At 33.2% G+C, this 144,179-nt stretch overlaps 5 protein-coding genes across 6 annotated transcripts; 2 read left to right on the plus strand and 3 right to left on the minus strand.

Moving 5' to 3' along the window:
• The first annotated feature begins 14,356 nt into the window (after positions 1-14,356).
• On the plus strand, positions 14,357-15,223 carry LOC130670513 (myb-like protein D). Its single transcript, XM_057473925.1, has 2 exons — positions 14,357-14,924; positions 15,021-15,223. Exons 1-2 carry the CDS (start codon positions 14,357-14,359, stop codon positions 15,221-15,223), a joined length of 771 nt encoding a protein of 256 aa, XP_057329908.1.
• An 11,676-nt stretch (positions 15,224-26,899) lies between these two features.
• On the minus strand, positions 26,900-79,327 carry LOC130670101 (phosphatidylinositol 4-phosphate 5-kinase-like). The gene is made up of 12 exons (XM_057473302.1): positions 78,797-79,327; positions 74,221-74,393; positions 42,921-43,016; positions 42,725-42,778; positions 42,537-42,584; positions 41,853-41,897; positions 41,509-41,771; positions 40,822-40,997; positions 39,786-39,871; positions 29,942-30,050; positions 28,107-28,237; positions 26,900-27,272 (listed from the first exon to the last, which is right to left on the minus strand). Exons 1-12 carry the CDS (start codon positions 78,945-78,947, stop codon positions 26,997-26,999), a joined length of 1,608 nt encoding a protein of 535 aa, XP_057329285.1. The 5' UTR covers positions 78,948-79,327; the 3' UTR covers positions 26,900-26,996.
• A 27,730-nt stretch (positions 79,328-107,057) lies between these two features.
• On the minus strand, positions 107,058-107,792 carry LOC130669685 (uncharacterized). The gene is made up of 3 exons (XM_057472703.1): positions 107,692-107,792; positions 107,524-107,614; positions 107,058-107,362 (listed from the first exon to the last, which is right to left on the minus strand). Exons 1-3 carry the CDS (start codon positions 107,790-107,792, stop codon positions 107,231-107,233), a joined length of 324 nt encoding a protein of 107 aa, XP_057328686.1. The 3' UTR covers positions 107,058-107,230.
• Positions 107,793-109,309: 1,517 nt separating this feature from the next.
• Positions 109,310-110,609, plus strand: LOC130669783 (uncharacterized). 2 transcript variants are annotated; one of them, XM_057472851.1, is made up of 2 exons: positions 109,310-109,613; positions 110,193-110,609. In XM_057472851.1, the coding sequence occupies exons 1-2, from the start codon at positions 109,422-109,424 to the stop codon at positions 110,529-110,531; spliced, it is 531 nt and encodes a 176-aa protein (XP_057328834.1). In that variant the 5' UTR covers positions 109,310-109,421; the 3' UTR covers positions 110,532-110,609. The 2 variants fall into 2 exon arrangements, 1 of the variants encoding a protein (XP_057328834.1); XR_008990254.1 differs by lacking the exon at positions 109,310-109,613 and adding an exon at positions 109,947-110,037.
• A 13,121-nt stretch (positions 110,610-123,730) lies between these two features.
• LOC130670514 (uncharacterized) lies at positions 123,731-124,144 on the minus strand. Its single transcript, XM_057473926.1, has one exon. The coding sequence runs from the start codon at positions 124,142-124,144 to the stop codon at positions 123,731-123,733; it is 414 nt and encodes a 137-aa protein (XP_057329909.1).
• Positions 124,145-144,179: the final 20,035 nt, after the last annotated feature.

A 144,179-nucleotide genomic window follows, 5' to 3' on the forward strand; every position in this document is an offset into this window, starting at 1 on the left:
GATTTTGATGGTAATACCTCAGGGATTCGAGTGGCTAATCGACGCATTCTTACTCGTTCACAAATTGTATCTGCATTTGTTGCTGTTGTTGTTGGAGCTGTCTTGAGTCTTCTAAAATGTGTAGCGATGAAACTAGCTTGTCTTGCTGGTATATTTGCATTTGTTTTATTTGCGGCTGATACCATTGGTAAAACTACTGGGTTTCGTGATAATGCATCTGCGTTTACGTTGTCTTCCTGGTTTATAATGAAACCCGAACTCATATTCTCTTAGTCTTGTTCTCCAACGAATTAGCCTCTGTACAGGAGGTTTTACTGAATCGATCCACTTTAGCGGTTCATGATCGCAAACGAGAGTGAATCTTCTACCGTACAAGTATGGGAAAAATGTAGTATACCATAAATTACGGCTAAGCATTCCTTTTCAGTAGTGTTGTAGTTGCATTTAGCAGGTTCCAATAATCTTGAGAGGTATGCGATAGGTCTATCTTCACCTATTTCACCTTGACTTAAAACTGCAGCAATGGCTTGATCTGAGGCGTCTGTTGTAAGTATAAATGGTTCATCAAAGTTTGGATATTGTAATACGGGAGCAGTACATAAGGCTTTCCGTAGATCATCGGAACCTTCCTGTTGTGCGGTTGTCCATACAAACAGTCGATCTTTCTTGAGTAACTCGCTAAGGGGTTTGGCCCGTCCTGAAAAATCTTCTATACAGCGTCGATAGTAACCTGCAAGACCCAGAAATTGTCGGATATTTGTGACGGTCTTTGGTCTTGGGAATTTCTCGATTGCTTCAGTTTTCCTAGGATCTGGACGTACATCTTTATCTCCGATGATGTGACCGAGATAGATGACTTCAGTGTTGAGAAATTCGCACTTGTCGGGTCGCAGAGCTAACTTAGCATCAGACAGTCGTTAAAAGAGGCGGTGAACACAAGTACCGTGTTCTTCGAGTGACGGTGCAAAAACCACTACGTCATCGAGATATACAAACAGTTTAATATCTTAAAGTCCAAGTAATACTCGATCCATCAATCGTTGAAATGTTGCAGGAACATTTCTTAATCCGAAAGGCATTCTAACGTAATGATAGTGTCCGTTAGAGGTACTAAATGCAGTCTTTTGATGATCTTTAGGATCCATTTCAATTTAATGAAAACCACTGGCTAAGTAAAAAGTTGAAAAATATTTAGCTCCTCCTAATCTATCAGGTATCTCGTGTTACGTCCAAAATTGGTACGTAATTATTTAAGTTTTTGTGAGTATTTGGTCCAAGCCGAAGTCTATAGACCAGGAACTCCAGAGGTTTTTGTCTTAATAATATTGTTGTTGAAGGTTAAATTAAATGATAAATTCTCGGTTTAAATTTGTCACGATATTTAAATATCGCGGCATCTTCGCATTAGGTCGGAGAGGGGCAGCAGACGGCAGCACACGCTGCTCAACACGTCTCGAATATTATTATTATTATCATTACTATTATTATTATTATTTTATGTATTATCTTATTTTATTTACTGTGTTTCTATTATGTATTCAATTTCCTAGGTAAAAATTGCGTTCAGCTCAGTAAAATTTACTGAATTTTATAAACGATAAAATGGATTTTATATACGCTGGGATGGATAATTGCGCATTTATTTATTTAATTATTTGATTATTATTATTATTATTTTGGTTGGTTGACGCATGCGCGTCAACGCAACAGTTGGCCGCCGTAAATTTGTTTATTTATTTAAAATAAATTTACGGGTCTTATAAATAAAATCAGGGAATATTTGTTTATAATATTATATTATTAATTGGCCCTGAAATATGCAAATGGTCATTTAATGTCGGGAATGGACAAATTACATACAAAACAACTCATGCATCATGTTGGTGTCGATGAGTACATTAACATGCGATAGGTATATGGCTCCATTGGTTAAAATGGGAGAACACTATAAGATGGCGCCGGCCGAGGTGCCGGCATGGGACTCACGTGCTGCCATGGCCAGACGTGGATAAGCAATTGTAAGAGCAAGGTGTGTTGCCGTTGCCATAAAGTATTTTGTTGGGACGCCATTTGGCCATTATTGGAATTTATAACGCGTATTGGACACTTGGCAATTAATATTGATCTGATTTGTTGTATTAATTATTGCATATTGATAACTTGCAATCAAATGGAGCCGGTACGAGTTTATTATATTGACGATGACTGTAAGTACCTTTGTGCTTAATACATTGGCGTGTAATTTGTCCCGCGTTGGTGGCCATTCGTATATATCTCACGTGTGAGTGAGAGAGAGAGCAATACTTATACTAAATTCAATATATATATATACTCGCGTACTTGTTTGTCCCAACGGAAATTTATCCGAAACTTGGAAAGTAATATTTGTTATATTTTATTATTCAATAATTATTGGTGACCGGGTATATGATTGACGGTAAATAATTATTGATATTTACAAGTATTATATTTTATTATAAGTAATTATTGGTGACCGTGTATAGGATTAACGGATAATAATTACTGATATTTCCAAGTATTATTTTGTGTTAGTTAATAATTATTGGTGACCGTGTATATGTTTGTCAGTAAATAATTATTAACATTTATGTTATTTACTTATCATATGTTGAATACCATAGGAAAATAATTTACACTTATTAGATATCACCAGTGGGTGCGTTATTATGTTGCGATAACGATTTAATTTATTATCAGTGTAAATTTATTTTGAGTTAACAATTAATATTGGGATCAAATTGTATGTGTGCGCCCAATAATTATTTTTTTTATATTTATTATTTATCACGTGCAAGTGATAGCAAAAGGAACATTTGTTTTATTAATTATTGTTTTTTTTGCGTGTGCGACTATTGGTCAAACGAATTGATATTGTAAAGTGAAATATTATTATTTATATTTTTTATTATTGTTAATATCCGGTGAAACAAATTTCTTTTATTAAATTAAACTATATCGGGTTAAATGGCTACCAACCCGGGATATAATTAAAATTTATTAGTATTTATTTACTGCAACTATCTCTTTCTTGCTTTCCTTTTCCAATACCTGAAACTGCTCTCTGTTTATTTATTATTTCATTTTCATTTCATTTCTTATTTATTGTTATTTTGTTCGTGGGGTACACGAACTGGCGCCCAATTCGGTTGTCTAACCCAGCCTGAGAAGAGCTGAGTGTCCAGTGGGATCGTAGGCATCTCCAAAGGACATTTTTGGTTTTCTGTTTTTCTATTTTTATTTTCAGTTTTTACCATCGGTGGGCCATAACGCCTATTTGACACTAACCACACTCCGCCGTGGGTAGTGTGAAATAGTAAGGAACGTTATAAATTTAATACATACACTGGTCACAGAAATTAAGGGATAGAGAAAAAATCCGAAATTTTTAGGTGATTTTCAACATGCTGTAACTCGGTGAAAAATGGTCGTATAAAAAAACTAAAAAAAGCAAATTGTAGCCTCAAGTTTCTAGTTTTCAGATCTCGACCTCAAAATTTTTCATCATGTACGGTTCCGGAGTAATCATAAGAAAACCAACAAAAAAAAAATTTTCAAAATTTTTGCTGGTCTTTCAATACCTCTATGGGCGACAATAAATTTTTTTAAATGATCCGACTGCCTGACTTTTCTCAAAAATTTTATGCCCTTTAATTTGGTGGCCTCAAAAAGTCTCTACGACGATTTGGCGCCGAGTTATCATTGATCAAAGCAAAAAAGTCCATTTTGGCTTTGATAATCAATAACTCCGGATGTATTGGTCGTACAGAGAATGGAAGCAGGGTTTTGAAAACTGGAAAACATTCTCTATAAGGCAAAATTAGTGGCATTTGATAGAAAAATGTTTTTTAAAGCGATATTGTTTGGTAAAGAACAGGTCAAAATTCACAAATTTAAGGATATTCGGAAATCTTGCTATAACTTTGGATATAACGGATGAACAAAGGATATCTTCGACTTTTTTTCAACCTCAAAGTGTCCTGAAAAAACCCTAAAAATTTCAAATCGCTGCGATTTTTCTTTCTTAGTGCTCCGAAGCTTTAAATTTATCGATTGTGTCAAAAATCACGATAATTGGTAGTTTCTCGGTTTTTGTTCATTTATTCGATTTGAAAATGGTTTTTTTACCGATAAACTTCATTTCTTTGATCAAAAAAATCGATTATCAAAAAAAATTGAAAAAAAAAAATTTCGAAAAAAATTTTTTTTTTTTTCAAAAATTTTTTTTTTTTTCAAAAATTTTTTTTTTTCCTATATCTGCAATGATTTATCATTGTCAAAAAAAATTCCTAAAATTTTTTTTACCGCTGTAACTGCATCTGCTTCAAATGTCAACTTAACAAACATACCCTTTCGGGAACTCTAATGCCGGCGGTAAAAAAAATTTTAGGAATTTTTTTTGACAATGATAAATCATTGCAGATATAAGAAAAAAAAAAATTTTTGAAAAAAAAAAAATTTTTTTCAAAATTTTTTTTTTTTTCAATTTTTTTTGATAATCGATTTTTTTGATCAAAGAAATGAAGTTTATCGGTAAAAAAACCATTTTCAAATCGAATAAATGAACAAAAACCGAGAAACTACCAATTATCGTGATTTCTGACAAAATCGATAAATTTAAAGCTTCGGAGCACTAAGAAAGAAAAATCGCAGCGATTTGAAATTTTTAGGGTTTTTTCAGGATACTTTGAGGTTGAAAAAAAGTCGAAGATATCCTTTGTTCATCCGTTATATCCAAAGTTATAGCAAGATTTCCGAATATCCTTAAATTTGTGAATTTTGACCTGTTCTTTACCAAACAATATCGCTTTAAAAAACATTTTTCTAACAAATGCCACTAATTTTGCCTTATAGAGAATGTTTTCCAGTTTTCAAAACCCTGCTTCCATTCTCTGTACGACCAATACGTCCGGAGTTATTGATTATCAAAGCCAAAATGGACTTTTTTGCTTTGATCAATGATAACTCGGCGCCAAATCGTCGTAGAGACTTTTTAAGGCCACCAAATTAAAGGGCATAAAATTTTTGAGAAAAGTCAGGCAGTCGGATCATTTAAAAAAATTTATTGTCGCCCATAGAGGTATTGAAAGACCAGCAAAAATTTTGAAAATTTTTTTTTTGTTGGTTTTCTTATGATTACTCCGGAACCGTACATGATAAAAAATTTTGAGGTCCAGATCTGAAAACTAGAAACTTGAGGCTACAATTTGCTTTTTTTAGTTTTTTCATACGACCATTTTTCACCGAGTTACAGCATGTTGAAAATCACCTAAAAATTTCGGATTTTTTTTCTATCCCTTAATTTCTGTGACCAGTGTATATTGTTAAAACCGTACAAATGTTATCGTTTGCTAAATAACTATTACAAAAATTTAGTTATTCAAAATTATTCAATTACAATTTTAAACGCAATATTAAATGTTAAACAACACGTAATAAAATTAATTATCCAAATACAATATCAAACCGAATAAAAATTAATTATTCCAATATAAATTCTAAACGCAAAATTAAATGTTAAACAACCCTTAAATAAAATTGATTATTCAAAATACAATTTCAAATATAAAAATTCGTGACCAGACTATTTGTTAAAGTCTCTTACAAAATTTAATGATTCCAAAATAAATTCAAATATATTAATTCGTGACCAGACTATTTCTCAAAATCTCTTACAAAATATCATTATCCCAATATAAATTCAAGTATAAAAATTCGTGACCAGACTCTTTCTCAAAGTCTCTTACAAAATTTAATTATTCCAATATAAATTCAAGTATAACAATTCGTGACCGGACTCTTTCTCAAAGTCTTTTACAAAATTTAATTATTCCAATATAAATTCAAGTATAAAAATTCGTGACCAGACTCTTTCTCAAAGTCTCTTACAAAATTTAATTATTCCAATATAAATTCAAGTATAAAAATTAGTGACCAGACTCTTTCCCAAAGTCTCTTACTAAATTTTATCTGAACCTGTGTTTACATAAAATAGTTATTAACATACCTGGTTTACACCTTCGCAGTATTTTCTGTTGCAAAATATTCAGTTGACAATAAATAATAAAAATATACTTTAAACTCTTAGTACAATGCTCACTGACTCTAATTAAAAATATACTTGTCTGTTCTACGTGGAGAAACCCGGGTGAACCCGGCCACTGAACCTAAGTTTGATTTATGATCCGCACACTTGGAGATCCTGGTCAAGAGAGAAAGTTCACACGACCAATTTTTCGGGTCTCGATTTTCGGGGCGTTCCAGTTGACCTCAATTGGGGGAAAACCGTGACCAATTAGGTGTCCGATTTCCTGGGCCCTTACCCTCACTCTTAGATTTTCCAGAGAGCGTCGTCTAAACTTCCACTACAGGTGAATGCTCTCTTATGTGTATGTGTACATATGTGTGCGTATATGTGTCCACCCACACGCAAGCACATTTACACGTAAGCAAAACACACACACACACACACATACATACACATTTTTAAAACTCAAATTCTATTATCGTTACTATTTAAACTTTTATGAATTATTATTTATTATTTATTAAATATTATTATTTATCAGGTCTAGTGTACTCACCTAAAACCTTTTACTATTACTCATTAATTATTATTTATAAGATATTAAATAAACAACACGTTATTTATTAACTATTATTTATAAAATATTATATTATTTACTAGGTCTGGTATTCTCACCTAGAACCTTTAAACATTATTTATTATTTATAAAAATATGAAATATTATTATTTGTCAGACTACGAAATAATTTTTTATGAATTAGCTTTATGAAATATTTTTAGTTGAGCTATTAAAAATGAGTCATTTGTTTAGTTAAAACATTTCTTAAATGAGTTTAAAATGTGTTCAGCTCTTATCTATAATTCGAGAACTCATAAAATTTCTATTTATTTGTTTGTTTTAGTCTTAAGCCGTTAAAAGCTTTTGTGATGCACCAAAGCGATTTCTAAACTGACTAGCGAGGCACTTAGTGTATACTCTCATTATTCTGTTCTTTACTTATTTAAAATTATAAAATGAAAAATAAAATGTTTAAATTTTGCCAGACGTAACCCTCGATAATATTAGGAAGTGGATAAGCATCCGCAATAATTTTTTCATTCAGCTGACGGAAGTCGATGACCATTCGCCATCGTTTATTACCTTTTAAATTAGGTTTCTTTGGTACTATCCATAGTGGTGAGTTATAAGGAGATTCAGATTCTGTAATTACTCCATCGTTTAATAATTTTTTTACTTGTCGACGAATTTCTTCCTTATGTACCGGAGGAAAGCGATATTGTCTGACAGATATTGGTATTTCATCTGTTGTTGATATTGAATGTTTAATTACTGGAGTAGCTTGAAGATAATCACCAGGAAGGTGGAAAAGATGAGGAAAGTCATTAATAAGCTCGTATACATGTTCTTTCTCTTCTGTATTTAGGTGTTCCAATCTTAGACTGTCGCAAATCCGTTGAAATCGATCTTGGTCGTCTTCAGGAACATCACTTCCAGAATCTTGGTCGAAGAAGTCTTCTGAGCTTCCATCGCACTCAAATAGAACGGTTTTTTGAGCAGGGACCTCTAATTGTATGTCATCTTCGTATGCATTTACCGCAGAGACATAACACTTACCATTTCTATTGGTCACTAAACAATTTCCAATGAAGATATGTTCGGGGGTTTCGAGTAACGGTACAAATCCAGTTTTCAGGTCGGTCTTCAGAAGATTTATTGGCACTATAGTTCGTGATCGTGCTTCAAGCGTAAATATTGTAGGTTCTTCTTCCCACTGGGGTTCTGGATCGAGAGTGGTAGTATGTGGATCTCCGTTAGTATTTTTTGAGGGTATTGGGTTAATTGGTTTGGAGTCTTCAACTATTGTGTTATGATGGAATGAGATTTCTACTTTTTCATTTGTTAAAAAGTCGATACCGACTATTCCGTCTGTGGAAATAGGTAAGGGATCTTCTAAAACATGAAAATTTTCAGGTTTTTTAAAGAATGTGATTTCTGTAGTTCCGAGAGTATTAATTTTCTCGGTGGTGATTCCTTTAACTACGACAGTGTTATAAGTGTTAATTATTACACGAAGTGCAAGTGCATCATGTTTGATATCGTTTGATAACGTTGATATCTGCGCCGGTATTTACAAGAAATCGTGCACTGCCATTTCTTAATTCGGGAGCTTTAAGTGTGATTACTGAGCCTTTTCCTTGAAGTCCGGTCCACATTATGAATGATTGACTGTCAGGAATGTTATTGTTGTTGGACGCGATTGTGTACGATTCACATTGCTCGGCGTCGCGTCGTTCCGCTGAGCTGCGCTGGAGTTTAAAGTCTCCCTATTTGGTGAAGGTGAACTTGCTCTGAAGACGTGTGATAATTGTTGAAGTAGTGACGGTTGTTATATCTACTATTACCATTGTAATCATTAGAATAATTATTATTTTGGTTATTACCTGGAGGATTATGTTGACTGTAATTATTATTTGTTTAATTATTTTGAGAATTGTTCTGAGTGTGAGTACTTTGATTATTAGGGTAATATGGACTCACAAGAGGTATCTGGGGTGGATATGGTATAGGTAGTGGGTACTGGTAGGGCATGTAAGGTATTGAAGGAAAATATCCAGGTGGTGGATAGTATGAAAAATAATTAAGGGGTGATCGATTGCGTGATCGATATGGCGAATTGCTTCTTTCTGGACTGCCAAGTCTGTCCCGTGAGGTGTCTCGAATAGGAGATCTTGGATATGGACTTGTGGATCTTGAATTTCCACGCAAATTATCTTCTCGGGTAAAACGAAAAGGTATAATGCCCCTTCGTTCTTCATCCTGAAAGCTAACAGTTCTTGTCCGTGTTATATCGTAGTCTTCCCGGTTGATTTGCATGTAAGCTAAGTAGTAAGAGTTCCGTTGCGAATTTCCTTTCAAATCTTCTTCTAATCGTAACGCGATTCTATTTGTACCGTTAAGGTTTTGAGGATTTTGGGCACATACCGTATATTAAGTCATCCAGCAGACCGCGCTTAAATGACTAATTCAAGACCATCGAATAATTTTTCCATAGCGGTTACTTCTGCATTGTCGATGAAATTGTCTTTTAATGAATCTACCACGTTTGCGTGAATTTTCTTTATTCTGTTGAAATAGCTTAATATAGGATTCATTTTGTTGTAACCTGATGGTTTGTACATCTGCACAATATTGCGGGTATGATTTTTTTTAAGGAAAATATTCACTTAATGCAGCCTTTAAAGTATCAAGATTGTTTGTTTCTTTATCTTTTATCTTTATATATATATATATATATATATATATATATATATATATATATATATATATATATATATATATATATATATATATATATATATATATATATATATATATATATATATATATATATATATATATATATATTTATGTCGGAGATAAAATAAGACTTGGGTTTTTCCTGAGACTTGGGAAAGTCCCAACTATATTGAGTTCGTTTTTAGACAATAAAAACTTGGTAAAAATATTTTACAATTTGATCCGCTTAAGATTTTGTTAGTTTTCATATTTACGTTTATGACGGTAGACTTAAGTCGAAGGAGCCCGTCTGGGCATCCAACGTAGACACGATCGAGAGATAGCAATATTTTCGGTATAATGAGTTTTCAAACATATGGAAGTAATTGTATGAGTTTGTAAAAATTACCTGAGATATAGTTGTGGTCGATTCGGGGACTCGAGAATATTGGGTACAGAGAGTTAGTTCTAATTGAGCAAAGGAACGGACGACATTGCTATCTTGCTATCCGACCGATCGTGTATTCGTTTTCGATTTTAATTTTACCGCCGTGTACATTTTACAACAGCAACTAGAATATTATCAATAGTTGTTATTCTCTAGTAAACTAATCGCTTGTAATAATTTGTGTATTTAATATTGTGTAATATTTGATATTTTCGTAATCTTTAATATTTCCTTGGATACTTCGATATTGTGTAGTTATCCGATACTGATATTATTGCTTGTAATCTTATTGTTTAGTGTATACGATATTTGTGAGTAGTAATTACCTGTGTGTGCTCGTTAATTTGTTTAATAAACAAGATGAGTGGCAAAGATAACAACGTAGACCCGAGTCTCATTAATATCTCAACTGGTAATTCGACATATACATATATATATATATATATATATATATATATAAATAAAAACATCTCATCGAAGTTAATCCTTAATGTAGTGTAAACATTTCGTGAAATGAAAAAAAAAGTGGTACTCACTTTTGCACACAACCCTTTAAACTAAGAGTATAATTCCACATCGTCAATGGAATTGACACTTTCATCAATTGTCTTAACGAGGAGAGGATGTTTACAATTCATTATTTTCAACAATAATACATGAAAAATATAAACAAAATCTATTAAAATTACACAATTTATCAACGTAAACTAGAAACTAATCTTTGTCGTACAGCAATTCCAAAAAGCAATGAATTTATTTATAAAGATAATTGCGATGGCTCAGTCTTTAATAGCTGAATATTAGTAACTAGAAATTACTACCAAATGTATTTGATAAAACAAAAAAACAAAAAAATCAAAATAAAGATTGCTTACCTAAAACAAAAAACAACGACACACGAACTGTCAACTATCGATATTTACATTACCTGTCAAATTAGATGCAATAATGAAACAAAAACGTTTTATTTTTTAAACAACAAATTTTTAAAAAATACAATTTCAATTAATCATTAAAATCTTAAAATATGAATGTTGACAATTTTATACAGATCAAATTATTTTAGAATATCTTGATTTAGAAAATGTGAAAAATAATTTTTTTAATCAAAATAAACTCAAGAAAAAAATTTTTTAATTTTATCCTTAAAACAATTTTTTTAGCAGAAAATATGTGAATAAAATGACTGTTTAATGTAAGAGCTGATGCAGGGACAGCGTCCAGATCCTAAGACATAACCAAGATTTCTTGAAATATTATTTAAAATCCATAAAAACCTAAAAATAATTTCTTTAATGGGGAGTTTGCAAGAAGAAGTCACTTTTGATATAAGGGTTCATGCGGGGGCAGCTTCCGGTTCCCGAGACATGACCAAGATTTCTCGAAACATTTTTTTAAATACATCAAAACCTAAAAATAATTTTCTGAACGGGGAGTTTGCGAGCAGAAGAATCGTTTGATATAAGGGTTTATGCAGGGGCGGTTTCTGGTTCCCGAGACATGACTAAGATTTCTTGAAACATTTTTTAAAATACTTCAAAACCTAAAAATAATTTTTTTATTAGGGAGTTTGCGAGCAGAAATTCGTTTGATATAAGGGTTAATGCGGGGGCGGCTTTCGGTTCTCGACACATGACCGAGACTTCTTAGAATGTTTTTCAAAATACATCAAAACCTAAAAATAATTTTTTTAATGGAGAATTTGCGAGCAGAAGAATTGTTTGATAGAAGGGTTCATGCGGGGGTGGCTTCCGGTTTCCAAGACATGACCAAGATTTCTTGAAACATTTTATAAAATACATCAAAACCTAAAAATAATTCTTTGAACGGGGAGTTTGCGAGCAGAAAAATCGTTTAATATAAGGATTAATGCGGGGGCGACTTCCAGTTCCCGAGACATGTCCAAGACTTCTTGAAACATTTTTTAAAATCCATCAAAACCTAAAAATCATTTTTTTATTGGGGAGTTTGTGAGCCGAAGTGTCATTTGATATAAGGGTTTCTGCGGGGCGGCTTCCGGTTCCCAAGACACGACCAAGACTTCTTAAAACATTTTTTAAAATCCATTGTCACGATATTTAAATATCGTGGCAGCTTCGTATTAGGTCGGGAGGGGCAACAGATGGCAGCACACGCTGCTCTCACGTCTCAAACATTATTATTATTATTATTATTTTATGTATTGTTTTATTTTAATTACTGTATCTTTATTGTTTGTTTGATTTGTTAGGTATAAATTGCGTCTGAATCAGGAAAATTTACCGATTTTTATAAACATAGAAATGGATTTTATAGACGCTGGGATAAATAATTGCGTATTTTATTTACATGTTTATGATTATTTTGGTTGGTTGACGCATGCGCGTCAACGCAACAGTTGGCATCGGTAAATTTATTTCTTTTAAATAAATTTTTTATTATTATGAATAAATCAAGGCGAGATTTACCTGTAAATGTTATTAATAAGTGGCTCTGAAATGTGCGGGTGGTCATTTAATGTTGGGAATGGGCCAAATTACACGAAAGCAAGTCATGCATTATGTTGGTGTGTGGTAATAATTTAACATGCGACAGGTATATTTCTCCATTGATTAGAGTGAGGTAGATCATAAAATGGCGTCAGCCGAAGTGCCGGCGTGAGAAACACGTGCTGCCGTGGTCAGACGTGGATAATCTGTTGTTCGAGCAGGGTGTGTGCTTGTTGCCTGTGCTATAAATTTGAGACGCCATTTGGCAATTGTTAATTAAATATAAAGTATTTGTTGGTCATTGGGGCCGTAAAATCTTTCGTTGTTTTTAATAAGTATTAAAAATTGTTAAGTGGCGACCAATGGAGCCTGTACGCGTTCTATATATTGATTGTAACGGGGTAATTTGAAAAAACTTAAACTACGCGGTCAAGGAGTGGGAGACTAGTGTCACTTGTGGGAGCTTATCTCTGGATAATAACGAAGGCAGAACTAAAGTTTGGGTCCTACGGTCGGTTGGAGAGTTGTTTTAGGCGCAAGCGCAGAAGTCTGAGGCGAGAGTATATGAGTCCCAGCTAGAGGTTTCTCGCGCTCTTTCGTCGTCGCACAGACATCAGTCAAAGTCAGACTATTTTGGTGAGAAGTATCCATAATTTGGTTGGTTGGCCGTAACATTGGTTTTACGTGAGCTGAGTGGAGAAGTATTTGAAGTTATAAATTTGGACGACGGAAGCTGCTGGAGCGATTTCCCACAACTGCACCTGGACCACGATTCGGGAGGGTGTGAATTGGTCTAAAGGAATCATCAGGCTGGAGGTTTCCTGGATATGGAGGACTACGCCAGAAACTCACGAGACGTAGGTGTCATTGGTTAATAATTTATTATATTCGACGTGGAAGTCATCACACTTTTTGTTACGAGTGGTACTCTACAAATCCTGTGAGCTCAAGTCACAACGGGAGTGAAATAAATTGGACCAGTTAAAGTGTTATCATTGCTTAGAAATAAATTACTCCGTTAAAGTTTACACATATAAAATTGTTAATATTGAGAAAACGTGGCTGTCCCACGTCAGCGTCTGCCATCTTGGGCGACGTCTGCATAGATTTTATTCAAATTTAGATCAAATAATTTAATAATAAATTAATTTTGTAATTATATAGAGTCAGTGAAATTTTATCATTAATGTAAAGTCGTCTCGTTGCTTGTCGGGTAAATAAATAATAAATTGTTAATTTTCTCCATAACTGAATTAACTGTAGCCAGACATCTTTCTAAAACCTCGCTCTCAATTATCATAACGTTCCTTGTGACCAGGAAGCGGGTGGACCCAACCTGAATCCTGAGCTAGTCAACAATTATACTTGGTACCAGGAGACCAAGTAGACCAAGATCAAAATCTAAAATCTCTTGGTGGCGCCTGTAAATAAATTTTGCAGTCGCCAATTGTAACTCGAGGCTTGGACGTGTAGGTCACACGTACACGGAAAAGTCCCGGTTATATTTGGCGCCCAACAATTGCAAAAAAAAAATCCGCAAAATAAAGTTGATTGAAAGTTGAGTTGAGGTGAGGTGACTGGTTGTAGATTAAAGGGTTAGAAAATTGTAAAGGTCAAAGTTGGGAAGGGTGCAGCAGTGAGTGGAAGTAGAGTCGGTAGGAAACTAAATATTGTTGGAAATATTTGAGTTTGGGGTAAAAGAAAAATTAGGTTTATAAAAATTACGGAAATCGGTTATAGTAAAAGTTAGTTAAATATAGATTGAAAGTTTATTTAATTTATTTTAATTTCACAACGAAAAAAATACTATTTAATTTTGATGAATTTATTCTATATACATATTTAATCTATTTTAATTTTACAACGAAAAAAATACTATTTAATTTTGATGAATTTATTCTATATACATATTTAATCTATTTTAATTTTACAACGAAAAAAAAATACTATTTAATTTTGATGAATTTATTCTTTATACAACTAAGAATTAAGCTACTCGATTCTGTTCAAATATACTTTCCCAAGTTCTTACCAGAACAAATAAGTATTTGATTATATTATTTTAAGTCCTTATTTTGATTTGTTACTAATTCTTTGTTATTATTTCGGTACATGAAATGACGTTAACCCGGTCGAAAGCAAACTCACAAAGTTTTGCTCGCCGGCTGAGTCAAGGTGACCAGCAAGAAAGAGAAGTTGTGCTATTGAGTCCAAGCGGGATAACACCGCCGCCGAGAGTACAACACTCGCCACAAAGGACATTAATAAATAATTCCTCAAGCTCTACAACTACTTCGACTGTAACGTCACAACAAACACAATCACGTCAGCAGGCAGGCTTGCCAGTGATTAGAAGGCCCGTTTTTAATCCGACAACGTCAGGGAGTGGTAACATTAGAACTAATACAAATAATACAGGTCATAACCCTGGATTAAATTCGAATATGAATCCTGGAAATTTATTGAATTCAAATAATGATAATCGGGATAATTTACTAAATCCTAATCATGGAGCAGGGGATAACAATAACCCTGAAAGAAATACAATTAATTTAAACAATGGAAATCAAGATTTGTCGGGGCCTAATACAAATAATGCTTCAGACATAGATAATAATTTGAGTAATTCTAATCGTTTAAACGGTAATCAAACAAATAGAACAAATCAAGGAGAGGGATCTCAGGGTAATTTACCCAATAATAATTTAATGAACCAAAATAATGGTAATAATTTAAATAATAATTTGAACCAGGATTCATATTCAAATAATTTAACTTCAGGACCTGAATTAACAAATGATTCGATAAATAATACAGAAAGATTAAGATTAAGTCACAATTATAATAATAACTCGTTAGATAGAATGGGACAGAATGCTTGGTGCGCATTTGATATTCCAAGTTCACGTACTAATGAACAGATAAACGGGAATCGGTTCCCTGTCGATACGAGGGGAGGTAGTGCTTTTTCTGAGTTAATCTAGTACCGAACCAAGTCGAGGAGAGAATGGACCGTTTGTCTGAAATGGTTAGGGCTCAGAACGAACTGAATGAATCGAACGCGAGATCTATAGATAGACTGATTGAAGCCATAAATAATATCGCGATTGTTAATAATCAGAATGCGAATGCATTACGGTCTTCTGGCAATACCGCAAGTTCTGAGACTCACGGTTTTGGTGGGGGGGAGAGTGATGCATTTCGCGCCTGTAATAATAATCGTAATACGGCGAGTAATGATGTTAGTTCGTTCGGCAATAATCGCTTAACAACAGGGGCTAATCTGTCGTCAAACACAGGTGTCCCTGGTGCACAATCTACTTATCAGGGCCACATGAATGACCCTGTCGGTTCAGTCAATTATAATGGTCAAGCCTAAAATTTTAATGGTAGTTTCAGGTCTCAGACTTCCTGTCAAAATAATATACACTCGAATGCTCGTGTGAATTCAGATTCTCGAATATCTTTAGACCGTCGATGGAAAGAAATCACTCAGGAGCTAAGAATTTGGCAACTGAGATTCCCTCAAGGTGATTTAAGTGCAGATCAATTTTTGTTATCGGTAGAATCTAAAGCGAGTAGGGAAGGATGGTCTGAGGGAGAAGTTTTACGATTAATGGGCCACATTTTGGTAGATCGTGCAGCTCGTTGGTACGATGTGAATTTTTCAAGATGGATGGGTTATGATCATTTTAGAGTTGAGTTTTTGAGAGTGTTTGGTGCATCAAAGACAGATCAACAAATCATGATGGAAATTATTCAGATGCGCCCTAATGAAAAGGAGTCGCCTGCGGAGTTCGTTTTTCGCATGCAACAAAAATATCGTATAATGTATCAACCTCCGTCAGAATATGAGCAGGTAACGAGTATACGGAATCACCTGAAGGGTGAATTACGCACTTTAGTTTTTGCGAGAGCTGTTAGTACATACGATGGGTTGTTGTCGGCAATACATGAAGCTACACAAGCGTTGGAAGAGAGCAGTAGGGTGTATGGGGTTGAAAAGTCGGCAGATGAGAAATCATCTAGATTTCGTGATAAATCGCGTTTTTTTGCTCTGCAAGGGGCAGAAATGTCTTTAGATACGGAGGAAGGTAGTCAACCGTTTGTGATAGAGGAAATTTTGGAAGACGAAGATGGGAATTATACGGTATGCGCAGCCGCGAGTAGTAATAATCAGTCATCCTGGCGGGGAGGTGACTCTCGTTCTCGCCCTCGGTTTAACGTACAAGTGAAAAGGGGTTATCGTCCCCAAAATCCTTCTTTTCTGTCTTCATCACAACCTACAGGCATAACGCAGCAACAATATCCTGTACATTATTATTATTCGAACCCATACGGTCCGCCATTTTCTCAACCACCAAGTAATAATTCTTCCCCAGCCCAATTGTCACAATCAAATAATCAGGTACCTTTGATACCTGCCCCATTACCAGCTGTGATGCCTGCTACCCAAAAATACGCTCCTTGGACAACAACTAGTCGTTTTCCACGAACTTGTCATAATTGCGGACAAGTTGGACATACGTTCGATATTTGTATAAACCCAAGAGCTGATGTTTGTAACATTTGCCAACAGCCAGGTCATACAAGACAAAATTGTAATGTCTCTCAGGTTATTCAGTCTCGTTCATCAAGCTCAAGTCAAATACCTGTCAATAATTCTGATCAATCTCTGGCTGATACCTCCAATTCAAAAAACGGGTAGTTCTTGTTCGAGAAAAATCCCCCTCGAATGAGAATACAAGTATACATAAAGCGGGGATTTCTTTAGAAGAATTCAAAAGAATTAATTTTAAAAAGAAACAACTTAGTCCAAAACAAAATCAACGGGTATTAAATTTTCAAGAATTTTTAAAACTTAAAGAGAAGTGTATAGATAAATTTTACGCAGCAAATAAAAGTAAATTAGTAAAGCCAACTCAGTTAAAAATTTTCCAAGATTTTAAGAATGAAAAGATGAAAATTTCAGTAGATAGTAAAAACAAAAATTTAACTGGGAACCAAAAGGTAAATTCATTTTCTAAAATAAATAAGTTGAGTGGGGAATTAAAGGGGAATGAGGTAGGATTAAGTATAGGATTAGATAGGTTAAGTAATGGTGAAGGTGGTATTTCCAATGTCTCGCTGGTGCAGGATGTTGATGCCTCTGGCGCGTGGCCACGTGTTGGGGATGCCAGTGGAAATTTGAGAAGTGATTCTTCAATTTCTATTGATGACTCTGACGTGTGTACGCGCGTTGGGGATTCCAGGGTTACAGATCGGGAAGAGATAGTAATTCCTGATGAGATTTCAGTAGAGAATGATCATACTGGAATAATTAGTAATGTAAATAATATCTTTGTAAATATAGGTAGTTTATTGAATAAAATTGACGCAAATTATTCAGAGGGAACTTTGGGATCAGTGAAGGGGCTCTCTGATAATTTAGACAGGCAGTCGGACTTCAATCCGATTGGTCAAAATTTTAATGTTATTGATAATTTTAATTCACACATAAATAAAATATATTTTGATTTAAATGAAAATGATATTAAGAAAATTTTAGGAATTTCGAATGGTGTCGATGATGATGGATGCCAACTAGCTCTGAGACATCTAATTCATGCTCTGGAAGGGACTAGAATATCTGATACAATGCCTCAAATCATAGATATAGGACCTGATGAATTGGAGGAAAGTAGTCATATTGATTTGGAGAACACCCCATATTTATGTGGCTTAGAGCCTTTAGAATCTGAAGATGAAAGTGATGAAGAGGGAGATACAGAGGTCGAGACGGAAGAAAGTAGTTTTGACTCAGGGCTTGAGTCAAATGATTTTGAATCAGGAAATTTTTCCTCGGATATTAACTCCTCGTCTCTACCTGTGTCATCCCGTGCTTCATTTTTACCTGCTACATTGCGTAAGAACACTTTATCGACATCTTTCGTTAATCGTTTGGCGTCTCGGAAAACATTTATCCCAGGTACTGGACCTGTTCCACCCGTGGTAACAGCCCGAATCCCTGTATCCGTCTGGGTATTTGGAGTACAATTAAATGGCATCCTAGATACGGGCAGTGAACGTTCGTACATGAATTCTCGTGTTTATGAGAAAGTACAAGAGTTAAGTTCAGGGAGTTTACAGCCTGACGATACACAACGTCGGGGTGTCTTACTTGCGAATCATACGTTGTGTAAAACGAAAGGTGGGGCTCCATTTATTCTTCAGGTAGGATCAGTCGCGGGCGAGCAATACTTAAGTATACTCGATGGGTTGAGTCACTCGATTGTTTTAGGGATGGACTTTGCTTTGGCATTTGGAGTTCAAATTGACTGTAAAAATAAAACGTGGCGATTTTCAGTGTGTTCGGAGTTACATCCGTTTGAATCAATTAAATGTCGGGAGTCTTCGAATGCTTGTCTTCTGTTAACTTCTGAACAACAAAAAGATTTAGAATTATTTCTTCAGACAGAAATGGATAAATTTAAAGTTCTTCCAAATCAGGGACTAACTGATTTGGTCCGCCATTCAATCGTTATCCCTCCAAGTGCTAAACCAGTAAATATTCGTCCGTACCGACGGAGTCCTGTGATTTCAGCGGAATTAAATCGACAAGTAAAAGAACTGCTTGCAAAAGGGTATATCCGAGAGAGTGACAGTCCATGGTCGTGTTCGCCTGTTATGGTACCCAAGGCAAATGGCGATTTGAGGTTCTGCGTTGATTATCGGCCTATTAATAGAATATCTGTTGTTGCAGCGAATCCACTTCCAAACATGTTACGAATCCTGAGTGCTCTCCATGGTGCCGTTTTTATTAGTACTATGGATTTAAAAGAAGCTTTTCACCAGATCCTGATGGCTGAGACTTCTATTCCATATACGGCGTTTTCTGTCGAAGGTTTAGGACATTTCGAGTGGGTCAGAATGCCTTATGGACTATCTGGGGCACCTGGGACGTTTCAGAAGGCTATGGATAAGTTACGCGAACATTTTGTTAGATTACTTAATGAACGGGACTTACCCCGGGAATGGGCTGATAAGGTTTTTGCCTACTTAGACGATTGGGTCATTATTAGCAAAACTTACGAGGAACATAAACAAATACTTTCTTTAGTATTTGAGGTATTTCGAGGGGCGGGTCTAATGATCAATCCTGTAAAGTGCAAGTTTGCTCGTTCTGAGGTAAAGTTTTTGGGCTTTATCGTGGATCAGGAAGGTCTTAGACCAGATCCTGAGAAGATCTCACCTATTGTACAATACCCTCGCCCAATCAATCGGAAACAAGTCAGACGTTTTTGTGGCATGGCAAACTGGTACCACCGACACCTTCAAAATGTTGCTCGCGTACAGGGTCCGTTGAATAAGCTTTGTAGTCCAACGTCGGAGTGGAAGTGGGGTAAAGAGGAGGAAGACGCTTTCTGTCAGTTAAAACAAGCTTTGGTAAACGCCAAAACTTTATCTATTCCTCAGGTCGGCTTACCATATTATCTTTATACAGATGCTAGCGATACAGGTTTAGGAGCGTTTCTAGTCCAGAAAGATCCTTTGTTAAAACGTGAATATTTACTTACCTGTCTTAGCCGTCCTTTGCGAGGAGCAGAAACTCGTTATACAACTACGGAGAAAGAGTGCTTGGCGGTGGTATGGGCGGTAAGGAAACTTCGTTGTTATCTTGAAGGTTCGCCATTTACTGTCGTGACAGATCATTCGTCGCTAAAGTGGCTCCATTCGCTTAAAGATCCAAACGGTCGTCTAGCCCGCTGGGCTATGGAATTATTAGCTCATCAGGTTACTATTGAACATCGACGCGGAATAGAACATGACGGACCTGACGCTCTTTCTCGCATGTACGAAGATAATGATCCGGTTCCATGGTCGGAAGTGGTAAATACTTTAGAGGGTAGAGAAGTCAGTTGTGTACATATTCAGTCTCGAAATTGGTATGATGTTCGTAAGGCTAATGTTATGAATCATCCAGGAAATTATTCGGGATGGCGTATCAAGAATGATCGCTTAGAATATTATCGTCCTGATCCCATGAAGAGTGTTGTTGGAGACCCAGACGCATGGAAACGGGTTGCTAAAGAATCAGAGGTTATTGAAATTCTCAGGCGTAATCATGAGGAACCAGATGCGGCTCATTTGGGGAGAGACCGTATGTACCATCGTATCTGTGTTCAGCACTATTGGCCTGGTATGTACAAGGATGTGAGCGAGTATGTCGATAACTGCGATACCTGTAAAAGAGTTAAAAGCAAAACGACCTCAACTCAAGCTCCGATGCAAACTCGGCAGCCAATTAATCCGTGGGCTGTGATTGCTGCTGACGTGACTGGTCCTTTTCCCCGTTCGGTTTCGGGTAATCAATATATCTTGATAATTCAAGACCTTTATTCGCGTTTCATTGAAGTATATCCATTACGGCGCCAGACAGGTAAGAGCGTGGTCCATGCGCTCCGGAATGTTATTGGCCGTTGGGGTAAACCCCTAATTTTAGTTACCGACAATGGGCGCGAATTCGTTAATCAGGAGGTTCGAGAGTACCTGAATTATGTTGGGGTTAAATTAACAACACTAGCTATAGCCCACCCTCAAGCTAACCCAGTCGAGCGAATAAATCGCACCTTAAAACCCATGATACGCGCCTTTATCGATAAAGATCAAACGAAATGGGATTCTCATCTGTCGGAGTTTCAATTATCTTATAATAGTTCGTATCATTCCTCTTTGGGATTATCGCCCTACTTTCTTGTACATGGTCGTGAACCATATCTTACTAATCAAATTACTGATATGTCTTTAGATGAGGTAGATTGTAGCAATTCTGAGTGGTCCGAACGAATGAAACGTATGGATGAATTACGCCATAAAGTAGAACAAGAAATGTCCAAAGCCAGTGCAAAACAGGCTAAATATCACGACAAACATGCTCGTGACGTACCTGATGTAACTGTGGGAGACCGCGTTCTGTATCCAAACAGAAAATTAAGCAACAAGGCACAGAAATATAATGCAAGTCTTGCACCTAAATATTTAGGTCCCGTGACAATTTATAAAATTATTAGTCCCTTGGTCGTAGAGCTGAGGAACGAATCTGGTAAGAGCTTGGGCAAACATTATATTCCTGACTTAAAAATCTGTCGTTCAAGTAGTCGGCTTAAAGAAAAAACCGGTTTGAGTGTTTAACATATTCAATATTTCGTTGCAGTTTCGGCAGTGGAGGCAACATCGGAAATTTACCCCGGAAAATGAAACGTGGCCACAAATGTTGGAGGCTTTTTTAGTTTATATTCGTCCACGTCGTGCAGCACAACGCCAGAAGATGAGACGGCGTCGTCACAAACGACAGGCAAGACTGCAACTAATGCCTGTCATTCCAGCTGATGTTGCTCCGCGTGATAAGCCGCGTGAACCGGATCAGGATCCAAATCCTGTGAAAGCAGTCGTAGAAAAAAACAGATCGGCGGATCTAGCTTATTGTCCCGTTCAGGTTGGAACTAATTCACCTGCCGATCCTGAAGAGATAAACCAGATGGAGGAGGAATATGAAGCCGTAGAAGAATCTTTACGTCAGATTTTAGAGACCCCTATTCAGGAACACGAGGCAGTTCGCATAAAGGTACCCATTGTTCCTCGTACTAAGAAAGTTCCTGTTTTCCATTACCAACCATCTGTCAAACCATACCCTTTGTTTCCCCCGGTTCATGATTATCCTACACCCCGCTTACTGCCTCCGGTTACTGTTTCTCAAGAAAATCCAGAAAAGGGTTACTTGCGTTTGCTCTATATACGACGCGCCCCACAGACCCTCAAGGGAGGTATGGCCTATCGAAAAGGACGCGAACCGTCCCGTGGCCGCACAACGACCTTGAACAGTCCATAATTTTGGCACTCTTGTTCATATACTATTTAAAAATTTCTAAATTTTGTTATTCTACTTCCACTTACGCAAATTATATTCTTGACAACTCACTTTTATAATCATTATAGTTCTCATTAAAACTTCTTTTGTGTGTGAAATTGGAGTATAAATATTTACCGAGTGTCTTTTCAGCAGCAGGTAGCTGAGCTGATTTTGATTTATTTAAGTTAAATTTTTATTTTCTATATTTTAAATTAATTTTTGTTTGAGATAAGCCCGCACAAGCGACGAGTCTACTGCTAATTTTATAAACCTGACGCGCGAGTTTGGAGGGGGAGGGTGTAACGGGGTAATTTGAAAAAACTTAAACTACGCGGTCAAGGAGTGGGAGACTAGTGTCACTTGTGGGAGTTTATCTCTGGATAATAACGAAGGCAGAACTAAAGTTTGGGTCCTACGGTCGGTTGGAGAGTTGTTTTAGGCGCAAGCGCAGAAGTCTGAGGCGAGAGTATATGAGTCCCAGCTAGAGGTTTCTCGCTCTCTTTCGTCGTCGCACAGACATCAGTCAAAGTCAGACTATTTTGATGAGAAGTATCCATAATTTGGTTGGTTGGCCGTAACATTGGTTTTACGTGAGCTGAGTGGAGAAGTATTTGAAGTTATAAATTTGGACGACGGAAGCTGCTGGAGCGATTTCCCACAACTGCACCTGGACCACGATTCGGGAGGGTGTGAATTGGTCTAAAGGAATCATCAGGCTGGAGGTTTCCTGGATATGGAGGACTACGCCAGAAACTCACGAGACGTAGGTGTCATTGGTTAATAATTTATTATATTCGACGTGGAAGTCATCACACTTTTTGTTACGAGTGGTACTCTACAAATCCTGTGAGCTCAAGTCACAACGGGAGTGAAATAAATTGGACCAGTTAAAGTGTTATCATTGCTTAGAAATAAATTACTCCGTTAAAGTTTACACATATAAAATTGTTAATATTGAGAAAACGTGGCTGTCCCACGTCAGCGTCTGCCATCTTGGGCGACGTCTGCATAGATTTTATTCAAATTTAGATCAAATAATTTAATAATAAATTAATTTTGTAATTATATAGAGTCAGTGAAATTTTATCATTAATGTAAAGTCGTCTCGTTGCTTGTCGGGTAAATAAATAATAAATTGTTAATTTTCTCCATAACTGAATTAACTGTAGCCAGACATCTTTCTAAAACCTCGCTCTCAATTATCATAACGTTCCTTGTGACCAGGAAGCGGGTGGACCCAACCTGAATCCTGAGCTAGTCAACAATTATACTTGGTACCAGGAGACCAAGTAGACCAAGATCAAAATCTAAAATCTCTTGGTGGCGCCTGTAAATAAATTTTGCAGTCGCCAATTGTAACTCGAGGCTTGGACGTGTAGGTCACACGTACACGGAAAAGTCCCGGTTATATGATGATGACTGTAAGTATCTTTGTGCTTTATACATTGGCGTGTAACTTGTTTACCGCGTTGGTGGCAATTTGTATATCTCACGAGTGTGAGTGAGCGAGAGCGCAATACTTATTAGTAAAGTCCAACATATATATGTGTCGGAAAGTCATTACAACCTTGGGCGTTATCCCGAGTATTGGTCTCAATACTAATATCTCTTATTTTTATTTAAAATATGAACGAATATTAATTATGCAACACAATGATTTAATATTAAAAGTATTGTTCATAAATAACGATACTTAGACAAGTAAAAGAATAAACATAGTATCGCACAAATATCAAAATACACTAAATACTAATTAATGCAATAATTGATTACGCAGGGAATTAGAATAATTGCAATACACGACAGTCCAATAATATTCAAATAAAACCTAATCGAATAATTTACAAATACTACGGTAAACTAGGCTCGAGAACGAATCCACGGTCGACAGGAAAACTTGTACTCGCACAACGAATGCTCAATCAGAACTAACTGACTCAACTAGTACCAAACTCTGTACTTTTCGTTAAAAACCTTTTTGTCAAAATATTCAAAGAAGGACAACCGTCTCATATTATCTTACTATCTTGTCCTCTGTGTCTTACTATACCCATCCTGTGACCGTGGCTACGTTTGGTGAACAGATGTCACAGCGAGCCTAAGCCTCCCGTAATAAACATAATCTGCTTAAGTTGTAAACAACTAGAACTTAAATTTTATTATTTAATTGTTACTATAAAAACTAGTCTCGACTGTTGGAAATTTCCCGTCCTATTGGAAAACCCCGTTTTATTCTTTCATCGACATATATATATATATATATATATATATATATATATATATATATATATATATACTCGCGTACTTGTTTGTTCCAGCGGTAAATATTTATCCAATACTTGGAAACTAATATTTATTAATTTTATTATTGAATAATTAGTGGTTATTGTTCGTATGTTCTGGCGGTAAATATCTAAAAATATTTACATTTATTTTACACCATCATTTGAGTTTTATTGGTGGTTTATTATTGTTTGCGGTAGATATTTACAACTAATCAATTATTATCTGTGAACACTTGGGATTTGCTGTAAAAATATTGTTTGTTTTATTTATTATTTTTGCGGTAAATATCTACACGTATGTAATTATTATTTGCAAGCATTCTTTATTATTTTGAGTTGAATATTTTACAATTATTTATATATCATCAGTGATTCTTTATTATTTTTGCGTTAAATATTTAATACCCTGTGGAAAATGTTTCATAAAATCTCATAAAAAAAATTGGCTATGAGAAAACGATCAGTATTTGTCCACGAGAAATCTCAAAAATTCTTATACAATTATTTTCTCATAGATGGTGCATCAAAAAAAAATTTTTCTTAAAATTCTTATAGATATGATCAGAATCTATAAGAAATAGAAGCTGAAATTTGGTGATTATAAGTATTTATAAGTTATCGAAAACTATGAAGTTTTAATTTGTGTAGATTTTGAAAATGAATAAGATTGTATGAGACAATTTCTGAAGTAATCATATGAGATTTGATATTGATTAATCAATGTGAGTATAGTAATTTTCCATCTAGTAACGAGGAAATTTATGAGATTGATTAAGTTATACTTTCTTTAGAAACTTCCCGAACAATCTATGAGATTGAATCATTTTATTTATTTATAAGTTGAATGAGTTCCTATGCTGTATATTCAAGGATATTTACATGAGTACTTACGCGGAAAATCATCAGCAATCGATTCCCAAATAATCTATGAGATTAATTCAGTTTATTTATGTATAGATTCAATAAGTTCCTATCATGGATATTTGATGATATTTGTATGAGTATTTACGCAGAAAACCTTCAGCAATCGATTTCCGAACAATCTATGAGATTGAATCATTTTATTTATTTATAGATTCAATGAGTTCCTATCATGGATATTTGAGGATATTTGTATGAGTATTTACGCAGAAAACCTTCAGCAATCGATTTCCGAACAATCTATGAGATTGAATCATTTTATTTATTTATAGATTCAATGAGTTCCTATGATTATATTCGAGGATATTTCTATTATTTACGCGGAAAATCTTCAGCAATCGATTCCCGAATAATCTATGAAATTGAACCATTTTATTTACTCATCGTTTCAATGAGTTTCCATGATGTATATTCAAGATTGTTTGTCAGTTTTTACGCGGAAAATTCACAGCGATCGATATCAGAATAATCATGAAACTGAGTCAGTTTATTTACTGATCAATTCAAAAAGTTTTTATGATATATATTAAAAAAATTTAATTTAAGTTTTTATGCGGAAAATTCTCAGCAGCAATCGTTGATGATTTTATAATTATTAATTGAATTTTCGTTGATATTAGAGTAAAACGAGCTACGGCCATTAATTTTTAGCAGTATCCAGAAAGTACTTATTTTATAAATTTTTATAAAAGACCTATGTACATTAGGATGTATCGAAAAACAACATTTTTCTCATTTTTTTTTTGGGCACCACCAGAAATCAATAGTGTATGACAAATTAAAAATTCTTTCTGAAGATCAGCTCTTAAATTCAAGTTTTAGAGGTAGTTCATCGAGATTTTTGATTTCCCATTTAAATAACATACTCTGTAAACATGAATAAGTGAAATAGGTGAATACTCACTAATTTTAAGTGCAAAAAAACTATATAAGAGAGAATTTTTAGGAAAAGTAAAAAAAAGTCCAAATTTACTATAACTAGACTTCGTGCTCCAATAACTTCTGAACAGATGAATTATCAAAAAATGATAAGAGCTGTTTTTTCCAGAGCGTTTAAATCTCTACATAAATGTATCCTGGCCTCACCTGTACAATGAGCCATAGTCGAGCTAAAAAATTCCGAACTAAAAAAATTTTTGTTCCCATGTTATTTAAACGGGAAATCGAAAAATCCCGATGAGCTACCTCTAAAACTTGAATTTGAGAGCTGTTCTTTTGACAGAATTTGTAATTTGTCGTATACTATCGATTTCTGGTGGTGCAAAAAAACAAAAATGTTATTTTCCGACACATCATAATGTACATCATTTAGAGTGCCTTAATATTTAACGAATCACCAAAATTAATGAGTCTACAAAGTGGGTTATGGACAATAAGTATTTAGGGATATATGTATGGGCATTTAAATAGTAACTTCAAAGTACTTTTTTAGAATACTAACATTATACTTACATTTCCTCCCAAACTATTAATTTGACATTATTAGTTTTTAATAACTTAAAATCATAAATATCTACATATTTACACTAGAATTTGGAGACGGACAAATTTGAAAAATTTTTAGGTCTTGGTGTTACTTTTTTATTTTGGTACAACGACAGTACAGTTGACTTCTAAGCATAATGATGTAAAATATATATGCTTCTGAACATAAATATAGTCTTATTTTCCTAGAAGCTCTTTTTCTCTACTTTCATCATCGTTCTTGTTTTCTTTATCTTCATCATTTTCTTGATTATTTTTTTCGTCGAAATTGTCGTCTTTCCCTTCTTCGTCAGAACTCTCTTCGCCAGATTCTTCAATGTTCTCCTCAGTACCTTCTCCTTCAGCCTTGTCATCCATTTCACTACCGCTTTCTTCGTCTGAATTACCGTCAACTATATCACTACCTTCCCCATCAGGTTCTTCGTTTTTTTTCTTAGCTGTCTCTTTTGTTTTCTGAAATTCAAAGATAAGTAGGTTAAAACTTTAATTTTAATTTGATCTTAAAATAATTTTATATCGCTCAAGAAAGTATCCTATGAAATTAAGTAAGGTAAAAGCCCCTATACCCGCTCAGTACCATTAGACGCTCATTTTGACTGTTTAATGCGTTCCTTATAATTTTTATAAAAAATTAATTTCAACTAAATATATTTACCTATGATGTATCAAATTATTTAATAATTGATTATAAATTTAAATTAGGTGAATGTTTTCAAAATCACGCTCAGCCAGGAACGATTTACTGTAACGTTCGTTCGTTAATTTAAATTTAGATTACGTCAAATTTTTTAAGAATTTTTGTAACTATATCTTATAAAATATATTTTTTTAATTTATGAAATTTTATACTATGAAAGAATAAAGTAATATAATTCATAAATTATTTGTCCAAATCAATAAACTTATCATAGTTTAATTGATATTGTCTTTGAGCGACCATAGGGCAATATGTTAATCGAGCAATGGTACATCACAACTTTTAGTAAGCGACTATGAGTACAGTCAAGGACTTTAGTTAAAAAATTAATAATAATTATCAACATCATTCTTAAAACTAAAATTTTATGGTAATACTCAAAACTACAAAAAAATAATTATAAAAAAAATATGCATTTTCATTTTATTTATTAATTTATACTGAGTGATTTAATTTCACTGCAATGAAAAGCGAGCGGGTATAGGGGCTTTTACCTTATATAATAAAACAAAAGCTTATGTTTATTTTGCTGATGTGAATACAATGTTTCAGATTAAAATTTTTAAAGTAACCTTGAACTGATTATTTACCTTTTTAGGAGCTCTCTTTGAGCTTCGCAGATCTGTTATTTTGCTTCTGATGTACAAATCTACTTTTTTTAATTCTTTCTCAATATCGGGCTCTTCAACTTTTTGTTGTTCCAGATGAAATCGTAGAATATCTATATTTGAATGAAATCAATTACTAACGAATTTAAAAACTCCAAATAATAGTGTAGATGTACCAGTTTTGGACAAAAACAACTTTGCTCAAATGATTTGAATAACATACAAGAATATCATAGATGACCCTTATTAAAAAAAGCGATTTAAAACGATTTGCAATGTTAAATGCCCATAAGAAGGGCGATTCAAAAGCATTAAAAAGTATTTAAAATTTTTTTCGTATCGTTTTAAATCGCTTCTTTTAATAAGGGGATGTTATCGTAATCAAAAAAACTTAAGTGAATTTTATTACAATAATAATATTTTTTCTATTTTTACAATATCAATATAAACTAGCAAGTGTCAAAAACTGGAGATTTTATCTCATTTATTGGACATGTATGAGAATTGTTTTTTTCGATACACGGAGAAAAATGTCGGCTCGAAACCTACCAATTTTTATTATGCTATCGACCAAGCTTGTAACAGGAAGGGAAGCATCCAAAAAATTATTATGCTCATACGAAAAATTATTATGCTGTATAATAATACTTACTACGCGCGAGGCACTTATCGATAAGATTTAATAACAATTACTTCCAACATTGTAATAGTTGTGATGCGGCATAATAATTTTTCATAAGAGCATAATAATTTTTTGGGTGCTTCCCTCCGTGTTTCAAGTTTGGTCGATAGCATAATAAAAATTGGTAGGTTCCCTATCCAAAAATTCCCATAGAATCCACTCAACTGCGACAAAAACCGCATAGAAACCAATACAGTCTATAGGATTCTATGCGGTTTTTGTCGCAGTTGAGTGGATTATATGGGAATTTTTGGATAGGGTTTTGAGCCAACATTTTTCTCCGTGTGATAACCGTCAAAACATATGTCGCGTTACAGATACCATAAGGGCGTATAAAAAGTTTTTTTTGAGAATTAACGTAATTCGATCCTATAAGTATAGAAGAGACAAAAAATTTCTGTTCCAAAAATTAAAATTTTTTTAATACGCCCTTATGGCTCCCGGCGCGGGTACCGGAAGCTAAAGGGCGTATAAAAAAAAATTTTGTTCCGGAATCAATGTGATTGTGATCTTACAGTATGTGACTGTCAGAAAACATTCGAATTTAGATGAAAATTTTTTGTTTCTTAGAAAAAAAATTTTAATTTTGAAAAAAAAATTTTTTTTTTATAATTATAAAAAAAAAGTGAAATTTTGGAAAGAATTTTTTTTTTTTTAATATACTTTTTAAACATAATCACGTCGATTCCTGGAAAATAAATTTTTTATACGCCCTTATAGCTCTCGGTACCCGCGTCGGGAGCCATAAGGGCGTATAAAAAAATTTGATTTTGGAAAAAAAATTTTTTCGTCTCTATTATATTTATAAAGCATAGTTACGTCAATTTCCGAAAGAAAATATTTTGATACGCCTTTATGGCTTTTCAGCAGTATATTTTGCAGGTATACGCCCTTCTGGCATCTGTAACGCGATGTAGTTTTAACTAATATATTCCATTTCAATTGATCAATCAATATTTAGAAAATTTTCGTGGGAACTTATAGGGATACATTAAAAATTCTATGAAATCGGTGAATTCCTTGATAAATGAAGGAAGAAGAGCATGAAATTTTTTGGGATTCCGTGCATGTCCCAGGTAGATTCTTATTTAAATTTGTTACAATAATAAAATTTATTTTTATAATAATGTATTACCTCTTATGGCATGTAATCTTTTAGGACACAATGGTGGTTTTTGCTCAGCCTGTTTAATTTTATTGGATTTTTCACCATACAAACTACTACTCATTAACTCGTCTTCACCCTGATTAAAAAAATGTATTTGACAGGATTAAAAAGGATTAAAATTTTAATACTTTCAAATCCTTCTAAATACTGTAAATCCTTTTTAAAAATTCACGATTAATCATATTAAATACTTTTTAATACTAAAATAATCGAAAGGAGTAGAAGGATTTGAAAGGATTTAACTAGCATTTAAAATTTCTAATGCTACCGAATACTTTTTAATCCTGAAATAATAATTTTATTTCGTTATCTTTTTAGGATATAAAAGGATTCAACTAGCATTCAAAATTTCTAATGCTATTAAATACTTTTTAATCCTGAAATAATAATTTTATTTCGTTATCTTTTTAGGATATAAAAGGATTCAACTAGCATTCAAAATTTCTAATGCTATTAAATACTTTTTAATCCTGAAATAATATTTTTATTTCGTTATCTTTTTAGGATATAAAAAGATTCAACTAGCATTCAAAATTTCTAATGCTATTAAATACTTTTTAATCCTGAAATAATATTTTTATTTCGTTATCTTTTTAGGATATAAAAGGATTCAACTAGCATTTAAAATTTCTAATGCTATTGAATACTTTTTAATCCTGAAATAATATTTTTATTTCGTTATCTTTTTAGGATATAAAAGGATTCAACTAGCATTCAAAATTTCTAATGCTATTTAATACTTTTTAATCCTGAAATAATATTTTTATTTCGTTATCTTTTTAGGATATAAAAGGATTCAACTAGCATTTAAAATTTCTAATACTATTGAATACTTTTTAATCCTGAAATAATATTTTTATTTCGTTATCTTTTTAGGATATAAAAGGATTCAACTAGCATTTGAAATTTCTAATGCTACCGAATACTTTTTAATCCTGAAATAATGTTTTTATTTCGTTATCTTTTTAGGATATAAAAGGATTCAACTAGCATTTAAAATTTTTAATGCTATCGAATACTTTTTAATCCTGATATAAAGTTTTTATTTCGTTATCTTTTTAGGATTTAAAAGGATTCAACCAGTATTTAAAATTTTTAATGCTATCGAATACTTTTTAATCCTGATATACAGTTTTTATTTTAATATCTTTTTAGGATATAAAAGGATTCAACTAGCATTTAAAATTTCTAATGCTACCGAATACTTTTTAATCCTGAAATAATATTTTTATTTCATAACCTTTTTAGGATATAGAAGAATTTCACCAGTATTTAAAATTTTTTATGCTACCGAATACTTTTTAATCCCCTCGCGGTTTTCATGATACGGTTTGAACACTGTATTAAAAGAGCATACACGTAGTCGATAACAAGTAGTTTTACCGTATTTATACGGTATGTTTGTGAAATTTAATTACGGTATTCCTACAGAGCGTATACTGCGTTTATACGAAGCTTATACTAGTCCATCGGCTGAAGAGGAGGTCCCGTAAACATTTTGTTGGCACCGGGTAAATCCAACTGTTTCTTGTGTATTTTGGGCCAAGGATCACGAAAATCGGGTCCATTTTGTTCAAAAGTGGTGCAAACAATTGTTTATAACAATTTAATTGTGTAAATCAAAATAACTCCCGAACGGCTGGTTTGTTGGGGCAGCGTAGAGGAAAAAAAATGTTCAGAATAAAAAAATACACAAAAAAGATATCACATGTTTTTTTTGTATCTCGAATTTTTCGCGAGATATAATAAAAAAACGAGCCGGCGCTCGGACCTCTCCCTCTCGCACTAGCGACTGCCTATGCGCGAGCTCTCTGCGCCAAATCGCGTCAGATGCTTGATTGGCCGGAATTTTTCTAAGTTTTTTACATTAAAAATCAAAGAAAAAAAAAAAAATCGACAAATTGTCGATACTACCAATCGACAGCATTTTTTCTGAAACGAATTTCTGTCGTATCGTCAAAAGACGTTTTTTTTTTTTGTTCACAAATGTTATAAACAAATGGATTTTTTCAAAGCCCAGATTGGGTTCAAAAAATCGACAAATTGTCGATACTACCAATCGACAGCATTTTTTCTGAAACGAATTTCTGTCGTATCATCAAAAGACGTTTTTTTTTTTTGTTCACAAATGTTATAAACAAATTAGTCCCTCGGCTGAAGAGGGAAGCCCGTATGCACTTTTAGGTCCCCGGATTCTGATTAATGATATTTACGTATTTTTTTCCGAGGATCACGAAAAACTAGGTTATTTTGCTCGCCGATGGTAGGTTTAATTGTTAATAACAATTTAATTGTTTATAACGATATAAATCAGAAAGGACTGATTTGACGGGGAAGTTTATTTAAAAAAAAAGTTTTAAAATTAAAAAACCAACAAAAAATGTCCTTATCATTATTTTGATAGAATGAATATTTTCGGAGATAGTGCAAAAAACAACAAGAAGCGGTCGAACCTCTCTCTCGCGCGCACGCATCCCACGGACTCTAGCGACGAACGACAGGCACAGAAAAATACAGGGACGAAAAAAAAATTCAATTCTCGGTGTCAACTAAAGATTAAGAAAAGAAACTCATAGATATCATAGAGGAGACTCTATGGAAGATTTCCAGACCCATAATCGATGGATCCACCCCATAGACACCGAGTAACAGCCCTATAAAAGGGGGTTTTTTAATTAAATTGACGGATTTTCGACTTTAGAAATTTCAATCCTCGGTGTACACCTGAGATTAAGAAAGGAAACGCATGGGAATTTTCTAAGACACTATACAGAAGATTCCCAGACCCATAATCGATCGATTAACCCCATGGACATCGAGTAACAGCCCCATAAATGGGAGTTTTTTAATTAAATTAACGAATTTTCGACTTTAAAAAATTCAATCCTCGATGTACACCTGAGATTAAGGAAGGAAACTCATGGGAATTTTCTAAGACACTATACAGAAAATTCCCAGACCCATAATCGATCGATTAACCCCATGGACATCGAGTAACAGCCCCATAAATGGGAGTTTTTTAATTAAATTGTCGAATTTTCGACTTTAAAAAATTCAATCCTCGATGTACACCTGAGATTAAGAAAGGAAACTCATGGGAATTTTCTAGGACACTATACAGAAAATTCCCAGACCCATAATCGATCGATTAACCCCATGGACATCGAGTAACAGCCCCATAAATGGGAGTTTTTTAATTAAATTGTCGAATTTTCGACTTTAAAAAATTCAATCCTCGATGTACACCTGAGATTAAGAAAGGAAACTCATGGGAATTTTCTAGGACACTATACAGAAGTTTCCCAGACCCATAATCGATAGATTAACCCCATGGACATCGAGTAACAGCCCCATAAATGGGAGTTTTTTAATTAAATTTACGAATTTTCGACTTTAAAAAATTCTATTGTAGCTGCAAAAATAATAATATGCTGTGTTGCAGTTTTTGCCACTGTGTAAATAACAAAGAATGTGAAAACTATTAATTAATCAAAACATTGACATGTAATTAAAAGATCAAGTTTTTTATTGTTTGTATATAATTTAAGACGAATAAAGTATTCAGTACTTCGTATGTGTTTTCCCCCATGAAAAAAAAAATAAATTACGAAGTATATAAAAAATATATTTTAAATATATTAAAAATATATAAATATATATAAATTATTTATAGTAAATCCATTTTTAAAAACTAACTTTCAGCCGATTTTCTTATATATTTTATATATATCAAATATATTTTAGATATATGCAAAATATATTTATTTTATATTTTTAGCTATGTATTTTTTATGTATTTTGAAATATTTCTTAAATATATCTAAAATATATTTAAAATATATATAAAAATCGGCCAAAAGTGAGTTATCAAAAATATATATTTACTATACATATTTTTTAAATATTTGATCGATTGATTATGGGTCAGGAAATCTTCAGAAGGGTCTACTAAAAAAAATTCTATGAGTTACTTTCCTTAATATACAGTGGTCACCGAGAACTGAATTTTATAACACTTAAATTCGCGGAAAACAAGTTAAATAACGACTTTTATGGGGCTGTCACTCGGTGTCTATGGGGTAGATCGATTAATTATGGGTCAGGAAATCTTCAGTAGGGTCTACTATAAAAATTCTATAAGTTTCTTTTCTTAATCTCGAGTAGACACCGAGAACTTAAATTTTTAAAACTCAAATTCTCGAAAAACAAGTTAAATAACGACTTTTATGGGGCTGTCAACCGGTGTCCATGGAGTTAATCTAATGATTATGGGTCTAGGAATCTTCTGTATAGTGTCCTCGAAGATTCCTATGAGTTTCCTTCCTTAATCTCAGGTGGACACCGAGGATTGAATTTTCTAAAGTGGAAAATTCGACACTTTAATTAAAAAACCCCTTTCTATGGGGCTGTTACTCGGTGTCTATGGGGTTAATATTTTAATTATGGGTCTAGGAATCTTCTGTATAGTGTCCTAATAAATTCCCATGAGTTTCCTTCCTTAATCTCAGGTGTACATCAAGGATTGAATTTTTTAAAGTCGAAAATTCGTTAATTTAATTAAAAAACCCTCATTTATGGGGCTGTTACTCGATGTCTATGGGGTTAATATTTTAATTATGGGTCTGGGAATCTTCTGTATAGTGTCCTCAAAAAATTCCCATGCGTTTCCTTTCTTAATCTCAGGTGTACATCGAGGATTGAATTTTTTAAAGTCGAAAATTCGACAATTTAATTAAAAAACCCCCTTCTATGGGGCTGTTACTCGGTGTCTATGGGGTTAATATTTTAATTATGGGTCTGGGAATCTTCTGTATAGTGTCCTAAAAAATTCCCATGAGTTTCCTTCCTTAATCTCAGGTGTACATCGAGGATTGGATTTTTTAAAGTCGAAAATTCGACAATTTAATTAAAAAACTCCCATTTATGGGGCTGTTACTCGATGTTCATGGGGTTAATCGATCGATTATGGGTCTGGGAATCTTCTGTATAGTGTCTTAGAAAATTCCCATGAGTTTCCTTCCTCAATCTCAGGTGTACATCGAGGATTGAATTTTTTAAAGTCGAAAATTCGACAATTTAATTAAAAAACCCCCTTCTATGGGGCTGTTACTCGGTGTCTATGAAGTTAATATTTTAATTATGGGTCTGGGAATCTTCTGTATAGTGTCCTAAAAAATTCCCATGAGTTTCCTTCCTTAATCTCAGGTGTACACCGAGGATTGAAATTTCTAAAGTCGAAAATCCGTCAATTTAATTAAAAAACTCCCATTTATGGGGCTGTTACTCGATGTCCATGGGGTTAATCTATCGATTATGGGTCTGGGAATCTTCTGTATAGTGTCTTAGAAAATTCCCATGAGTTTCCTTCCTTAATCTCAGGTGAACATCGAGGATTGAATTTTTTAAAGTCGAAAATTCGACAATTTAATTGAAAAACCCCCATTTATGGGGCTGTTACTCGATGTCTATGGGGTTAATCTTTTAATTATGGGTCTGGGAATTTTCTGTATAGTGTCCTAGAAAATTCCCTTGAGTTTCCTTCCTTAATCTCAGGTGTACATCGAGGATTGAATTTTTTAAAGTCGAAAATTCGTTAATTTCATTAAAAAACCCTCATTTATGGGGCTGTTACTCGATGTCTATGGGGTTAATCTTTTAATTATGGGTCTGGGAATCTTCTTTATAGTGTCCTAAAAAATTCCCATGAGTTTCCTTCCTTAATCTCAGGTGTACATCGAGGATTGAATTTTTTAAAGTCGAAAATTCGTTAATTTAATTAAAAAACCCTCATTTATGGGGCTGTTACTCGATGTCTATGGGGTAAATCTTTTAATTATGGGTCTGGGAATCTTCTTTATAGTGTCTTAGAAAATTCCCATGCGTTTCCTTTCTCAATCTCAGGTGTACACCGAGGATTGAAATTTCTAAAGTCGAAAATCCGTCAATTTAATTAAAAAACTCCCATTTATGGGGCTGTTACTCGATGTCCATGGGGTTAATCGATCGATTATGGGTCTGGGAATCTTCTGTATAGTGTCCTAGAAAATTCCCATGAGTTTCCTTTCTTAATCTCAGGTGTACATCGAGAATTGAATTTTTTAAAGTCGAAAATTCGACAATTTAATTAAAAAACTCCCATTTATGGGGCTGTTACTCGATGTCCATGGGGTTAATCGATCGATTATGGGTCTGGGAATCTTCTGTATAGTGTCTTAGAAAATTCCCATGAGTTTCCTTCCTTAATCTCAGGTGTATATCGAGGATTGAATTTTTTAAAGTCGAAAATTCGACAATTTAATTAAAAAACCCCCTTCTATGGGGCTGTTACTCGGTGTCTATGGGGTTAATATTTTAATTATGGGTCTGGGAATCTTCTGTATAGTGTCCTAAAAAATTCCCATGAGTTTCCTTCCTTAATCTCAGGTGTACACCGAGGATTGAAATTTCTAAAGTCGAAAATCCGTCAATTTAATTAAAAAACTCCCATTTATGGGGCTGTTACTCGATGTCCATGGGGTTAATCGATCGATTATGGGTCTGGGAATCTTCTGTATAGTGTCCTAGAAAATTCCCATGAGTTTCCTTTCTTAATCTCAGGTGTACATCGAGAATTGAATTTTTTAAAGTCGAAAATTCGACAATTTAATTAAAAAACTCCCATTTATGGGGCTGTTACTCGATGTCCATGGGGTTAATCGATCGATTATGGGTCTGGGAATCTTCTGTATAGTGTCTTAGAAAATTCCCATGAGTTTCCTTCCTTAATCTCAGGTGTATATCGAGGATTGAATTTTTTAAAGTCGAAAATTCGACAATTTAATTAAAAAACCCCCTTCTATGGGGCTGTTACTCGGTGTCTATGGGGTTAATATTTTAATTATGGGTCTGGGAATCTTCTGTATAGTGTCCTAAAAAATTCCCATGAGTTTCCTTCCTTAATCTCAGGTGTACACCGAGGATTGAAATTTCTAAAGTCGAAAATCCGTCAATTTAATTAAAAAACTCCCATTTATGGGGCTGTTACTCGATGTCCATGGGGTTAATCTATCGATTATGGGTCTGGGAATCTTCTGTATAGTGTCTTAGAAAATTCCCATGAGTTTCCTTCCTTAATCTCAGGTGAACATCGAGGATTGAATTTTTTAAAGTCGAAAATTCGACAATTTAATTGAAAAACCCCCATTTATGGGGCTGTTACTCGATGTCTATGGGGTTAATCGATCGATTATGGGTCTGGGAATCTTCTGTATAGTGTCCTAGAAAATTCCCATGAGTTTCCTTCCTTAATCTCAGGTGTACATCGAGGATTGAATTTTTTAAAGTCGAAAATTCGACAATTTAATTGAAAAACCCTCATTTATGGGGCTGTTACTCGATGTCTATGGGGTTAATCTTTTAATTATGGGTCTGGGAATCTTCTTTATAGTGTCCTAAAAAATTCCCATGAGTTTCCTTCCTTAATCTCAGGTGTACATCGAGGATTGAATTTTTTAAAGTCGAAAATTCGTTAATTTAATCAAAAAACCCTCATTTATGGGGCTGTTACTCGATGTCTATGGGGTTAATCTTTTAATTATGGGTCTGGGAATCTTCTTTATAGTGTCTTAGAAAATTCCCATGCGTTTCCTTTCTTAATCTCAGGTGTACACCGAGGATTGAAATTTCTAAAGTCGAAAATCCGTCAATTTAATTAAAAAACCCCCTTTTATAGGGCTGTTACTCGGTGTCTATGGGGTGGATCCATCGATTATGGGTCTGGAAATCTTCCATAGAGTCTCCTCTATGATATCTATGAGTTTCTTTTCTTAATCTTTAGTTGACACCGAGAATTGAATTTTTTTTTCGTCCCTGTATTTTTCTGTGCCTGTCGTTCGTCGCTAGAGTTCGTGGGATGCGTGCGCGCGAGAGAGAGGTTCGACCGCTACTTGTTGTTTTTTGCGCTATCTCCGAAAATATTCATTCTATCAAAATAATTATAAGGACATTTTTTGTTGGTTTTTTAATTTTAAAACTTTTTTTTTAAATAAACTTCCCCGTCAAATCAGTCCTTTCTGATTTATATCGTTATAAACAATTAAATTGTTATTAACAATTAAACCTACCATCGGCGAGCAAAATAACCTAGTTTTTCGTGATCCTCGGAAAAAAATACGTAAATATCATTAATCAGAATCCGGGGACCTAAAAGTGCATACGGGCTTCCCTCTTCAGCCGAGGGACTAATTTGTTTATAACATTTGTGAACAAAAAAAAAAAACGTCTTTTGATGATACGACAGAAATTCGTTTCAGAAAAAATGCTGTCGATTGGTAGTATCGACAATTTGTCGATTTTTTTTTTTTTTCTTTGATTTTTAATGTAAAGTTTAAGAAAAATTCCGGCCAATCAAGCATCTGACGCGATTTGACCCAGAGAGAGCTCGCGCATAGGCAGTCGCTAGTAGGGAGGGAGAGGTCCGAGCGCCGGCTCGTTTTTTTATTATATCTCGCGAAATATTCGAGACACAAAAAAAACATGTGATATCTTTTTTGTGTATTTTTTTATTCTGAACATTTTTTTTCCTCTACGCTGCCCTAACAAACCAGCCGTTCGGGAGTTATTTTGATTTAAACAATTAAATTGTTATAAACAATTGTTTGCACCACTTTTGAACAAAATGGACCCGATTTTCGTGATCCTTGGCCTAAAATACATAAGAAACAGTTGGATTTACCCGTCGCCAGCAAAATGTTTACGGGACCTCCTCTTCAGCCGATGGACTAACGGTACAGTCCCTATATAAATTTGGTATCAACACAATATATTTACGGTATTAATACACAGAAAAAAAGAATTTCTTGGCGCAAGAAATATTTTGTATTATGAATTGAAGACAAAAATTTTTCTTGGCTCAGGAATTTTTTTCTCGCCTAAAAAATTTTTTTCTTGTTCCGAGAAAATTTTTTCTTATCCCAAGAAAAGTTTTGTTTTCACTTTATGATATAAAAAATTTCTTGAGTCAAGTAAAAATTTTCTTAGAACAAGAAAAAATTTTTTGCGCCAAGAAATCCTTTTTTTCTGTGTACGGTAATAAAATTTCACAAACATACCGCATTTATACCTAGGGTATACCGTAATAATACTTATACCCAAAAAATACTCGGAAAATACCGTAGAAATACCGTTATGGCAATTCCGCGAGGGTCCTGAAATAATTTTTATATTTCGTTATCTTTTTAGGATATAAAAGGATTCAACTAGCATTCAAAATTTCTAATGCTATTAAATACTTTTTAATCCTGAAATAATATTTTTATTTCGTTATCTTTTTAGGATATAAAAGGATTCAACTAGCATTCAAAATTTCTAATGCTATTAAATACTTTTTAATCCTGAAATAATATTTTTATTTCGTTATCTTTTTAGGATTAAAAAGTATTTAAAAGTATTTAACAGTTTAAATCATTTCAAATCCTGTTAAATCATGTTTTCAGGATTAAATAGTATTTAACAGAATTAAAAAATTTGAATCATGTTAAATCCTTTTGAATCATATTTTCAGGATTCGATAGCATTCATAAGGATAGAAATTTTTTTAATCCTTTCAAATACTTTTGTTTAATCAGGGCAGTAAATAATGTTATCAAAATTCTCCGAATAAACTTAGAAGCAGTTTTGCCCTTAGCAGCTGCCGTATCATAATAAATTTTTGGTATATAATAACCTTGTCCAAGGTGCATCTATTAATACATCAGAAAAATTAATATAACTGATTCGTTGGTGTGTAACATTTCGTTAAGAAAAAAAAAAGGGAAAAGAAGAGAAAATTTACCGTGTCATCAGATTTACGGTAAAATCCAGGTTGAGGAAACCCTGTTTTTTTTTCAAGTTGTATTGATTCCAGATTGGAAGGAGTATCTGTAAAATATTCAACTTACTAAGTAACAGTTATTTGATACCATATTTTATTTGTAATTTTATAAAATCAATTAAATTAAGACAAAATAAAAAAGTAACAGCCGAATAGAAAAAAGAAATATTTGAATAATACACAATAAAAGCTTATTTTAATAAATGTATTATTTTGTTAATATTAAGTTTATGCAAAAAAGGTTTTAATTTCTCAGAGTTAAATATTCTCATAGTTTATAAATTTGAAGTTTGTAAATATGTTGACGTAAGACTTATTCTATTCCGTTGAGTATAAATTTCTGTTATAGCTTTCAATATTGAGGTTCTTCAATTTTTAATTTAATATTATTTTTGGATAGAAAAAAGTTATATTCAACTTAGTAGTTTCGAAAATTGAAATATTCTTACAAAATTTTAAATTTCATGTTATTTATATGAATTTAGAAAAAGGGAAATCATCGATAAAGTGTCTAAGTAATACTGCGACTGATTTAGAAACGTTTATTACATGGTATAGTCTCATATCCATTAGAAAAATTAAAATTTTTTCTAAATGTGCGCAACTACTGATACTCTGACAAGTACGCAGCTGGAAAGAACCTACCAAAAAAAATTTTACTCAAGTCATAAATGTGGAGCCCTACCACTGCGTATCCTTCTATATTCTCAACATAAATTAGAATTATAAACGGTGTACGGTTAAAAAGGCTTAGATCAAAAATTATTTCTTAACAATAACATACTGATTAACCGAAATTAATAAATAAAATAATGTAGACACCAATATTGATGTCAATTTTATATCTAGGTACCATATATTAAATAAAAAACATTTATTTTTAGGAAATTTATATAATTAAGACTTTTTTTTATTAAGTTTTACTGTCAAGAATTTTTGGATATAAGATTTTATTACTTTAGTTTTGTAAAAAAAAAAAAAAAGTATACTATATTACCTCGGTGCTCATTCCAATAATCTAATAATTGTTGCAACATTTTTTTCTGATTATCTGACTCTTGTTTCAAATCTTTTAATAGACCTGTCATTTCCTTCAACTTTGCAGATATTTCCTCTTCAACCTTGCTAGGTTTATGATGCTTTTTTTTCACTTTTTGAGTCATTGATTTGATACTAAAAATGTTAAACATAAATTTATGACGTATTTTCATAACCTGATTCATTCCTTCGGAATTTCACGTTCGTTACAATGTAAAATAATTAAAATGATTCATTAATACTGGTTTACAAAATATAAATTACTAACTAGCTTTTTTATGCTAAATATCACAAATTGAGAATCTAGTTAGACCATGTTTTATTCGCTCAAGAAATACTAGGGAATTTTGTATAAAAATTAAACTCTTATGAACTTATAAATTTTCGATTGGTTAATGAAAAAGAATTTTTAAGTCAATTGTTTTTTCCAAACTTTTGTTGCAACAATATTACGAATCTACTTTGTATATTTCTACTAGAAAAAATGATTGAATTTACGATATCAAAATTAATTAATGAAACTCACGAAAAATAACGTAAAATGAAAATTTTTGTTTCTCCTCGCAAAAAAAAACTATTTCCTTTACTTTTAATTAAATAACGATTCTCTTATTAATAATAAAAATTTATCTCAATCATAATATACCTTTTTGCTTCCGGTTTTTCTAAAAATTTTTCATTTAAACAACTATGGGAATCATCTACTTTTCCGCTGTAGGTTTTTACAGGACTGATAGGAAATGTTTCGCTTTCATCATATGTTTCCAAAGAATAACTGCAAGATGGTGGTGGACTTTCATTAAGTGAAGGTATTACTGAAGGAGACTGAACATTGATAACTTTATTTGTTTGTTCCTGCAGAATTTTTAGCCTTTCAGCGCATTGAACTTCATTTTGTACAAGTGTAATCTATTTAAAATAAAAATTTTTTACTGAATTATAAATCTACTTACAACATAAATTATAAGAAATTCAAGTAGTAATACATACTTTTTTTCCATGTGAAGTGTCTGTTACTACAGAAATTTTTTTATCCTGAAATAATATAGCGAGGCTTATTATAATTGAAATATAGAAATGAATTTTAATTATTTATTTGTGGCGTAAGAATTAAATTTTAATCCAAAGACTACACACATTTCCAAGCAATAAGACTAATGTCAGTTGAATGATCTTAAATATCATTTTCTTTATATTTTCTATTCACTGTTCAATACTGTTTCAACAATTTATATTTTTTATTTTCTACTATTGATGACTATTTCGTAATAAACTGAATATAATTGAGTCATGTGGGGCAAGTGTCCGTAGTGGGTAAAAGTGCGCGAACCCATGCGATTCAGTCCGAAATGATAGGTGTGCGCACACTTGCCCCACATGATTCTATTATTGTATCAACTACTGATCAGAACTGACAAATATTTTTAGCGATTTTAAAAATTAACTTCTCTTCACTCACTTTTGATACCCGTTTTGGTTCTTTTTTAATTTTTTTTGTTATAATAATCAAAATAATACAAAAAATCACCACCATTTCTTTTTAAATAACACTCTTATTCATGTAATTCAATCCAAGCGCGAAAATGTAAAAAAGAACTTTTAGCAGTTCTGAAATCTACGTTGTCTTCGTTGACTTTTTGCCCATGTAATACAAATTTAATTTAATAAACTCACCTTGGGTAGTTTCGGTTCTTTTTTGATTTTTTTTGGGTTCACGATCGGCTTAAATAATAAAGAAAAATAATTAATTTTCGAATCTATTTATGTTACTTCTACTATAATTCATAGTTACTGTACTATAATCATAATTTAAAAAATAAACTATATCGACAATAAATTTCCAATGAATATTAAAAACATACGTTTTCATTAGTTTTGAGTCCAACAGGTGAATGAGTTTCATTACTCTTTTTGCGCTGTAAAGAAATAAATTAATTAATTGTAAAATTGAGGACAATTAATTTAATTTGAAGTAAGAACTCTACGACTCGAGTTAAAATAAGTTAAACTAAGTAAAATGAACCAATAATTTATGATATTGTTAATTGACGAATTTACCTTCAGAGGAGTAGGCTTTTTAGAATCATTGTTTCCTATCTCTTCTACAGATCTTGCATTAGATGCCATACTGTCTTTTTCTGCAGTAAAACGGCCCTGCGATAACAGTATGTCGGTTATAGTAATTTTAAAATAGCAATACAATTCCTTTAAATAGCAATAACAAGAGTACGTGTATGACAATATTTATAATATCTCAAAACAAAAAGTATAATTTATTAATTATCAGTTCTAACTTATGTCCAATTAACTTCCATTTACAAGATTAATTAATTAATATACATGTTAGTAATAAAAGGACTTATTATAAAATGAAGTCCAACACGTAGTGTTAGTAAAATTTTACTTGATTCAATAATATTGAAAATGATTAGTATAAGTTATCTAAAAATATACAATGAACAACAATATAATAAACTGTTCAAGTACATAATCAATCATGTAGTCAGTTCTCGAGAGATGATTGGACCTTTGATAAAGTTCGTAAATTTCCTGTTTCAAAAATTTCATAAATTCTTATAAAAAACATTAATTTTTTTATGAAAATTGTTTATAGAAAAACAAATTAAATACATAAGTATTAAATGAATCCATATTTTTACTGAAAAAACGATTAAAAAAAAAAGTTTGTGAAAAAATGTATTTTTATTTAATCGCGTACTATTTATAATCAATATTATTTATACTTAAGAGAAAAATTTTACAATGAAATAAAAATTTAATAGTCCTTTGGGCGAATAATTTAATAACTTTTGTAAATTTTACGCTTTTATATCCTTATTTAACAGAATAAATTATCTAATTACATTAAGTTATTAATTTTTATTGATCGAGTATAAATAAGTCATTACATTTGGATCAGACATATTTAATTATCTAGAGAGTAATTAACGGTCATTAATTGGTCAGAAACATTCATGGTCAATAACCGGGTCTATTACTGGATTGGTAAGAATAATTCTTCCTTTCTTAGTAGTGATTTTGGAATATAATACAAATTTTATCAATCGATAATTCTGATTTTTAGTTATTAAAATGATAAATTAAAACTAAAATATTCCTAATATCAACTAGGAACTAGTAGTTATTTACGCAATCGAACATGAATCATTATCCAAAATTTTTATGTGATCCAATGCATACATACATAAATTGTGCATATCCCATGTATATATTTTCACATGCCATTTTGATCTTATATTTCTACAAAAAACATAGTGATTGATTTTCTATACAATGTAGATGTTTTTCTAAAGTTATTTATACTCTACTTTTGTATTTATTAAAAAGTAAATTACAATAATTGAGAGTAAAATATATCTGTTAATCGATCGAATAGAATAGAAATTTACATTTTGTTTTCAAAATTTCAAAACATTGTTTTATATTTATGTTTTTTTTTGCTTAAATTTGTAAATGTAATTACTATTTCATATTATAAATAATTAGAAACAATATCAAAAAATTATTATGTCTAGACCTATCTTATACTATAATTACGCATGAATAAGTACTATAGTTGAAAAAGTAAATTCTCGTAATTGTTTCCCGAAAAATAAATAAAAATAGAAATAAAACGACTTTTGGTCTTCAATATATTTTCTTAATTATTTAATTCATCTTAAAACTTATTCTTTAATCTTACTATCAACTTTAAAACTTAGCTTGAAGTTTATTATTTTATTTTTCAGGTAGAATTAAGTTCGTTATAAATCTCTGAAGTATAGTAGAAATTTGAAAAAATGTGTAACCGTTTATTGAATCTCTAGTATATACCCAGACAGCATGAAAGTCAGAATGACTGCTTTACGACGTATTTTTGAAGGAGTCTTCAAGAAGTCTTATAATGACTTCTTAAAGGTGTCATTTTTAAGAACTCTAAATTAAGAGTTCTTGAAGACTTCATAAATAAGACGTCAGTTTTGTGACGTCTAAATGTATTCTTTTTTTAACTTTTTTGAAGTCAAAATGAAGTCAAAATTAGGAACTCCTTAAGACGTCATGGTAAGTTCATTCTGAAGTCTTATTTGCGGAGTCAGAAAAAAGAACTCTTTGAGAACTCTTTGAGAACTTTTAAAGATGTCTTACTGAGTTCGCTAGGTGGCGCATTCGACATCTTGAGAACTTCTTAAAGACTTCTTTAACGTGTTTTTAAGACGTCCAAATCATAAATAGGAACTCATTCAGAACTCATCAAGACGTCATTTTGCTATCTGGGTAAGTCTAATGAAGTTGAAGAGTTTACTTTTAATAATAAGGAACATCATTATAACGAAAATTTGTTGTAAATTAGGAATAATTTACCAATCCTCACAGGAGAGTATTTTGATAGTGACAGATGTTGTAATATTAATCTTTGAACGGATATAATGATACTTTCAGTCACTGGTAGGTATAGATTCTTATAAATCTTATAGCGGTTGTTCTTGTTGCAATAATAATGACTCTGAGATTGAAGGAGGAATAAATATTGAAGAGAATAGATTTGATACGAATCAAGTGCAGAGTGAACGAATGATGTTTCCTGTTGCTAACTGAATTGTAGCAGTAGGTGTTCTATTTATGGTCAAGATGTTTTTATTTGCAAAAAATTCAATTAGAAATGATGAAAATGAATTGTTTAAGTGAATAGAAAATTTAGGAAGACCAGATTTTGAAGAATTGGTAATAGTTATTTTTTTCGGTTAAAACTTTAGTGTACCTAATGATAAAATTATTTCACACTTCTTTTGTGAAAATTACAATGCTATTTTGACTAAAAAAAATATTCAAAAGACAGTGTGGAACAAAATAATTAAATGTCAGAAGTGTAAAGATTAATTTGAGACTTATTCTCAGAGTAACAATATGTCTTTGAGACTTGAAATATCCAATATCAATTACAATTACTTTTAAATCAATAAGAAATACAAGCAAGTCTTTTGAAATATATTAAAAATGCAAATCATTTATCAACTGATATATGTGATATTTAGAATTCATAGTTATTCTTATACTTAAATAGAATGATTGGGAATTAGTTGACAAGCGTCGAACTACAATAAGATCACCTAATGAAATTTATAGATTACCTCGACCAACTACTCGCGCGACTAAATAGAAAAGCTCTGAGTTTGAAACTTAGCTTTGATATTGGAATCTTTTGGGCCTAGATGGTATTGCAAATCCGATTTTTTTGGAAATATATGTTTTTCTTGTACAAAGTATTAATACATTAGTAAAATGAAAAATAACCGAAGAAAATGTAATAAGATCTGAATATATGATTTATTATAACTTACAGGAGATTTTCAAATTGAATTTTCAACACAGTCGTTACTTTGATCATACACTCAGAATATAAACGTGTCATAAACATGAATGACACATACTTTTTGTCACACTGAAATTAAATAATCCATGTACATCATATATTTGTTATCCACGACGAATGCTATATTTATCTGGATGTACAATATAGACTCTACACCATACTCTGTGGGTAACGTTCAGACGGATCATATCTGTCACGTATAATTACTGAGTGTGGGAACGTCATTATCACGAGTATTGAAGCTTTTAAAGGAAAAGCAATACATGTGCAAATGAACCTTTTCAGATATTGTTCCGTCTAAAAACGGAAGTCGGTAAATAATTGTTATCATCATGATATTTGAAATTTAAATATTTAAACCGGTCTCCATCTATCGGTGTTAAAATGCATCCCGTCGCCAACTCGGGTCGCACCACGAACGCGCGCGCTAAACATAGCGTCGGTTTCTCAGTGCATCTTCGTTGCACTCACGCCTTCAGTATATCTCTGTCGTTTGGGTGTCTGAATTTTTCCGTTCCGTCGAAACGACGACCCGGCGTCACCGCGTCTTTTCGTCAGTTGACCACAAGTCTTCATACTGTACACACTCGCTGTGAACATTCTATCCGCTACATTGCCAAGCCAATATTAAAGTAACAATAATTGTTAATTAATTGATTATCAATTGCGAATTCGTGCCATCGTGTCGAGATAAGTATTAATTAATACGGTTTCATAAATTTTATTCATTATTTCGTTGAGTTTCAATAATATTTCGGGAATTAAATAAAGACCGGGTGTTTTATTACGTCGTAGTAAAAACACGCCGGGACTTGTTGCGCGTGGGTCTCACCCATTAAATCTCAAATACTTAATCGTGTTCTATTAATTATTCGATAGGATTGAATTCGATATTTAATATTAATATTCGTATTAATATCAAATAATAATCGATTCAAATAATATTGAATGTTTAATAATTATTATCTTACATTAAATTCATTCAATTCACCGATCTGTTCGTTTACATCTTAATTACCTTGCAATAATTAAGCATTAATAATTATCATACATACGTGATAATCATAATACACATAAAACTAAAATTTGATTTGTTCGCGCTTCAATTATTATCAACGCATTTAGCCGTTGTCATATAGATATCATATCTAACCTCATTCGTGCAATAGCCACGTGCTAACAGCATCCATCAATCCAATTGATGAGATTTCAATTAACTGCAGTTAAACCAATCGCCTCTGTTGCAAAATAACAATAATAATAATAATAATAATTCAGCGTCATATTGTCTTTGGAATATCCCATTACAATTTGATAGTTTATATCGCCGATCTGATCAATCGGTAGACTCGCCTCAGCGCACCGAAGGCTTTCACTCATTCATTCGCTAGCATTAGTACCAAGTACTATTTAACTGTCCCGCAGTGGACTCTTTACATACGCATTAGTACCAAGTACTATTTAACTGTCCCACAGTGGACTCTTTACCAACGCATTAGTACCAAGTACTATTTAACTGTCCCACAGTGGACTCTCTATCATCGCATTAGTACCAAGTACTATTCAACTGTCCCGCAGGGGACTCTCTATCATCACAGTACACATTCACACACACACACACACACATCTCTATATTTCATTTGTGTCAATTGTTCAACGAGTTACCCTCATTCTCATTATCTTAACATTCCCAATCTTTTTCATTGTACTTCTTCAAAGGGTTTTATGCCGTAGCGCTTTCCCTCAATTTTTTGGGTCAAAATATATTCTTCATTTTTGATATACCCAAACCACGAGTTTTATTAAACAATACCTATCACATCCTACCTATCATTACAATAAATTAATCAAATTCCAATTACTAATTTAAATTAATTTACAGATAAATTTAGACAATAAAAAATAACGTTTAATAAAAAGGGAAACATTTTCCCACAAACATTTTGGTGCCTCCTGTGAGGTTTTCTCGATTGGACAATTTAAATATATATACAAACAAATATCAATTATTCATTGTGGATGCAATTTGAATCAAAACGCCATTCATATTACCGACTCGTTGACACCGCCGCATCTGGAGGATCATCTGCAGTGATACGAGCTAAGTTAAAAGTTTATTAAACATTTAATTATCTTTGGCAGTGTATTTAATATACTGTCGATTAAATTATTTTATTTATTCAATTATTCTATTAATTTAAGTATATTTCAATATTTGATTTCATTATATTCGAATTATTGTCGTATTTCGGATTGAGCTGTGTAATTCTGGGATTACATCAGTTAATTGTCGCAAGACCATTTAATTGTTGCGATCAGTGAATTGCTCAAGTCTTCGAAGTATAGAGTAGCCGAATTGTTTAAATTAAAGATTACTGAGTCGATTGACCATTCGGGTCCCGTCAATTATTTGATCTAAGGATCTTTTCATTGTCGTGATCATCGGGGTCACTCGATTACGTTAATTAATTACATTTATAATTTGTTCGCGATAAATTGGGGATTTAGACTGTCTGATTCTTGGAATCGTCTCAATTGTTTGAATTAATCACTTAATTGTGGTGATTGGCGAGTCATATATTCGAATTCCTTTCAATTCTCTTATTATCAGTTAGACTCGATTTTCAATACCTGACCTTTGAATTTGTTTAATTGTTAAAATGGTAAACCCTAAGAACCCAACTGATCCAATACCGGAGGACGTGAATGTGACAAGGATTACGAAAAGACGTAATATACTGACACGGTACATAAACAAGTTAGCCGAAACAATAAACGCAAACGAAATATCCGATTTACATGCACAGCTACGATTTGAACGCATCCAAACTTGGTTCCGCGAATATGAAGATCTCGTTAACGACCTTATCGAGACACAACCGGAGTCAGACGAGGCCGAACAGTTCGATGTAGTATCACACGCATACTACAGCATGCAAGAACACATCGCGAGACCTAGAGAAGACAGACCAACGCACAACAGCACGACTATCGGAAATACGACTCAACCTGAAAAACAAACGCTACAAAGACTACCGGTACCGCAACTACCCACTTTTTCCGGAGACTACAACGAATGGTTATCCTTTGCAAATTTATTCACGAGCATTATCGATAAACGTGACGACATTTCTGACATCATAAAATTTCAATATTTAAAAACAAATCTAAAGGGAGAGGCCGCGCAACGGATCGTACACTTACAAGCATCGGATGCCAATTATCGGGTAGCTTGGGACATCCTTAAAAGAACTTATGAACTGAAGAGAGTATTAAGAAACAAGCATATCGGGGCGATATTTAATCTCAAAAAACCAGAAACGGCTAACCCAGATACCCTTGGACACATACTTAATACGGTTAGACAGAACCTAACATCTCTCGAAACTCTCGGAGTACCTACTCATGATTGCTTTGTTTGGCATCTCGAAAGAATTTTACCGGATTCGATTTCTGAAAAATGGCAGGATACTCTCAAATCGGACGATTCCCCTACCGTTAACGACATGTTTAATTTTTTAGAAGCAACAATCTCGCGTATGCACACTAAATCCGTGTCTCACTCGAATAAAAACAATAGTAACAAACGGCCTTTTACGGGTTCTTCAAATCAGTCAAAAACCTTCAAAAACGCGGAGGGAGATCGCGCTCTCATTATTGCTACGAAATCATGTGACTACTGTCGTACTAGTGATCATTATTTATACCAATGCAAAGAATTTGATAAATTACCTGTTTCCAAACGATGGGATTTCGTGAAACAACGCAATCTCTGTAGAAATTGTCTAAACAAGAACCATTTTCCGTGTACCTCCAAACATCATTGCAAATACTGTCCAAAATTCCATCATTCAAAATTACATTCCGCAAAACCCTTCTCTGGCGGCGATCATCAGAAAAAGACGAATCCTCCCAAATGACTAAGACCCGGGGATCTTCAATCGCCGACTCTTAAGCATTCGAGTGCGACTTTAATGATGAGCGCTATGGTTCGGGTTCGGTCAACTTCCGGTACATTCGCTACAGCTCGGGCCTTATTAGATACGTGTTCTACCGTACACCTTATTACTTTCGAACTTGCTAAACGTTTACAACTACCAATCCGCAAATCTACTGACTCTATTCACGGGGTCAATGCCCTCTCGACAAATACAATCGGGAAGACAAGCGTAGTGCTCGAATCTCCGATTAATCCTCGTTATCGTAAATTTATATCATGTACTGTAATTGAAAAAATCACCGACTTTGAACCCCGAGACATCTTTCCACGCGATCAATTAGAGCTTCCAGAAAACTTACCTCTCGCGGACCCAAATTTTCATGTACCACGTCCGGTCGACATACTAATTGGGGCGGGTACCACAGTCGCGCTTTTACAATCCGGTCAAATAAAAATCAACCCTACACAAGGCGACTTATTACTACAAAAAACTCATTTAGGCTGGGTAGTCGTTGGGGGGTTGGACGTGAATAAAAAGGCACGAATTGATTCGTGTTGTTTAATTAATTTACAACAGACGTTAGAAAAATTTTGGGAGATCGAAGATCTATCCAACAAAACTGTAAAAACTACTGAAAATGATTTATGTGAAAAACATTATGTTGATCATGTTAAGCGCGCTCTTGACGGGAAGTATGTCGTTAAGTTGCCGTTTCGATACGAAGATTTCGATTTAGGTGATTCGCGTACACAAGCACTTCGTCGATTTTATTCGTTGCAGCGGAAGTTACAAGCCAATCCAGATTTGAAGCTAGAATATCACAAGGTCATGCAGGAATACATCGATTTAGGACACATGTCGCTCATTTCTGATGAATCTCCTCCAGGATATTACATTCCACATCACGCAGTAATCAAAAAGTCCAGCCTTACCACGAAATTACGGGTCGTTTTCGATGCTTCCGCTAAAACTAGTAACGATTTATCGCTTAATAAGGTACTTATGGTCGGAGCTACTATTCAGGACAAACTTTTTGAACATTTATTACGTTTCCGTACTCACGTATTTGTCATAACAGCAGACATTGAAAAGATGTACCGGCAGATTTGGATCGCCCCTGAAGACCGGCGATACCACCGCATCTTCTGGTACAACGAGGGACGTATCTCTTTGTTCAATTTAAACACCGTGACTTTCGGAGTCAGTTCGTCCCCCTTTTTGGCCATCCGTACTCTACATCAACTTGCACGCGAAGAAGAAGGGACTTTTCCTCTAGCTAGTCCAATTGTACAGCGAGATTTGTACGTCGACGATCTTCTTACAGGAGCAGATACGTTAGACGAAGTCTTACGTTTACGTGATGAGATCATCAAGTTGTTGAAGTTAGGCGGGTTCAATATTCGTCAGTGGGCATCCAACCACAGTCATGCGTTAGATAACGTTGCTAGCAAAACCTTCGAATCCGAATCGGGTATGCCTCAGGAAGCTATATCTAAGACACTAGGGATAGCTTGGAACTCTCGTTCAGACAATCTCGTCTACACATCTAGGCCGATCGCGCTCAAGGAAAAATTTACCAAACGTCTCATTCTCTCTGAAATCGCAAAAATTTTCGATCCATTAGGTTTACTAGGTCCCATCGTTTTCGCAGCCAAAGGAATCATGCAAGATTGTTGGCGTCTAAAGATTGGTTGGGATGAATCTGTATCACAGGAATTGGCAGCCAAGTGGCTGTCATTTGCCGAACAACTAACGCACCTGCCTGCAATTGACATCAATCGTCGTCTTATTATCGATCAGCCCACTGGAATCGAAATCCACGGGTTTTGCGATGCTAGTAAATTAGGTTATGGAGCTTGCATCTATATCCGTTCCACCAACAGCTCGAATCAAGTCTGGGTCCGCTTAGCTTGTTCGAAATCACGTGTCGCACCACTCAAGGAAACTACGATTCCCAAACTCGAACTCTGTGGGGCTCTCACACTTGCTAAATTATATCATAACGTTCGATCAACTCTCGGGGTTTCTATATCGCGCTCAGTTCTTTGGTCAGATTCCACGATCGCTCTCGCTTGGATCAAAAAATCTCCAGTCGTGTTAAAGGTGTTCGAATCAAATCGAGTCAAGGAAATTCAAAAACTTACCGCAGACGTCGAATGGCGGTATGTAGGAACTAAAACTAATCCAGCTGACGCTCTATCTCGCGGACAATATCCGCGAGACTTTCAGACCAATTCAAATTGGTTTCAGGGCCCGTCCTGGTTATCTCAGTCTTCTAATTTTTGGCCTACCAATCCTATTCTCGAAACTCAGGGTCCACTGGAAACTCCAGAATTTCACTGTCTTGTCATTCAGTCTGAACCATCTGTCATTTTTAAACGATTCTCGTCTTATTCTAAACTCATTAACGTCATTTCGCTTTGTCTTCGCTGGCGACCTTCTAACACTTTCAAAACCAATCGCGTGTCTGTCGCAGAACGTCATCAGACAGAAACTCGAATTTTACATCTCATTCAACAGGAACAGTTCGGCTCAGAAATTAACAATTTAAAAAATTCTAAACCAGTCAAGAGTGCTAAATTGGGGGCTTTCAATCCATACATTGGTAACAACGGTTTACTTCAGGTCGGTGGTCGTCTAAAAAATTCTGATCTAACTCGTTCGCAGAAACACCCTATTCTCTTGCCATCTCATCATCACGTGACAGATCTCATCATTCGAGACACACATCAGCGCATGCATCATGCCGGAATTCAGAGTACTTTGTTTACTATCCGTCAGCGATTCTGGCTTCTTGACGGCAAGAATCAGGTCCGTAAAATTGTTCGAAGGTGTGTCGTTTGCATCCGTCACCGTCCAGAGCCTATACAATACAAGATGGCTGACTTACCAAGATCTCGAGTCCAAGGTTCATATGCTTTCGAACACACCGGGTTAGATTTTTGTGGTCCTTTTCTTATCAAAGAAAAACGTTATAATCGTGAAACTCGTTCTCGTAATAACACTCTCATCAAGGCGTATGGTTGTATTTTCATTTGCATGTCCACTCGAGCAGTACACATCGAAATCGTCAGTGATCTGAGTACTGACGCATTTCTGGCTAGTTTTCGACGATTTATCGGTCGCAGAGGTATTCCATCACACATCCATTCAGACAATGGTTTAAATTTCGTCGGTGCTAACAATCAACTTCATGAACTTTATAATCTTCTTCAATCTAAAGACCACCAGGATCAGGTGCTTTCATTCTCTGACCCACGTAATATCACTTGGCATTTCAATCCACCTCTTTCACCCCACTTCGGTGGAGTGTGGGAGGCGGCTGTAAAATCTTTTAAACACCATTTTAAGCGCGTGGTTGGTACTCAATCTTTGATGTTTGAGGAATTAACCACGTTAGCAGTAGATATTGAAGCTATCTTAAATTCCAGACCTCTCTGTAGTATTTCTACCGATCCAAATGATCCTATTGCTCTTTCTCCTGCTGATATTTTAATTGGTAAAAAATTAACATCTCTACCTGATCCTGACTTACTTTCTGTACCAGATAATAAACTGTCCACCTGGAGATTCCTTACCAAGGCCAAACAAGATTTTTGGAAACGATGGCAGATCGAATATCTCAACGAAATGCAAAAACGTCATAAATGGCACAACGACGGTGCAGTGGAGCTCAAGGAGGGTTCAGTAGTCATCCTCATCGACAAAAACAAACCCTGTATGATCTGGGAACTGGGAGTCATCACTGAGGTGCATCCAGGAAGCGACGGTGTCACACGAGTCGTCGAGGTCAAAACATCGCGAGGAATCTACACCCGGAATACTACGACCTTATGTCCATTATTACCCGATACTTGAATTACTTAATAATATTTACCATAAATTACTTAAAATTATAACAATATTGTAAACACTCATACACTATTTACACTACTTACACTCATATACTATTTACACTACTTACACTCATACACTATTTACACTACTTCCACCACACTCACTCATTCACATTCGCATCTCGCGGGCGGGAGCGTGTTCCGTCTAAAAACGGAAGTCGGTAAATAATTGTTATCATCATGATATTTGAAATTTAAATATTTAAACCGGTCTCCATCTATCGGTGTTAAAATGCATCCCGTCGCCAACTCGGGTCGCACCACGAACGCGCGCGCTAAACATAGCGTCGGTTTCTCAGTGCATCTTCGTTGCACTCACGCCTTCAGTATATCTCTGTCGTTTGGGTGTCTGAATTTTTCCGTTCCGTCGAAACGACGACCCGGCGTCACCGCGTCTTTTCGTCAGTTGACCACAAGTCTTCATACTGTACACACTCGCTGTGAACATTCTATCCGCTACATTGCCAAGCCAATATTAAAGTAACAATAATTGTTAATTAATTGATTATCAATTGCGAATTCGTGCCATCGTGTCGAGATAAGTATTAATTAATACGGTTTCATAAATTTTATTCATTATTTCGTTGAGTTTCAATAATATTTCGGGAATTAAATAAAGACCGGGTGTTTTATTACGTCGTAGTAAAAACACGCCGGGACTTGTTGCGCGTGGGTCTCACCCATTAAATCTCAAATACTTAATCGTGTTCTATTAATTATTCGATAGGATTGAATTCGATATTTAATATTAATATTCGTATTAATATCAAATAATAATCGATTCAAATAATATTGAATGTTTAATAATTATTATCTTACATTAAATTCATTCAATTCACCGATCTGTTCGTTTACATCTTAATTACCTTGCAATAATTAAGCATTAATAATTATCATACATACGTGATAATCATAATACACATAAAACTAAAATTTGATTTGTTCGCGCTTCAATTATTATCAACGCATTTAGCCGTTGTCATATAGATATCATATCTAACCTCATTCGTGCAATAGCCACGTGCTAACAGCATCCATCAATCCAATTGATGAGATTTCAATTAACTGCAGTTAAACCAATCGCCTCTGTTGCAAAATAACAATAATAATAATAATAATAATTCAGCGTCATATTGTCTTTGGAATATCCCATTACAATTTGATAGTTTATATCGCCGATCTGATCAATCGGTAGACTCGCCTCAGCGCACCGAAAGCTTTCACTCATTCATTCGCTAGCATTAGTACCAAGTACTATTTAACTGTCCCGCAGTGGACTCTTTACATACGCATTAGTACCAAGTACTATTTAACTGTCCCACAGTGGACTCTTTACCAACGCATTAGTACCAAGTACTATTTAACTGTCCCACAGTGGACTCTCTATCATCGCATTAGTACCAAGTACTATTCAACTGTCCCGCAGGGGACTCTCTATCATCACAGTACACATTCACACACACACACACACACATCTCTATATTTCATTTGTGTCAATTGTTCAACGAGTTACCCTCATTCTCATTATCTTAACATTCCCAATCTTTTTCATTGTACTTCTTCAAAGGGTTTTATGCCGTAGCGCTTTCCCTCAATTTTTTGGGTCAAAATATATTCTTCATTTTTGATATACCCAAACCACGAGTTTTATTAAACAATACCTATCACATCCTACCTATCATTACAATAAATTAATCAAATTCCAATTACTAATTTAAATTAATTTACAGATAAATTTAGACAATAAAAAATAACGTTTAATAAAAAGGGAAACATTTTCCCACAAACAGATATATTTGAATTTTTCCGAACATTGTGAATTGAAATTAGTTTTTACTAGATATTTTCTAAGTACGTAGCAAAATTTACTAAAGAACCAAAACAAGTATATTATTAATAAATAAATAAAATCGAAACAAATGTAAATAATAATTGCTAATTAAAATTATTAATTGGAAGCTTTTGCATTACTTTTGACTAAAAATATATAATTAATTAATATTTTAGATTGGAAAATTGAAAGTTGAAGAGATGCTAACTTTTTAGAAAACAAAAAACAATGTTTTTAACTAATTTAATCTTCGACAGTTAATTTTAAATAAGAATATATATTTTCATTGTTTGACAAATATCGAAAAAATTGTTGTTGCTAAACCTTTAAAATTAGAAAACAGAAATTAAAAAACATGGATAATATATTGAACTAAGAAAAAGTTTGTTCTACGGATACAAAAAAAAAAAAAGTCCGAAAAAGATATCTTACATATTAGGTCCAATTTTAATTGACGTCATTAAAATATATGAGAAAATATGTATGCAGTGATTTTATTATGTTTAAAAATTTTTCTTTTAGCTTATGAGAGCAAAATTAAAATAAAGAAAAGGATTGGGAATGAAAAAGAAAACTGACTTACAAATCACCATTTGTTAAAAATAGCTGTTACTTTTAAATTATTCTCTCCAACACAGTTTAGAAAATTCGTTAAAAAAATAACTATTCGCGGGGAAAGGGAGTTCTCATTAAAAAAATGATAAGTAGTTATTAATTTATATTTAAAATATACGGAAATAAACATATGTACTGTAACTGATCAATCTCAATATGAATTGCTTTTTCTTTAAAATTTTTAATATTTGTTACAAGAATTTCATCTCCGCACTTATTAGTAATATTATAAATATGATCCATTTCTACGTTACCAACTGAATAAGGAATAGTTGTCAAGGAACAACCATACACATAACATTCTTTCTCCACAACAAATAAATGGTGAACATGAATGAATTCATCCGAATGTAATCGTACATATTGATCATTAGTTTTGTTAGCACGGGTATAATCTGTGCTATGGATCACAGATTTTTTATAAATACATTTCTTGAATCCCTGAATTGAAGCGTTTCCGTCATTAACAAAAATTTGTATTTTTTCTTTAATACTTTGACTGATACATATTTTGTCTGATAAAATAATTTCATCAGATAGTTTCAAGCAATCCTTGAGCTGATCGTGAATAAATAATTCGTTACAAAAATTTAAACATTGGGGCGATATTGTCAAGGATCCTAGTTGTGACAGAAGCATTTTTTTTTTTTAAGAATTTTTTTGTCATTTGATGGCTAACGCTTCGGGGGCCATTTACTGTTTTTTTCAATTTAAAAATACCATTTTCAAATGAAAACGCAGATGTTCCCGTCAATGGCCCACTTTTTTGCACAGATTTACTCAAATGCAACATGGAATGAATATTAAACGTCATAGCCGATTTTGAAAATTCCATTTGGAACATTCCTACGAATTTTAATAAATCGTACTCTGATCTTGCAATGTCTTCATTCGTTATTTTTCTCTTTAACAGAGTAAAAATACTTCTGACAAAAAGAGCATATATTTCTAAAAATTTTAGATCCGCAATACCATCTAAACATAAAAGACTCCAATACAATAACCAGGATTCGAATTCTGATGCTTTCCACTTACAACTATCAGCAGTGGGCCGCGGCAGCCTGTATACTTCATGGGGTGGTTTAATAGAAACTAACCGTTTATCGATAACTTGGAGTTGATTTTTATTGAGCTTGAATTTTACTCCAGGAGTTTTTAATAAATCTAATAACTGGCGTGTTACTCCTAATAAACAACCGTGCATGTAATCTAAGGGGAAACCCCAAACGCTGTCAAATAACGGTAATTTTTCAACGAAAGGCATGGACCCTTTAACACCCATAATTGATGTTAATTTTTTTTTTAAGCCAGCAGATTTTTTTTTTTTTCTATTTCTTGGATATTTATCATATGGCTTTCATGAGTTCGTAAGTCTGGCTCAACCTCACTGAGTGGATAATGAACAGCATTTCCTACGTATAAACCAGGTTCATAACACCAACTACACCCATAATATCCATTGAATTTCATGCGGTTTTGACATGTCGCGCGAGCAGGTGTATCGAGACAACAACAAAGTAATGTAAATTTTAAGTTGATAACTTGTGCGGTCGAATGATCGAATATATCAACACCATTGCTCATTAAATCTACAATCTGATTGCATAGTTCTTCATTGTAAAGATTCATAAATTCCGACTTTGGTTCGCTCTCAGTTAAAAATATGCCACCAAGGATAATATGTTTAAAACGTTGTTCCAGGGGTAATTCATTGATGTACAATTGTTGTGGCCAAAAGCTTCGCTTAGAACTTTTAAATATAGGGGCCCCATCAGTAGTGTAATTTAATGTTAAAAAATACGGATGTTTACTTTTTACGTTTTTACACAACTCCGAATCTTGAATATCACAAATGTCCGATAATTGGTTTTTATTCTTTATATAATCAAAACAACTGGTTTGAATTTCTGGTTCATTCAAAGTCAATTGAATTTGAAACCGAAGATCGACACTCAAAAAATAATTATTTTGTTGCGAAAAAATAATAAATTGCTCTTTGCATTTATCACATTGAACTTTCTCTTTTATTGAACTATTTTTCAAACTTTTTTTAGCTAATATAGTACTACAAGATTCACAAAAAAAATAACTGTAATTTTATCTTCTGGGACCCCAAAAACTTTGGATCTCAAATAATAGCTGCAATCCCATAGCTCAAATTCTGGTCCCGCTAAAATCTTGATTAATTTCAATAATTCAGTTTGGTCAGACTTGGTGAAATTTTTAGAAATCGAAAACATCTCAACCATAAGTAACACATCCGACACTTTAAGATTAGATGCCGGAAACATGATTTTATCACCCTCCACTTGATTAGTATCAAACATTGTGTTTGTATTACGCATTTTATCCCTTTCATCAGGATAAGATTCATCATCTGAATCGATATCACTATTGCAACAAGAACAAATGCTATAAATATCGTCGCAACTGCTATTGCTTGATGTATCATCATAATTTTCCACGTTGATATCGCCGATATCTATTGTAGTACGATCGATGATGGACAAATTTTCAGGCATAATTGTTACTTCTTGACCGAAATCACTTGTATCGTATTTTGGAGTAGTTTTATTCCTCTTATTAGGAGGGTCTACATCTAAATTTTTCGAAAAAAATATTTGCATAAATTCAATCTAGGTAATTGATAAAACAAACGTATACGCATTTGTGTATAAAGTTATTTGAGTAGTATATTTTAATAAAGTATTTATTAAATGAATTATCATTTTACTGAAAATTAATTTCGAACTAAGTATTTCATCTATTTAGAATAAAATATTTAAAAAAATTGATAATTCACAAATTTTTGGATATAAAAATAATAACAATTACCACTTAGGAAATATTCACATTGAAATTTCTACAATCTGCAAATAACTAAATTTTGAAAAATTATTATTCTACCTCTTCTAATCATGAATTAAAATACTAATAACTAGGAAAGTTATAATATATTTGATTTTACCATGAGATGAATCAAAAATAATGTACAATGATGGAAAATTATTTTTTCTACAAATGCACCAGTTTCAATAAGTTAATGAAAATGGATCAAAATACTTTATATTATCTACACAGAGAAAAAAATATAGTAAAAATTACAATATTGTAGTAAAACTTACTAACAGATATGAGTAAATACATTCTGGATTTTAATTATTACAAAACATTTAGTAAAATTTACTGGTTGACAATTATTACATAAAAGGATATTAAAAACTGTTATGCGTAATGTATTTTTTGCTAACACGATCATATTTTTTACTATCTGTATAGTAAATTCTACTATGTATAAATAAAATTAAAAGTTGGTGGGGATAGCATATACATATATGTATTACAAGTTCAGAAACCTATGTTCAAAGGAGATTTCGGGCCGTCAGACATACGAAAGGACTCGCGCTCGGGAGATCAGAATTCAAATCTCGGTTGAAATAAGTGATTTTTTAAAAATAAAAATCGACACTGACACCAATACAGATGACATAAATAACAATAATAATAATAATGATAACAATAATAATAAAAAGTTAAAAGTTCTTAAAAATTTAATTTTTTTTATTTCCATTCTAATATAGTAAAATTTACTAAATATATAGGCAAGTTTATTAATGCAGTTCATATTTAATTCCATATTTAAATAATAAAAATGACTCAATATAACTAAAAATTAATATGCAATATAGTAGATTTTCCATAACCAGTATATAAGAAAATACTAAACGAGTTGTAACTATTAATACTATATTTTTTTCTCCGTGTATTATTCGAATAAATATTTGAATGCATTTTTTTTTTTTTAGGTATTAAACTTCTACATCAACTTCGTACTATTAAAGAGTAGGATTCATCGCGATTTTGATTTACGTAATTCTTTTAATTTAATACCTTAATTGTTTATTTCCAAAACTGTGATTTTGAAAACGGTGCTAGTTATATCAGGCTCAATATTCTTAAAGAGCAAAATCACGTCAAGTGGACCCCCATTTTCCACTTGGTCATGAAAATTAAGTCGATGTATTTTTTTCGTATGTAGTCACTATGAAAAATTAATCCCTCAAACGATTTTTCAAAATTTTCATTTTAACAACAATTTTTTTTACAATGTAAATTTTGAGTACTTTTAATTAAAAAATAAAATCCAAAACAACCGTTAAAAATAAATTAATAAAATTTCCAGGATTTATTGTCGAATATCTATATTTTATAAAAATATTAATAGCATAAAATTATTTGTTAATTATCCCATTGTTAATTAACTTTTAAGTAAACAAATGAAAATTTCATTGACTTCTCCCTCAAAAAATGAAACTTTTTTTCATGGGTTACATGCGTTAATTATTAAAGTTTAAGATCCCAAAAGAAAATTTCAGTGCTCGTGATTAGATCAAACAATATGAATTTATTTATCACCGGGCGCCAGTCGCTGAGCGTTCCCAATACAGTGCGCGGCCGAGCGTCTCAAGCTCTACTGCAGCTTTGGTTAGTCATAATTGAAAGTAACATTTAAAAAAATTATTACTGAACAAATTTTAATTTTTTTTAAACAATATCATGAATAATACAATAAAATAACTTTTTATTATTAAACTGAAACAGAGAAAACAAACTAATGATTAAATTTATTATTAATAAATTATAACGTTCACTACTATTTCACACTACCCACGGCGGAGTGTGGTTAGTGTCAAATAGGCGTTATGGCCCACCGATGGTGAAACTGAAACTAAAAATAATAAAACAGAAAAACAAAACCAAAAATGTCCTTTGGAGATGCCCACGATCCCACTGGACACTCAGCTCCTCTCAGGCTGGGTTAGAAATCCGAATTGGGCGCCAGTTCGTGTACCCCACGAACAAAATAACGAAATTACAATAAATAAGAAAAATGAAATGAAAATGAAATAATAAAATAAAATAAAACAGACAGCAGTTGTCAGGTATTGGAAGAGGATAGCAAGAAAGAGATAGTTGCAATAAATAAATAATCAAATTTAAATAAATCCCGGGTTGGTAGCCATTTACCCGATATAATTTAATTCATGATTTTCATCGGTATATGAATAATAAACAATAATAATAAAAAAATTAATATTCACTTTACAATAGAAATTTTGACTAATAGTCAAGCAACGCAAACAATAAATAATATTAGACTGACTATCACCCGCACGTGATAGCAAAAAAAAATAAATATAAACAATTATGAAGAATAATTATTATGCGCACACATACAATTATATCACACTCTTAATCATGGATACGCAAACAGTAATAATAATCCCTTGATTTCTTGTAACTAATTAACACTAGTAATAATGGCGGATAATACTTATAAATAATCTCCCCAAAATAATCACCAAGTGTGTAAAATAATAATCATATAACTGGGAATAATCACAAATAATATTAAATTGTTTACCGCAACTTTAATCAAAATCAAAAAAAAATACCCACTGGTGATATTGTAAATAATTGCAGAAAATACTGTCCAGTAATATTCACAATATAATAATACTAAACGTAAATATCATCTATTATTTACCGTCATTCATAAGCACGGGCAATAATCATTATTAAAAAATATAAATTAATAAGTGTAAATAGTAATAATTATTTACCGCCAAAATAAACATCCGGTCACTAATAATTATTAAAAATGTAATAATAATATCAACTACAAATAATTATTTACCGTCAGTAATATATACGGTCACTAATAATTATAAAAAAAATAAATAATAATGGTATTAATTAGTTACCGACAATAATATACGGTCACCAAGAATTAATAAAACTACAAAATAATACCAATAAAATTATTAATAATTATTTACCGTCAATAACATATACGGTCACCAATAATTATTAATAACAAATCCACGTGAATATTAATAATTATTTACGGTCGACAGCATATACGGCCAATAATAATTATTAATATAAAAATCATAAATTTACCCTCTAGGTTTTGGATTTAAGTTTGTCGCCGGGACAACTAGTGCGCAAATATATTTATATATATTGGACGCTACTGTATGCCATGCGCTCTCTCTCACTCACACGTGAGGTATGTAATAATGGCCACCAACGCGGGACAAATTACACGCCAATGAATTAAGCACAAAGGTACTTACAGTCGTCGTTGTAGTATAGGACTCTGATTGGCTCCATTGGTGATTATTTAACGGCAAATTTAATTAATGGCCAATAATTCCAATCAATATAAATATGTAAATTGCCAGCAACTTTCCAATTATGCCAAACAGCTCAAATGGCGTCTCAATATCAATAAATTATTTTTGGCAACAACAGCAGCACACCTTACTCTCACAACAGATTATCCACGTCTGACCATGGCAGCACGTGAGTCCCATGCCGGCACTTCGGCCGGCGCCATCTTATCATGGGTTCTCTTTCCAACCAATGGAGCACTATCTCTGTCGCATGTTAATTCACTCATTGACATCAACATGATGCAACGACTTGTTTGGCATGTAATTTGTCCCTTTCCGACCTTAAATGGCCATTCCCTTTTCCAGAGCCAATTAATAATATAATATTATAAATAAATATTCCCTTATTTTATTTATAAACCCCGTAAATTTATTTAAATTAAATAAATTCACCGAGGCCAACTGTTGCGTTGCCGCGCATGCGCCAACCAATCAAAATAATAATAATAATAATAATCAAATAATTAAACTAAATAAATGCGTAATTAATTATCCCGGCGGCTGTAAAATCCATCCACCAGTAAATAAAATTCAGTAATTTTTACTGATTTGGCCGCAAATTTTATCTAGTAAGTTAAACAATTAATAATAACACAGTAAATAAAATACGATAATACATAAGATAATAATAATAATAGTATGATAATAATAATAATGAATGAGACGTGCTGAGCAGCGTGTGCTGCCATCTGTTGCCCTTCTCCGACCTAATGCGAAGATGCCGCGATATTTAAATATCGTGACACCCCCCCACCAGGCCGGTCTTAGCCCTATGCAAGACCTTTGGCCGAGACAACAGCAGTCTTCGCATCCATTGGCGTGCTTTTCAACCAAATACAACATTTACTTACCTTCTCGTTCTTGCTAGGTTGGGTAAGGAATGGGTACTTGAATTAGTGTGGTACATATTTATGAAATGAATGTCAATTTAATAACGGTGAAAAATATACAATTAAAATATTTTACCACCAACAAAAGAAAAGGAAAACTTATTAAATTAAAAAACTAATGCCCGAGTAGACGATAGCCACCATTATCAATTAAACACAACGTTGATAATTTAACCAAAGCAATTGGATGAATATGGGCAAGTAACGAAAATAAATAAATAACATAAATAATAATGTAAGAAACAAAAAAATAAATAATAAATGAATATTGGAGCTTGGCTCCTCACAGCCGCTTTGTGCGGTATCTCCATGGGCCCCCCGGTTACGCTCAATGTTCGTCCAACCGGTATCGGCGAATGACTGCCTGATCCCACGTAAACTTTGGGAGCCGAGGCAACGCCCACAATTGCTCCGAAATGGTGCGTCGGCAGACGCGGCAACGTTGGTTGCTCATTCGCACATTGCAACACACCATACACATTCCTCGCGCCGCCAAGCGCGCCCTTCCGTGCGGTCCGTGACACACGTCGGTGTCAAAGAACCACACGCACTCATCGCAAAACGGCTTGATGTGCGATGGTGGATTGGTACACTGACGCGCTGTGTGCCCCCATGCACTACAGCGAGCACAACCCTCCGTGATAACTCGCGCCGCCCACTGGTGTCTCCATAAGGTTACTTGTTGCCGGAACATCAAGCCCACCTCCATTCTCCATTCCGGGGTACCAGGTGTAATGCTGGCCCGGACAAATTCCGGTCGACGGAATCTCAGCACGGCTTCCGCCACCGCTTTTTGCTGCTCCGTCAAGGATGGCACCGCTATCCCATAGTGCACCCAATTGCGTGCACACATCAAATCTGTAAAAGGTGTTAAGTCAATTTCCTTTCAGGTCACCCCAAAGCAGTCTATCAGAGAAGCAGTAACAGTAAACAGTACCCATGGTGAGAGCAGGGTAGAGAATAGAGTAAGCAATAGATAAGAGTCAAAGCGATAGATAAAGAGCTAAATAGATAGAATAGATAGAAACAGGCCATTGGAGAGTCATTAACTGACCGTCAAGATAGCGTCCATAGACACTAGCGCAACTGAATTTTCTACCGATTGAACCACATTCTCCGACCGCTTGAACAATTTCAACAACTTGATGTGACTACGACCCACGAGCTTACCATCAAGTGTTTTCAATTCAACTATGACCGGAGTGACCACCTTATCAACCACCAATGGACCGACAAACCTTGGAGCCAACTTACCGACCACCTGATCACACTTTTTGGACAGAACCTTGTTTGGACGATAAACGAGATCACCGACTTCAAAAACCCCCACTCGGCGAGTTTTATTATAGTGTTTCGCATACCTGTCCGATGCTTGACGTATGTTTTGGTTGACTACGTCCCTTAGTTCAACCATTCGGTCCATACGAGCTACCCACGAAGACCGGTCCACATTATCGTTGATAGTGATGGCATCATTATCATGTCCATAGCATCTCATTGGACACGGGTCTCGACCAAAGTTGAGAAAAGCTGGGCTCACTCCCAGACTTTCGTGACTGGCCGTATTGTACGCAAACTGGAACTCGTATATATATTTATCCCACTCCCGATGGTCGTCTTCCAAATAGCTCATGATCATGGTCTTGATATTACGGTTCACCCGTTCCACTGGGTTAGCCTGTGCATGGTATGGCGGAGTGGTCATGTGTTGTATTCCAGATTCCTCGATAACAGCTTGTACATCTCTATTCAAGTACTCACGTCCATTATCGGTCCAAAACACCTTTGGAGTACCCCACCGGTTCAGTATGGCTTGTTTGAAGCTGTTTGCGACTGTCTTACCGTTGGCGGCTCTCACTGGGACACACTCAATCCAACGGGTGTACAAATCTTCGAAAATGATCAAATAAGCAAACCCAGACTTCGACCGAGTGAACGACATGGTGTCTGCAGCTACCACTTCCCATGGTTCCATTGGTGCTCTGGTTTCCATCAAACCAAGCGGTTTTTGCTGAACTGGTTTCGACGCAATACAAGTTTCGCACTCAGACACATAATGACGTATGTCTTTAGACATCCCCGGCCAATAATATCGCGCCTTCACACGTTCCAAAGTCTTGCGGATTCCCAGGTGACCTGATTGAGGATGGTCATGGGCCTGTTGCAATACCCACCATTTATCCTTTGGAGGTACCACCAGTTTCCAAATCACATCATCGTTGGCAACCAGACCTTCCATTGGCGCGGGTACTTGCTTATACAACCGCCCATTATCATACCGATAGCCAGGCACGGAATCCGAGTCATTTTCCAGCAGTTGGCATTTTTCGGTGTACCAATCATCCTCGGTGTCCTCGTTCAGCACATTTAAATCCTCTGGTGCTTCGGTTTCATCCTCGAAACGACGGGATAAAGCATCCGGGGCTTCATTTTCCGACCCACGGCGGTATTCGATCCGCATGTCATACTCGGATAATTCCAGAGCCCATCTGGCTAACTTTCCTGTGGGGTCCCGTGTATTCATTAACCAACGGAGGCTGGAATGATCTGTCACCACCGTGAATGTATATCCCTCCAGATACGGACGAAACTTTCTCACTGCCCACACCACAGCAAGGCACTCTTTTTCTGTGGTGCTGTAGTTGGCTTCCGCTGGAGTTAAAGATTTACTGGCACAGGCAATTAGTTGTTCTTTGTCCTCTTCACGTTGGACCAGCACTGCACCCAATCCCGATTGACTAGCATCGGTGTACAACACAAATGGTAAAGAATAATCAGGCGTACTCAGAACTGGTGCCTCTACCAGAGCCTGTTTCAATGCCTGGAATGAAGCTTCCTCAACTTCAGTCCACTTCCACTGGGTGTTTTTGCGTGTCAACCTGAATAGAGGTCCAGCTACACAGGCGACGTTTTTGAGGTGACGGTGGTACCAATTAATCATTCCATTGAATCGTCTGACTTGTTTAACATTCTTTGGCGTTGGATAATTCACGATGGGCTCAATTTTCTCCGGATCTGGTCTCAACCCGTCCTTGTCCAACAGGAAACCCAAAAATCGAGCCTGAGATTGGCAGAATTTACTCTTCTCGAAATTCAGAGTAAACCCTGCCTCTCGTATCCGCTTCAGAACTTCAGCCAATACTTCCAAGTGCTTTTCAAACGTCGGAGTGATCACAATAATGTCATCCAGATACGCTGCAGCGTATGGTTTTAAATCTGGAGTGATTATCCGATCAATTCCCCGCTGGAAGGTCGCTGGTGCGTTGCACAAGCCCATTGGCATCCTCTTATACTGATAGAGGCCTCTACCAGGTACCCAGAATGCTGTAAATGGCCGACATTGTTCCGTCAACAGGATCTGATAGTACGCAGAATTCATATCAATGGTTGAGATGTAATGAGCTTCACCACAGCCATCCAATACTTCATGTATCGGAGGTGAACGATAGGTGTCGCGTTCTGTCACTGCATTGACATCTCTGAAATCCACACACATTCGGTATTTTCCATTGGGTCTTTTTACCATCACCGGTTGACTCAGCCATTCTGACGACGCCGCTGGTTCGATGATGTCCTCGGTCACCATTTGATCCACGATTTCCTGCATGGCTTCCAAAACCACTGGAGATCGTCGGTAGACACGCTGTTTGACTGGTTTATGATCTTTCAGCCTGATGTCATGCTCGACCAAGTGAGTCAGACCCAGCCCCGGGGTCATCAGACTCTTCTGGTGGTCAATGAACTGCTGTAACTGCTTTGTTTCACCATCAGTCAGCTCTTGTAGTGCACCGAATGCCTTACGAGGGCTAGTTGACGTTTCCCGAGTCAACTGATGCCACTCGCCATCACGTATACGCCACAAATTTCGTTGTAGGTCCAACTGCATTTGGAAATGATCAATGAAATTCATCCCAATCAAATTTAGCGATCCCAGTCGTGGTATGTAATGTATTGGAAATGTCACTTCTTCAACATTATCCAATGTAAATACCGGTCCAATCACACCTCCACTCACATCGGTGGTATGATTGGCCATGCCAAATCTGGTAGGAGTCTCTTCCACCATGAATGGACACCCTGAATCCATCAATTCTCTGGCAAAAGACCCAAATGCAGTGGTTTTAGCCCCAGTGTCGATAATTGCAATTCTGGACCTTCCTGCAACACTTATCGAAACCATTGGTCGCGCATGCCCAGTTTTGAACCGCCAGAACCCATTGGAGACATGTGAATCAGCCAATTCCCGCCTCATGTGCATCGCTAGCAGATCATCAGTCAACACATCCATGGTAGCGTCCAATTCCTGAGCTAAACCCGCACTAGATGGTTGACTGATGGCGTGTACCTCGACCTGGACACAGATACGGTGCTGTTGATGGTCTGGTTGAGGGATTACCACGCTATGAGAACCGTCACCCTCTATTGACGGCCCGCATTGGCGTTTTTTGGCTGCATGGATCTCGGTGGACACTGGCAAGTCACCGCTGTCTTGCCCACTGCCCCACATCTCGGACACACGTCGCGATGAGGCTCCCGACAATCATAACTGAGGTGTTGTAAAGACCCACAGTTAAAACAGAATCGCGGTCGACGGAATGATGGTGCTCGAGGATTCAAATTTCCCGGGCCCCGAGACGTCGACGGATTCCCCGGGACGTTTCCACCAGGTACCATTGGTGGATTTTGCTGTGCATTAGGCCTTACAGGTGGCATGTTTGGTCCTGACGGCATGTCAAGCTTGACTGCGTTTCCCACTGGTGCCAATTCTGGGTCAGGACCGTCTTGTCTGTCCCGTTTCCTGGACTTTCTGGACTTCTTGGATGTTGGCTTTCCCACTGGTGGTGTTTGTTTATCCGACTCACCAGATCCATGATCAGATACCGCATGAAGTAACCCTTTATGGTCACGGGGTTGTTTGGGTCCATAAGCATATGAACACTCTTTTACATATGCTTCCTCCCGTGGTGGTGGTGCACGTCGAGTCTTAGCAGCTCGCCATTTTTCCTCTAGACGAGTTGCTTCGTGCAGTAACGAGGAATACGTCTCAAATTTACCCGCTGGGCAATGATCCCAGAACTCGGGTCGTAATCCTTGGCATGCTCGACGTACTTGTCGAGATTCATCTGGAGGGTGACGTAGTCGAGAATACAGACTCTGCAAACAGATTAAATAATTTCGAGACGATTCCTTTTCCCCTTGGTTTCGTGCCCGAATATCTGCTTTGATCTCCCGCTGGCGCCTTCCACCAGTAAACCACGTACGGAACTCATCTTTGAACTGTTCCCACCGCGTCCACCGTTCGAAATTTGCTGAACACCACGTTGCCGCAACACCGGTAAATACCTCTGGCAGAACTGCCAACCGATCCTCGTGACGGATGCCAGCACTTCGCATTAGCACTGACAACCGCCTCAGAAACTCGTCACCAGTCATGGAACCATCTCCAGCAAAAGACAGCTTCCAATTGCGAGCAATTGCTCCATAATCTCGATCCCGACCATGAGATCTTGACCTTGAACGTCGGTCGGCCCTCTGGCTGGCATAAGAATCATTTGAAGACCATGATGGACTACCACTGGAGTCAGAATCGTCCCCATGGTCTGATGGCCGCCCATGGTGTGGCTGGTGGGTAGCCCCATGGCCACGATTTGGTGTTGGTGGCCAATGTACATGTACGTTGGACGCTGATGTCGTACATGCTGGTGGTACCATGCTCATTTGAGGCCCACACGCATTTACTGTTTGAGTATTGGCCCTCAAACCGCCCATTGGCCCCGATGTCGTATGTATGGCACTTAGGTAGGATGGCATGGTTGCAGCTACACAGCTGCGAATTGGTGACGACGCCCGGAATGGATCCAACGGGCGTGATGCGATTGCTGATGACGTGCCAGCAGTTATGTTTGACAACATGGTCGTGATTCGGGTCTCGAACACCCTTAATATCTCCACGACATCCCGATGGGTCGCAACTGCGTCCATTGGGGATTGCTGCTGCACTCCTTGAGCTACCGTTACCGTTGGGGTACTGGTTACCGGCACAGTTGGCGTTCCAGTCGTTGTAGGAGGGTGGGAATGAATCCCCATGGAGTGCAATCGATCCATGATTGCTAAATCATCCCGTTCACGACCAACAGCTGATTCCCTCATCAGCTCGTCCACCAATGGGTCCCACAAGACATCCTTGCCATCATCCCGGTCCATCAACCGTCTGACCCGGTCACGTATCACACTATCGGACCCATGGTGATTCAACCACCGACTGCGCAAGTACTCTCGCAGCGCTGAAACGTCGACGTATTCTGGAATTGTATCAGTTCCCGCCGGAATTGGCCATTAATTAAATTTGCCGTTAAATAATCACCAATGGAGCCAATCAGAGTCCTATACTACAACGACGACTGTAAGTACCTTTGTGCTTAATTCATTGGCGTGTAATTTGTCCCGCGTTGGTGGCCATTATTACATACCTCACGTGTGAGTGAGAGAGAGCGCATGGCATACAGTAGCGTCCAATATATATAAATATATTTGCGCACTAGTTGTCCCGGCGACAAACTTAAATCCAAAACCTAGAGGGTAAATTTATGATTTTTATATTAATAATTATTATTGGCCGTATATGCTGTCGACCGTAAATAATTATTAATATTCACGTGGATTTGTTATTAATAATTATTGGTGACCGTATATGTTATTGACGGTAAATAATTATTAATAATTTTATTGGTATTATTTTGTAGTTTTATTAATTCTTGGTGACCGTATATTATTGTCGGTAACTAATTAATACCATTATTATTTATTTTTTTTATAATTATTAGTGACCGTATATATTACTGACGGTAAATAATTATTTGTAGTTGATATTATTATTACATTTTTAATAATTATTAGTGACCGGATGTTTATTTTGGCGGTAAATAATTATTACTATTTACACTTATTAATTTATATTTTTTAATAATGATTATTGCCCGTGCTTATGAATGACGGTAAATAATAGATGATATTTACGTTTAGTATTATTATATTGTGAATATTACTGGACAGTATTTTCTGCAATTATTTACAATATCACCAGTGGGTATTTTTTTTGATTTTGATTAAAGTTGCGGTAAACAATTTAATATTATTTGTGATTATTCCCAGTTATATGATTATTATTTTACACACTTGGTGATTATTTTGGGGAGATTATTTATAAGTATTATCCGCCATTATTACTAGTGTTAATTAGTTACAAGAAATCAAGGGATTATTATTACTGTTTGCGTATCCATGATTAAGAGTGTGATATAATTGTATGTGTGCGCATAATAATTATTCTTCATAATTGTTTATATTTATTTTTTTTTGCTATCACGTGCGGGTGATAGTCAGTCTAATATTATTTATTGTTTGCGTTGCTTGACTATTAGTCAAAATTTCTATTGTAAAGTGAATATTAATTTTTTTATTATTATTGTTTATTATTCATATACCGATGAAAATCATGAATTAAATTATATCGGGTAAATGGCTACCAACCCGGGATTTATTTAAATTTGATTATTTATTTATTGCAACTATCTCTTTCTTGCTATCCTCTTCCAATACCTGACAACTGCTCTCTGTTTTATTTTATTTTATTATTTCATTTTCATTTCATTTTTCTTATTTATTGTAATTTCGTTATTTTGTTCGTGGGGTACACGAACTGGCGCCCAATTCGGATTTCTAACCCAGCCTGAGAGGAGCTGAGTGTCCAGTGGGATCGTGGGCATCTCCAAAGGACATTTTTGGTTTTGTTTTTCTGTTTTATTATTTTTAGTTTCAGTTTCACCATCGGTGGGCCATAACGCCTATTTGACACTAACCACACTCCGCCGTGGGTAGTGTGAAATAGTAGTGAACGTTATAATTTATTAATAATAAATTTAATCATTAGTTTGTTTTCTCTGTTTCAGTTTAATAATAAAAAGTTATTTTATTGTATTATTCATGATATTGTTTAAAAAAAATTAAAATTTGTTCAGTAATAATTTTTTTAAATGTTACTTTCAATTATGACTAACCAAAGCTGCAGTAGAGCTTGAGACGCTCGGCCGCGCACTGTATTGGGAACGCTCAGCGACTGGCGCGCGGTGATAAATAAATTCATATTGTTTGATCTAATCACGAGCACTGAAATTTTCTTTTGGGATCTTAAACTTTAATAATTAACGCATGTAACCCATGAAAAAAAGTTTCATTTTTTGAGGGAGAAGTCAATGAAATTTTCATTTGTTTACTTAAAAGTTAATTAACAATGGGATAATTAACAAATAATTTTATGCTATTAATATTTTTATAAAATATAGATATTCGACAATAAATCCTGGAAATTTTATTAATTTATTTTTAACGGTTGTTTTGGATTTTATTTTTTAATTAAAAGTACTCAAAATTTACATTGTAAAAAAAATTGTTGTTAAAATGAAAATTTTGAAAAATCGTTTGAGGGATTAATTTTTCATAGTGACTACATACGGAAAAAATACATCGACTTAATTTTCATGACCAAGTGGAAAATGGGGGGTCCACTTGACGTGATCTTGCTCAAAGCTAAAATTTACATACCTCACACGTAAATCGTTAACTGTAATGTAACTCACGCGAATTTCTCCAAGGAAATAAAAAAATTTTTTTTTTACATTAATTTTAAGTTTTAATAGCATATTTTTGATGCAAGATAAGCAAAATCAAATTTACATTAAAGTAAAATATTATCTTAAGGCAAAAATGGGTTTTTGTTTTTTTTTATATTACTCAAATTAATATATACATATACGTAAATGAATATACGTTATTTCATTTTCCTAGTTATATTGATTCTGCATACCTATTTTCATTTGATTTGATGCATCTGCAAACAATTTGTTCCAACGCGAAACCGTTCGTTTACTCACACTCTTTTCGTCACAAAATGGATTGAGTAAGCGATTGTTCATTCTTTTCTTACTTGCCATTGTAATTAACTATTGGAACTCCTTTTAAGTTTAATAAATAAGAAAAAAATAAAAAATAAATTATTTATTCACAAGAAACAATTAGTATGAACACTAAGCAATTTTCAAGCTACAAACGTAAATGCTGTGTCTCTTAATAGATTATACAAAAATTCAGCTATTGCGTTTGTTCTTATGGTTAGGATTGTCAAAAAATTTCTTCATAGTATATACTAATTTCTCAAGTAGGTTTTAAAAATGCTATTCGTTCAAAAGTTTATGTATACGTTTATGTATATGTAATATAACGCGGATTGTGGCATCGATAGCGGTTATATACTAAAGAGATCTTAATAAAAAGCGTTACACTTATCCAATGAATGCTTATATCAGTTAAATGCAAAGACGAATAAAATTAGTCAAATAGTAACTCATTTTTGAGCAAAAAGACATTATAGCTGATAGTATCAATTTTAATTTACTGGTCTTGTACTATTTATTAAATGATTATTATTATTATTAGTTTCATTAGGATTTTATAAAAAATTTAAGTTGTTTTAGTGACAATTTTACGTCAATTCCGGCTACTGAATTGTATTTTATTATAAATGTGAATGTATATTTATAGAACGTTATAAGTAAAAGTAGACTAATAACTACACAGTTCATAAAACATACCTGCTTAAAGAAAATGATAAATTCTCATAGCTGTATGTGTAAGACATATACTTGACTACATCACTTTTTCATAGCAGTCATTCATTCTCATAAAATCTCTATGACAATTTATGACACTATCGAATTTTTTAAGATTTTCGAAGCAGGGATGAAGAATCAAATTACGGAAAAAATTTTTAGCTGGCGATAATTGACCTTAACCACATATAAAAAAAAATCATACTCGATTATAGCGAAAAATAAGTTATCGTATCTTTTAAAAGAAGTTAATGATAATTTACTTTCATTAACTAAATTTTTGATACAATGTTGAGTATTATTCATCAGTGCTTATGGACGTTCAATGGAATGAGTTATTATTTAAAAATCCAAAACACTTCTTCCAGCATACATACTAACATTTCATAAATTTTATTTTAAAAAATTGCTTTGAACTGAAATTATCTAAGATAAAGCACAGGGAAACATCATGCTATGCTTACTGAAACAAACGCTATAGTAAAGTATTTTTAGAAAAAGAAAACTTTTTGAGGAATGACATAATTAGTGGTAAATCGATTAAAATATGATGCACGCTCATTTTTTGTTAAGATTGAAGTGATCGAAAAAATAAAGAAAAAAAAGTGTACGACCATTAATTAAACACACCCGAGATTGACTCTTTGCATTATATACCAGTAGTTTTGCCGAAATCTATTGTAAATTATAAACTCAAATGAAAATAATTACAGTAATTGTTTAATGCTTCATCGGGTATTAAAATATTTGTTACATAAAAAGTCATTGACGAAAAATATCACCAGAAATTTATCAGGTCAATAAAGTATTTATACTTAATGGCAGCAGTTTAATTTTATTCGTACAGCCTTTAAGTAAAACATAAATACCACAAATCAGATTTATAAATTTGAATAAAATAATGAATTACCTTATTTACTGCTGATAATCTTTTATTCAAAATATCGAGTGTATTGTCTGGAGCCGTCAATTCTTTTTTATAACTCGTTTTTTCGTCCTCTGATGGTTCAGATAGCAATATTCTTGACGGTACTTTAACTCTTCGACCACTATTAATAATATTGTGAAGCTCGTCGATTGATTCTAAAATCGATAGAACATTATGACTATTTTTTTATCAATAATTGTTACTAGAATTCATATCCAATTACACACAAATTAACTTGTAATAAAAAATACTTGTAGTGAGAAACCGTAAAATACTTATAGCAAAAAACCGTATAGAAAAATATATACTAGGGCGTTTCAAAATTAACATTTTTTGTTTTTTTTTATAATTATATATATATATATAAATATAAATTCAAATACAATTAAAATTGAAGAATTAAATGTGTTAGGTTTTTTTCATCTTATGTATTATTTATAACTATTTTTTTTTTTTTTCGTTAAGTAAAGAATAATTGTAGACATATAGTACTGTCGCTAAATATTTAATATCAGTTAATCCTTGAGCACCCGCGCTTTGAGTCTTTTTCTCACACTTGACTTAAAATATTTTTTTCTAAGTAATTTCAAATGGAATGACCAGGTGAAATTTTTTTTATCTTCATAAAATTTTATGCATTTTATGATTTTGAAATTTAAAAATTATTTCGAGTATAACAAATACTTTTAAAAGATTTAATTTAAAAAGCCATGAGACTTTTTCTCATCACGCGAGTAAAGTAAGGCGTAAAAATTAATACGGTTCGGCTCACTTTGGACAGTTTCGAATCTTTTTGGCAATCACCGCCATTTTTTCAGCCGTTACATCTGTATTACATACAAAATTAAAAAAGAAAAAACAAGTACATTATAGAAAATTTAAAAATAAAAACAAGTGAAATATTCAAATATATTATAATTACGTCATTACTGGGAAAGTGCATAATATTTTTGTTTTATTTAACTTAAAATATACGATCCGCCGAAGTGTAAAACTTTTTTTCATCACGCGGGTAATGTTTTACGTTGCTGTAACGCGGGTGCTGAAGGGTTAATCAAAATATAATATGCAAGTTTGAGATATACGTTTTTTGATTTTCCAAACATTTGTTAAAATATCTCCTTAGAGTTATATTACTAAGTCACAAAATTAATTTTTCAGTACTCGCTTTAGAGCAACGTAAAACATACCGGCGCGACAAAAAAAAGTCTCACGCTTCGGCGCATCGTAAAATTAACGTTAAATAGTAAAATAATATTATGCACTTACTAAGGATGGAAACGGAATTCAAAAAATCGATTTTCGATTTTTCGATTAATCGTAATTTTTGTAATTATAAGAATCGATTAATCGTAATTTTTGTAATTATAAGAATCGATTAATCGTTGTTCACAATCGATTTAAATCGATTTTTTCGGTTATTCTATCATTCAAGCAAACTATTGCATACAATATGATAATTTACTTAAAAGACAAAGATTCAAAACTTATATTTATATTGTAACTTTTATTTCAACATATCCATACTTTTAAGCTATATCAACATACAAGAACAACAATTTAAAATATTCGAAAACAAACACTTAAACCTATTAGATCTAAATGATTTCTCCGTACTTATCGTTTATACTTGACATATTTGTTGATTTGGTGTTTGTTATGAATCACAGGAACTTATTTGGAAATTTAAATTGCAAACAGCGGTAAAAAAGACTATTAGTACTAAAAAATATGTAGTCATGAGAGAGTTATTAAAAAAATGTAAGCAGTTATGTGTTACTAGCGATAAGTTATTAGGCATAATCACACACAGAGAATTTTACGGTATTTTTTGCATCAAAAATTTATAGAAAAATTACTATAGTCATAGTAACATGAGGACATTTTGATCATAGTAACAAATGATACTGTAGAAATTTTTAAAATACATCGAACAGAATTTACAAGGTGCATTGTAATTTTGAAAAAGCAACAGACAAAATTTATACCAACTGCATACTAAATATTCTGATTTAGCCTGGTAAATTTTACTATGCAGTTGGTATGAATTTTACTTGTTGCTTTGTCAAAATTACAATGCACCTTGTGAATTCTGTTCGATGTATTTCAAAAATTTCTACAGTATTGGTAATTTGTACAATAATTCCATACTGTCCTCATGTTACTATGACTATAGTAATTTGTGTATAAATTTTTGATGCAAAAAATACTGTAAAATTCTCTGCGTGAACAGATCTCGTCTTTATATTTTCCATTTGCATGAAAATAGCATCTGCGGACTTTGGTGCGCTGCTGTTGCGACGTCAACCGTACTAAAGTCGGAAGCTTGAAGTCGATTATCAATCGATTTCGATGACGATAGTTCGATTGTAAAAAATCGATTATTTTGAGTGAAAAATCGATTTTCGATTAAAATCGAAGTCGACTCTACCATCCCTAGCACTTACCCAGTCAAGCCACAATTGTATTTTATTTGAATTTCGCTTGTTTTAATTTTTAAATTCTTTATAATGTACTTGATTTCATTTTAAAATTTTGTTAATAATGACAGATGTAATGGCTGAAAAAAATGGCGGCGAATGAGAAAAAGTCTCATGGCTTTTTAAAATAAATATTTTTAAAGTATTTTTTTAGGTTGAAATAATTTTTAAATTTCATAATCGTAAAAAAGGATAAAATGTTATGGAGATAAAAAAAATTTCACTAAGTCATTCAATTTGAAATTACTTATAAAAAAATATTTGAAGTCAAATGTGAGAAAAAAATCCCATAGCGCGGGTGCTGAAGGATTAAACTATCTCAATATTTTTGTGTGTAACAATTAAAAAAAAAAAACATATATATATATATATATATATTACTAAAATTGTAAACTACATATAATTATTTTAGTCCGTGCTCATAGAAAAGAAATATTGTCATAATTAATTAAAAAATTATTCAATTTTCTTATAAATGTATTGTTAGTTTTTGTTAGTTATTTTTCAATCAAAATTTAATCGATTATTAAAATTGATTGATTGACATACTTTCATTGAGAAAAAAAAATCAAATTTTAAATTATGTAAATAATAAATCTAAAAATCAGAACTTTGAGACTAAATTGTCTTTCATTACCAGAAGAAAAAAATTAAATATGCTGCAAGTAAGCAGGCGTCCGAAAATAATTATGCATGAATTAGTTAAATCAAACAATTATTTCAGTATACGCACATAATTATTAAAACTACTTTATATATATTCCAAAAAATTCATTCTCGTTAGGCTTTATTTTGTTGACAAAAAAAAAAATTGTTTACTGCGTCCATTATTATAAATAAAAATTTGATTTTTTTAAATACATATATTTTTTTAAACAAACAAAATCATTAAGAAGTACTATATATCTATGACATCGCGCAAAATGATTGCTGATAAAAAATTAAATTGAATAAAACGTGTCTTTGAAATCAATGTAAGGTTCAGAAAAATAGAAATAAATTCTTTAATAACAAGAAATTCGAATCAAAATGTCCAAAGTTTATTGTTGTAAAATTTTTACTGCCAGAATTCCTTGCGTAAAAGATTTCATAAAATATGATAAAGTCTTATTGGAATTAATTGATATCTATGATATGTTAAAAAAATTGCATAAAATCTGATAGATTGTCATGAATTCTCATAAAGATTTCGTGAGAATGAACGAATTTTATGAGAAAGTGCTATACATAAGCATCAGTCTTGATACATACTTTTATCAGAATCTATCGTTTTTTTTTCAGCAGGGTAAGATCAGATTTACATGAACCTAATAAAAAAAAAAAAAAAAACGAAAATTTTTGAGCGAAAAGGAAAAAAAGATAAATCCTCATAGCTGCATAAGCACGGCACTTCCTACAACTTATTTATTCTCATAGAATCCTATGAGAATTAATGAGAATATATAGGATTTTATGAGGTGTTTGAAGTATGGCGAGGAGGGCTCTTACGAATTCTATCAAAACCTGTTAATTTTTTATAAGAAAGACACAATCCTTTCTCTCATCAAAAAGTTATAATTAATTTTTTATACAACGAATGTGATTTTCAAAAATACTAATCTTATTTTATCAATGTTGAATTTCGGAATCAAAATTAATTTTAAATACATTAATTTAATTTTAAAAATCACTTCAAATTAAACATTCCATAAGCGTGAAATACTATTTATTTTGATGTTAAAATTATATTTTCATAAAAAGTACAATGTTTAATATATGTAATATAATATATCATACAGAGAATTTATATTGTTTTTAAAAAAAGGTAAAAAAGTTAAATAATTTTAAGAAAATAAGTAATTAGTCTACGGCGGCTCAATGACAAGTCTCTAGCGTAAGGGCGTTTTTTTTAACCCAATTGTTGTAAATAAAGTAAAATTACTTTTGGTCCTCAACATATAAAATAAGAATTAACATTCACATACTTTAACCCGACGTCAGAAAGAACAATAGAAATCACACAATAACGCAAGAAAAAATACAAACTGATTTAAAAAAATATACCTGAAATTTAATTATTAATAACAAAATCAACTTACCATGCGTTGCAATTACTAAGCAATTGTGATATTCTCCCTTGATTTTGACTCTGAAGATCTTATTTGGACGATTTTCTTTATAATATTTAATTTGATTAATATCAACGGTTGTAAATTTGTCACTACTGATTAATTTAACGTACGCGTACATCAAAGAAAAAAAAAAGTAATTCACCAAGTCACGAAATTTTTATTTATTATAATTAAATATAATAATTAATCCGATTGATAATATGTTAAATAATAACTCGCACAAAAGTTTCACGACGCGTATCACGAAGAACACTCTTGAGGAATGAGGGCTGCTTGGTATTTGTATTGGCAACTCGAGATCACGACTGAACTAAAGAGCGGGAAGCACGATGATTGGTTGTGTAGCAAACTAAAGATACGGTGTATCCCTTCTATATATCTATACATCTGAGTATCGAGTATAGTATATCGACAACCTATACTAACTTAACTGTTGTTGTATTATGTATATAATATACGTATGTGCTCACAGACACGTAAATTTGTGCATCTTTTGATTTTAGGACAGCGCTGCTGCTCTGCTTGTGTAGAGTATAGTTAAAATATATGTATAGCTATATATATATATATATATATATATATATATATTGTAACGAATGTGAAACTGATCTTTTAAATATTTGAATAGCTAGAAAACAAATGCCTTCTTCTCTTGTTTTATAGATGCGCGATTAAAGTCAGTCGTATATTGACAGTTTAACAGCAAACATTGTATCTCAATAAACTATATATTGCTCTTGCTTTCTTTTACTGCTGTTAATTGTGGTGTTATTATTTCTAATATAAGTGTGTTATCATTGTAGTGTATAAGTGATATTAATTTAAGATACCAACCACTACAATTTGGTGTCAGAAGTGCGTGAGTGAGTGAAGTGACATATTTTAAAAAAAAAATATTGATAATTATGCCGCGACAAACAAGACGAACAATTTCCGATGATGTCTCGGATATCATCGAGGACGCTCGGGACAATAAATTGCGGAGCGAGCTTGACAACAAGCTGGAAGATTTCCGCGAGCAAATTACGTGTTATTTAGAGAAGAAAAGTGAGGAAGTAGTCTAGTCAACAAGTTCAAAAAGACGAAAAATAGAGATAAAGCTCTTAAAAATATGAGCGATAGCTCATTCGATTCGGAATGACGTCTAGAAAAATGTATCTCGAGGGTTTATTAGCACATAAAAAATTGCGATTGTTATTAACAAATAAAGAGAAAAAAAAAATGTCATTTGGTTTTTTGTTAATAACTTAAAAACTATAACCATTTTTGAAATTTTGAAAAAAGATCCTTAAAGAGGAGGAAATTTCCAATAAAAAAGTCCCAACTCCCCGAACTCTACCTCTATTATTTATAATTTTAATTTAACGCCGAAAATAGGGCTTCGCGCGGCCGTCACGGCTTGGGCGCACTGCCGCTAAAGAGAGCGTACCACATAAAATAATTTTTTTATAGTAACAAATATAAATTTAAAAATTTAGATAAATTATGGTATCATCTAGACACTTGAAAGAATAAATCCCCGTTGGAAAAAAGTTATTTAGTCAATTTTTCAAAAAGTTGTATTTTTGTTAACTAACTAATTTTTTTCTAATCTCCGTTTTTATAAATAACGACATAAAAGTTTAAATAATACACCTATAAATTTTTGGCTTCGTGGAGCCCTTCTGATATATATATTCAACAAGATCATGCCATAAAAATTTATGAAAGTTTATTATATTGTTTATAATATTTTTTTTAAGTTAACAAAAAATGAAAAATCCAAAAAATGTTGTTAAAAAATTTTTTTTCGACAAATTTTATGTTATTGCTGTTTTCGCATCTAACAACAGCATTAAATTACGGTCGAAAAAAATTTTTAACATTATTTGTTAAGATATTTTTTATAAACAAATAGACAAGTTTAATATTTTTAAAAAATTTTTTTTTACCATTTCATTGTCTTGGCAAAATAACGATTTTTAAAACAAAAATTTTTTCGTAAATAACTTTTTTAATTGTTTACAATTGTTTTTTTTACATTTCGATTGTTTAAATAATTAGTTAAGAAATTATTTTTTCTTTAAAAATCATAATTGGTGTTTCTTTATAAGTTAACAAAAAAAAAAATTTTTTTATAAATAATTTCATCGTTTGTTAACTTAACAATTTGTTATAAACAAATTCCATAAACTGTTATATTTTTTTTGTTGAGCAAAAAAAAAAAATAAAAACAGATATATGTATGACAGTAATAAAAAAAATTTTTTTCTATTTTTTAAAACACTTTTAATATTATACGAGACCAATGTTGAATCGCCCTCTTGATTTGTCAACTAACAAATTGATATAACTTATAAACTATGAGAGATACGATAATGAACATTCAAGTGGTTTTTATAAAGGATTAATTTATCTTTTAAATAAGCGAATGACCAAGTTTCTAACTATTGTTTATCAGCCATTATATGCATTTGTTTATAAAAATTTGAGATTTTTTTTACTTTTTCGTATCTTTTATGACTTTTAACTTGTTAAATAATGAAATTACAGCATTGAACCTCAAAACAATTTTAGTTATTGATAAAATATCTACCAATAAACCTTTACATCATATCTGTATCTCATATAGTTAAAATTATATACGTGTTTTATTAATATTTATCGAACTTGTTTTCTTTTATACATAATTTTTTGTTTCTTTATTGCATCACTTACCAATATTTTTAGTTTCTATATATTATATTAAGTTATTATAGCTTCTAATTCGAGCTACTTCTATCGTTTATCTCGAAGATAACTCAATAATTTCATCAAAGAAACTATTTTTTTTAAGATAAACAATAGAAGTAGCTCGAATTAGAAGCTATAATAACTTAATATAATATATAGAAACTAAAAATATTGGTAAGTGATGCAATAAAGAAACAAAAAATTATGTATAAAAGAAAACAAGTTCGATAAATATTAATAAAACACGTATATAATTTTAACTATATGAGATACAGATATGATGTAAAGGTTTATTGGTAGATATTTTATCAATAACTAAAATTGTTTTGAGGTTCAATGCTGTAATTTCATTATTTAACAAGTTAAAAGTCATAAAAGATACGAAAAAGTAAAAAAAATCTCAAATTTTTATAAACAAATGCATATAATGGCTGATAAACAATAGTTAGAAACTTGGTCATTCGCTTATTTAAAAGATAAATTAATCCTTTATAAAAACCACTTGAATGTTCATTATCGTATCTCTCATAGTTTATAAGTTATATCAATTTGTTAGTTGACAAATCAAGAGGGCGATTCAACATTGGTCTCGTATAATATTAAAAGTGTTTTAAAAAATAGAAAAAAATTTTTTTTATTACTGTCATACATATATCTGTTTTTATTTTTTTTTTTTGCTCAACAAAAAAAATATAACAGTTTATGGAATTTGTTTATAACAAATTGTTAAGTTAACAAACGATGAAATTATTTATAAAAAAATTTTTTTTTTTGTTAACTTATAAAGAAACACCAATTATGATTTTTAAAGAAAAAATAATTTCTTAACTAATTATTTAAACAATCGAAATGTAAAAAAAACGATTGTAAACAATTAAAAAAGTTATTTACGAAAAAATTTTTGTTTTAAAAATCATTATTTTGCCAAGACAATGAAATGGTAAAAAAAATTTTTTTAAAAATATTAAACTTGTCTATTTGTTTATAAAAAATATCTTAACAAATAATGTTAAAAATTTTTTTCGACCGTAATTTAATGCTGTTGTTAGATGCGAAAACAGCAATAACATAAAATTTGTCGAAAAAAAATTTTTTAACAACATTTTTTGGATTTTTCATTTTTTGTTAACTTAAAAAAAATATTATAAACAATATAATAAACTTTAATAAATTTTTATGGCATGATCTTGTTGAATATATATATCAGAAGGGCTCCACGAAGCCAAAAATTTATAGGTGTATTATTTAAACTTTTATGTCGTTATTTATAAAAACGGAGATTAGAAAAAAATTAGTTAGTTAACAAAAGTACAACTTTTTGAAAAATTGACTAAATAACTTTTTTCCAACGGGGATTTATTCTTTCAAGTGTCTAGATGATACCATAATTTATTTAAATTTTTAAATTTATATTTGTTACTATAAAAAAATTATTTTATGTGGTACGCTCTCTTTAGCGGCAGTGCGCCCAAGCCGTAACGGCCGCGCGAAGCCCTATTTTCGGCGTTAAATTAAAATTATAAATAATAGAGGTAGAGTTCGGGGAGTCGGGACTTTTTTATTGGAAATTTCCTCCTCTTTAAGGATCTTTTTTCAAAATTTCAAAAATGGTTATAGTTTTTAAGTTATTAACAAAAAACCAAATGACATTTTTTTTTTCTCTTAATTTGTTAATAACAATCGCAATTTTTTATGTGCTAATAAACCCTCGAGATACATTTTTCTAGACGTCATTCCGAATCGAATGAGCTATCGCTCATATTTTTAAGAGCTTTATCTCTATTTTTCGTCTTTTTGAACTTGTTGACTAGACTAAAGATAAAAAGAAGAGAGAGGAAGATGAGAAGAGGTTCGACAGCCTGGAATCCAAATTCTCCAGGATGGAAGGATTTCTAAGCAGGATCGCGGATAAATTAGAAGATACATCAAAAGGAAACAAATCCGGTGATGTACCCCTTACTAATAATCATAATAATAATAATAATAGTCGCGACTCAACATTCGATGCGGTTCCTCCTCGGAACATTAATGTTGAGGCAGAGGTCCATGCCGACGCGGAAATAAATAAAAATTTAGAAAATAAATCAGGCGAAAAATTTGATAAAAATAAACCGAAAATAATCGCGACATCAAACCCATCATTTGTTTTTAAACCGATTGACTCAATTAAACCAAACACATTTGATGCTTCTGTATCTGCTGATAGATATCTAAAACATTTTGAAATCGTTTCAAATCACAACGGTTGGACAGAACAAATTAAAGCGTCATACTTAGGAGCTTCATTGAGAGGAAAAGCTCAAACAATTTTAGACAAATTATCGTCAGATGAATTAAATAATTACGACAAAATTAAAGAAATCTTAATATCGCGATTCGGAGAAAGAAAATTTTCTTATGTTTATTTAAATGAATTACAAAATAAAAAACAAAAATTTAACGAATCTCTTGACAGCTTTGCTGAAACAATAGACAAACTTTCTCGCCTCGCATATCCCGATTTAACAGATGATATGATTGAACGTCAATCTTCTCAACAATTTATCAGTGGGTTACTAGATAAAAAATTACGATATTCTTTGAGATCAGAAAAAATTTTTACGTTAAATAAAGCTTTAGAAAGAGCTTTAGAATTAGAATCAATTTCAAAATTAATTGACAGTGAGGAAAGAAATAAAATTCACCCAAATAATAATTTCAAACAATTAGATAATTATAAACCTAATCTTAAAAGAAAATTCGAATTTAATAATAATAATAATCCTAACTTTAACCGTACTCCCACTCCTACATGTTGGAACTGCGGAAAGACAGGTCATTTCAAATCAGATTGTAAAAATACCCAAAATCTTAATCAAAATTACCGACAAAATTTTCAACAAAATAAAAGACCAAGATATAACCAAAATAATAAAAATAACCAAAATCAGGGAAACTAAAAGGGGTTGATTCGACGGGGGACGAATCAACCTATTCTATTAAAAAAATAAAATTAGACAATTTGAATCCTGATTTTGATTTAATATTACATGGAACTATTAACAATATTCCTTGTAAAATGAATATTGATACCGCGGCTGATATTACCGTTGCTAATATTAATTTATTTAATAATCTAAAAAATAATAATTATAAACCTTATAAAATTTATACGGCATCTGGTAAAGAATTTCCATATAAATTTATTCATAAAAGTCAAATTAAAATTTCGAATTTCTCCATCGATTTAGATATTGTTTTTGCGGAAATTAAAGAGGATTGTTTACTGGGTAAAGATTTTCTAAAAAAATCAAAATTAATAAAAAATTTCAATAAACTTTTAAATAAAAAATTTAACAATAACAAAAAGATCTATGTAAATCAATTAAAAACCGAAACAAATTTATTATTACCAGAATTTTTAAACGAAGTTTACAATTCATCAATTAAAAATTTAAATGATTCACAAAAAGAAAAATTTAATAAATTTTTAATAAAATATCAAAGTATCTTTGCAAAAAATAAAAATGACATTGGCGTCTGTAATTATATTGAACATAATATTGACACAGGAAATGCTCAACCCATTAAACAATCACCTAGGCGTATTCCATTACATTACAGAAAAGAAGCTTTCGAATTATTAAAAGATATGAAAAGTCAGGGTGTTATTCAACCTAGTTCTAGTCCATGGGCATCTCCAGTCGTATTTAAAAAGAAAAAGGATGAAACCCTTAGATTTTGTGTAGATTATCGACAGTTAAATTCCGTGACAAAGAAAAAGGCTACTCCAATTACTAATCAATTAGAGATTATCGATTCTATAGTAGGTACGGTTTGGATTTCAGTCGTCGATTTTAAAAGCGGATATTGGCAGATCCGCATGAATGAAAAAGACAGGGAAAAGACAGCATTTTGCATAGGTGGTCAACTTTGGGAATTTTTAGTTCTTCCGTTCGGGTTATGTAATGCCCCAGCTACTTTCATTGAATTAATGAATATTGTTTTAGAAGGATTAATAGGAAAAATTTGTGAAGTTTATATTGATGACATCATCATTCGTAGTAAAACTTTCTCAGAGCACCTTGAACATTTAGAAATCATATTTGATAGACTTCTTCAAGCAGGCCTAAAAATCAATACTAAAAAATGTGTATTCTTTCAACACAAAGTTCCATTTTTAGGTCATGTAATTTCCGGAAATAAAATCGAATGCGACCCAAAGAAAGTTGAATCAATCACCAATTGGCCTATTCCGAAAAATAAAACCGATCTTCGAGGTTTCTTAGGACTCTGCTCGTATTATAGGAGATTTATAAAAAATTTTTCCCTAATCGCTAAGGATCTTCATAAATTAACCGAGGAGAAAATACAATTTATTTGGGATGATAAAGCTCATCAAGCCTTTGAAAACTTGAAGAAAGCTTTAAGTACTGCCCCTGTTCTAACACCTTCAGATCCGAATCTTCCTTTCATTCTGGATACTGACGCTTCCTATTTCCAATTAGGTGCAGTTTTGTCTCAAGTTCATCAAATTAAAACTCCTGATGGTAAAGAACAAAAAGTTGAAAAAGTAGTAGCTTATTATAACAAAATATTAAACAAAGCGGAAAGAAACTATTGTGTAACTAGGAAAGAATTATTAGCTGTTGTAAAATCAATTGAACATTTTCGTCATTATTTGATAGGGGGAAAATTCATCATTAGAACAGATCATGTCGCACTAAAATGGTTATTATCTTTTAAAAACCCTGAAGGTCAAATGGCTCGTTGGTTAGAGGTTCTATTTCAATACGATTTTGAGATTATTCATCGCCCTGGTAAAAATCATCAAAATGCTGATGCATTATCTCGTCGTCCTTGTGATTGTAAAAAATGTCAAAAATTAAATTCAAAAATTTCAGAAGATTGTCTCTATATCCAACAAATAAATTTAGGTATTACAGATCCTATCAATTGGAGCAAACTCCAGAACGAAGATGAATCATTGAAAGTCGTCATTGATTTTAAGAAAAAAAATCTTGTACCAGATTGGCAGTCTATTTCTGATCTTAACTCCACCTTTAAAGTTTATCTACTCTATTGGGATTCTTTAGAGTTGAAAAACGATATACTTTATAAAAAGTGGGAATCCCCAAACCTCTCAAAAATTGTTTGGCAAATTATTGTTCCAAAAAGTAAAATTAACGATGTTCTTCATGAAGCACATAACTCTTCATCTGGTGGACATTTTGGAATCAATAAGACCCTTGACAAAATTCGTCAAAGATTCTATTGGGCAACTTGTAAACAGGACGTTGAGTTATGGTGTAAAAATTGTAAAATCTGTTTCTCGAAAAAAGGTCCTCATCGTAAAACTAAAGCAGAATATCAGATTTATAATGTAGGGTCACCATTTGAAAGAATTGCAATTGACATTCTCGGTCCAATTACCAAATCTTCTTCGGGAAATCGTTTTATTTTAGTCGTCACAGATTATTTCACTAGATGGCCAGAAGCGATTCCTCTTCCAAATCACCAAACATCCACAATTGTTGAAGCATTAGTTTGTCATATTATTTGTCGTCATGGTCTTCCTTTAGAAATTCATTCAGATCAAGGTAGAGAATTTGAATCTTTAATTTTTAAAGAATTAATGGAATACTTGGGAATAAAGAAAACTCGAACAACTCCTTTGCACCCTCAATCAAACGGTTTGGTAGAAAGATTGAATAGGACAATTCTTCAATACCTCTCAAAATTTATCTCGAAAAATCAAAAAGATTGGGATAAATGGTTACCACTTTTCCTCTTAGCTTATCGCTCTTCTAAACATGAAACTACAGAATTTTCTCCTGCAATGCTCATGATGGGACGTGAACTCAGAATTCCTTTAGATCTTCTTCGAGGTTCTCCAATAAACCTGGAGAATTCAGAGGAATCTGAGTCACTGTCTGATTTCGTGAGTCAATTGAAAGAGAAAATGAATTCTATTCACAATATTACAAGAAATAAATTTGAAATTAAATCAAACAAAGCGAAATCAAACTTTGATTTAAAAATCAATATGTTAACTTTTAAGGAAAAAGAATTAGTTTGGCTCTATTTCCCCCATAGAGTCAAGGGAAAATCTCCAAAACTTCAATGCGATTGGAAAGGTCCTTATGAAATTGAAAATAGGCTAAATAACGTAGTTTATAGAATCAGAAAAATCCCCAAAGGAAAATATAAAATTGTGCATGTAAACCGTCTTGCACCGTACTGTGATCAATAAGAAAAATAAAGAGAAGTCCGGCTGGGACCCTAAACGATCTCAGTATAGACGTTGTAAAGGGTTCCCGGGATTCTGTAGTCAATTAGTAAGTCTAGGATATCTTACAAACTGATAGAATTGAAGATGTCTGAACGACTACTAAAGACTGGTATAGTCCTTAGGAGAAGTCTGACAGTGGACCCTGAATAACCACACTATAGACGTTGTTGAAGAGTTCCCGAGATTCTGAAAGAAGTCTGGCTGAGGGCTCCGAACGATCTCGGTGGTAACGTTGTTCGAGGGATTCCCGGGATTCTATAAGGACTGGAATGTTCTAAGTTCGGTTATTAGCTGAGGGAAGTCCGTCTGAGGACCCTGAACGATTAGTCGTTGTAAGGGGTTCCCGGTATTCTTGGGCCTTTGATGAGAGACTGGATATTTCTTTTGGTTTAAGTGAGCTCAGCTCAAATCAAAAGTTTGAATTCTTAGGGCTTATCATTGGTCAACAGTATCCTGACTGGAGCTTTGGGATCCATCCGGAGTTGGCATAGTCAACATTTCTCTTAAGTAGTGCACGACTTCTGGGAGATAGGTGGATACCCTGGAGAGTTTCCGAGGAACTTTTAGGGGGAAAAATTGAAATTCGTTGCAACGTGTATTATTCAGTAATCATTGATGTGTTAGCTCGAGATAACATACCGGTATATGAGCTGAATGGACCGAGCGGTAGAACATTGAGCATTAAGACCGAAAAAGTAGCAAATTGATCACACTAAAAGTTTATAATGAACAACTGATAAATGATAGAATGTAATGATGAAATATGTTTGAATATGAAATTTAATAAAATGTTGGAGATACTCGTTTTGTTTTTTTCTATTATGTGCAGATAATATTTCCAATTTCATTGGGGAAGGAGAGAAGGAGTCCATTCCTAGTCCTTCAAGGAGGAGAGGAAGGAGTTCCTGTTCCCATCCCGTACCTGATCCCATTCCCATTGAAGGTCCATTCAATCAAGAGGAGGGTTACATTTTTAATTTATTTATTTTGATTCGTTAAATAGAAAATAGAGTCACGAACACTGATTAACTTCTTAGCAGAATATTTTATTTTTTTATTATTATTAATTCTTAGCTCAATTAAACTATAGACTATTTTTTTATTTTTTTTATTATCTTTGCGTTAGCCTACAGGGTTGTTTTTGGGCTATGGTGTTTTTTTCCCTGTAGGGTGATAGATAGGGTGTGTTGGGACCATAGCGGAATCGAACGAAGATTGTAAATAGTTTTAATTTCAATTAAGTTCGATTCTTCCAACACAAATTTTATCGGGACGATAATTTTATTGAGAAGGGGGTAGTGTAACGAATGTGAAACTGATCTTTTAAATATTTGAATAGCTAGAAAACAAATGCCTTCTTCTCTTGTTTTATAGATGCGCGATTAAAGTCAGTCGTATATTGACAGTTTAACAGCAAACATTGTATCTCAATAAACTATATATTGCTCTTGCTTTCTTTTACTGCTGTTAATTGTGGTGTTATTATTTCTAATATAAGTGTGTTATCATTGTAGTGTATAAGTGATATTAATTTAAGATACCAACCACTACAATATATATATATATATATATATGTATAAATCTAATTTTTAAACTTTTTGACATTATCGTCACTGATTGAATGAGCAATTAACACACAATAATTTTATTAAAATAAACAAGTTGTACGTATTAGAAAAACAATTTTTTATAAGCTGTAAATCAAATATATAATGTTATTGCTAAATAATTGATTAAAATATTTATAACAAGAATTTTTTTTCTCATAGTGTCTGATGAACTGAAAACAGAAGTATTTTTCTTATTTATTCTTACGAAAACTTGTTTTAAATTAAATACTCTTGTCTTAACTAGATTCTTTAATATTAAATTCACATCCATAAAGAAATAGAAAAAAATATGCTATAGAAGAATAATACTAATTATATTAATTTTGTAGAAATATTAAATAAACACTCATTAAATATCATTTGGAATGACAAGCATTAAATAGAACTGTAGATATTCCTTAAAAATATCATGAAATCCGACTGTTTTTTTTTTTATTCTGATAGATATTTCATGAAAATGAATGAGTTCTATGACAAGCGTTAATTCTCTTCTGATACAACTTATTGAATTTTATGCGGTTGTATAGGCGTTATTTAAAATATCATTTTCTTATAGATTCTGATAGGAATTGTCTGTAAGAATCTATCGGAAAATAGGAATTTTTCTGATAAGTGAATTCTTATGAGAATTGGCCTGATAAAATATTCATAAAATTTATAAGAATCCATCAGAAAATATCAAGAAAAATAAAAATTCAGAAAAATTAGTATTTTAAGAACATTATTATCTTTTTATAAAATCCCAGTAGCAGCGTAGCAGAACAGTACCACTCTGAAGAGGCTAGATGATCTCTAAAGTTGAACAGCATTGACTAAAGACAGTAGCAGGACAGGTAACCCAAAGACAAATAACTCTTTAATGGTTTTATTACATATTTAAAACCCTACGTCTGTTCCTTGTACGACCGATATGTCCTGAGTCATTGATTATTAAAATCAAAATGGATTTTTTTGCTTTGATTGATGATAACTCTGCGCCAAAATCGTCGTGGAGACTATGCAAGGGAAAAAAATTAAAGGGCATAAAATTGCCTAAAAGTCATAAAGTTACCCAGACAGCATTAAAGTCAGAATGACTGCTTTACGACGTATTTTTGAAGGAGTCTTCAAGAAGTCTTATAATGACTTCTTAAAGGTGTCATTTTTAAGAACTCTAAATTAAGAGTTCTTGAAGACTTCATAAATAAGACGTCAGTTTTGTGACGTCTAAATGTATTCTTTTTTTAACTTTTTTGAAGTCAAAATGAAGTCAAAATTAGGAACTCCTTAAGACGTCATGGTAAGTTCATTCTGAAGTCTTATTTGCGGAGTCAGAAAAAAGAACTCTTTGAGAACTTTTAAAGATGTCTTACTGAGTTCGCTAGGTGGCGCATTCGACATCTTGAGAACTTCTTAAAGACTTCTTTAACGTGTTTTTAAGACGTCCAAATCATAATAGGAACTCATTCAGAACTCATCAAGACGTCATTTTGCTATCTGGGTAGATTTTCAAAAAAAAATTTATTGAAGCCCATAGTCTTCTTTCAAGACAAGCAAAAATTTCGAAATTTTTTTTGCGGTGGTTTTCTGAGGATTATTCCGGAACCTTGCATGATAAAAAATTTAGAGGTCCAGATCTGAAAACTAAAAACTTGAAGCTACAATTTACTTTTCTTATTTTTGATGTACGACTATTTTCCTCCGAGTTACAGCATGTTGAAAATCGCTTCAAAATTTACAATTTTTTTTATATATAATTTCTGTGACCAGTATATAAACGTATTATATAGAATCCCATAAAAGTAGTGGAAAGTTTTTTTCTCGTAGATTCTGATAGGGATTTTATATAAGAATCTATAGAATTTATAGGAATCTATTAAAAAATAACGAAATAAATAAAAATTCTGTTTTAATGAGAATGTATGAGGAAATATTTTTATTCGATATAATTGGGTTCCATGAAAAAATAATAAAATTTACGAAAATTTCAGTTCAATACGAATGTATAATAAATAATTTCTTTCTCAAGAATTCTAAAAAAAATGAACAGAGCAAACATCAATTTCCATTTATTCCAATAAAAATGTGAACATGTAAACAAAATTTATAAGAATTACTGGGAGAAAAGTTATAGAATTCAGTATAAGTTTCTAACGGAATACACTTGGCTTAGAATATTCTCATAGGTTCTGATATGAGCTATCATTTTTTTATGATACTGCTGATTCATTGTCATACACATTTTTCTATGATAATTCGTCGGTTTTTTGAAGCAGGGATTTTCAATTACAAATATTTTTTTTATCAATTTTGAAAAAGTACAAAAATCAGACACATCCTGTACTGCGAATCCTTATTTAATCGTATGAAATTATTTGTGAAATATCATGAATATTATATAGAAAATAATCTATTTATAAAAAGACTTTAAAAAATGAAAAAAAAAAAAAATAATAAAAAATTGAGTTACTATTTCTTATTGAATCAAACAAAACTTATATTTTATTTTACTGAAAACCATTTATAAAATATTATAAAAATCCACAATATTTTACTGGAAATTTTCTTTCGGATGAAACTTGAAAAAAGTTCATACATCATATAATTTTCAAAGTTGAATAAAATCTTTCAAGTTCTTACGAGTCATTTCAATCAAGGCTTTCCTTGTGAAGTCTTATAAAATTCATGTCAGAAAAAGCTCTGCATTTCTCAATGTCATACTTCTTTCAGTCTCATAAAATTGAAAAAAAAATTGTATTTAGTATTTTCTGATGAAATATGATAATTACTTTATGATGCTCGATAAGATATTCTTATTGGATAAGTCTTGTTAAAACTCATAAATTCTTTCAATTTAAACAAAAAAGTGAACTTATTGAGATTTTGTAAGAAGGATAATAACAGAATTCACCCCCTCGATTCTTATGAAAAGTATATTCGAATTAACTTATATAAACTGATAAAAATGAAAAATAGAGTGTGTATGAAAAAAAATTAATAGCTTCTACTGATAAATCCTGATAAAAATTTGTATAAGAAAATTTTTAAATCTTATTTATCAAATCTCATAGATTCTTATAAAAAGTCCTCAATATATTTTATTAGAATTTGTGAGACCTTCCCTCACATACATTCTCATAAAATTTTTATGAGAATTTGTGAGAATCAATTGGAATTTTAGTGATTTTTGTGGCAATTCTCGATTGTCTTTTGTATTCAAATAATGAAGATTAAATAATGGAAATAAGAAATACGTAAAAAAAAATACTTTTTTTTTCACAGCTTATCAGTCACTTGCAGACTGATTTCTAAAATATCTATTGTGATGAATTTCGTAAAACTGAGAAATATTCGCGAAATTTTGTTTCGATTATAAGTTTTGTGAAGACAATTTAAAAATTGGACTGTTTATTAGATGTGCATTAATGTGCTATGACGCATAAAAAAATGTCCAAGTAATAAACAAAAGTGTCAAAAATAACTAGGTCTAAGAAATAGCAGATTAAAGCTTGTCACAAAATTAAAGGTGTTCAACTAAGAAAAATTAACCTTACAATATTTATTTATAATCTTAAAACCACAAACGAAAAAACAGATTAATTCTATCAAGGAAATCCTCATTTAAACTTAGGAAATTACGTATCGGTCAACATAGGTATTATAATGAATACTGGGTTTTTACAAAATCACGTACAAACGTGATATATTATATTTTCACTCATCTCCAAATAGTTAAAATATTCAAAGTACAAGAAAACGTGATTGCATTACTATTTTTTTCTTATAAAAAAAAAATAAAATTAAACAATTATTTCTTAATGAATCTGATAAAATTAATATTTTATGTGAATGCAAATCATTTATAAAATCTCATAAGTACTCTATAATATTTTATAAGGAATAGCCTTTTAACAAAAACTTTCAAATACTCATAAATCACAAAGTTTTCAAATTACAATTTAATCTTATAAGTTTTTACAACTTAATTCGATTATAGATTTCCTTACTAATTCTCATAAAATTTTTATGAGAAAAAGGTCTGCATTTGTCCATCTGATTCCTTATTCAGTCTCATAAAATTTCGAAAAAATACTTGTTTAATTTTTCTCATAAAATATGACAAATATTTTATGATATTCAATAAGATATTATCTTCTAGGATAACTCTTACTAAAACTTATAAGTTCTAAAAATTTCGGATAAAAAAATAATCTTATTGGGATTTTGTAAGGATTATAACATCGGAATTCACCTGATCAATTCTTATTGAAAATACATTAGAATAAACTGTAACAATCTTATAAAAGTGAAAATACTTATTAAATCTTATAATCGTTGGCCGAATCCGAGTCATAAAATCTCATAAGTTAAAAAATCTTACTCATTCTTTTAAAAATCCAGTACGGAAATCATGATAGGAAAACATTAAAAGCTTTAACTCATAGATTCTCATAAATATTTATATAAGAATTTTTTTAAATCTCATAGATATTTTCGAAGCTCATAGATTCTGATAAAAAATATCCCTCGCAGATTTGAATCACGGTGGAAACACGGTGGGTTTGTTCCATTGTACCACTGTGATTACGCGGTGTATCCACCGTGATTCCACGGTGACTATGCCACCGTGTATACACGGTGTTTTCACTGTGATTACGCGGTGGATACACCGTGGAACCACGGTGGTGAAATCGCACAAAGCCACCGTGGAATCACGGTGGGTACACCGCGTAATCACAGTGGAAACACCGTGTATACACAGTGGTCAAGCCACCGTGAAATCACGGTGGATACACCGCGTAATCACAGTGGATACACTGTGTATACCCGGTGGTGAAATGGAACAAACCCACCGTGTAACCACAGTGGATCCACGGTGTTTACACTTTCACGGTGTTTCCACCGTGATTCAAACCTGCGAGGGATTCAATATCTTATGAGAATTTATGAGAGCTTTTCCACAGGGTATGATTATCAGTGATCAATTATTATTTGTGGTAAATATTTACATTGGTGTGATTATTATTTGTGATCATTTCTTATTATTTTGCGTTGATTGTGTACAATTATTAAATTATTATTTGTGAACACTGGTGATTATTTGCGTAAATACTATTTGTAGTATTCATTATTTTGCTATAACTATTTACGATTATTATCAGCGATCAGTGTTATTGACGGTAAATAGTTACAATTGTTAAAGTATTAAATTAAGTTATGCGTATTATATAATTATAAACTGTGGTTAAATTATATTTAGAGTGCACCACATTATTATTTATGATTATTCAAATTTATTTGCGATCACGTGCGAGTGATGTCCCGTCGTACATTTTTATAATTATTATTTTGCGTAAATGACCATTGGTTAATGATTTATTTTGAAGTAACTAATTATTAATGGCATGATTGTTTTTTTTGTTAATACCCGATGGGAATGATGTTATAATTTGAAATATATTGGGTTGATAAATGGCTACCAACCTGGGAATTATTAGTAGATTTCATAGAAATCTAACTATTGTATTTGTCCTCATAATGGAATTTTCGAAAAATTTTGCCATATCTCAACTCAGCTCGACGAGCTGAGTCAGAAAATACATTTGGTTCAAAAGTTTATATATGTATTTATAAATATATATATGTTAGACTGATTCAAAAAAATCGACTAATTTTTTTTTTCTTCATTATATCGAAAATATTGTTGGAAATGACGAAAAAAAAATACTGTGAAAGTTTGAGCTCTTAATATTAATATTAACAACTGCCGCATCGCCATTTTCTATTTCCCGTTTAAATAACATGGGAAAATTTATTTTTTAAGCTTTGGAATTTTGTAGCTCTCGGTGGGACCAATACTTTCGAATGTTCAAAACATATTCTCATGGGAAATTTGACGCTCTACAAAAAAGGTCTTTTATAATTTTTCGATATTTTTATTTCTTCAAAAGTAATTCGAAGTTGAAGTTAGATTGACGATAAATTTTTACATTTTTTTAAATTTTTGACGCAACCATCAACTTTATCCGAAAATTTTAAATGACATTTTTTGTAGAGCATTTTATTTCCTACAACTTATCTCAGAGAATATTTTCGATATTTCTTACAGGTCGTAAGTTATGCGCAATTAACTGAAAGTTTAATATAATTAATTTTAATCAACAAAATGTAGATTATTTAAGAAAGTTTTCAGTTAATTGCGCATAACTTACGACCTGTAAGAAATATCGAAAATATTCTCTGAGATAAGTTGTAGAAAATAAAATGCTCTACAAAAAATGTCCTTTAAAATTTTCGGATAAAGTTGATGGTTGCGTCAAAAATTAAAAAAAATGTAAAAATCTATCGTCAATCTAACTTTAACTTCGAATTACTTTTGAAGAAATAAAAATATCGAAAAATTATAAAAGACCTTTTCTCCTCGACGGGCGGAAAGCGTCAACTTTCGTCCCGCTGTGCAAAACGAAGTTGCCGCTTTCCGCCTCCGTCGAGGAGAAAAATAGCATACACTCCTCGGGAAGTAAATAAGAAAGCCTCAGATCACATGTCTGTTGACCTCGGCTTCGCCTCGGCCAACAATTACATGTGATCTGAGACATTTCTTACTTTACTTCCCTCAGTGTGTAATATACTATTTTTGTAGAGCGTCAAATTTCCCATAAAAATATGTCTTGAACATTCGAAAGTATTGGTCCCACCGAGTGCTACAAAATTCCAAACGTTAAAAAATAAATTTTCCTATGTTATTTAAACGGGAAATAGAAAATTGCGATGCGGCAGTTGTTAATATTAATATTAAGAGCTCAAACTTTCACAGTATTTTTTTTTCGTCATTTCCAACAATATTTTCGATATAATGAAGAAAAAAAATTAATCGATTTATTTGAATCAGTCTAATATATATATATGGGGCATTCCACGCCAAATCGACCACTTTTGAATCGACCCCTTTAGATTTGGTTGAAAATTTTTTCTCTTTTTCTACCTCATCAAAAACGTTTCTCATAATTTTTTCAAATTTTTTCACCCAACCGAAAAAAAGTTAGAAATTTTAGAAAAAAATGGCTTTATTTATTTTAAATAGCTATAACTTTTTCAAAATTCGACTGATAGGGACGTTTTTTTTTTCAAATTTTTTTTTTTTAAATGTACTTTTTGAAAAAAAATACAAAAAATTATTGCAACCTATCTTCATTGTTTTTTTGTAGATTTTTAGAAAAAATAAAAAATTTTTTGTTGTTTACCATTTTTGATTTTTTAATTTTTTTTTAACTTCCCGCTAAGAAAATTGTAAATTTTCAAAAATTCGGGAAGTTATTGGTTTCGGTCCGATTTACGAAAATCGAATTTCTATCAGATGTCGACGTTTTGAGGTCCTAGGAAGCTATTCTGACTAATTTCAAGATGATGTCCGAGTGTATGTATGTATGTATGTACGTACGTACGTACGTACGTATGTAAATACCTGTATCTTTTGAACGGATGAACCGATTTTGAACTTTAAGGTGCCATTCGACGCGGATTGTCAATATCTTGAAGCCGAGAGGAAATTGAGCTTGGTCGGTAGGGCTCGTTCAGAGATATTCCAAAAATAAAGTTTTTTCAAAAATGTTTTTTTTGGATAACTTTTAATGTGCTCGAAGGATTAATTCCAAAATGGACTGGGCTCTAGAGCTTTATAAGCCGCGTCGAATGCCACCTCAACCATCAAAATCGGTTCATTCGTTCAAGAGAAACCGTTGTCGAAAGAATTAAAAAAAAAAATTTTTTTTATTTTTCCTGAAATATCTCAAAAACGACTCGATAAATCGGATCCAAAATTTTATCAGCTTTAGAACTTGACAAAACGCATCGATTGCCGCCTCAACCATCAAAATCGGTTAATTCGTTCGCGAGATATCGTGGGAGAAAGAAATGCTAAAAAATGGTTTTTTATAAAACAATGGCATACAAAAGTATTTGCGAGCTAGTAGAGCTCGAAAATGTATTCACAATAGTGTTTTCGAGCTCAACGAGCTCGAAAACAGCGGGAAGTTTTGGGGCTGGCCCGCAGGGTCAACTGACAGACCGATTTTTTTATATAAAACTTTGACATTTTCTGCAGATCCTCAAATTTTTTCAGTGTGATGTTTTTTCGATTTATATTTTTTTTTTCCAATTGAAAAAAAAAAATTTTACAACTAGCCTTATTTCTCATAACACCATGCTAAAAATTTTTGAGAGTGCTCAGAAAACTTTAAAACTTGGAAAAAAAAAATACAAACAAACAATTTAAATGGTAATCCTCGAAATAATTTGAATTTTGTTCGAAAAATCAAGTTTAAAAATAGAAAGACCATCTGAATAATTTTTTTGTATTTTTTTCTGAAAATAACATTCAAAAACAAAAAAAAGGCCATTCGGCAGCCGAAATGGAAGTAGATTTCTCATTGTTGAATTTCTTTCACTGTTCAAATGAAAGCTAATAATAAAATAAATTTTTTTTTACATTTTCTTAAAAATTCTCGAGATGATAAAACAAAAAAAATCAAAAAATTATAAGTATAATGCCAAAAATTGATGCTAACTAAATGAACTTCAGAAGAATTTTTGATGATAATGCACTATATGTTTTGATTTGACGTTATTTAAAGATCCGTATGCATATATTCAAACTATCGGAGCAATAGTAATCCGGACCCTATTCGAAAAATTATGATAGATTATGGTTTTAATGCTCGAGAATTCTATCATAAGGACAATGGCGATAACACTCTAAAACCAAGTGTGTTACAAGTGTATTATTTTAACACATATTAAATGTGTTCTATGTTTAAGGCCATAAGCGAAACTATAGTTTTTTGTAGTCATTTAAAACACGTTTCACGGTGTATTAAATATTTATAGATTGCTTATGGCGTTTCAATGATATTTGGGAAGTGTGTTAATTTTGACTACACACTTGGTTTTAGAGTGAATTTGATTTCAATAAAATCTACTAATAAAATATTCTAAGATTAAAAATTGATTGTGATACATCAAAGTGTCATACTTGAAATTAGTTTTAATATTTGAAATTAAAAGCCTATTAGAATATCAAACGATGAGTAGATATAGAGAATATTATCATCATAACTAATGTTAATCTTGTTATTGATATATCATATCATTTATACACTGTCGATAAAACAAAATTGGATATACCCACTGAATTGAGATGATTAGATTTTACAAGTGTCACACTGCGATAATATGAATTTAAGTAGCTCCATGAATGTACTAAGAAGTAGGAGAACTAATGCAATAGCAAAATTTCATTGAATGAATGGTAAAATAGGCAATTTCAGTGGTCTAGGCATATATATAGGCATGAAATTTAAAGCTTATTCGAAGAGCTTTCAGATGAATTTGATATAAAGTCGATAAGTTATCACATTCAAAAGATATTGAAGGAAGAATAAGTAAAAATATGAATTTTGGGCATTTTGAAAATTTTGAAATGCTATAACTTCTAAACTAATCGACCGATTGAGCTCATTTTCTAACTCGAACAAGGTAGTCACCCACAAAATATATATACTAAGTTTCAAGGTGATCGGTTCGAAATTGTGGCTATAATCAAAGTGAAAACCTGCATAAAATTAGTTTCTACAATATTTTGTAAATGTTCAAAACCATTTATCTATTAGAAAAAATGGTCAAATCAACAAGCTGTATAGTCAAAATTGTAGGCAATCGAACGAGCTTTCACATAGAACAAACGAAAATAAGCTATCTCTTTCCGTTTAGAAGTTACATCTAGTTAAAGCCGCAAACAAATTTTTTTTGAAAATTTTACAAAATTTCAATCAACTATAACTGCTAAACTTATTGGCCGAATTGGCTCATCTTCGAACTCATCCAAGGTAATCGTCTATAGAATAAGTATACTGAGTTTCCTTAAGATTGGTGTAGAATTGTGGACGCTATCGTTGGAGAACGGCGCGTTATATTGTATATATATATATATATATATATATATATATATATATATATATATATATATAAATACATATATAAACTTTTGAACCAAATGTATTTTCTGACTCAGCTCGTCGAGCTGAGTTAAGATATAGCAAAATTTTTCGAAAATTCCATTATGAGGACAAATACAATAGTTAGATTTCTATGAAATCTACTAAAAATTATAAAAAAAAGTTTTCGTTTCGTCCATTTTTGGACAGATGCTGGCAATTCAAAAAAAAAAATCTTTAACCATAAAACAATGAGTGTAAAAGGAATTTTTTTGAATTGCCAGCATCTGTTCAAAAATGGACCAAACGAAAACTTTTTTTTTTCATTTTTTTTGTTTTTGAATGTAGTTTTCAGTAAAAAAATACAAAAAAATTATTCAGACGGTCTTTCTTTTTTTAAACTTGATTTTTCGAACAAAATTCAAATTATCTCGAGGATTACCATTTAAATTGTTTGTTTGTATTTTTTTTTTTTCCAAGTTTTGAAGTTTTCTGATCACTCCCAACAATTTTTAGCATGGTGTTATGAGAAATAAGGCTAGTTGTAAAAATTTTGTTTTTTATTAAAAAAAATAAAAATATAAATCGAAAAAACATCACTCTGAAAAAATTTGAGGATCTGCAGAAAATGTCAAAGTTTTATATAAAAAAAAAAAATTAAAAAATCAGAAATGGTAAACATCGAAAAATTTTTGATTTTTTCTAAAAATCTACAAAAAAACAATGAAGATAGGTTGCAATAATTTTTTTGTATTTTTTTTCAAAAAGTACATTTAAAAAAAAAATTTTGAAAAAAAAAACGTCCCAATCAGTCGAATTTTGAAAAAGTTATGGCTATTTAAAATAAAAAAAGCCATTTTCTTCAAAAATTTATAACTTTTTTTCGGTTGGGTGAAAAAATTTGAAAAAATTATGAGAAACGTTTTTGATGAGGTAGAAAAAGAGAAAAAATTATCAGCCAAATCTAAAGGGGTCTATTCAAAAGTGGTTGATTTGGCGTGGAATGCCCCATATATATATAATATAACGCGCCGTTCTCCAACGATAGTGTCCACAATTCTACACCGATCTTAATGAAACTCAGTATACTTATTCTATAGACGATTACCTTGGATGAGTTCGAAGATGAGCCAATTCGGCCAATAAGTTTAGATGTTATGGTTAATTGAAATTTTGTAAAATTTCCAAAAAAAATTTGTTTACTCATTTAACTGGATGTAACTTCTAAACGGAGAGAGATAGCTTATTTTCGTTTGTTCTATGTGAAAGCTCGTCCGATTGCCTACAATTTTGACTATACAGCTCATTGATTGGACCATTCTTTCTAGTAGATAAATGGTTTTGAACATTTACAAAATATTATAAAAACTAATTATGTGCAGGTTCTCACTTTGATTATAGCCACAATTTCAAACCGATCACCTTGAAACTTAGTATACGTATTTTGTGGGTGACTACCTTGTTCGAGTTTGAAAATGAGCTCAATCGATCGATTAGTTTAGAAGTTATAGCATTTCAAAATTTTCAAAATGTCCAAAATTCATATTTTTACATATTCTTCCTTCAATATCTTTTGAATGTGATAACTTATTGACTTTATATAAAATTCATCTGAAAGCTCTTCGAATAAGCTTTAATTTTCATGCCTATATACATGCCTAGACCACTGAAATTATCTATTTTACCATTCATTTAATGAAATTTTGCTATTGCATTAGTTCTCCTACTTCTTAGTACATTCATGGAGCTACTTAAATTCATATTATCGCAGTGTGACACTTATAAAATCCAAACATCTCAATTCAGTAGGTATATACAATTTCGTTTTATCGACAGTGTATAAATGATATGATATATCAATAACAAGATTAACATTAGTTATGATGATAATATTCTCTATATCTACTCGTCGTTTGATATTCTAATAGGCTATTTATTTCAAATATTAGTACTAATTTCAAGTATGACACTTTGATGTATCACAATCAATTTTTAATCTTAGAATATTTTATTAGTAGATTTTATTGAAAGCAAATTATCGCCTTTGTCTTTTTGCGTAGAATTTTCGAGCATTAAAACCATAATCTATCATAATTTTTCGAATAGGGTCCGGAATACCATTGGTCCGATAGTTTGAATATATGCATACGTATCTTTAAATAACGTCAAATCAAAACATATAGTGCATTATCATCAAAAATTCTTCTGAAGCTCATTTAGTTAGCTTCAATTTTTGGCATTATACTGATAATTATTTGATTTTGCTTGTTTTATCATCTCGAGAATTTTAAAGAAAATGTAAAAAAAAATTTTATTTCATTATTCACTTTTATTTGAACAGTGAAAAAAATTCAACAATGAGAAATTTACTTCCATTTCGGCTGCCGAATGGCCTTTTTTTTAATTTATACTGTTTATTTACTTATAACGGTAGGCCCTGGCTACTTCGTGTCCAGTAGCCACGAACCACAGTTAATGAATATTTCCCGAATTTATTTAATTTAGTTCTTAATTATTTTAATTCTAAATTTAGATCGATTATCACTGGTTCTGGAATCGGGAAACTCAATGTATCTCAGGAGTGGATCTGCTCATCCTGATCGGACACGCGGCTGAAATAGACTTATAACTATAGGACTCTGGTGATAATTAAGTTATATGCTCGATAAACCCGATGAAAAAAGATTTTGTCTAATCATATATGATCATGCATAATTGTCTATATATGATCAGATCCAAAAATTGGCCAGGTCTGATCATACATAACTTGATCTGTTTATATATGAACAGATATGTTCATATATGATCATGCATAAACGAATATAGTCATTTTTAGAATCTCATTTAGAATATCTGTAAATTATTAATTAAGTAGTTTAATTAGGATTTATTGTCTTTATCAATCTAAATGTCGGTTAAAATTAGATAAAAAAAAAAATTATCATCCGTTGACTACTAATTTACTACGAGGTCACCCGTCCAATTACTGTCCCACGCCGATGCTGCTTAACTTTGGTAATCGATGGTTTGTAGTCTGATCCTCTAGTCTGTGATACACTTACAATTGTGAAACGTTTATGGCATTACTTAACTCAAATAATCAAATTGATACATCCTACGTAAATAATGCACCTAATGATAAATTTGGTTTTGTACATAAAATACAATAGAATTCATCAGATACATATAATCAAATCTATTTATCTATCAACTTATAAATATTCGTATATCAATCGATTTCGATGTATACTTTTAAATTGCTGCCGGAACCTTTGAATATTTTTTAGGTATTGGGGATTTAAGTTTGATTGATAGTTGACAGAATAAAAATTTAATAACATTGATTTTAAAAAATTGCAATATCATTTAATATATATATATATATATATATATATATATATATATATATATATATTTAAATATTTATGGTTTTTTATCAATGAAGTCTGATCAGATTTAATCACACATAGACATATATAACTACATATAGGCTTATGTCAGTCATGTCTGATCAGATCTAATTATATATAGGCCTATATTTAATTATATATGGATTTGTATCAATCATGTCTGATCAGATCTAATTATGTATAGACTTATATATGATCATATAGACTCATATATGATCAGACCTGATCATATATAGACTTGTATATGATTATATATGGGGTCATAACAGCCAGGTATGATCAGATCTAACTATATATAGACTTATACATAAATAGACCTGATCATATATAGACTTGTATATGATTATATATGGGGTCATAACAGCCAGGTATGATCAGATCTAACTATATATAGACTTATATATAAATAGATCTGATCATATATATACTTATGTATGATTATATAAGGGGTTATAACAGCCAGATATGATCATATCTAATTATACATAGACATATATAATCAGATCTGATCAGATCTAATTCTATATAGACTTATATATAGTCAGATCTGATCATATACAGACTTATATATAGGCTTATAACAGCCAGGTATGATCAGATCTAATTATGTATGCGGTCATATATAACTACATATAATTATATATAATTATATATGACCCCATATATAATCATGCATGATTATATATAATCATATATGATCATATATATATACATATATAATCATATATGATTAGATAAAATCTTTTTTCATCGGGAAGTTTAACTGACAAGTTTATTTAACCAAAATCCCCATAAATATATACAGTTTTCCCCTTTTCTTAAACTATAATAATTTTATATGTATTTACAAATAGTCCAAGGAAATTTATCAACTCGAGACGCGTGTATTTCTTTATAATGAGCAGTAATAAGATAGTTAAGTAATTAACCGCGTTAAAGAGAAAAATTTCCAAAAAATGTCAAAAAAAAATTTAGAACACAAAAAACAAGTTTCAATTTTTTTTTTTTCTTCGATTTTTTTCGACATTTTTTGGAAATTTTTCATTTTTTTTGTCATTTCCTTGCATTTGCTGAGTTACCAACGCAAGAATTTGAGAAAAGTCGAAAAAAAAAAATTTTTTCATTTCGATTATGATTACACAATTAAAGGAACAAAACTTGCTCCTTTAATTGTTTAGCTAAACTTTGATCGATGATTCCCAGAAGACGGTTCGATAGATCAATTTAAAAATTTACAGGGGTCTTGGGGGTACATTAAGCTGTAAAATTACCTGGCAACATTATTTTTTTTAACGATATTTGCAGAGTAGCGGTTGATTTACTAAAAAACCAAAACAAGTCATTTTTTTGTACTTTCTTCTAATAGATGTTAAAAATAAAAAAAATTTTTTTTAAAAAAATGATGACAGGGTCTTGTAGGGAATTTATTCAAGTTTTCAACGCCACCCTTTAACTTTCTGTGCGATCATTGGTACCTGAAATATCGAAGATCAAAACCAAAAGGATCATTTTTTGTTTGAAGGCTGATATCTCTGTGACAAATCGTCCTACGAGGTTAAAAAAAAAACCAAATTGAAGCTGAATAAATTTGCTAAACGATGTATGCATTTTTTTAGTTGAAAGAATTTTTCCGCGGTCCGTGGGCTCTTCGGAAAAAAAAAAAAAATTTAGAAATTTTTTGGCTCGCGGTATTTCTCATGTTTGCGCAATAATCGGAGCTTTTAAAAAATTTTGAAAAAAATACACCTAAACTAGAGATGCCAAGCTATAAAATGCTTTTTTTAAATTTTCGATACGATTTTTTTTCACCAAGTTACAGCCTTCCAAAAATCACTCAAAAATTTATAAAATTTTCCTGCTCCTTTAATTTTTTGCATTAGTATATATATACATATATATATATATATATCGAACAAAGGCTGTAGGACTTACTGTGGGCACCGGTCGTCTCTGCATGACTTCTTCCTGGATCTCCCAGCAGCAAAGTCCTGATAAAACCCGAAATCCCTGGCTTGGTGATAAAGGCAGTTGGTCTCCTGGTGTTTCACGAAACCACGAACACTTATGGTTTTAATATAGTAAATCACTAAATACTGATTCACTATATATTTATAAGATTTTACAATGAGAAGTTTGGATTATTTTTATTAAGAGAGAGAATGCGAAAAGAAAATTGCCGACTGGACGGTTGAACCTCTCGAACTTAAGTGTCGTCTTTGATTTTGTCGTCTTGGGTCACAACCTCGTGCTGACCCCTCCCAATTATGCGCAGTGACCGAATTGCGGTCACCTGCTGCGCTAAAACTGCCGCCAAGACTCGGCCACGCTTGCAAATCAGAGAATATACGAGAGAAAGAGAGAGAGAGAGAGAGATGAGATTAGATTAGATAACAGTTTATTGTTCATAGGGTTGAACAAAAATAGTACAAAAATTTAGCAACAACTAAGAAATAATCAAAATATAAAGCAGTTAATACAGTGTGTATTTAATGTAAGTTAATAAAGAATTGTTTAAGATATTACTTAGTAATTTCAATTTTCAAATTGAGATTTAACGAGTTTATCATAGGCTATCCACCGACTTCTTGCTGTAAAAGCCAGTTATGTAGGGCAGTCTTGAATGCCGATGTGCTCTGAGTTTGTTTCAGGGAGTCAGGAAGATCGTTCCACAGATAAGGTCCAGCAATAGAAAAGGCAGCTCTGTAGGCATCAGTTCGATGGTTAGGTATAACAAGAGTAGATGCTGAAAGTTGGCTACGTAGTGGTCTAGCAGGAACATGAGCAAGTAGCAGATCAGTCAGATATGGTGGCCGATGGTATAGATAAGCATTCCTAACCGCAATAATTAAGGAACGAGATCTTGCTTGTCCAACTGATAGCCAGCCGAGGTAAACTCTAGCTTGAGTGATAGGAGAGTCCCACGGAAGTCCCAGAACAAATCTAATACTCTTGTTGACTATTCTCTGGAGCTTGGTGTCCAAGACCGACTCAATGCCATGCAGGACTGCTGAACAGTAGTTGACGTGTGGCAGAACTAAGGCATTTACCAGGTTCTTGCGAGTATTCACATCAGTGAAAGTACGCAAGCCATACAAGCCATAGAGCGCTGAGTTAATCTTGGCAGCCACATGCTTCACATGATCTGCAAAGGTAAGTTTGGAATCCAGGATGACTCCCAGGTTGCGCACCGATGAAACGAACTCAACATTGATACCGTCACAGCCAAGTTTGAAAGCAGAGGTGTCAATAGTGTAACGGGGTGGCCTGGTATCGACTGCCAGGTCAGCAGAAAATTAAATTTCGCGCCCTTTTATCTGCGCACCCGCCCTTGCGTCGGATCTGGTTCGGCGGCGCAACGGTAGGGGTAGACTGGACACCTCGTCGCCAGACAACCCAACCAACAATTAATTATCATCCACTTGTCGAACTGAGCGGTCGCTCAAGTCTTTCTGTTGTATCAGAACATTGTCACAGTTTATTATTCAGGCAGACGCCACTAATTAAGTACAATATCTTTCTTCTAAGAGACGTTCCAAATAAGTTCTATATCAAGTTTTACGTTGGAAGTAAAGATCCTGTGAGGGACGGCTTCTATTACACAGAAACCGATTGCACAGATGCAATATAACACAGAAACCGTTTACACATATCAAAATTACACAGAAATCGTTTACACAGTTATGTTTTGCACAGATATTTTTATTGCACAGATACCGTTTACACAGACTTAATTATTATTTTACCGACTGTAGTAGAGTTGAATGTAAAAGTTGATCTTGATTACGGCAGGTGGATAAAAATTCAAAATATTAAATATTAAAAGGTATATGAGTATAATTGTGAAAATTAATATATTGTGTAAATACATAATTTAAATTTATGTATAAGACTTAAATGGGTTTAAAAAATATTATAAAATAGTTTAATAATTTATAAATAATTTTTTTTTTTTCATTTAATATTATGAATAAAGAGTAAAAATTATTTCTTACTGTCAATATGGTATTTTCTTCAGTATTTTTTAGTATCCGATGTATTTTTTAGTATCAGAAAGCGAACTCAAAATTAAAAATAAATTTAAGCCAACAATATTCATAACTTATTTAGTAGGGTATATAATTATAAGTTAAATTGATACATAATCATGGTTATCAATATATTGAATACAAAAATATAAAAGCTGATTCAATTTTTTTTATTGTTTCATAATTACAGCGAAATTAGTTATAACTTAATTAGTTTGATATCTATAATCCAAGGCTTTTGCAAGCAGTACATTATTGATGAACTTGTAAAAAAATAAATGGTCGCAAAAGCCTTGGATTATGATTAATAATTAGTTGATGAAACTCCAATTTCAAACAAAACTTAAAACAATAATAATAATATAGTGTGAAAAGTTATCAAGATAACTAAGCAAATCTTATTTAATTTATTTTGTTCTCCAAGTCTTCCTCTCTTTCGATCTTTGCAATACATTGCTTCTCAAAGAAATTGAATGTATAATAATGTGGCCATTCAATTGCTAGTCGACGTTGAATCGTCATAAATTTCAATTCCTGAAATATATAAACAAATAATTGTTAAATATGCGATGATGTGAACTATATATAAAAATCTATTTAAAAACGTAATGCGGAAATCTATAAAGAGATTCAGGCTAGATTCCCCCATGAAATTTTTTGGTAGGAATTTAAACCAAGAATTTTTAATTTGTTACCTCATAATATTTTAATAATCTTAAAAATCGCCTGAAACATTTTTTATTCGTTTTTTTTCTTCGTTTTAGTAATTGTTCTGATGCAATCTTACTGTGAAAATAAATAATAATTATTAATATTTTCACTAACAGTGAATCAATAATGGAAAAATCAATATTTTTACTCACTTCCATACGTCTTTATCGTAGTTTTGTAGTTTATCCCACTCAAAAGTTAAATCATATTTAGCTAATCTTAATGTAATCAATCTCTTGTCCTCTATACACATCCCTTTAAGAATTAAAAATATATATATATATATATATATATGTTCTTAGCAAACGTTTAGAAAAAAAGATTTTTAATGAAAAATTCGTATAATAATTATTGTCGTTAATTATATTTTATATATACAGGGGAGGGTGGGTCAGAGAAAGCCATGAAAAGTAATGATCGGCTGAGGGGGCCTCTCTGCCCCACCTTTCCCTACGTATATATTTTTCTTAATTTGTAAATTAAATATTTTTGAAAATAAGCTTACATCTTCTTTTATCTTTATACCATTCAGACTCACATGGGTACATAATTAAATATATACTAAAAAAACTTAATCAAGTTTAAATGAATAAATTTTTTTTTATTTCAAGATTCGTTATTTTATTCAATGAGATTATCAATGTTAACTTATTTATAAGTTTAGTAATGCGATAAATTTTTGTTTATTTTGACTAATAAAAAAAATGAAAATCTAAATTGTAAATAAATATTAATAAGTTTAAATAAAAAAATCAGTCTTAAAAAACAAAAAAATAACAACTGAAACTATCTTTCATTTTAATTTATAATTCATCAATTTATCTGTCAATAAAAGAGTTATAAACACAGTTATATTTAATAATTTATATTAATAATTTTTTTTATTATTTGTAACGGTTAATAAGTAGTATGAGACTTATTCCAGGCAAGAAACCAGACTCAACTATATTTTTTCATAATGGTTTTTCCTATTACATTGAAAACCAGAGCAAATATATAATTCGTTGCTCAAAACGCCGAAGCATTAATTGCAAAGTTTGCATTCATTTCAATAAAGAAATAACTGCAATTAAACAATTTGAATCCTTAAAAGAAGGATTAGATTTTTTTATCAGTGATAATCATGACCATCTTCCTGATGACTGTAAAGCTGATCGCGAATGTCTGACTCAAGTAATGAAAAAAAAATGCCGTGAAACTAATGATCCCCCAAAAACCATTTTTAATAATGTTTGTCGCCCGTAAGAAATCCTTTTCTAATATAATAAATTAACATTTTATAAAAGTAACACCTATTTTCTCCACAATTATTCATAGATTTCCCACAACGAGTAAATCGTTTACATATGAAAGTCGTCGCTCTATTTTAAATCGGGAGAAAGCGAAGTCAAGACCAAAAGTCCCTGAAACTTTACTTGACTTAGGAAAATTGCTGGAAAATAATTTATTTTTTAAAGCAACAGTGACATCGAAGAAAAATTCGGCCCTGATATTTACCACCACTAAATTGTTAGAAGGATTCAAAAAAAGTAATGAATTGTTCATGGATGGCACTTTTTCAGTTAGTAAATTATTAATTATTGTTTATTACATAAAGTAAGAAGCGATCATTGTTTTTAGAGTAAAAAATTACTGACACACTCATACACACGGCTATCGTCATAAAAAATTAATTTAAATATTCGAATAATAAAAATTTAAATAACTGTTTACTTTTTTCCTAGAATACAGCTTTAAAACCCAAAATGTCGCAAATATATACGATTCATTTTAAATATAATGATGTGGTAATTAACATTTTATTAAATTATGTATATTAAGAATTTTATTATATTTTCAAATCTATATATTTATATATTTGTATTTTTAGTATAATGCTGGAATGATGGTGCTAATGGAAAATAGAACTGCTGCAATTTACGATGAAATTTTCAAGTGGTTAACTGAGCAAGTTGAGTCTCTAAAAACGAGGTCACTCCATATTATGAGTGACTTTGAAAAAGCCACCGTTAAAGCTTTACGGAAAAATTTTCCACTAGCTCAAATACATGGCTGCTATTTTCACTTTGTCCACGTAAGTGAATTTATCTTCGTAATTTATCAGTAAATTAGTTAAATATTGTTACTTAGCCGTATTTATTTTATAGTGTACACAGAAAAAAAGAATTTCTGGGCGCAAGAATTTTTTTGTATTATAAATTGAACACAAAAATTTTCTTGGGACGAGAAAAAAATTTATTGACTCAAAAAGTTATTTCTTGCTCTGAGAAAATTCATTCTCGCGGTAAGAAAATTTCTGTTTTCAATTCATAATGCAAACAATTTCTTGGGCTGGGAAAAATTTTCTTGGGGCGAGTAAAAAATTCTTGTGCCAAGAAGTCCTTTTTTTCTGTGTAGTATTTAAGACTTTTTATTTAATATTTTAAGCTTTGTTCAGCTAGTATAGTTTAAATAAAACAATTATAACAATGTCGTGTTCATAGTTCATGAAAGCACACGTAAATTTTATATCATTTAGTTATACCCGTTAATTTTAATATTCGATTTTTATCGATAGAATTCAGGAGCTAATTCATTCATCAGTTACATTACGTTTTAACTCAGCAAATTAATTGACACTTTAATCATTTATTCTATATTTTCATTATTATAGGCAGTAATTAAAAATTGGCAAGCTCACAACTTGAAGATTCCGGATTACTTTTTGTCTATGATGTTAAGTGTACCACTGTTGCCAGAAAATTTAATTCCTCAAGCCGAAAAAGTTTTAAATGAAGAAATGGAAAAAATAAAACACTTAGATGTAAATATTATAATCTTCATGAACTACTTCAAAACGACTTGGTTGGCACATCCGAATCATATAAGCGTTTTTGAAGCATTGACAGCTACCAATGATGGTCCAGAAAGTTTTCATCGCCATTGTAAATGTCGTTTGGGAGGTTCCCACCCAGACGTATGGACATTAATAGGTATAAATTTAATAAAGTAAATATTATTAAGTACAAACTATGGTTTATAAGTATAGAAATATATTCATTACTATTATTTCTCTAATGACAAGAAGCTTGAAACATCAATATCATAAAAGTAATTGTAAATTATGATAACGATAAAATAATCATACTTTTGAATTGCTACACTTATTATTGTTATATATATATATATATATATATATATATATATATATATATATATATATATATATATATTAAAAATATATAACTACTGGTCATATATCATTTACATTTATTCAACTAATATTTTACGGTTATCAAATTTTTACGAATCTAGTTTTTGTTAATTTAATAATAATCTTAGTATTTCAATTTTTTAATTGCTCATTTGTATACTATATTTATTTTTGCCTATTATTTACAAAGTTTATGTGTCTTAGATGGAATTGGTAAAGTATTAACTGATGAAGAAATTAACTTTATGAGAGTAGAGGGAAACAGACCAAGTAAACGAAGGACTCCTCAAGAAATACTGAACAGAAAATCTTACATAAAGTGTCAACAACAAAAAGTAATAAACTCCAAAATTAGCGTTGAGGAATTTTTAAAGTCATTTCCTCGTTCATTGGAAGAATACATTAATACGATAAAAATCCTCGTAAACAACGATTCTTCATTGATGGATAACAAATATTTTGAAAATCTTGATCCTACAATATTTGACTTATATCCAAAAGAAAAAGATAATTTGAACACCGATAAATTTGAAGAAATAGTTGAAAATGTCACTAACATTGTTAATCAGCAAGCTTTGTCTTGCAATCCATTTTCATCAATAAAACAGGTAACATTAGGTGAACTACCTAATGTAAAACGATGCGCAGAACCAACAAACTCGACACTCTGTATTAATTCTCCACTTACAACTAAAAAGCCGGCTTCAAAGCAAGCTACATCTGTTAGTAAGCAATATCACCAGCCACCACCAACAATACAAAATCATATACCTTCAAAAGATACTTGTACAAAAAATAAAGCTACCCAAAAATCAGCGTCTTCAATAATTAAAAAAAAAAATAAAGTAAAACCAAACATACTGGCAAAGAAAAAATCACTACAGCAACAGTTATCAGTAGCATTAAATGAAATAGAGGACCAGATTAATCTTCAATCCACAGCATCAAGTACTGAACCACAAGAACAGAAACAACAACAGCAACAACAACAACAACAACAACAACAACAACAACAACAACAACAACAACAACAACAACAACCCATCCCAATAAAAACTACAAAAAAAACGGAGATAAAAAATATTGGAGCGTTTCAGAAACTTGTACCGACAGCATTTCCATTTGCTTCAGAAAAAATTGAACTATCGTCACATGTCACAGCTGTAATAAATATAGATCCACAAGTTCAAGCTTCATCATCAACACTTACAAATAATCAAGAAATAAAAAAACAATTACCTTCGCAAAATTACTTTGATCATTTGAAAAATACTTTACATAAAATCCATCGTAAACAACAAGTGAATCAATTGAATTTCAATTCATGGATACGAAAAAAGAAATTAAGAAAAAATTTTGCAAACGACAAGGAAAACATATTGGAGTAAAGTAAAAGACCCAGAATCTGATTACTCATGTATTTGTATATCTATAGATGTATATATATATATATATATATATATATATATATATATATACAAATATAGATTTAAATATAGATTTAAATATAGATATACAAATACATGGAGTAATGGGGTTCGAGTTCCCTGATTGGATACTAGGTTTTTTCCTTAATTGGAAAAAAATATACTATTATTATTGTTTTAAGTTTTGTTTGAAATTGGAGTTTCATCAACTAATTATTAATCATAATCCAAGGCTTTTGCGACCATTTATTTTTTTACAAGTTCATCAATAATGTACTGCTTGCAAAAGCCTTGGATTATAGATATCAAACTAATTAAGTTATAACTAATTTCGCTGTAATTATGAAACAATAAAAAAAATTGAATCAGCTTTTATATTTTTGTATTCAATATATTGATAACCATGATTATGTATCAATTTAACTTATAATTATATACCCTACTAAATAAGTTATGAATATTGTTGGCTTAAATTTATTTTTAATTTTGAGTTTGCTTTCTGATACTAAAAAATACATCGGATACTAAAAAATACTGAAGAAAATACCATATTGACAGTAAGAAATAATTTTTACTCTTTATTCATAATATTAAATGAAAAAAAAAAAAATTATTTATAAATTATTAAACTATTTTATAATATTTTTTAAACTCATTTAAGTCTTATACATAAATTTAAATTATGTATTTACACAATATATTAATTTTCACAATTATACTCATATACCTTTTAATATTTAATATTTTGAATTTTTATCCACCTGCCGTAATCAAGATTAACTTTTACATTCAACTCTACTACAGTCGGTAAAATAATAATTAAGTCTGTGTAAACGGTATCTGTGCAATAAAAATATCTGTGCAAAGCATAACTGTGTAAACGATTTCTGTGTAATTTTGATATGTGTAAACGGTTTCTGTGTTATATTGCATCTGTGTAATCGGTTTCTGTGTAATAGAAGCCGTCCCTCCTGTGATTCCTCGCCATCAAGATGACCAGAACCAAAAAACACCTGGGACAGGTCGATGTAAGTTCTTCTGAATAACGGTTTTTTGAAATTCATCATTTTACGTTTGTCAAACACGTGGAGGAGATCCCCTCATTTACCTTATCGTCTTTTATTCTAAATTTCTTTTTATTTATTCGTATTATTTTCTGTGCATGCGAAAATTTATTACCGGTTAAATTCAGTTGTCAGGATTTTCCCTCGACATCGCTGAATTTCTTTATTAGTTTAAATTAAATAAAAGCCTCTTGAATCATTATTATAATTAAATCTATTAAAAAAATTTATATTAAATAAAGTTGGGACTGGTATCCCGATGAAACAGAAGTGGCGCATGCGCGGTGGAATTACGTCGCGAAACTTCTAATTTATTAATTATTAATTATAAACAAATTTAACATTAAGTGTATATATTAAACAATTAATTATTTACTTATAATAAAAGAGCCAGAATTAAATTTAGAATCATTGTTATATTATTTTAACAACCTTTTCCCCTATTCCAAATCGAGCTGCGTACTCAGCTACGTCAGACATTTCAGAACCAAAAAATTTCAAACACTCAAGTTACTATCGAAGGATTGTCCGAACTTCCTAGTACGGGGAAGCGAGGGCAAACCCTTACAATGGCGCCCAACGTTTAGTTGCAAATGTCTAATAGATTTGGATAGTGGGAAAATTAAAAAAGTTAAAATTAAAAAAATTGAAATTTGAAAATTAAAAATTTGAAAATTTTTTTTTAAGGGAAATTACTCTCCTAAAAACGTGTTTGACATATAAGGATCAAATCCTCAATTAATTACAAAATTTTATGAAGATCTGGAACAAATAAAATAAAAACTCTTGCCAAATCGTCAATAGCCCATATATAAAATTGTTACGAAAATTTTGTTCGTGAAATTTCGTTAATAAAATCTAGAGAAAAAGCGCGGGAAAAATAATACCGTCTAGCCTGTATGACTCATTTCTCGGCCGGAAATAAAAATAAATTGACGCTACAGGATAAGAATCAAGCTTAAAACTTTGAATTCTATGATAAAATTTTAATGATAAATTTTAACGTGAAAATTTATCATCGCTTAAACTAAAATTATAAAAGAAATAAATTATTTGCTGAAAAAAAAAAAAAAAAAAAACTTTGTAATAAAATATTTAAGTAAATTCAACTAATCCTGTAGTGTAATTTATAAATAGAAATAAAATTGAAATTACCGGATAGATAAATAAAAGTAAAATACATAAACTATTGTGACGGATTACGATAAATTAAGTTTGTCATATTTATAATAAGCCGAAATAAATAAAGTCTTAGGACTTAGGCTTAATAAATAAAATTCGAGAGTGTCAATAAGGGATTATCCTTTCGTTGAGCATCGGTAACATTTTCTTTTACTTAAATGAATAATCTTTTATTGTGAGAAAGTGATTAGTGTTCATATTGTGCGAGTGACATATAAACCTGAAGATCAACAAGATGTCAAGTACTAGTCAAAATAGTAAACGATTGCTGAGGTCGAATAGCCAAAGAGATGACGACATACAGATTATGGTGACACCACCACCAAGAGTCACACATTTACCACCAGCACCGTCGACAACAAGAGCAGTAACGTCGACAAGAGTAACAACGGCTACAACAACAAGGCCCACTACTACGGTGACTAGCTCCGGAATACACCCGATAACGTCGTCTATTGGGGTTATCCCTACACCCAACAACACGGGTAATATGAATTGAGACAAATCGCTTTTCGTCTTCGCGATTTTTACCAGCAGCCACCAGAATTCGCGGGTTGAACCCTGGCTTAGGCTGGCCTCTAACAAATTTGATTTTACTTGGACAGAGCAGTGGGCTGAGGTTCTTGCAAAGCAAAGACCCGCACTTATTCAAACTCGGCAACGTATGAGAAAACTTATCAACTTACCTCACGGCTTATAAAATTATAGAATATTCTTATTGATGGTCAAATTACTATTTGTAACTTAATTAATATTTATTTTATCAGACTATTTAATAATATTACCAGTAAAATAGGAAATAAGTAGGATGAACAGTGAAATATGGAATAAAAGGAATTAATCAGAATTCTTTGCAAGTTTATTGCCAATTATAATAATCAAAATTACTTACAAGAAAATGCAAGCGCTGGATACAAGGTAGACAGATTCGTGGCACAGTATAAATTTTATATCGCGAATATATCGCCGGTAACGTACAGTAATATTTAATGGAACTAACTTTGTTTATAATAATCAGTAAACTTGGACAGTAAAGTATATCGCAAGAGAATTGCTATTAATACAACTATAACGCAAGTTAATTTCCCGATTTACAAAGTAGTTATCCGTATTAACAAAGTCGCAAATGAATTGCTATTATATGACAGTAAAACTAAATTATACGTCTTATCGCTAATTGAACCAGGATCGAAGTGAAGTTCAATCACCGTAGGGTCTTAGGGCTGAGTTTTTGGGCTCGCTCCCCACTTTAAATCAAAATTTAAATTCAAATTCAAATCAAAGTCAAAATTTAAATTTAAATCAAAATCTGAACCAAAATTTAAATTTAAATTCAAATAGTCAAAGTCCGGAAAATTTGAATATGAATTCGAATCCGAATCACAATAATTCAAACCAGAGAGAGAACTTAGACGGAAACCAATTGTTAATAAGAAGTTTACTATCAAATCCGATCCTCGACCAGGGAAATCACTCTAGAAATGAAGATACTAGTCGTGTTCAGGCCGTGTTGGTCCCAGGTTCCGCTTCTTTACCTGGCCCTGCTTCAGTACCGGTCCCAACAGGTGGTGAACCGACTATGACAATGAGCGAGGTCATGAACCTTCTTCAACGGTTCTCATTGAATAATCAAACTGGGACTGCTCCTTCTTTACCTCAAACTGTTCACCAGATGGCTAACAGTTTTGGTGACGGGGGGTGTCGTGCAGCCATACCCGCTCCTCAATGTCAAAATATAATGAACGACCCTCGTAATTATGAAAACAACCTTCCAAATGAGGTTTTTCTGGAGGATCACATTGACACAACCCCTCGAAATTGTAATAATAATAATTTTAATAATTAGTTTACGGGAAACCTCATGTATGGCCAATCAAGTCGGGGAAATGGCCCCGAGACATTCTCGCCACGAGAATACAACAACCAAGATGAGAGGAAATGGCGCGATATTAGACAACACCTCAAGCTGTGGACATTGAGATATCCACAGGCAGATTTATCCGCAAATGGATTTATTGCCGCAGTAGAGGCCAGAATGTATCGAGAAGGTTGGGCAGAATCTGACGCGACCCGAATAATGAGTTACCTATTGGAAGGTAAAGCTGCTCAGTGGTTTGACACCAATTTCCTACGCTGGACTGATTACCAACATTTCAAAAGGGAATTCCTTCGTGTATTTGGTACATCTAAAACCGACACCCAAGTGCTGATGAAAATAGTACACATGAAGCCGGCTGAGGGTGAATCCATGGTGGATTTCACCTTCAGAATGCAACAAAAATATTTTGAAATGCGCTCACTACCATCTGAGCAAGAACAGATTACCTGCATTCAAAATCACTTACCAAGTGAATTGAGAATGTTGGTATTCACAAGATCAGTCCGTGATTATGATTCCTTTCTGACGGTTCTACATGAAGCCACGCAGTCAATGGAAGAGAGTAAGCGATTGTTCAGATCATCATCCTCTGAAACTTTCAATAAATCAGTACCAAAGCCCAAGGAGAAATCCAGGTTCCTAGCTCTTCAGGAATTGGCTGGTACTGAAATTTGTATAGATACTGGGTCGATAAAACAACCTCTAGTCATCGAGGAGGTTAAAGAAAATCCAACTGGTGGTTTTGTTGTTTGTGCTTCAGTTGGTAGTTCAACTACCACCAAACCTCAATTTTTGTTGAGTATAGGGGAAGCCCTCCAACAATATTTTGTTCCACCTTTGAACCAACAACCGTCTCAATCTACGATAAACTATCCATATTCTTATCGCCAGAATCCTGCGGCCAGAAACAATTACTCGAGACCAAGTTTTGGTCAAGGGACTCGCAATAATTCTTTAAGACCTCAGGTCAATCCTAATATATTTCTCTGCCATAACTGCGGTCAGAATGGCCACAGGTTCAGGGAATGTATTAACCCGAGAGTTGATTTATGCTCATATTGCAACAAAATTGGTCATCTCAGACAGGATTGCTTTGCAATCCAAGGTTTCCCGCCTGGAAATGGATCTCGAAATCCTAATAATTTCCAGCGTCAAAATTTAATGTGACCTAATAATAACAATAATGGTCCTGCTAATAATAATAATAATAATAATAATAATAATTTTAATAATCGTCCGCGAAATAATAATTATAATAATTATAACTTTGAACGTAATCCGGGGCAATTACTTCAACAACATTTCCCAGCTTTACCAAGTAGTGATAATAATAATAATAATCAAAATGTTCATTTAAACGGGCCACGCCCTTTTCCTGGTGGTTCCCCAGGAGAAGGGGCGTAAAAAGTTCGGGAATCCGAAAAAGAAAACGAAAGATGAGTCCAGGGAGTATGAGAAGGTACCAGAGATTTAAAATGAGATTTTTAGCTGAGGATGGCGATGATATTCACGTCACTCAGGTGGATAAAAATTTGCTCGGTAGGGTTGGCGTTGATTTTCACGCCCCCCAATATAATGAAATTGTTGTAGAAGGGGTTGGCGATGACTTTCACGCCCCCCAAACTGTTGAAGCTGTAAACATGAATAATATATGGGTTGACGATGATACTCACGTCCCCAGTATACAAAATATTGTTGATAATGAGGTTGGCGTTGATACTCACGTCCCTCAAAAGGGTAAAGATTTAAACTTAAGGGCAGACGATGATAATCACGTCCCCTGTTGTTTAGAAATGAAGGATTCATCAAACGTGGTAAAATTTTCCGTAGTTAAACGTTCAAAAAAGTTCTTTGAAAATAAAACCGATAAAAATATGCGTGGTAAAGCTGGTAAAATTAAGGCTCAGCCTATTGTAAATAATATGAATAATTTTATTGAAACGAGTTCTGTTATTGAACAGGCTCTTGTAAATAGTAATTTTAGTAGTAATGATAATTTTGTTGCTGATAAAAATCAGTTTTGTGTAAATAATTTTAGTAATTTTAATGGAAATGATAATTCCGAATCCTCAGAAACTTGTTTTAATAGTTTTTGTAATTTATTTGAAAACGTAAATGGTTTTAGTGTTTTTGAGGATTTACCTGTTTTAATTAACGACGAGGTACATCTGGGGGAAGTCTTAGGTGAAGAAAAACGGTCCCCAGATGACCATACTGTGCCAGAGACCTTCAAGTCTACTGGATTAAATTTAAATTATTCTGATCTTTTAAATGTTAATAATAATTTATCATCTACAGAGAGCTCAAGGGTGTTAGAAAATTTAATAAAATTATTTGAAGATATGCCGATAAGTGCACATGATATCGAAATTGCTCCAGTCGGTACCGATGAAAATGAAGAACAAAGTGCTATCAATATTGAGGGCACGCCCTATTTGTGTGGATTGGAACCATTAACAGATCCAGAAGAACCTGATGAACCATGGGAGGACGAACTAGACTCAGGATTGGAGTCTGATCTTGAAGAAGGACAACCCTCCAGTGTATCAACGTAACCTGAGACTTCTCGAGCTGGTTTCCTGCCTGTAATATTAAGAGGTAAACACCTACCCTCTCACATCATCAATAAAATTGCTTCTCGTTCTAGATTTTTATCTGGCACTGGCTCTCGTCCGCCAGCAATAACAGCCAGAATACCAGTGTCTGTCTGGGTGTTTGGGATCCAGCTGAACGGGATAATTGATACGGGCAGCGAGAGGTCATACATAAACTCGGCTGTGTATAATAAAATATGTCAATTTAGTTCAGGAGAACTACAAGAGGATGACACACAGCGTCGAGGAGTTCTTCTGGCCAACCACACAGCGTGCAAGATAATAGGTAGTGCACCTTTTATAATTCAAATTGGTTCTGTCGCTGGAGAACAGTACCTCAGCGTCATGGAAGATTTAAGCCATTCAATTGTTTTGGGTATGGATTTTGCTTTGCAGTTTGGTGTCAAAATCAATTGTGCTAATCAAACATGGAGATTTGATGGCACGAAAGAATTTTACCAGTTTCAGAAAATTAATTGCAACGAACAGCGTGCTCGATGTCAGGTATTAACCTCTAGTCAGGAGGCTGACTTCGATAAATTTCTCAAGGCGGAACTGGATAAATTTCAACTACTCCCGAAACGAGGCCTAACTAATTTGGTACAACATAAAATAGTTCTTCAACACGGGGTCAAGCCCATACAGGTGCGTCCATATAGGAGGAGTCCTGTAATAACAGCAGAACTTAATAAACAAATCGACGAGCTACTGGAGAAGGGTCACATACGTCCAAGTAATAGTTTTTGGTCATGTTCACCAGTAATGGTCCATAAGGCGAACGGAGACTGGCGATTCTGCGTCGATTATCGACCTATTAATCGATGGACAGTTTTACCTGCGCACCCACTACCTAATATGCTCAGGATATTGAGTGCTTTGCACGGAGCTGTCATTATAACCACGATGGATTTAACCGAAGCTTTCCATCAAATATTAATGGCGGAAGATTCCATTCCTTTAACTGCCTTCTCAGTTGAAGGACGCGGACAGTACGAGTGGGTAAGAATGCCATATGGTTTATCTGGAGCACCATCTACATTCCAGAAAGCCATGGATAAGCTTCGAGACCGTTTTATACATCTGATACATGAAAGGAATTTACCTCGAGCTTGGATCGATAAGGTCTTTGCCTATTTGGATGATTGGGTCATTATCAGTGCAACATATGAAGAACATAAGCAAATACTTTTACTCGTTTTTGAAGTATTTCGTGAAGCTGGCTTATTAATCCAAAGAAGTGTAAGTTTGCCAGATCCGAGGTAAAGTTCTTGGGTTTTATCGTGGACAGTGAGGGCCCTGATCCTGAAAAAATTGCTCCGATCATAAAATTACCTCGTCCAACTAGTCGGAAGCAAGTACGAAGTTTTTGTGGACTCGTTAATTGGTATCATCGCCATTTGCAGAACGTGGCCAAAGTTCAGGGACCACTCAATAAACTTTGTAGTGTAAATACAGAGTGGAAATGGGGACCAGAAGAAGAAGAGGCTTTCCAAAAGCTTAAACAAGCACTTATCGAGGCTAAACCTTTAGCAATACCAAACCCAGGGCTGCCATATGTCTTGTATACAGACGCGAGTGACACCGGATTGGGGGCATTCCTTTTACAGAAGGATCCAGAAACGGATAAGGAATATCTGATAATTTGTTTGAGTCGTCCGCTACGGGGTGCAGAGACCCGCTACACAACAACTGAAAAGGAGTGTTTGGCAGTTGTCTGGGCTGTACGTAAGCTGAGATGTTACCTCGAGGGAGCGCCTTTTACCGTAGTCACTGATCACGCTTCCCTCAAGTGGTTACATACTTTAAGAGACCCCAACAGTCGTCTCGCAAGGTGGGCAATGGAGTTGCTGTCCCATCAGATTACTATAGAGCATCGTCGTGGACACGAGAATGAGGGACCAGATGCCCTATCACGGTTGTATGAGGTTGTCAGCCCTGTTGAATGGTCGGAAGTATTAAAGGAAGTTAAATCTGAAGGTATGATTTTCAAAAATATCCAATCAAAAGATTGGTATGATATTAAAAAATTAAACGTACGGAAACATCCTGAAAATTTTGTAGAATGGAGAATTGTCGATGGTAAATTACAGTATTTAAAGCCTGATTATTTAAAAGAGTTTATAGAGGATCAAGATGCCTGGAAGATTGTATTACGTGATCATGAAGTAACCGAAGTCTTGAGAAATAATCATAATGTACCTGACGCTGGACACTTGGGTCGAGAAAAGATGTATCAGCGTATTAAAACTAAGTATTACTGGCCCGGCATGTATAAAGATGTCGCTGACTACGTCGAAGCCTGCGAAACATGTAAGAAGGTCAAATACAAACAGACTTCTTCACAAGGGCCCATGAGAACACGACAGCCCATTGAGCCATGGGGAATTGTAGCTACCGATGTCACAGGACCTTTTCCTCGTTCGAAAAATGGCTATCAGTATATCTTAATTGTTCAAGACTTGTATACCCGTTTTATTGAAGTCTTTCGGTTACGCAAACAAACTGGCAAGAACATTAAAAAATGTTTTTATCGCGCGTTTTCTCGTTGGGGTTATCCCATGTTTTTGGTTACTGATAATGGTACTGAGTTTATTAACCAATCGGTTAAAGATTTTTTACTTGAAACTGGTGTGAAGCTGACAACTACTGCTGTCGCTCACCACCAGGGTAATCCTGTCGAGCGGATAAACAGGACCCTAAAACCAATGATTCGGGCTTTTATTGATAAAAATCAGACATCTTGGGATGAACACTTAGGTGAGTTACAACTCGCATACAATAGTTCATACCATGCATCTCTCAAGATGTCTCCTTATTATCTGGTACACGGTAAAGAGCCCAGGTTATCGGGAAAAATAACTAACCTCGAGATTGACGACTTAGAGCTCGAAAATCTAGCTTGGCGCGCGCGAGTAAATCGTTTAGACCAGTTGCGACATAAGGTTGAGGATATCATGAGGAAAGAGAGCGAGAAGCAGTCTCGGTATCATGATCACGGCATTAAGGATCTCCCTACTCTTAAGATAGGAGATCAAGTTTATTATCCTAACAGAAAACTCAGTAGAAAAGTAGATAAATATAGCGCGAGTTTAGCATGCAAATTTTTGGGACCCGCTATAGTTGATCAGATAATTAGTCCGTTAATTGTGATTTTAAAAGACGATAAAGGGAAAACCCTTGGCAAACACTATGTTCCGGATCTCAAAATTCCACGAAGGAGTTTGAGATCAAAATAAACTATCTTAAAATTTTTCAGAGACCTACAAGGGATTGGTTGACCCTGGAGCACTACCTGGACTATCCACATCGGTATTACACCCTTACCGATGTCCGTACATTCGATCGTTTGGGGCGCAGGAGCCGCCAGAGCATCCGGATGGAAGATGGCTCCCTCGTACAGGGAAATTTGTTGGTGATCCCCACCGTTCGTCCACCGCAGCGGGCTGGACCAGATGCCCCGCCCCAAATGTGTTACTAACCGCCACAGCAACCCAAGTCGGAGTTTCCAACTAATTGGAAAAACGTGGATTATGTGACTCCGGGTGACCCGGATTTCTTTCCGCCAGTGAGCCGGCGCGTCGAACAACCTGGAGTACGGGTTGAAGGGGAGAGTGTTCGCAATTCAGAGAGCGACTCTCCAACCAAACCCGTAGCCGAGGAGGAGGTAGGCGAGAAAGTTTCCGAGGACGATCCTGACGTCCTACACATCGACCAGGAGGTCGTGATTGAGGAAGGCCCCATAAACATTTGGGAGGAGGCCGTTTCGGCCGTGCTTGGCAGGCGTGCATAAGGACTTTGTCCTCAAATCTTTTTTTTTATATTTCTTTCGTTCATCTTTTGTGTGTCTTAAAAATAAAACTCAATTTATTCATCAAGGCTTACCCAAAATTTAATTTTCCCTGACCTAACGTCAGTCTGGTGACGGGGGTTGTAACGGGGTGGCCTGGTATCGACTGCCAGGTCAGCAGAAAATTAAATTTCGCGCCCTTTTATCTGCGCACCCGCCCTTGCGTCGGATCTGGTTCGGCGGCGCAACGGTAGGGGTAGACTGGACACCTCGTCGCCAGACAACCCAACCAACAATTAATTATCATCCACTTGTCGAACTGAGCGGTCGCTCAAGTCTTTCTGTTGTATCAGAACATTGTCACAGTTTATTATTCAGGCAGACGCCACTAATTAAGTACAATATCTTTCTTCTAAGAGACGTTCCAAATAAGTTCTATATCAAGTTTTACGTTGGAAGTAAAGATCCTGTGATTCCTCGCCATCAAGATGACCAGCACCAAAAAACACCTGGGACAGGTCGATGTAAGTTCTTCTGAATAACGGTTTTTTGAAATTCATCATTTTACGTTTGTCAAACACGTGGAGGAGATCCCCTCATTTACCTTATCGTCTTTTATTCTAAATTTCTTTTTATTTATTCGTATTATTTTCTGTGCATGCGAAAATTTATTACCGGTTAAATTCAGTTGTCAGGATTTTCCCTCGACATCGCTGAATTTCTTTATTAGTTTAAATTAAATAAAAGCCTCTTGAATCATTATTATTATTAAATCTATTAAAAAAATTTATATTAAATAAAGTTGGGACTGGTATCCCGATGAAACAGAAGTGGCGCATGCGCGGTGGAATTACGTCGCGAAACTTCTAATTTATTAATTATTAATTATAAACAAATTTAACATTAAGTGTATATATTAAACAATTAATTATTTACTTATAATAAAAGAGCCAGAATTAAATTTAGAATCATTGTTATATTATTTTAACAACCTTTTCCCCTATTCCAAATCGAGCTGCGTACTCAGCTACGTCAGACATTTCAGAACCAAAAAATTTCAAACACTCAAGTTACTATCGAAGGATTGTCCGAACTTCCTAGTACGGGGAAGCGCGGGCAAACCCTTACAATAGAGTTGATAAAAGGTCTGGACCCGAGGATTATGGCTTTAGTCTTGCCCAGATTTAATTTGAGTTCATTCGAGGTGGCCCACTGCTTGATACGAGCAATGTCCTCATTGATCTTGGCAATACAATCATCCATATCCCGTGGGTAACTCGGTAGATAGTTCTGGAGATCATCCGCATACAGCAGTCTTTTGCACCAATGAATACAAGAGCCAATATCATTGATGAAGAGTGAAAATAGCAGAGGTCCAAGGATTGAACCCTGTGGAACACCAATATTAGTACGAATCCAGTCAGTAAGTTTACCACCATCGTGCTTTACAGCTTGCTCTCTTCCAGAGACATAGGACATGATCCAGCAGGCAGCAGACGAAGAAAATCCGATTGTTATCAGCTTGCGTATTAGCAGTGCAGGAACAACTGTGCAGCCTTGGAAAAATCGAAGAGAACCAGAATGGTGACCATACGCTTATCCATATTGTATCTCACGTCATTAAGCAGCTTTAGCAAGGCTGTTTGAGTGCTATGTCCAGTGCGGAAGCCGCATTGGAGTGGATCAAGTAAATTATATTGACCAAGATACAACGATATCTGATTAAAGACAACCCTTTCGAATACCTTACCCAAAATAGGTACCAAAGCAATCGGCCGATAGTCATTAGGTGTTGAAGGTGTCGAGACCTTGTTGAATGGCACTATTATAGCCCTTTTCCAAGCATCAGGAAAGGTATTGCTAGTTAAAGACGCATTAAAGATACATGTAATGTGATCCAGGACCATAGGTAAGATAGCCAACAGTATCTTTCTAGATATTCCATCGGCTCCAACTGCATCAGTGCTTACAGAGGATAAGATTTTACGAACTTCATCTGCATTGGTCTCTTTAAATAGTAGCTCAGGTTGCAAACCTGATTTGATTGCTGGTTCTGTGAAGTGATATACTGTACATGACTGGGATATGGCCGCGAAAGTCATGTTAAGTTCAGTGGGATCAACGGCAAGGTGCTTAGGACTAGTGTCCTTGAGCAAACCGAGCTTCCGCAGCTCCAGCCACATTGCACTACTAGATAGGCTCTTTAGACGATTGGCATAATAATCAGCTCTAGCACGATTAAGTTGAGAGCGATGGATATCACGAGTAGCACGATAATGCAACAAGTCATCATGTCTTTTGTGCCGTTGAAAGCGTCTATAGATAGCTCGAACACGCCGCTCAGAGTCATCAAGGTCCTTCGAGATCCACGGAGCAGTTTTGAGTGAGTTGACAGTGATTTTACGAACTGGTGCATACTCATCAACATGTGTCATAAGTTGTTGGGTGAGTCTAGATGCCAATTGATCAGCTGACAGATCCGGTGATGAGACCCATGACCAGTCCCCACTGCGTAGTGACTCAATAGCAGGTTGTGTAGAGAGTAAGTCAAGTTTTCGAGACAAAATTACTTTGGGCGATGGAGCTTTAGCAGTTAGTTGAACAGCAACAGAGACTAAGTGATGACCCGCACCCAGAGGACGATCAGATTTGCCCCATGATACAACCATGTCAAGTTCATCAACCATGCATAGATCAAGCCAGGTTTGTGATCGCGATGTAACATGAGTGAAGCCGTGATCGATGAGCTTCAGAGAATTCATATGTAAGAAAGATCTAAGATAATCAGCATCATCACTGGATGACAGTTGGACAGCATTAAAGTCACCACAAATGATTTTATGGCTAAAACCCTCCATGGCTGAAGCAATAACTGTTGCTAGATCATTGTGCGGCGAAAAAGGAGCGTGCGGTGGTCGGTATATAGCTGCGATGAAGACAGGTTGAGAACCATTGATGTTTAACTTGCACAGCAGAATTTCAGGTAGACCAGGTGGACCAGTCCAGATTATCGGTTGCTTGAGAATGACAGTTAAGTGTAGAGATTTGTGGTAGTATATAGCAATGCCACCCCCATGCGTGTTCCGATCGTTTCTGACAATACAATAATCTGGCAAGCTGACAACCGTGTCATCAATTAAGTTGCTGAGCCAAGTTTCAGTAACCACAATGACATGGTACAAAGGTTCATTGGCCAAATACTGCTGCAAGACACATAAGTTAGCACGTAGTGAGTTGATGTTGACACAGCAAGCACGCAGAACAAAGTGGTCAGTGGTATTAGATACACGGGGACCACCTGTAGATAAACTCGCTATTAGTTTTTTGGGTGAAGCTGCAATAGCTTATTAATGTCACTTTGAGATGAAATAATGTGGACAAGTGCATCGTCATTGAGCTTGGCAAAGATCGTGTCATTTTTGGCTCAGATGTATTTAAATCCCAGCGGTTTCAGCAATTTTTTCGATTCGCCAAGAAGCTTAAACGTTCTGCTGGTTAAAAGCTCATTAACATAAATACTAAAATCACTGTACAGAATAAGTTTCAGATCACTGTTAGCAGGTAGGCCGGTAACTGCCGTCCACTTGAGTTGACCATACTTCTTCTTGGCATTGATGATCCTAGACACAGTAATCACATCAGCGCACTTGATGGCAATAGAAATACGTTTGTTACTCGCAGAGCTAGGTGGCCGTAACAAAGCAGGAGTATCCGAAGATGTTGAGGGTGGTACATTCGAAACTGCTTCGCGTCTCAAGCATCTGACATTAGAGGAGTCAAGACCAGGCACATTGATATTGAGAGTAGCAAGTACTGCTTGCGTGAGCCTATAGTAGTTCTTAAAAAGGTCGTTGTCCGGAAAACCAGATATGACCACTTCAGTGCAGCCTGATAATATCCCAAGAGCTATTTGTATACATGACGTATTAGCATTGGTAGCAGCAGTTAATAAGGTCATTTGTGAATTAGAAGTAGATGATGATCCAGCAACAGAGGTTTGCTCGAGCCTATCAAGTCGAGAAATGACATTAGATAGCACAGCTTTGAACTCAGTGTTTTCCGACTTAAGCTCTGAAGTTGATTTTTTAAGTTTAGAAATATCATGATTATAGGCTTCCAGCTTATCATTTATACTAGGCAGTTCTTTTAATAGATTGCTATGAACTTCAAGTACTTCTTTTATTGAATTAATACCTGCTGCAATCGTGGCAATAGAAGGCTGACGACCAGTTGGTTTTTTAGGAAGTGGTATAAGTTCCCGATCATCACGTGGTCTGCCGCGCTTAGATGAACTGGATGACTTATCCGAGGAGTCAGAATCAATATGATCAATACCATCCATATTACAAAGTTAGACTCAAGGTGGCGTTGGTTGATTGTACTTATATCGATCTTGAAGAATTACAATCAGTTTGGATCAGAGTACAACCAGCTCACTGCAGATGGCGCTTAGCTACTATTCTCACTTGAATGAGGTGTCGCAAGTATGGCAAACCCACTATAGATGGCGCTCCAGTAGCATAAGCAGATGGATAATAAAAAATGAACACCAACCTCAAAATCCAGAAACCCAAAAGAAAATTGATGAAATAAATATAAAACAGGCCTCAAAAAGTAATTAATAATATCTCACAAGCGAGACCTGCTATTTAGGCAAGCAGAGTAACTGAAACAGAAAATACCCGGGGGCAAATGATGCAGAATCGAGCACCAAAAGATAGAGCACAAAAAAACACACACTGTAATACTTACAGAGAGAGAGAGAGAGAGAGAAATAATTTGAAGCGAGAGAGCCACACTCTCACGTCTTAAATCACAGCTGTACGGTTACAACTGCATACTATCTCTTTCTTGCTATCCTTTTCCTACATCTGAAACTGCTCTCTGATTTTTATTATTTCCATTTTCATATTCATTTGTTTACTTTGTTATTGAATACATTTTGTTCGTGGGGGTACACGAACTGGCGCCCGATTTGGTTTTTTAACCCAGCCTGAGAAGAGCTGTGTGTCCAGTGGGGATCGTGGGCATCTCCAAAGGATATTTTGGTTTTGTTTATTATTGTTATTTTCAGTTTTACCCTCGGTGGGCCATAACGGCTATTTTGCACACACCACACTCCGCCGTGGGTTGTGGAAAATAGTAGTGACCGTTATACCATTGAAACTTAAAACTAATTTTTTGAACAGGGAGTTTGTGAGCAGAAGAATCGTTTGATATGAGGGTTCATGCGGGGCGGCTTTAGATTCCCGAGACATGACCAAGACTTCTTGAAACATTTTTTAAAATACATCAAAACCTAAAAATATTTTTTTTATTGGGAAGTTTGCGAGCAGAAGTATCGTTTGATATAAGGGTTCATGCGGGGCGGCTTTTGGTTCCCGAGGCATGACCAAGACTTCTTGAAATATTTTTTAAAATACATCAAAACCTAAAAATAATTTTTTTGATGGGGAGTTTGCGAGCAGAAGTATCGTTTGATTTAACGGTTTATGCGGGGCGGCTTCCGGTTTCCGAGACATGATCAAGACTTCTTCAAACATTTTTTAGAATACATCAAAACCTTCGAATAATTTTTTCAGTGGGCAGTTTGCGAGCAGAAGTATCGTTTGATGTAAGGGTTCATGCGGGGCGGCTTCCGGTTCTCGAGACATGACCAAGACTTCTTGAAATATTTTTCAAAACCCATTAAAACCTGGAAATAATTTTTTGAACGGGAAGTTTGCAAGCAGAAGTATCGTTCGATAGAAGGGTTTATACGGGGGCGGCTTTCGGTTCTCGAGACATGACCAAGATTTCTTGAAATATTTTTTAAAATCCATTAAAACCTAAAAATAATTTTTTGAACGGGGAGTTTGCAAACAGAAAAATCGTGTAATATGAGGATTCATGCGGGGGCGGCTTCCAATTTCCGAGACATGACCAAGACTTCTTAAAACAATTTATAAAATACATTAAAATCTAAAAATAATTTTTTGAACGGGGAGTTTGCGAACAGAAAAATCGTTTAATATAAGGATTCATGCGAGGGCGGCTTCCAGTTTCAGAGACATGACCAAGACTTCTTGAAACATTTTTTAAAATACATTAAAACCTAAAAATAATTTTTTTAATGGGGAGTTTGCGAGCAGAAGAATCGTTTGATATAAGGATTTATGCGGGGCGGCTTTCGGTTCCCGAGAGATGACCAAGATTTCTTAAATATTGCACGACTCATAATGCGAAGCATTAGGGAGTGCTTTACGATCGAAAATTTTTTTTCACCTCCTTTCTACAACTATTTCTGTTATTATCGTCTTATTAGTGAACAGAAACATCTCAAATGATGCACCAATTTAAAGACAATGTAATAAAGATTATTTCTGCAATTTTCAAAAACAAATTCAGTGCAATAGAAACGAGAAAATCATTAAAATAAACTAAAAAATTTTCCTGTCAAGCAGTAAAAAAATTTTGTAGCTTGAAAACACAATATCTCAAAAAAGAATTCATAATTTAATTCCATTTTTTTTTAAATGACCCGTTTTGCCCTAGAAGGATTTGCTTTCGAGAAAGGCTATCTAACTTTGTGTTATGCAATTATAATTAATAAAAAATTAAATTGCATTTTCTTTAATTTTAACCTAATTCGTCTTAACAAGTGCGCATGCGTGGTATTTTTTTTTCTCGTATCACCCAGTGTGCCTGCTCCATACTTCTAACCAATTCATTTGGCGCGGGTATTTCGGAAATAAAAATATAAAAAATTGAGATTAGACGAATAAATAAATAAATGAAAATAATAAATAAACAAGTGAAAAAAAATGAAAATAGAAAAAAAAACGTAAAATTTTTCACAGATCGTACGGCGAAAAATTTCGGAATTTTTTACGTGTGAAATTTTTTTTTTTTTTTTTTATTTTAATTAAAATTTCATTTTTTTTTTTTATTATTTTTATATAAATAAATAACATTTGTACTTCAAATTTTATTTATTTTATATTGCCTGCGACATTACCCTTACGGAATGTTTCACGATCAAATAAGCATTATGAGTCGTGCACTTTTGGATTTTCCAAACTTTTTTTGAAAATCCATTGAAACCTAAAAATAATTTTTTTAGTGGGGAGTTAGCGAGCAAAAGTATCGTTTGATATAAATGTTCATGCGGGGCGGCTTCCGATTCACGAGACATGACCAAGACTTCTTGAAACATTTTTTAAATTACATCAAAACCTAAAAATATTTTTTTTATTGGGGAGTTTGCGAGCAGAAGTATCGTTTGATATAAGGGTCGATGCGGAGGCGGCTTTCGGTTTCGGAGACATGACCAAGACTTCTTGAAACATTTTTTAAAATTCATTAAAACCAAAAAATAATTTTTTTAATGGGGAGTTTGCGAGCAGAAGAATCGTTTGATATAATGATTTATGCGGAGCGGCTTTCGGTTCCCGAGACATGACCAAGATTTCTTGAAATATTTTTGAAAATCCATTGAAACCTAAAGATTATTCTTTGAACGTGGAGTTTGCGAGCAGAAGAATTGTTTGATATAAGGGTTCATGCGGGGGTGCCTTTCGGCTCCCGAGACATGACCAAGATTTCTTGAAATATTTCTTAAAATCCATTAAAACCTAAAAATAATTTTTTGAACGGGGAGTTAGCGAACAAAAGAAATGTTTGATAGAAGGTTTGATGTACGTTTAATGGTTGCTGTTGGCTTCGGCTACCAGAACAGAAAACATAATTACATTTACCGCAATAAGTTAATTCACGTTTTCAATCATAAATAAATTTTTTAGTTGCGATCTAAATTCAAAAACACATATCGTTCAATGAACGTTCGACTTTTTAATTACATAAATTATTGTGAAGTTAAAATATTAAAGTTTGCTACATTAATACTGAATAGTAAACTACATTTTAAAAAAATTATAATCAAGCCCAAACAAATGTTTTTATTCATAACAAAATTCATTAAATACACTAAATATTTTAACTGACACGATAATAAATGTTAGTCTAATGCGTTTCACAATGAAACCTTAAAATCTTATAAAAATAGTTATTTCTAATGTAATTTATGTAAGTAGTGTACATTTTTGAATGTCTGTAGAACAAATTGCTACTCCGGAAGATAAAATTATTATTTGAGATTGTAATTTTTAGTTCAGGGTATATAATGCCATTGATGTTGTATCCTACCCATATACTTGCTATAAATTCAGAATTTCCAATCGTCATTGTAGCTGAGCTGTCAACGTACTTTGTCAGGGTGTGATGAAACAGTGAGAACCGGGTTCGATCCCAACTTCGTGCAAATAATTTTATTTTCGAGCTTTGATCATAAATTATTTTGCGTTTGTATACGTATGTCTGTGTGTTGTGTGCATGTGCGTCTCGTAAAATTTTATGTACAAGAGCATTCGATGATTTCGAGTTGGGTTCGAACCCAAGCTCTCAAAGACCGATACCTTTACGGTGCATAAGAGTACCCTACTTGGTACCTTATGACCTGGATGAATCCTCAATCACCGCCGTCCATCTTACGGCATCAAATAAATTATTTAACTGATTGAATCTTCAATTTAGAATTGAGAACGTGATTTCCCATTCAACCTATGTATGTGTGATTGTGTGTGTCTGTGTAAGTCCTGTTCGTCAGAAGATAGTAGTACCTGAGTACGCGTCTCCCGACGCGCATGACTATTATTTTAGGAGTGGGGACAAAATTGCTATCTGGATTGTTAAAATTAGAACACATCTTTCAAAAAGCGAGTTAAATAATATTCACTAAGTACAATAGTAAAAATTATTGGTACATTATAGTTTTTATTTTGTCGCTAGTAAATTTTATCTTGAATGCAGTGATTTTTTCAATGCTAACAAGAAAAATTAAAATATTTTTAGTAATCAACGTACAAAAGTAAGTATCATTATAAAATATACAATTCTGATTTTCCAGGTTTCCAGTGATCGTTGATAAAAGTTTCATTTGCTGAAAGTGATTAGAATTATACTACTTTGAAGGAGAATTTTTCAAATTTATCTACAGAAGTAGCTGCGAAATACTTCGATTGATTTGTTACGTCCTGGAGTCGTGTCGGCTTGTGAGTTGCCGGCGCGAATTATTTGAATTGGACGTGACTGTAGATCTTCGGATACGGGGTAGTTCTCGAAAGCTCGAAATAACTTGGTCGTGATTTAAAGAATAAATATGTTTGATTTATTCATATAAAATAGAAAAGTCGAAGAATTTAGATGAATATACACTTGAGTTTACAATTATTATGTGACTGATAACTTCGTGTCAAAAGAATAATATAATTAAATTAAACCGGGAGTTTACTTGCATGTTATAAACTGCACTACTAATATTTCTGGTTGATGTGAGAGTGTACGAGTGTGAGAGCTTGTGATGCATTGGGCATCGGCTTTTTATATTCTTACATGAGCCAACACCCTAGAGAAAAGTGGGATAAGGTTTAAGGGCCTTATTCCCAAAAAGAGGGAGTTTCGTTATCATCGTTCGACGCGGATGCTCTTGCGTCAGCAGTCGGACGATGTTATTCGAGGTTTTCACTTTTTCGTGGAAAAACTAATTTCACTTTTTTATTCTTTTAACAGTCATTATTTGTCGTACAATTATTCTTATCTATTTTTATTCATTGACATTCTTTTAGAGAAATCGTCGGTGATGAATAAATATTCTAATGCATTAAAAATATCTTATCTACTTGACTATTTTCAGATGCATACTTATTAATATACATTATAAAGAAGATATATTTTTATTAATAATTCTATTATTTACATATATCAATTTGGCGGGTCTCAGATCGGTCTATTATTATTTAAGATTTAAAAATTGGCAGAGCCATCTGATGAGCAGGCTAGGACGTAACAGATTAATTAATTGAATTTATTGACCACTAGGCTAGCCAAAAAAATAATTTTCATGATTACAGTATGTATCAAAAAAGACTAAATTTTCGAATATATAGGACTTTTTGAGTGCTAAGTCATTATTACAGAAGGCATCAAATTTAGAAAACAAGATCGAAAATCGATCTAGAATCCATGCGGATTGATCAAACAAAAATCGCCCTGTATTTAAAATACTGAGTAAGTTATGAAATCAAACAACACAAAAATATTGTTACTTTTAATCGTTGTTCAATAACTTTTATGAACATTTCCAATTTATAATGTACTGCTTGACTGTCAGACTATATTTATCTTTCATTAATTAGACAAGAAGCAATATTTTAGAAGAGTTATAGAGTTCTCTGCTATTTAACAGAACCCACGGTGGAGTGTGGTGGGTGCGAAATAGCCGTTATGGCTCGCCGATGGTGACAAACACTGAACATAAAATAGTACACAAACCAAATTCCTTTAGAGACAACCTAAATCTCCACTGGACACGCAGCTCTTATCAGACTGGGTTAGAAAAACCTAGTCGGGCGACAGTTTGTGCACCTCCACGAACAAAAATTACTCAAACGAAATCAAAATGAAAGGAAATGAAAATAAATAAAATAATAATAAATAATCAGAGAGCAATTTCAGGTACTCTATTAAAATAGACCAGTGAAATTTCACTGATTTTCCAGTGAAATCCACTGATTCTCCAGTGAAATCCACTGGTTCAACCAGTGAATCGAGCGGTCACTGGTTCAACCAGTGAAATTCACTGATTCAACCAGTGAACTAAGATGATAGCTTGGCTCACTGGTTGAACCAGTGAAAATCACTGGTTAAACCAGTGATACGCCGGTGTACTACATAAATATAAACACAATAGGTTAGATTAATTTTATTTTATTATAAACGTTTATTTAAAAACAAAGTGAACTAAAAGAGTCTTAATAACAATTATATTTAATTAAAATTTATTTTGTAATAAAATAAATAATATTTATTAGGATTTATAAAAATTTAATTTGTTTCCATTTTCAATGGGCTTTTTATATTGTTTAATTTTAAAATTATGTCATTCATTTTTGAGGTTAGCTCCAAGCTATTTAAATTACTCCAAAGTTATTTATTTTTAAACTCTGTAAAAATTGTGGCATATAATTATTATTGTTATATAAAAGTTGGTTAAAATATTACATGAAGATAATCAATAAATATTACTTATTTATTGACGTAATAAAACACTTAAATATACTCATGTACAGAATGCTGCTGTACCCGCGCGCTTACATATTTTTAGTTCACTGGTTGAAACCAGTGAGCGCGACGTTCACTGATTCAACCAGTGAAATTCACTGGTTCAACCAGTGAACTTCACTGGTTGAATCAGTAGAATTTCACTGGTTCATTTTAAGAGAGTAAGGAAAAGGATAGCAAGAAAGAGATAGCAGTTAAATAAACAAATAAAGTAAATAACTACCGGGTTGGTGACCATTTATCCTTCCAATATAATATAAATTATAACATTATAATAATGTTATATAACCGCATATCGGAAAACAACAAAATGCAAATAATAATAGTTCACTTCCGCATAATACGTGTAACTAATGCTTAATTAACGCAGAATAATATTTTGACACGGGTGTTAATATTAATACCCTTGTGGGAATATTTCTCTTCTAGAACTGAGAATAATTCTTTTAAAACTAAAAATAAACCTGTAAAAGTCTTACTCTTAAAAATTCAGAATACGTATTTTAAAGTCAAAACAATTCTGTATTAGTCATTGGAAGTCGAATATTCTGTTAAATTTGAGAGTCTTCTAGAAGAGTAATGAAGAGTAATTAAAACTTGTTGCAGAGAAGTGGCATAGCATCAAAAAAATTTTTCAGAGTTAGTCAGAGTTAGTCAGAGTTTTAAAAACTTCTGGACAAAAATTGAGATTACATTAAAAATTATTTTTCAGATTTATTCAGAGTTTTAAAAAACTTTAAGTCACAAATTGAAATAATAATAAAAACAACTTTTTCAGAGTTATTCATAGTTTTAAAAATTTTAAGGCTTTAATTGAGATCACAAAAAAAAAATTTTTTTTTTATTTAGTCCGAGTTTTAAAAACTTTAAGACGAAAATTGAGATAACAATAAACAAAAAATTTTCAGAGTTTCTTCTAATTTTCAATACTTTAAGGCAAATGTTGCAGTAGTAATGAAAAAAAATGTAGATTCTTTGTGAAATTTTTAACAGAGAATTCACGCTATAAATGTTAAAAACTTTTAGAATTATTTACAAAAATTTAAGGAACTTATGACCACCACAGTTTTAAATAAAATGAAGTTTTAGTTTACTTATAATAATATTTTTAACAATTATTACAGAAAATTATTATAATGTAAGTAAAATTTATTTCATAATTTTAATTAATAAGGGTAATTATATATTACAATATATAAAAAATATATCGTAGCATTAAAATGAGTGCAAAAAGTTATAAATGAATAAATATGTTTTTTTCTTTTATTACACTAATAACTTATTAAGTTTTACAAAAACAATGTGAAATATAAAAAAAAAAATAAATAATAAATTATTTAATTAAGAAAACTACTAAATGTTAAATTAATTCAATATTTTAGTTATTGTTATAAAATAGAGAACAACATAATAAAGTAATAATGATCAACTGGGAAAAAACTTTAAAATAAAATTGCATGCTTAATACATTGCTAATTATTATCTAAATTCAACAGATTTTAAATGGAATTATTAAATATCATATAGGATTTAGAAATGAAATAAAATTAATCACATCAAAATTTATGAGTAAAATATATAACTATGGATATACTGCAAACTAAATCATCTTATTGTAGGAGATTTTTTTTTAACTGATAATGTATTTGATATTTGCTTTTTTTTTCTTTATTCTACTATTATTCTATCAATTTTTTTTTTGCAGCAGTTATTGATCTACCCAAGTAAGTATTTATTTTTTTTAATTCATTGTAAATTTTTTCACGACTATAATTTCGTTTCTTTAAAAACTTTTCATAATGATACGATAATAATTCTCTTTTTCGTGGTGTTAAAATTTTTCTATTGGGAGTATTAGATTGTTTGCGGACTACGCGTGTTGCTAATATCTCATAACCCCATATAGCATGCGACATGATGGTTATGAATTTTGATGGTGAATCAGCATTTATAGCATCGCGATATCAAGCGCTTCGAATTTGTAAATTATCACCAATAAAATATTGATCATTTTGTAAAAAGTTTTCAAAAGGCTGATTATGTTGTTGATATTGTCGATCTTGTTGTGGTTGTTTTTTTTTTTTTTTTTTAGGAAGGAGATTCATATGAAAACAATATTCATATGAAAAGCATAAGCTGCTCTCCATATGCCTATTGTTCTCCGTGTGCCGGGCTCCTCCCCCAAGGATGTATTCACTTAAATGATGTTTTAAGCAAATAACTGTATCCTTGGGGGCCCTACCGGCTAAAAACCTCAATCCCTCCCTTCTTCAGACCTAGCACTGCGGGACCGCGTTAGAATTACTTCGCAGTGCTAGTCTTCCTCTTCTTGTCGCCGTCGCTGTCTATCTTCTCACTCTATTCACTACACAATCTCTTTCTTCTTCTTTTCCAACAACACTTTTTGGACGTACGTCGTCATGGTCTTGAAATTGTCTGCCGTCGCCAACATCCAAGGTATTACCAGGTCAGCGGCATTTGGCACTTCTTTCTCCCCCTGAAAGCGTAGCCGTATTTCAGACCAACGCTGACAGGGAAAGAAAGTGTGCTCGGCAGAGTCGACAACTTGCGGACAGTACTGGCAATAAGGATCGGTTCGGATCCCCATGCGATACAAGTACTCATTAAACTGGCCGTGACCGGACAGAAATTGGGAAAGGTAGTAATCCACCTCTCCTTCTTTCCGTGAAATCCAGTCACGGACTCGTTTAATGAGCCTGAATGTCCAACGTCCCGTTTCCGCAGATTCCCATCGCTCTTGCCAGAGTCTCAGGGTCTCCTCGCGTTCTCGAGCCTTAACTCTTTCCAACGGTTCTTCCCCAGCCCGACGGGCATCCCAGATGCGTCTCCTCTCGAACCCTAAAAGGTCGATTGGAATCACACCCGCGATGACCATCACAGCTGCTTCCGAAACCGTTCGGTAAGCACAAGCTATCCTCAGTGCGCCTCTCCGTTGAACAGATGCCAGTCGTCGACGATAGCATTCTACTTTAAGTGACTCACACCAGATTTCTGCTCCGTAAAGCATTATCGAGTTTGAGACACTTATGAGAGCCCGTCTACGGCTGCTCCTCGGTCCTCCAACGTTCGGCATCAACCGAGAAAGGTTTGCTACCAACGTTGCCGCTTTGTTAGCCGCACTGACAATCTGATCGCGAAACGTAAGTTTCGTATCGATCGTCACCCCGAGGTATTTCAGAGAACTTCCGCTCTCGACGTGTTGATCCACGACGAGAGCACGGAAAGGACTCGGAAACCACCTCTGGGCTGTGAGTACTACAACCTCAGTTTTCGCCTTAGCTAATGCCATACCATGGTCATTTAGCCAAGCGTCCACTTTGGTCGCGACCAGGCTTGCTAATCTTTGCGCACTCTCGTAAGAGCGCGCAAGGATTAGTGCTGCCACATCGTCAGCAAACCCTGTTGGGATTATGGATATGTGACGGTGTATTATTTATAATGATTTTCAGATTTTATTTATAGGAAGATTATCTTTATTGAAATAGAGTTTTCGGAAGTGTGTCTTAACATCATCAATGATCAGAGAGAACTAACTGCTTACAACTATATTACTAGAGTTGTCCTTTTTACATCGTGTAACATTTAGTGTTTATGAAGTCTATACAATACTCGAATTGTACCTAGTTTTTATGACTCGTGGTTCGAGTACTTTAAACAACCTTTCTCCGAAATAATAAAATAAAACATTTTTCAAGGGTAAAAATGTGTTCACCAAATGTTACTCAAAAAGGAAAACTTTTCTTTTTCAGAATAAAAACAAACTTAAAAATAAATAATATAATATAATAAAAGAGAATGATTTTTGTAGACGAACTCAATATTTCAACACGCCCCTTCAAAAATTAATCTCTTTTATAATTTTAATAGCAGTATTATGTATATATATATATATATATATCTAAAACAAAATATGATTTCTAAATACAATAGTTGAATAAAATACTTTTAATATTGATTGACACATTTTCCGTTAGCTCTTTGTCTGGGACGGTTATACTAACCGTTTACATAATGATCCGACATTTGTCTTCACGATAAGGGAAACCCAGAAAAACCTTACCAGATCATAAACTAAAACATAATTACTTATATAATATTACATCTAGATATTATTTATTATTAATAATCAATCTTCCAATCCCATTTTTGTTCTTAACTCCAGGAACTTGACCCTTGGTAGTGGCTTGGTCAGCATGTCTGCAATTTGCTCGCCTGTTGAAATATGTTTAAGAATTATTGTCTTTTTCTCACATTGTTCCCGAGAGAAATGATATTTGATGTCAATATGTTTGGATCTTTTGTGGCTTGATGGATTATTAGCTATGCTAATACATCCATTGTTATCTTCATATATTAAGATAGGTTCTTTAGTTTCCAGGTTTATACCTGCTGCTAAAGTTTTTAACCACATTGCCTCCTTGATAGCTTCATACAGCGCCATATATTCAGCCTCTGTAGATGAACCTGCCACAGATGCTTGTCTTTTTGTGTTCCAACATATTGTACATCTATCATACAACTTAAATAAATAACCCGTCGTACTTTTTCTCTTAGAATCTAAATCGGGATTTTCATTATCATTTCCTCCCCAATCAGAGTCAACATACCCTGTAAATATATTATTATATGTTCCCTGTACATATTTCAATTTTAAATTTATAGTACCTTGTAAATATCTAAGTACTCGTTTTAAACATTGCCAAAGTTCTTGGTTATTTTTATTCATATATCTGCTTAGTATACTTATAGTTAGAGTTAGATCGGGTCTTGTACATACCATTAAATACATTAGACATCCAATGAGACTTCGACACGGAGCATCGTATTTCTCATCGGATTCCAACGCTTTATAATCTAAATTAGTCACTAGCGGTGTACTTACAGGCTTACAATCTGCCATATTAAATTTATTTAATACTGCTTTAATATATGTGCTTTGATCTAGTGTTATGACATTATTTTGTCTAATAATTCTAATACCTGGAAAGAGTTTAACCTCTTTCAAATCAACCATTGAAAATTTAGTCATTAAATAATTTTTAAAGTTCTTCATTGTATTTTCATCAGCAGTACATATCACTAGATCATCCACATATAATACAATGTAAATATTTTTCGAGACATCTTCTCTATCTAGTATGTACATGCACCGATCTCCATAAGAATTTGTAAAACCTCTTTCTAAAAGAATCTTTTCAAATATTTCAAACCAACATCTGGCAGCTTGTTTTAAACCATATAATGCTTTGTTCAATTTACAAACTTGGTTGTCCTTACTTTTTACACCCTCAGGTACTCTCATATATATTTCCTCCTGTAACTCACCATTTAAAAACGCAGTTTTTACATCCATCTGGTGGACTAACAAGCTATGTTGATTTGAAAAAGCTATTAAAAATCTAAAGGTCGAAATTCTTGCGACCGGGGCAAAAGTTTCATTGTAATCTACAAGATATTTTTGGCTAAAACCTCTGGCAACTAAACGAGCTTTATATTTTGATGGATTTCCGAACTCGTCGTTCTTTATAGTAAATATCCATTTGCAATCTACAATATTTTTATTACTTGGTTTTGGTACTAAAGTCCAAGTTTTATTTGTTAATAAAGAATCTAACTCATCTTTTATTGCTTGCTGCCATTGTTTAGCATCATTCCTATTCTCAATTTCCTGATATGAATTAGGAATAGGACATACAATGGATTGTGCACATAACAGATAATCGTCAGGTATATCATCTTCATTATATGAAACTTGGCTACGATCTTTAAGTCTATTACTTCGCCTAAGTCCTACACTATCTTTATCTTGAGATGAGGAATTATCGATTTGTTTTTCAAATCTGTCAGTCTGTGTGTCATTAAGTTGAGGTACTGTGTTTTGTGTATTTTCAATACTACTATTACTATCTGTCTTATTATTATTGTCAAGTTTATTACCAAGGTCGTCTACTGAGTTTAACACATCGTTAGGGACTGCAGTTTTTCTACCTGAATCGACCTCACCTAGTAATTTTATTTTTGGTCTTGACTCAACAAAATTTGTCTCATCTACAATTACATCTCTTACTACCACATATTTGTCATTCTCCACTTCATATACTCTATACCCATTTGGTTCGTAACCTACCAGTATTCCCTTTGATGACTTTTCATCAAACTTATTTTTACTGGTTTTTATATGCGCATATACGGTTGAACCGAAAACCTTTAGGTATTTTAATTCTGGTTTCTTGTTATGCCACATTTCATATGGTGTTTTATTTGCATTCAATGATTTTGTTGGTGTCATATTAATTAGATATGTTGCAGTTAAAACTGCATCACCCCAAAATATCTTTTCTAATTTTGCACCAGATATCATTGTTCGCGCCTTCTCTGTGATGGTCCTGACCATCCTTTCAGATACACCATTTAACTGTGGAGTTCGTGGTACTGTAAGATGATAACTAATACCTTTTTGTATACAATAATCCTTCATCTCGTTAGATAAATACTCTCTACCATTATCTGAATATAAATTTACTATCTTTAAATTAAATCTAGATTCACTCTTTGCTACATAATCTTTAAACATTGTAAATACATCGGATTTATTTTTCATTAAATAAGTTACACAGTAATGAGTGAATTCATCAACAAACAATACGAAATAATTTTTATTATTTATCGCAGAAGGCGTAATAGGACCACAAACATCCGAATGTATATTAAATAATGGTCTTTCTATATAGTCTTTATTTTTAAATTTATTAAATGATAGTCGCGCTTGTTTACCATTAATACAAGCTTCACACAAATCATTATCAGGTATTATTTTACTTAATTTTTCTACGTCATTTACTAATTGCTTATTTCTTATTTCATTAAACTTATCTTTTCCTATATGGCCTAATCGTTGATGCCATAATTTGTAATCGGAATTAGATGCATTATTTGAATAATTGATAAAGCTTTTACTTACAGAAAATTCAAGAGTAAATAGATTGTTCCTCGGCTTACCAGTCATTACCGTCTTACCATTACGGCTTACTGTTACTCCAGATTCGTTGAAGTTTACCGAGTACCCAGCTTGCTGCATCTTGTACACTGATAACAAATTATACGGTACATCAGGACTGTACAGTACATTCTCGATTGTCCCTTGAACTCCTGTATTGCTCGTCAATACGATGGTTCCCATCTTAGTTGCAGTAATGAAGACTCCATTCTTTGCAATAGAAATTTTGATGGGTATCTTCAGGTCAGAAAAGGTGTCAGCTAGATCCTCGCGGTTTATAAGATGGTCTGAGGCACCTGAATCTAATAGAAAAGAAATTTTATTTTCTTTATTTTCTATCTGAAAGTTTCCAGCCATAAATGCAAAACCGTCTTCTTTCTGTGGGTCAGTTTGGATGGTCTGGATTGTCCTTGGTCTTTCTGCCTTTGGTTTGTGCTTTAAACTTTGCAAGTAGTAACGACATTCATTTTTATAATGCCCTCTCCTTCCGCAATGATGACACTTAACATTCTTCTTGTTAATTGCACCATGTTGCTTTGGCTTCATGATTCCACGATGATTTTTCCATGGTTTTCTAAAATCTTTATTATTCCGTTTGATGTCATTAGGTTTCTGCTCCACATGAAGAACCTTTTTACTTGTATCAAGATTTTCATTTACAAGCTTAACTTCATGATCTAATAATCTTGATTTTACTAAACTCAACGTGATGTTATCTTCCGATACAGTTTCGATAGCCGTTATCACGCCATTGTAAGAAGTTGGTAAGGTCATTAATAGTTGAGTCACCTTATCAACTTCTGAGATGGTTGCTCCAGCTGATACTAACTCTGATATTAACGAATCAAATTGCATAAAATGTTTACATAAATCTGTTTCACTTTCTAATTTTAAATTAAATAATTTCTTTCGAGCTCCTAGTTGTTTTGCTACACTTTTACGCTCAAAGATATTGTCTAGAACAGCAAAAATTTGTTTTGTCGACGATTCCGGTTTCACATAACTTAAATACGAATCGGACAAATATTCAATCAACACATTTTTCGCGGTTGATTCCGATTTCTTCCATTTGTTGTCAGGTTCCGCCGGTTCCGGTTTATCGATCACATCAATCACTTCGAGTTCACTTAAAAGACTACGGATTCTAAACTTCCATATATTATAATTTTCACCGTTAAAAGGTTGAATGTTTCTTTTCGATTTTAAATTTTCCATATTGTTTATTGAATAATAATTTATTTTAATAATTGAAAATAGTTGATTATTTTCACTGAGAAACACTTAACCACTTACTTTTAGTTTGCACTCACTAGTTTTTAATTGCACTATGAAATTTAATTTTCTTTTAAGAAAATTTGTATTTTAATATTTTTAATTAATCAAGAACGTAACCTGGGCCCATAACCTGTTGGGATTATGGATATGTGACGGTGTATTATTTATAATGATTTTCAGATTTTATTTATAGGAAGATTATCTTTATTGAAATAGAGTTTTCGGAAGTGTGTCTTAACATCACCAATGATCAGAGAGAACTAACTGCTTACAACTATATTACTAGAGTTGTCCTTTTTACATCGTGTAACATTTAGTGTTTATGAAGTCTATACAATACTCGAATTGTACCTAGTTTTTATGACTCGTGGTTCGAGTACTTTAAACAACCTTTCTCCGAAATAATAAAATAAAACATTTTTCAAGGGTAAAAATGTGTTCACCAAATGTTACTCAAAAAGGAAAACTTTTCTTTTTCAGAATAAAAACAAACTTAAAAATAAATAATATAATATAATAAAAGAGAATGATTTTTGTAGACGAACTCAATATTTCAACAAACCCCTCCAGTATCACCTCACTCGGTAGGTCTAGACGTAGAAGTGCGTCGTAAAGGATGATCCAGAGTTCCGGTCCTAAGACAGAACCCTGAGCCGCTTCTCCACTCAGCTTCTTCATCATCTCGCCAAAAGTAGTCTCATAGATCAAAAAACGATCACGTAAGTAATCGTCAATGATCCGAATGAGATACTCGGACAGACCTAATTTCCGAAGCGCTTCCATTATATCCGGCCATCGTGCCGAATTAAATGCATTTTTGACATCGAATGTCATCATTATGCATACTGGACGGGATCGATGATTTCCCGTCCAAGCTCTTCTGGCAAATGAAAGCGCTTCCGAAATAGCACCGATTGTGCTGCGACCCAACCGAAAACCATGTTGGTTTTCCGCTAGACCACCGGCATCTGCAACTTCAATTCTCAGTCGATTACGAATTAACGATTCGAGGATTTTTACAGCTACGTCCAGCATGCAAAGTGGCCTGTAGGACGAAGGAGTATAGGGCGGACCCTTTCCTTTGTCCAACAGGACTAACCTTTGCAGCTTCCATCGTGCAGGAAAAACTCCAACCGAAATGCAGGAGTTGTAAGCACTCAAAAGCAGTTGTTCGTGCTGAGGGAGGAGGGCCTTATAAACCTCAACGGGGATACCGTCGGGGCCCGGGGCCTTTCCTCCTTTGAGATTCTTTACAACCACCCGCAGTTCAGCTGCTGAGAAAGGTGGACAGTCGTCATCGGATATAGTCCAAACTGGACTGTCTCGATCTTCACGTTCTGGAAACAGGATATTGATTATTTCCTGCATCGCATCAGGTTCCATAGGTGATACTGGACTGCGACCCAGGAATTTTCGAGTAACAATCTGGTAGCCAAGGCCCCATAGATCATTATCTACTTCTTCGCAGACCGCCTTCCAGCATCTCCCTTTGCTTTCCTTAATCGCCACAACCAGTCGCTTCTTCGCCGCTTTGTACTCTTCGTTCTTCTGCTGCCCAGTATCACGCTTTCGCGTCCTGAGTGCTTACCTCCGAAGACGCAAACACTCAGCCCTGAGCAGCGCGATCTCATCAGTCCACCAGTAAGCTGGCTTCCTGCGTGAGCTCGCGGAACGTCGAGGCATCGCAGCGTCGCAGCCTAAGACGATAGCCTTCATCGTACGGTCAACAATCATCTCAACATCTTCGCATGTCTCAGCAGACATAGGAGAGAAGGCCTCAGCGCTGTCTGAGACTGCCTTTTGTAAAGCACCCTCATCCAGCTTCGAAACCCTCCAACCTACCCGCTTCATTGATCGCTGGGACACAATCGCAGGGTTTCCCCGTAGATCCTGTACCGTATACGAGATGTATTGATGATCGCTAGCCGTAAACTCCTCCAAAACAGCCCAGTCCGAGATCACCGCAGCTATCCGTTGAGTAGCAAATGTGAGGTCAATTATTGACCCACGTGTGCCCACCCTGCGGAAAGTTGCAGTGTTTCCCTTATTCACAATGACAAGATC

Source organism: Microplitis mediator, chromosome 6, assembly GCF_029852145.1.
Source record: "Microplitis mediator isolate UGA2020A chromosome 6, iyMicMedi2.1, whole genome shotgun sequence".
NCBI lineage: Eukaryota > Metazoa > Arthropoda > Insecta > Hymenoptera > Braconidae > Microplitis > Microplitis mediator.

Coding starts and splice junctions, on each gene's coding strand:
- LOC130670514 (XM_057473926.1), bottom strand. CDS start 124,144: ATGTCCTATGTCTCTGGAAGAGAGCAAGCTGTAAAGCACGATGGTGGT.
- LOC130670513 (XM_057473925.1), top strand. CDS start 14,357: ATGACGTTAACCCGGTCGAAAGCAAACTCACAAAGTTTTGCTCGCCGG. Junction 14,925..15,020: donor TCAAGGAGAGGGATCTCAGG/GTAATTTACCCA, acceptor ATTTAACTTCAG/GACCTGAATTAACAAATGAT.
- LOC130670101 (XM_057473302.1), bottom strand. CDS start 78,947: ATGTACGCGTACGTTAAATTAATCAGTAGTGACAAATTTACAACCGTT. Junction 74,394..78,796: donor CTTAGTAATTGCAACGCATG/GTAAGTTGATTT, acceptor TATCGATTTTAG/AATCAATCGACGAGCTTCAC. Junction 42,585..42,724: donor GACTCAAAACTAATGAAAAC/GTATGTTTTTAA, acceptor TTATTATTTAAG/CCGATCGTGAACCCAAAAAA.
- LOC130669685 (XM_057472703.1), bottom strand. CDS start 107,792: ATGTGTATAGAGGACAAGAGATTGATTACATTAAGATTAGCTAAATAT. Junction 107,615..107,691: donor TACGATAAAGACGTATGGAA/GTGAGTAAAAAT, acceptor TTATTTTCACAG/TAAGATTGCATCAGAACAAT. Junction 107,363..107,523: donor GATTATTAAAATATTATGAG/GTAACAAATTAA, acceptor TATATATTTCAG/GAATTGAAATTTATGACGAT.
- LOC130669783 (XM_057472851.1), top strand. CDS start 109,422: ATGATGGTGCTAATGGAAAATAGAACTGCTGCAATTTACGATGAAATT. Junction 109,614..110,192: donor GCTATTTTCACTTTGTCCAC/GTAAGTGAATTT, acceptor TCATTATTATAG/GCAGTAATTAAAAATTGGCA.